General features: G+C 34.9%; 3 protein-coding genes across 4 annotated transcripts in view; all 3 read right to left on the reverse strand.

The window, feature by feature from the left end:
* Nucleotides 1-15,131: 15,131 nt before the first annotated feature.
* Nucleotides 15,132-113,405, reverse strand: LOC148952623 (major facilitator superfamily domain-containing protein 6-like). Its single transcript, XM_089089240.1, has 9 exons — nucleotides 113,281-113,405; nucleotides 108,425-108,520; nucleotides 102,276-102,398; nucleotides 62,942-63,574; nucleotides 60,528-60,613; nucleotides 58,862-59,033; nucleotides 37,509-37,653; nucleotides 23,674-23,825; nucleotides 15,132-15,340 (listed from the first exon to the last, which is right to left on the reverse strand). Exons 1-9 carry the CDS (start codon nucleotides 113,288-113,290, stop codon nucleotides 15,132-15,134), a joined length of 1,626 nt encoding a protein of 541 aa, XP_088945366.1. The 5' UTR covers nucleotides 113,291-113,405.
* Nucleotides 113,406-123,101: 9,696 nt separating this feature from the next.
* Nucleotides 123,102-144,179, reverse strand: part of LOC148952624 (major facilitator superfamily domain-containing protein 6-A-like) — a 747,865-nt gene continuing 726,787 nt past the window's right edge. Inside the window, exon 12 of one of the 2 annotated variants that reach the window (XM_089089986.1) lies at nucleotides 123,102-123,929. In XM_089089986.1, coding sequence (XP_088946112.1) covers nucleotides 123,874-123,929 — 56 coding nt within the window. In that variant the 3' untranslated portion in view covers nucleotides 123,102-123,873. The remainder of the gene's footprint in view (nucleotides 123,930-144,179) is intronic. The other variant, XM_089089985.1, reaches the window with a different exon arrangement.
* The window catches only part of LOC148952625 (uncharacterized), a 184,708-nt gene continuing 169,127 nt past the window's right edge, over nucleotides 128,599-144,179 (reverse strand). Inside the window, exon 6 of the mRNA XM_089088644.1 lies at nucleotides 128,599-128,712. Within this exon, the coding sequence (XP_088944770.1) occupies nucleotides 128,599-128,712 (114 nt within the window). The remainder of the gene's footprint in view (nucleotides 128,713-144,179) is intronic.

The raw sequence follows: 144,179 nt of genomic DNA on the forward strand, positions 1-144,179 counted from the left end.
TGTTTTTTAAATTGCCCTTACTCCCTAACTAAAAATTTACCAGAATTATACTATCGAAGCTTTTAAATATGTCTAAGGCATTATTAGATAGAGTGCTAAAAACCTCAGGCTCGACTACAGAGGTCACTATCTTCCTATGGAAGATGTGTTTAAAACATTTTAGTCGACTGTAAGAGGGAAAATAATGTTGGGTGATTATTTTTTTTAAATCCCCTGACCCCCAAATTCAAAATTCTTAGAAATTACACTTTAGAAGCTTTTTAAATATTTATAAAGATCTCATATATTGAGTGCTAAAAACATCAGAATCGACTTCAGTGGAGACGTGATATCACAGGACGAGGTTTTGACAATCTCCCTTCCCCCCAAACTCAAAATTTTCCAAAATTCTACTTTAGAAGCCTTTTAAATCAAACAGTTCGTGGTAACGAACTGTAAGTAAGGAGCAACCCGGCTCAATGGTAACCGAAACTCTAGAAAACGGTTTTTTTGATACCAATAGATATATCAAAAGAATCAGATTTCAATGCTGATTTCAAATATATAACTTTCATCAAGTTTAGTGCTACCCATCAAAAGTTACGCGCCTGAGAAAATTTGGCTGATTTTCGAAAAAAGGGGGAAAGACCCCTAAAAGTTATAGAACCTTAATGAAAATCACACCATCATATTCAGCGTATGAGACAACCCTACTATAGAGGTTTCAAGCTCCATTATAAAAAAATGTGTAATTTTCCATTTTTTGCCAGAATAAAGATCACAGATTGATTTTTATTTTTTTTTTTTTATTTTCTTTTAACAATGGGTGTACGTGAAGACCCCGGTGTCCTATAAAAATGTGGAAGGGAGCATTTGTACAGCAATTAAAATTTATATTTCCCTTTTTAATTGACCAAAAAAAATGGAGGGCAACTAGGCCCCCTCCCACGCTCATTTTTTTCCCAAAGTCACCCGATCAAAATTTTGAGATAGCCATTTTGTTCAGCATGGTCGAAAATATGATAAAAATGTCTTTTAGGATGACTTGATCCCCCAAAGTCCCCAGGGGGAGGGCTGAAAGTTATGAACTTTACTCAATGTTAACTTATTGTTTTGGTTATTGGGAAGTATACAGACATTTTCAGAGGTTTTTTTTTCTGGTAGGTGGGGGAAGGTGAGGGTCGGGAGCTATATGGAAGGATCTTTCCATGAAGGAAGTTTTCATGGGGGAAGGGACATTGCCATGAAGGGGGCGCCGGACTTGCCAGCATTATTTATTGGTTATTGGGAAGTATACAACCATTTTCAGGAAGGATTTTTTCTGGAGGGGGGGCTAGAGGAGGGATTACTCTGGAGAATATTTACGTGGAGGATGTTTCTTTGGGGTAAGGGAAATTTCTATGAAGGGGGCGCCGGATTTCCAAGCATTATTTAAGAAACGATCAGAAGTTAAGTAAAAAAAACAAGTTTTTTCAACTGAAATGTAAGAAGGAATATTAGAACTTAAAACGAACAGAAATTATAACGTATGTGAGGGGGTTCTCCCCCAAGTCAAGACCACGCTCTTTACGCTAAAGTTTTTTTTTTGTGCTTTAAAAAGAGCTATCTATTCTAATTAAACGGCCTGTGTGATTCAGGGGTTTGAGAATCAAAATTTTTAACTTTTAACGTAAAGAGCGTGGTATTGACTAAGGGGAGAACCCCTTCATATAAGTAATAACATATACGTAATAAAAAAAAACAAGCGATACGGCTCAATAGTAATCAAAACTTTTAAAAACGAAATTTTGATGTCAATAAATGTATCAAAAGAATGTGTTTATAATGCTGATCCTAAATATATAAATCTTATTAAGTTTAGTATTACTCATCAAAGGCTACGAGCCTGAGAAAATTTATTCGATTTTTTAAAGAGGGGGAAACATCCCCTACAAGTGAAAGAATTTTAATGAAAATCACACCGTCAGATTCAGCGTATCAGAAAACCCTATTACATAGGTTTCAAGCTCATATCTGCAAAAATCTGCAACTTTGTATTTTTTGCCAGAAGAAAAATATACGAATATAGAAGTTAGTTACGTAAGTTAATTTGTAAAGACATCCATTTAGCAAAAGAAAAGTAAAATTTTTATGCAAATAAAAGCTGCATTAACTAAAAAACGATCAAAAATTAAATAAAAAAAAACAAATTTTTTAAACTGAAAATAAGGAGCGACATTAAAACTTAAAGCGAACAGAAATTATTCCGTATATGAAAGGGGCGTTCCCCTCCTCAACGCCTCGCTCTTTACGCTAAAGTTTTTTATTCTTTTAAAAAATAAAGTTGTAAGACAGAGTCAAATTTTAGCGTAAAGAGCGAGGGGTTGAGGAGGGGACAGCCCCTTTCCTATACGGAATAATTTCTGTTCGTTTTAAGTTTTAATGTCGCTCCTTACTTTCAGTTTAAAAAACTTGTTTTTTTTATTTAATATTCCTAACGCGCTAAGACATAGAGCGCTACAAACATCGGCATCGACTTAATATTACAATTTATGTATATATTTTTTTATGATAAAAACATACGACTTGAATTTATGGGATATGTCATATCACGGGAAGTTTGTTTGTAAATCTCCCTACCCCACAATAATAAAAATTTAAAAAATACTACTCTGGAAGCTTTTTATATAATTCTAAAGTTATAATTCTTAGAGTTATTAATACAACATACTCGACTTAATTTTATCCGTGCTCTCACGGGAAGATTTGAAGTTAACAAACCTTTATACACCAAAAACTTTGGTATAAAAGTATTCGTGATGAGCTTATTTATTAATTATTAAGACATAATACCTAGTTTGAGAAATTAATCATAATATTCTTCAGGGTTCCCTGTATCTTATGGGACGATGCTTTGAAAACCATCCTTCCCCCCTGACTAAAAGTTTTCCAAAACTTTACTTCAGAAGCTTTTTTAATTATTTCTAAAGCTATAATCCATAGAGAGATAAAAGTATCAGAATCGATGTCAGAGGACACGTTATATCACGGGAAGAGGTTTTTAAAATCCTCCTTCCCCCCTAACTAAAAAATTTCCAAAATTCTCCTGTAGGAGCTTTTTTAATAATTTATAAAGCGCTAAGACATAGAGAGCTACAAGTTTCAGAATCGACTTCAGAGGACACGCTATATCACGGGAAGAGGTTTTTAAAATCCCCCTTCCCCCCAAACGCGAAATTTTCCAAAACTTTAATTTAGATGCTTTTTTCAATATTTCTAAAGCGCTAAGACATAGAACGCTACAAACATCAGAATCGACTTCAGAGGACACGTTATATCAAGGGAAGAGGATTTTAAAATCCCCCTTCTCCCCAAACTCAAAATTTTCTAAAATTCTGCTTTAGGAGCTTTTTAAATATTTCTAAAGCGCTAAGACATAGAGCGCTAGAAATATCGGAATCGACTTCAGAGGAAAAATTATGTTATGGGAAGATGTTTTTGAAATCTCCCTTCCCCCCAAACTCAAAATTTTCCAAAATTCTACTTTAGAAGCTTTTTAAATATTTCTAAAGCGCTAAGACATAGAGTGCTAAAAACATCAGAATCGACTTCAGAGGACACATTATATCACGGGAAGTGGTTTTTAAAATCTCCCTTCCACCCAAACTCAAAATTTTCCAAAATTCTACTTTAGAAGCTTTTTAAATATTTCTAAAGGGCTATGACATAGAGAGATAAAAACATCAGAATCTACTTCAGAGGACACGTTATTTCACGGGAAGAGTTTTTTAAAATCACCCGTCCCCCCAAACACAAAATTTTATAAAATTATGAATTATTCGCTTTTTAAATATTTCTAAAGAACAAAGAAATAGAGTGATAAAAACATCATAATCGACTTCAGAGGACACGTTATATCACGGGAAGAGGTTTTTAAAATCCCCCTTCCCCCCAATCTCAAAATTTTCTAAAATTCTGCTTTAGTAGCTTTTTAAATATTTCTAAAGCACTAAGACATTGAGTGCTAAAAACATCAGAATCGACTTCAGAGGACACGTTATATCACGGGAAGTGGTTTTGAAAATCCCCCTTTCACCCAAACTCAAAAATTTCCAAAATTTTACTTTAGAAGCTTTTTTAAAGATTTATAAAGCACTAATAGATAGAGCACTACAAATATCAGAATTGACTTCAGAGGACCAATTATGTTACGGGAAGAGGTTTTTGGACTCCCCCTTCCCCCTAACTCAAAATTTTCCAAAATTCTACTTTAGAAGCTTTCTAAATATTTCTAAAGCTTTAATAGATAGAGTTCTAAAAACATCAGAATCAACTTCAGAGGACACCTTATCTCACGGGAAGATGTTTTTAAAATCCCCCTTCCCCCCAACCTCAAAATTTTCCAAAAAGATAATTTAGAAGATTTTAAAATATTTATAAAGCACTAATAGATAGAGTGCTAAAAACATCAGACTAGACGAGGATATTTACATCTGTTAAGAAGCGACTATTTCAAATGCAGGAAAAACCCATACTAAGTTGACTTATCTTTCCAATATATTCATAACCCAATTCACTGTTATCTTTGTTCAACTATTCCCGCCGTTTAACAATGAAAGAATTAATTAAAGCCGCAATAGATATTACGAGTTACAGCTTCAGTCTGTAAATGACAATTATTGAGATATGTCTTGCAATTTTTGCGAAATAAATTTCTGTGGTGGTATTCTTCAATTTTCTACTGTTGAGGCAGTCTTAGAGTTGTATTAAAACCATGGCATGTTATTGAGAAGTAGGAATTGTAATATTTGTGGCCCGATTTGCGTAAAATATAGAAAATCATTCCGTTGCCAGAAGTCTAGGCTTATACCTATCCGAGGTGGCCGTGAATATTCTCAGGTAAAGCGTACTTTTTCAAAATCGATCTATGACAAAACATGGATGGCTCGTTCACACCTTTCTGAGCTAGAAAATTTCCGTTTTTTGATGATTTGGCTTCAAATACCGCCTCCAAGGGAGGGTTTCATGATCAACAATGTTACTTGTTGTAAACAAACCTTTGTGGATTGGAGCCAGTTCTGCAGAGAGGTTTGTATGTACATATGTCATTCAAACTTCGCTCCTTTGGGAGGAGAAGGAGTCATTGTTGAGATAGATGAAGCCCAATTTGGGAAGCGTAAATATAATAGTGGTCGGATTGTCAAGGGTAAATGGGTATTTGGTGGAATAGAGCGAGGACCTGGTAATTCATTTATGGTTTCTGTGTCGTATAGAAGTAGGGCCACGTTGTTGGGAATTATCCAAAACCGAATCCTGCCAGGGACAACAATTATCAGCGACTGTTGGAGGGCCTACGATTGCCTGGCTAGCCAGGGCTATCAGCATTTACGCGTCAACCACAGTATAAATTTTGTTGACCCTGCAACAGGTGCTCACACACAAAACATTGACAGAGACGGGAGTGACGTTCAAGACAATAGCCCCAGATATGGCAGAAGATAATAACATATGGAACGAGATCTGTAAGAGCCCTATTTACAAAAAAAAAATTCAATCTCCTTGAGAATGAACCATTTTATGAAACATATATTAGAGCTTTATAACCCCAATTAATTTGTTTTTTATGGGTATTGTTTACTAATTAATGATTAAAACTTTGTAACAGGAAATTTTGCAATTTACAGTATCTAACCCCATTTGTTCTTAAAGCAATTCAAATGTTTTTGTCCAAATAGTTTAGTGTAGCAATCTTCATTCTTGAAGCTACGAGACGTTATTAAAGCGTAAATAGGGAGAGGGAGAGAGGGGGCAGAAGTAAATATTTGACTATAGATTATTCGGTACTTGTGCATTATAAATAATCCACCAATATACATTAAATAAGTTAAGTTTGGTTAATTTTAATTAAATAAAATAAAAAATTATTAAAATATAATATTTTATAATAATTTTTGGGATTGTTAGGTGCCCATGCGGGGGGGGGGGGCAAATCAGAGCAGATATTAAATACGTAACCTAACCCAGGTACCTTTGTCCCACCCTAAACCCAAAAAAACCACAGTTTAAATATTGTAAACGCAATAAGAAATCACGCTTTGCGATCCATTTGTCTATCAAATACCCGTTTGTCTGGTTTCCTCGTACAGTCTATAGTGGTGGGTTATTTATAATGCACAAGTACTGAATAATCTATATTTGTTTTGATTATTTTTTTTGGAAACCCCTTAACATTTTGAGTAGGGTAACCACATAAATCATATTCAAATAGCTTAATCCTATAATGTTGAAAAATTTTGCTTTTCTTTTTTACATCCGCGATTTAAAATATATAAAAAATGCTGGAACTTATATAAAAATTTTCTTTCGAGGGTGCAAAGGTTAGTTGAAAGGAGATTTGATAGCGGGGGGAGGGGGGGGGGGGGGACGGTGGTCAGCAACCTGCTTGCGGTGCCCCTGCTTATACTAATCTAAGCTGACCATTTCGTTGCAACGTGTTGCACCGGAATAATACTCTAAAATCTGGTTGATAAATTGCCTGTGTAACAAATTTGTCTGAGTTTCGTAAAAGGGAAACAACCCCTAAAAGTAAAAGATTTTAATAAAACTCATACCATCAAATTTGTGGTTCTTGGCGAATACCCGCCGGAAAATCCCCCCGGAAAATACCTCCCCGCAGAAAATACCCCCCTCCCCACGAGAAATACCCTCACGGAAAATCCCCCCTCCCCCCCCAAAAATACCCCCGGGGGCAATAAGGCTTTTCAAATTTCAATTTATCAACCAGATTTTAGAGTATGGAGGGGGGCTGGGATGAATGGTAAGGGGGAGTTCTAAAACTTTGAGTAACCTTTAAAAATTTGTGAGTTAGAGCAATGGAACCTTTCAAAATAGATCTTCTGTTTAAATGAAGTACAACAAAATTGTTTTAAGCTTCAAAATTTTTCTCAATCCCAACTTATAAGGTTTTAAATATATGCAAATACATTTCCTAAATTTTGGAAATAAAACATTGATATGGCTTAAAATTCTACTCAAATAACTGAAATTGCATTTTCAGAACTATTGCCAGAGACAAAGAAACTGATAACTGAAAATTAAGGTAAAATGTTGCTTTGTCAAAATTTCAATGGGTAATGGGTATCTCAAAAACATCTTACCATTACATAAAAAACACCTTCCTGTAACGTAAATTGTCCTCTTAAGTTGATTCTGATGTTTGTATCGCTCTATGTCTTAGCACTTTACAAATATTTAAAAAGCTCCTAAAGTAAAATTTTAGAAAATTTTGAGTTTGGGAAGAAGGGGGGTTTTTAAAACCTCTTCCCGTGATATAACGTGTCCTCTGAAGTCGATTCTGATGTTTTTAGTACTCTATGTCTTAGCGCTTTATAAATATTTAAAAAAGATTATAAAGTATAATTGTTGAAAATTTTGAGTGTGGGTTGAAGGGGGATTTTAAAGAACTCTTCCCGTGATATAACGTGTCCTCTGAAGTCGATTCTGAATCTTGTAGCGCTCGATCTCTTAGTGCTTTAGAAATATTTAAAAAAGTTTCTAAAGTAGAATTTTGGCTAATTTTGAGTTTGGGGGGAAGGGGGATTTTAAAAACCTCTTACCGTGAAAACAAGTGTACTATTAAGTATATTCTGATTTTTTTATCACTCTATCTATTACTTCTTGATAAATATTTAAAAACCGCCTCACGAATAATTTTAGAAAATTTTGAGATTGGGGGGAAGGGGGATATTCAAAACCTATTCCAGTGATATAAAATGTCCTCTGAAGTCTATTCTGATGTTTTTAGCACTCTATATCTTAGAGCTTTATAAATATTTAAAAAGCTTCTAAAGTATAATTTTTGAAATTTTTGAGTTTGGGTGGAAGGGGGATTTTCAAAACATCTTCCCGTGATATAACTTGTCCTCTGTAGTCGATTCTGATGTTTTTAGCACTCTATGTCTTATCGCTTTAGAACTATTTAAAAAAGCTTCGAAAGTAAATTTTTGGAAAATTTTGAGTTTGGGGGACGGGGGATTTCAAAAACATCTTCCCATAACATAATTTTTCCTCTGAAGTCAATTCCGATATTTCTAGCGCTCTATGTCTTAGCGCTTTAGAAATATTTAAAAAACCTACTAAAGTATAATGTTGGAAATTTTTGAGTGTGGGAGGACGGTGGATTTTCAATACATCTTCCCATAGAGTGCTTTGAAAATACTCCTTGAAGGGGGATTTTCAAAACCTCTTCCTGTCGCACTCGATGTTTTAGCGATGGAGAAATAGTTAAAAATCTCCGCCATTATACTTTTATAACATGTTTAGGGGGGGGAGAAGGGGGGATTTAAAAACCTCTTCCTGTGATAGAACGTGTACTCTTAAGTTTAGTCTGATGTTTTTAGACCTATATCTATTCTAGCGTTAGAACTATTTAAAAAAGATACTAAAGTATAATTTTTGAAAATTTTGAGTTTGGGGTGACGGGGGATTTTAAAAACCTCTTCCCGTGATATAAGGTGTCCTCTGAAGTCGATTCTGAAACTTGTAGCTCTCTATCTGTTAGAGCTTTAGAAATATTTAAAAATACTTATAAATTAAAATTTTGGAAATTTTTGTGTTTGGGGTGACGGGGGATTTTAAAAACCTCGTCCCGTGATATAACGTGTCCTCTGAAGTCGATTCTGATGTTTTTAGCACTCTATGTCTTAGCGCTTTAGAAATATTTAAAAAGCTTCTAAAGTATAATTTTGGAAAATTTTGAGTTTGGGAGGAAGGGGGATTTTCAAAACCACTTCCCGTGATATAACGTGTCCTCTGAAGTCGATTCTGATGTTTTTAGCACTCTATCTATTAGAGCTTTATAAATATTTAAAAATATTTTAAAATATAATTTTTGAAAATTTTGAGTTAGGGTGGAAGGGGGATTTTAAAAACCACTTCCCGTGATATAACGTGTCCTCTGAAGTCAATTCTGAATCTTTTAGCTCTCGATCTATTATTGCTTTATAAATATATAAAAGCTTCTAAATTAAAATTTTGTAAATTTTTAGGTTGGGGGGAAGGGGGATTTTAAAAACCTCTTTCCGTGATATAATGTGTCCTCTTAAGTCGATTCTTATGTTTTTAGCACTATATCTATTAATGCCTCCTAAACATCTTCCTATGACATAATTTGTCCTCTAAAAAGGATTAGGTTATTTTTACTGATCTCTCTTGTGAAATCCTTTCCCTAATTAATACAGTTTAAATGGTCTTATCAACAGAGTTGTTTGGCATGTCCCTGCTACCCTTAAGGGTAAGGGTGTCTGATAAGGCAAGTGTGACATCACAACTAACCGGGTTTCATATACCATAAAGAAAGTCAGCATGGGTTGAAAATTAAATGGCTTAGGATTTAAATATGATTTTGGAATATATTTTAATGACAAAGGTTAAAAGCAGAAGTTGTTTAAGGTACGCAGTGATTTATATTTATGATAGTAATATAGGATGAAATATGAGTTAAAAACAACTAGTAATGTGCAGTAATTTACCATTATATAGAGGGGGGGGGGATGAGTGGAGGTAGGTACTTCAAAGTACCTTCCCGGGACAAACCTTAGCATGTACATCCATCCCTGAAAGTTTCATTTTCCTAACCCAACTCCTTTCCAAGATAGCCAAAAGTAACTAAAGTAGAATTTTACCAAAAAGGCATCAAATGGTGTATTCACTTTATTCCTAACTCAATAATATGATTTGGTATATATTTACTCCCTGAATTGGTGTATATAGGGTTAGAGGCTAAAATTCATTTACAACAAAAATTATTATCATTTTCATAAAGAGCATAAAGTAAGGCATCAAGTGGTATATTCACTTTATTCATAATTCAATAATATGATTTGGTAAATATTTACCCTTTCAGGAATGGGTCTACAGACTAAAGAATGTCCCGGGAAGGTATTTTGAAGTACCTACTTCCACTCCTTCTCCCTCTAGAGTGTTCTGAAATTTGTCTACATGACAGGTCTATAACTATTGAAATTTTGACAAAACAACATTTTACCTTAATTGTCAGTTATCAGTTTCTTTTTCTCTGGCTTTAGTTCCGGAAATGCAATTCCTGTTATTTGAGTAGAATTTTAAGCCATATCACTGTTGTTTTTTTTTCACAATTTAGGAAATGTGTTTGCATATCTTTAAAACCTTATAAATTGGGACTGAACAAAGTTGTGAAACTGAAAACAATTTTGTTGTACTTCATTTTAAGCAGAAGATCTATTTAGCAAGGTTTCACTTTTGTAAAACACAGATTTTTAAAGGTCATTAAAGGCCAGGACCCTCCAGTGGGAGAAGAAGTGGAGGTAGGAACTTCAAAATGTTTTTCCAAGACATACTTTAGATTGTAGACCCATCTCTGAAAGTTTCATTTTCCTATTTTATTTTGGAGCATCACACATACAAGAAGTAAAATAAGACAATCAGTATTTGGATTGCTAATCACTGTTTCAACAGTGCACTATAGAATCTCTATTATACCACGTAGAATGTCGATTGTTAACCATTAGATTTGTCTAAAATTTCTTTGGAGGATTTTCATTAGCTTAAATCATTTTAACTATACATAACAGTAACCATTTCAAATGTACTAGTAATCAAAAGTAGATCCAATTGAATCTACAGTTATATTATTACAATCTAATGTTGCATTTTATAGTATATTTCTCTGTTTAATTTTATTTATAAAGTAAATTCTTTATAAAGTAAATCCTTGCAATATCAGGTAAGGGACAAAAGATTTATTCTGCTCTAACAGTATTTTAACTTTGGAGTTCTTTCAAAAGGATGGATTAACTAGCTTCAACAAGCCTGAAGCTAATGCATTGTCCAAAGCATACAGTATTTCAACCAAAATTATGCCTATTGTGTCAGCAAACTAAAAGTGGCTATTCTTTACATAAATTCATATACATTCCATGTGTTATTTCCTTCTTATCACCAAATTGCTCTTGTATATTTTGTTACAGAACATTGCAAAATTTTTTAAAAAAGCTCCATTTCTCTGAACCAGGCCTGTTCCAGCACTGAGTGTGCTGCCAGAAATTATATTCCTGCAAAAGTTACCAGGAGTCTTCTGACCAAACTATATCACATTGCTTGTCAATTAAAACAATGCAAATACTTTGCAGACAGCAACATGCATGGAGAAATTTTTGAATACAAGTCTTTAGGACACAATTACTGTTGATGTTATACACTTAATGCACTGTTTGATTACTTTAGGACATAGGTCACTTGCTACTAAATTGTTGTTGCTAAGACATTCAGACGAAATTGATATTTTGACCAAAGTTAATGCTTTAAAATCATAGTATAATATTAACTTCTCTGGTTAATATTTGCAATTTCTTAGGAATACCAGAGATTTACTGTAAAGCAAGAATATTGTATTGGAGTTACAGTGCATATGTTACAAGATTGAATATATCAAGATTAAGTATTTAATTCACTTATTTGCTTCCACAAAAACAGCAAATTCTGATGAAATCTTGTTTAATTCTTTATTGTGATGTTTGTATTAAGATTAATCTAGTGGTGTCACCTCATGGTTACTTGTTACCATGTTATTCTGTAGGTTGTGACCTTACTGTGATAACTTACCCTGGTAGGGGGGTTGGAACTCAGCCTAAGAAATAAACATACCATTAAATTCAAAAATCAATACTCTATCCAATTATGATAATCATATCTTTTTTGAGCTTTTTTCAAAAATCTGTAAAATCTTATTCAAATCTTTTCTTTTTTTTAAGAAAAATTGATTTCTGTCAAGTGGCACTACATGGTAAAAAAAGGGCCTTAGTATCCCGAAAAGTGGCAAGAATGTTTGAATCTAGCATTACAAAATATCTTTTTCTGTTACATTCTTCTCTCTTCTTAAATTGTGACCTTACAATTTCATGTAACAGGATAAGATTTAAACTACTCCAGTAGTATTCAAATAAGATTTATTTCAGAAGAATGGATCAACTTGCTTCAAAAAACCTGAAGCTGATGCACAGTCCAAAGAATGCAGTATTTAAACCAGAATCATGCCTATTGTGTCAGGAAACGCGAAGTGCTCCTTTACATAAAGTTACAGACATTCAACATGTGATTTCCTTCTTGGCATCAAACTGTTCATGTACATTTGGCTACAGGGCATTGAGAAAAAGTTTCACAAAGCCTAACTTTTCTAAAACAGACTTGTTCTGGCACAGAGTATGCCGCCAGAAATTCTATTCCTGCAAAAGTCATCAGGAGTCTTCTAACCAAACTCAATCACACTGTTTGTCAACTAAAAGGAGGCAAACACTACGCAGAGACAATAACTCACATAAAGGGAACTTTGAATACAAGTCATGCTGCCTTTTTTGTAGCTTAAAAGGCAGCACAAAAAAAAAGAAAATGAATGTAAAGCAGATAACAACTCTAGAAATGCAGAATAATATTCAGAAGCAGGTAGAAAAACTGAAAAATTTGGAACCTCAGTTGTGGATGAGCTGTAAAGATGCTCCATTAGTGAGACTTGAGGCAAAGTACCATCAAAAGTGCATGGTGCTCTTCATGAAAAGACAGTCTGAAAAAGATGAAAGACTGAATATGGAGTTGTGGCTGTGAAGGAATAAAAAATTGTAGCTTGCTATGTAGTTGTGGAGGTGCATGTGTGTTGGATTCTGATGATGATAACTAATTTTGATTTTTTTATCTATTAATATATTTTCATTTTATGATATATCTCCAATAAGGATTATAAACGATTCCTCAATAAACTAATTATGACATTTTTTTATTTTTTTTTTTTTTTTTTTCTTCTTTTTTTTTCTTCTTTTTTTTATCACTAACTTGCTTACATTTTTGCTCAGTTACGTTAAGTTACAGCTAAAAGGACCGAAACGTATTGGGCTGCAAGTGAAATTCACTAGATAGTACTATTTAATATTTCAGGTCATTTTTAAGGGTCAAGCACCCCTCAGAGGTACCTATTCCCGGGTATAATCGTAATCAGCGGGTTTGATATGACTAGAAACTGCTGTCAGATTGCATGAAACAGATGTGTCATGGAGGTGTCACATTTTTATGTCTTGGCCCCTGGACTACTGGGGAAAGGTCTGTAAGTCATGAAATATTCCCATTGTTTACGTATAGTATAGTATCTGTTATTGGGAATTATGCAAACATTTTTCGGGACAGGGGGACGAATTTCTGCTGAGGGACTTTCCATGGAGAGAGAACTTTCCAGGGAGGTTACTATCCAGGTGAAATTTTAATCTGGAGGGATTTGCCAGAATTTCTACATGAAATCATTTTTATTTGTCTTGCTTTCTCTTTGCTGACTAAAAGTTACATGTAGATATATTAAGGGGAATTGTCCGTAGAAAATTTTTACCAGGTCGGAATTGTCTCGAGGATCTTCCCGTAGAGGGGGGGGGGGAAATTCCAAGGGAGGAACTTTCAATGGGGAGTTTTCCACGGAATAGATTCTCCAGAAGGAATTTTCTGTAGGAGCAACTTTCTACTAGCAATTGGCTATTTGCGGGAAGAATTTTCCACGGAGTGGAGATTTCCGGTATAATTTTAAAAACAATTAAAAATTAAAGTCTTTTTGAAATGAAAATGTGTTAAGAAATTTTTTTTAGCCGGAATCATCTCGAAGAAATCTTAAGAAGGAATTTTCAGCTAGAATGGAATGTTTGGGCGTAATTTTCCTGGGGCGGGGGGGGGGGGGGTCACGTGGGATAAACTTTCCTCCAGGAGGTAAAGAGCAATGCGGCTCAATGGTAACCAAAGGTCTAAGAAATAGAGTCTTGATAACAATAGATACATCAAAAGGATTGAATTTTGATACTTATTCAAAGTACACAAAATTCATCAGGCTTAATATTACCCATCAAAAGTTATGATCCTGAGAAAATTTGCCCACTTTTTGTCAAAGGGAGGAAACACCCCCAAAAAATCAAGTGATCTTAATGAAAATAGCACCATCAGATTAAGCATATCAGAGAAATCTTACTGTAAAGGTTTCAAGTTCCTATATACAAAAATGTGGAATTTTGCATTTTTTTTGCCAGAAGAAAGATCACGGATGTGTTTTTTTGTTTTTTTCCTTCTAGTGGTAAAGGTATCGCTCAATTGAACGGAAACCAAAAGCTCTAGTTCTCTTTTTAAGTGACTAAAAATATTAGAGAGCAGCTAAAAAAAAGTCGTTAATTCGAAACTTCAATTGGATATTAGAATAAATTAAAAATAACTATGTACATCCAGGTTGTCAAAAATGAATATCTAGAATAGCCCAGGAATGTTTAATGGTATTAAGTTGAAAATTTCAGGGTATGTTAAACGAAATCAAAAGACAGTATATGTATTCTGGCTTTCTAAGGGTAAATTTTCACTTTAATTTCAATAATTTACATCTGTGATGCATTTTCGTAAGCAAATCATATTTTTCAATGTTTTTGAAAGAACCCCTTTTCAAAAACCTTCTTCTTTTGGAACATTATAACCCAGTAAAAAGAAGAAGAATTTTAAAGGTATTTTTTACAAATAGTTCCTCAGTTTTTCTGTGAGAGTGTTGATTTGTGGCATTTGGGGCTATTCGTATCCTCCAGTAGTTTTACAATGATGATCAGCCAACACTTCAGTAAACCTTTCAGCCTTCCAGCACTTCAACGCTTCCAAACACTTCAGCCTTCCAACAAAGCAACAAGTACTTTAAACGATAAGTAAAAAAAAAATGTCAAACACTTATAATAATTTATGCTAAGCATATAAACACTTAAAAGGGCATAGATTTAAAAAATAGAAAATATTCCAATAACTGTTGAAAAAATCGATTTCGGAAAAATTATATGATTTTATACTAAGCTGAAAAATCCGTAAAAATATGTAAAATAACAAATAAGTGTTATTAAAGATAATTGTTTTAAAAAGCTATTTCCTAAGAGTTATATGAATTTATGCAAAGCATAAGAAACCCGTAAACAAATTTAGATTTTAAAAGTAGAAGAAAAATGAAAGTAATTCAGAGAAAAAAATAATCAACATAATTATATTAATTTATACCAAGCACTGAAAACATGTAAAACAGGTGTATTTCAAATAGCAAGTATTTAAAACAATTTATAGAAAATGGTTTCAGAACATTATACTGATTTATACTAAGCATAGAAAACACGTAAAAAGAAATGAATCGAACACAATTGCTTACTTAAAGCTCGTCTTCTAGCAATCCCACGCAGAATAAAGAATTCAATGAGCATGTAAGATGTGCCTATTAAGATTGCTGCGTACGCAAATATCCGAAATGACTCCCTCACACCATATTGCGAAATAAGAAGACCTCCAGCATATGCACCAGCACTCCTACCTTAAAAAGAGAAACATCAGTCCATTAAATGATCAAATACTTGACGTACAAGGCCGTATCCCGGGCAGGAGTTAGGAGATTTGACCCCCCCCCCCCCCGAAACGTTTATCCGGCTCGTATAAACGTAATACAAATGCATAAATACACATTTTTGATGCTTTTTCAAGTTTGTTTTTCATATAAATATTCTTACGAGTCAGAGAACAATTCGAAAAGGGGTTCATATTCGTCTAGACCCCAACCCCCTCTCCCCCTCCCCCAGTGGGTACGTCCTAATCTCAAATAGACGAATAGCAGGGCAAAGTATGTCAAACCACACTTTAACCTTCCTAATCTGGAGAAGTTTTCAGGGAATGTTTAGGGTGACTTTGAACTAAATCAAAACGCACGATCAGCATATAGATTGATTAAAGTGTGTGTCATTTTCGCATTTTGAGGCGTATTTAACCAAAAGGCAATTTGTGTATAATATTTGCTTCTTAAACTAAGCTTTTAGTTTAAGAAGCAAGGATGCATAAGCTCAACCTACACCTGTTATGCTTAGTAAGGTTAGAGGATTTTCAGGTAGGTATACTTAGCTTTCAGTTTTAAGAAGCAAGGATGCATAAGGTCAACTTGCATCTGTTATCCTTAGCAAGGTTAGATGATTTTCAAGTAGGTCTACTTAGCTTTTAGTTTTAAGAAGCAAGGATGCATAAGGTCAACTTGCATCTGTTATCCTTAGCCAGGTTAGATGAGTTTCAGGTAGGCCTACTTAGCTTTTAGTTTTAAGAAGCATGGATACATAAGCTCAACTTGCTTCTATTATCCTTAGCAAGGTTAAATAATTTTCAGGTAGGCCTCTTTAGCTTTTAGTTCTAAGAAGCAAGGGTGCACAAGCTTAATTTCCGTCTGTTGTCCTTAGCAAGGTTAGATGTTTTTAAGGTAGGTCTACTTAGCTTTTAGTTTTGAGAAACAAGAATGCGTCAGCTCAACTTGCATCTGTTATCCTTAGCAAGGTTAAACGATTTTCAGGTAAGCGTACTTAACTTTCAGTTTTAAGAAGCAAGGATGCATAAGCTTAACTTGCATCTGTTATCCTTAGTAAAATTAGATGATTTTCAGGTAGGCCCACTTAGCTTTTAATTTTGAGAAGCATGGATGCATAAGCTCAACTTGCATCTGTTATCCTTAGCAAGGTTATATTATTTTCAGGTAGGTGCACTTAGCTTTTAGTTTTAAGAAACAAGGATACATAAGGTCAACTTGCATCTGTTATCCTTAGCAAGGTTAGATGATTTTCAGGTAGGACGACTTAGCTTTAAGTTTTAAGGGGAAAGGATGCATAAGCTCAATTTGCTTCTGTTATCCTTAGCAAGGTTAGATGATTTTCAGGTAGGTCTACTTAGCTTTTAGTTCTAAGTAGCAAGGATGCATAAGCTCAACTTGCATCTGTTATCCTTAGCAAGGTTAGATGATTTTCAGGTAGGCCCACTTAGCTTTTAGTTTTAAGGAGCATGGATGCATAAGCTCAACTTGCTTCTGTTATCCTTAGCAAGGTTAGATGATTTTCCGATAGTACGACTTAGCTTTTAGTTATAAGAAGCAAGGATGCATAAGGTCAACTTACATCTACTATTAATTGCAAGGTAAGATGATTTTCAGGAAGTTGTTCATATCTTAATGTTTTAAGAGACAAGGATGCGTAAGCTCAATTTTCAGCTATTATTCGTAGCAAATTTAGATGATTTTCAGGTAGTTGTACTTAGCTTTCAGTTGTAATAAACAAGAATACATAAGGTCAACTTACATCTATTATCCTTAGCAAGGTTATACTATTTTCAGGTAGGCCTACTTAGCTTTTAGTTTTAAGAAGAAAGGATGCATAAGCTCAACTTACTTCTGTTATCCTTGGCAAGGTTAGATGATTTTCAGGTAGGTCTACTTAGCTTTTAGTTCTAAGAAGCATGGAGGCATAAGGTCAACTTGCATCTATTATCCTTAGCAAGGTTATATGATTTTCAGGTAGGTCCACTTAGCTTTTAGTTTTAAGAAGCAAGGATGCATAAGGTCAACTTGCATCTGTTATCCTTAGCAAGGTTAGATGATTTTCAGGTAGGTCGACTTAGCTTTCAGTTTTAAGAAGCAAGGATACATAAGCTTAACTTGCATCTGTTATCCTTAGCAAGGTTAGATGATTTTCAGGTAGGCCCACTTAACTTTTAATTTTGAGGAGCATGGATGCATAAGCTCAACTTGCTTCTGTTATCCTTAGCAAGGCTAGAGGATTTTCAGGTAGGTCCACATAGCTTTTAGTTTTAAGAAGCAAGGATACATAAGGTCAACTTGCATCTGATATCCTTAGCAAGGTTAGATGATTTTCAGGTAGGCCCACTTAGCTTTTAGTTTTAAGAAGCAAGGATACATAAGTTCAACTTGCATCTGTTATCTTTAGCAAGGTTAGATGATTATCAGGTAGGCCCACTTAACTTTTAGTTTTAAGGAGCAAGGGTGCAAAAGCTCAACTTACTTCTGTTGTCCTTAGCAAGGATAGGGGATTTTTAGGTAGGTCTACTTAGCTTTTAGTTTTAATAAGCAAGGATGCATAGTGTGAACTTGCATCTATTATGCTTAGTAAGGTTAGTTTACTTTTAGGTGGGTCCACTTAACTTTTAGTTTTAAGGTGCATGGGTGCCTAGGCTTAACCTATATGTTTTAAGCTTAGTAAGGTTAAATGATTTTCAGATAGGCCAACTTAGAATTTAGTTTAAGAAGTAAGAATGCATAAGCTCAACCTAAACCTTTTGTGCTTAGCAAGTTTAAATAATTTTCAGGTATGACTACTAAGATTTTAGTTTTAAGATGCGTGGATATGTAGGGTGAATCTGTATGTATTAAGTTTAGTAATTCTATATAATTTTCAGGCAGTCCTATTCATATTCTAGTTCTAAGAAGCATGGAGGTACAGGGTCAATCTGCAGGTGTTGAGTTTAGTAAGGATATATACTTTTCAGGTAGGCCTACTCAGCTTTTAGTTTTAAGAAGCAAGGATGCATAAGCTCAACTTGAATCTGTTATCCTTAGCAAGGCTAGAGGTTTTTCAGGTAGGCCCACTCAGCTTTAAGTTTTAATAAGCAAGGATACATAAGTTCAACTTGCATCTGTTATCCTTAGCAAGGTTAGATGATTTTCAGGTAGGACTACCTAGCTTTTAGTTTTAAGAAGCAAGGATGCATAAGCTCAACTTACATCTGTTATCCTTTGCAAGGTTAGGTGATTTTCAGGTAGGTCTTCTTAGTTTTTTGTTTTAAGAAGAAAGGATGCAAAAGATTAATTTGTGTCTGTTATCATTAGCAAGGTTAGATGATTTTCAGGTAGGCCTACTTTGCTTTTAGTTTTAGGAAGCAAGGATACATAAGCTCAACTTGGACCCGTTATCCTTAGCAATGTTAGATGATTTTCAGGTAGGCCTACTTAGCTGGCCTCCCCCAGGCCACTCAGCGCGTCCCCAGGTGACGATAGGGGAATACCCTACAAATATGTAGAGTACCCCCATAGGAGGCATAGACCGAGGGGGGAACTGGTCCCTGAGGGGTCTGCAATAGAAACCGGGGCACCCTCCCCGCGTTCATAAGTGCAGGTGGAGGAGGAAGAAGGCCTCTCGAATGTGCACTCAATAGGGCTCACCGGTGTGTCCACAAGTCCCATGAGTTACAAACTTTTTCCCATTAATGGGTTAAAGTGCATGGTAATGCAGCACAACATCGCGGGAGGATCCTCTTTAGGAGGACAAATGCGGCAGGGCGTCAGATCCAGATATTTGGACTACGAACTCTGCAAAGGGCTGTCTCGACCCTTTTGGGGTACATGCAAGACTGGGGACCTTGCGGTCAATTCCAATCCCACTTGAGGAGTGGCGCCCCTTGAGGAAATTATAGCCTAGTAAACGACACAGCACTCGCACGGGATTCTGATCGATGGATAACTCTTCTGGGCTTGGTATGTTTTGACGGGCGTTATTGGGCTGAAAAACCTCCTTCTAGCTAACTTATCTACAATGTCCTGCATCCCTGCAGTAGCGGAACATTTATAGGCCTGAATATATAATGAGGCGGAGGTAACAGGGTTGATATTATCTGTGCAGGATTTCAACTGTTGTTGATAGAAGAGCATCGCCAAGTGCTGAAAACCATGTTGTGACCAAGATGGGCCCAGGATTGCACAAAGCCCCCATTCATGGAGGTCCCAGGGACTTCTTGCTGTCCGGTTCTAAGCCGGCTTAAGAACTTCGATGTAGACTTGAGAAGATATGTGATCCCCGTCCGGCACTCGTATCCGGGATGATTGCTTTTCCTGAGGCCAAAATAATTTTGATTTAAAGAATATGAAAATTGGAATGTTTCGACGTCAAAAAATGACCATCGTATCAACATTTTGATTGACGAATTCAGAAGATTTGAACTGAACTTATTAGGTGTTTAGAAACTCATATCCCAGGGGTAGGAAGCCAGAAATTAGGTGATATGGAATTTATTTACTCAGGCAGGAAGGATGGGGTACATAGACCGGGAGTAGGGCTCATGATGAGTAAGGAAGCTGCTAAGTCTTGTTTAGGCTGGGAAGGTACTAGTAATAGAATACTAATTGATCATTTTATGACTAAAAAGTTCAGGGTATCAGTTATTATACTGACGGAAGGGTCCGTCAGTCGACCCCTGTAAAACCGACTGACAGAGATAATAGTGACTCAGATGAATTTAATTTACAGTTACAGGAGCAAATAGACAGGGCCCCAGGCAGAAATATAATGTTTTTACTAGGAGATTTTAACGCCCAGATCGGAAGATATAGGGATAGATGGTAGCCTAGGTAAATTTGACGTAGGAAAAGAAAACAGTAATGGATACAGACTTTTGCAATTTTATAGGTATAGCAATCTAAATATAACCAACACGGTGTTTAGTCATAAAATGGCTCATAAATTAACATAGTATTCACCTGATGGTAAGACAACAAACCTTATTGATTATGTTATAGTAAACCGAAGACTGGCAGGATCAATACCGTATACTAGGGTATATAGGAGTGCTGTTATTGATGTTAAAAGTAAAGATCACCATCTGGTAGTGTCAAGGGTTAATCTAAAATTCATATTTCGGAAGGGTACCTTCCAGGAAGTTATGACGTTGGTAGACTCCAGGATCAGAAGTTGGGAGAAACTTTCCAGGAACAGTTGAATACTAAACTTAAGAGTTTAAAATTTGATAATGTGGAAGATGGTTGGAATAATTTTAGAAAAATGATTTGTGAACTTGCTGAAGGTGACTTGGGGAAGAAAGCTAGGACTGCAGCTGAGAATATTAGTGAAAAAGCTTTATGTTTAATAGAAAGGACAAAGGACTTGTGCAAGAATTATCTGAGTGGTAGATCATGTGAAAATAAAAGGAATATAAAGAAAGTGGAGAAAGTATTAAAATATGAACTAAGGAGGTGTGAAGTGGAGGCTATGGATAAAATTGCCGAGGATCTGGAAGATTCAGCTAGACGACATAATAGTAAAATATTGTACTGGTATGTCAATAAATTGAGAGGGAGTAGTCAATCCAGATTTGGCCCAGTTAAATATAGGAATGGGGCTACAATTATCGATAAGGAAAGAATTAAAGAGAGATGTGCAGAACATTTTGAGGATTTTCTAAACCGACATAGAGTTGCAGGAAAAGATATAAAAGAAAATGAAAAAGTCTGTGATACCTTGGATGTGAGGGAAGATTTGTTTTGCGAGTAAGAATTAGCGAGAGTACTAAGGGGATTAAAAAATAATTAGGCTCCAGGTGCTGATAGTATGGTAAATGAGTTTCTTAAATAGGGTGGATCTAAGGTTGGAATTAAGTTACTGAAGATAATGAATATAATTTTTGAAAAAGGGGAAGCACCAAATGATTTTAGGAAAACATTAATTAATGTACTTTACAAGAAAGGCCATAAAAGTGAGTGTCGCAATTATCGAGGCATTAGTCTGGTTTCTGTAGGTAGCAAATTACTTAGTAATATGAAGCTTTTTAGACTGAGAGATGCCCTAGACAAAGTTTTAAGAGAAGAACAGTGCGGTTTAAGAAAAGGTAGAGGATGCGTCGCCCAAATTTTCACTCTTAGGTTAATAATTGAGAAGTGCCTGAGTTGTCAAAGACCTTTGGTCCTTAGTTTTATAGTTTATGAGCAAGCGTTTGATTCTGTTGATAGAAGAGCTCTAGCAAAGGTTTTATTCTTGTGTGGTATACCAGACAAATACAATAAAGTGATTAGTGCTATGTACGAGAATAACACTACTGCGGTTGAGGTAGAAAAAGAGGCTAGCAGCTGGTTTTGTATTAAATCAGGAGTTAAGCAGGCTTTTATTCTATCCCCCTTTATATGGATTATTTTGATGGACTTTGCATTAAGGAGCACAGGAAAGGCAATGGGAGACAATGGGCAGCTTCACTTACCAGGGTAGTATTATTAGTACTACTGATAGTACTACTGTTACTTAGGCTAATAGCTAATAGGGATGTTAGGCTAAATCAAAACAGATGGGCTCTTATCCATCATGAGAGCCCCACCCTCTAGCTTTAGACCTGCTTGGGCTAATGTCCCTCGGAAGAGAGAAACCAGCTACATAGCACGTTCTAGCCATCAGTGGAAAGCGGTACTAGACACTCAAAACCATTGTTAGCAAACGATCTTCGTTTGAAGCAAAAGAACAGATTGCTACTCAGGGATCTTTTCTTGAACCACGATCAGGACTCCAAATATCCAAGTGGGCTGATTCCTTTGCATGAAGTTGACAGCCATTCTTGGCTTTCTTCCATCCAATTTCAGTAATGTTTTCAAAAATACCTTGCCTTATGGCCAGACGCTGGGCAGAACAATCTGACTGATATTTGCAGCAGTAGGGCCCTATTTATGACTCCCACCATCAGGGATACGAAGAAAAATATATCACCACTACCCTTAGTCCTAATCTAGCCCAAGTTTTCAAAGTTTCTACTGGAGTTGAGACCTTTCGTCACAAAATCTATCTACCCCAACAATTTGGAAGTTATGGAAGTTGGAACATTTACCCTGGACGAAAGCTTGGAATCCATTACCAGAAGTTGTGTTCATGTAGCACAACAAGTTTCTGATTTTATGAGACGCCACAGTCCTAGTGGGAAATGGAATTTTATTGACGCGGGGAAATCATTGCAATACTTCTTAGGCAGTTCATCGTTAGTGTTATCCTAAGGTTTTCTCGCCTTACCGGTATCCTCCCGAATTGACCTGATAATTTTAGAAACTAAATATAATGCGTCAACAGTACTAAAAATTACAAAAAAACCTTATGAACATTATATCGGTGACAAATGACAATGCTGAAGGATTCTATTGAAGGATTGTTACTGCTTTTTGGTTGTAGAGTTTCTGTTGGTTGTAGAGGTAGAAAATTTGGAGTTTTATCCCGGTTTATGTTTTATGAGTTTCATGTTTTGTGGACTGTCTTCCTTCACTACCTAATTTCCTTATTTGTCGGGGGTGAGATGTGTTTTTTATTGCATATGCTGATGATATTATTTTATTGAGTAGCTCTAAACCCAGTTTAATTGAAAATTGTAATACTCTTTCCAAAAAGCTTAAAAATAGAGGTACTTATATCTATCTTAAAAAATGTCAATATTTCCCATCAATAACAGTAACTGAGCTGAACCTATTTGCAACCGAAGTACTTCATTTTATGTTTCTAATACTATTCTCTGTCTCGGGTAAGATCCAGAGGGTTTATCTTGTTGTGCTTCAGTTGAAGACTCGAATTCAAGACTAATTCTAAATATTCGAGAAAAAATTAGAAAGTCATTTCTAATTTTTGGATTCTGTTGGAGGATGATGGAGAGAGCAGGCAGTTGGTGAGCAGATTTCTTATTAGTCGTCTGATGTACAGTTATTCATAACTGATAATACCAAATTGATCAATTGAATATTTTCCTAAGCTTCAAAGAACTGGAAATTAGGTTCTGATTAATGTTTCAATGTTAAATGAAATGAGCTTGGTCAATGGACTGTTTTATGTTCGCACATCGTAAGCAGGAGAAATTCATATGATGAAATAACTTTTTTCAAACCTGGAAATGCCAGTGTCCTTCAAATAGTTTTGTTTGCATTGTCAAAACCTCGCCTGTTGTCAAACTAGATACAAGAAGTTTATTAATTTATTTTCATTGCTAAAAGCCTCAGTTTATAAACTCACTGCCTCAACAACCACTGTGGATACTAAATTTAGTTTTATGCAAAAATCAAGGAGCAAAATGAGTAAGAAATTAAGCTGTTATTCGCCTTACCTAAGTGATAGTGGCTGACTCCAAAAATTGATGTCAGAGTTGCCAAAAGTCCTTTTGGGGCTTTTAGTGAACAAAAATTGCAAGCTGCACATTGAAGAAGGTGATAAGATAAAAACTTCAGGGATTCAATGGCCAGAGTAATCCAAGGATCTCTAAAGAGTAGAGTAATTAAAAAAAAATCCGGGACAAAAACTAAATAAAAGACACAAAATAATTTTGCCATTTTTAGGGACTACTAAAGAGGAAAAGAAATTGATCGTGGTAAGAATTGTTATATATGTGGGAAGACAAAGAACCCGAAATTGTTAGATCCTGATTGATTTGAAATCCTTTTTATAACAGATTTTAAACAAGTAAAAGGAACAAAAAGTTCAAATCCACCTTATTGGTACTCCTTTTTATAATTTTAAGCCATTAAAAGGATTGAAAATTTTTTAGGTTACTGGATTCTTTTACAAGAACCCTCTTTTTCTCAGTCACATTACTAGATCTTTCTCTATCCTTTTTTCTCTTGTTTGTCTTGAGTAGCACTACCTCCTCCTCTTCCTCCCTCCCTCAATCATCCCTCTCTTTCTTTGTTTTCTCTCTCTCTCTCTCTCTCTCTCTCTCTCTCTCTCTCTCTCTCTCTCTCTCTCTCTCTCTCTCTCTCTCTCTCTCTCTCTCTCTCTCTCTCTCTCTCTCTCTCTCTCTCTCTCTCTCTCTCTCTCTCTCTCTCTCTCTCTCTCTCTCTCTCTCTCTCTCTCTCTCTCTCTCTCTCTCTCTCTCTCTCTCTCTCTCTCTCTCTCTCTCTCTCTCTCTCTCTCTCTCTCTCTCTCTCTCTCTCTCTCTCTCTCTCTCTCTCTCTCTCTCTCTCTCTCTCTCTCTCTCTCTCTCTCTCTCTCTCTCTCTCTCTCTCTCTCTCTCTCTCTCTCTCTCTCTCTCTCTCTCTCTCTCTCTCTCTCTCTCTCTCTCTCTCTCTCTCTCTCTCTCTCTCTCTCTCTCTCTCTCTCTCTCTCTCTCTCTCTCTCTCTCTCTCTCTCTCTCTCTCTCTCTCTCTCTCTCTCTCTCTCTCTCTCTCTCTCTCTCTCTCTCTCTCTCTCTCTCTCTCTCTCTCTCTCTCTCTCTCTCTCTCTCTCTCTCTCTCTCTCTCTCTCTCTCTCTCTCTCTCTCTCTCTCTCTCTCTCTCTCTCTCTCTCTCTCTCTCTCTCTCTCTCTCTCTCTCTCTCTCTCTCTCTCTCTCTCTCTCTCTCTCTCTCTCTCTCTCTCTCTCTCTCTCTCTCTCTCTCTCTCTCTCTCTCTCTCTCTCTCTCTCTCTCTCTCTCTCTCTCTCTCTCTCTCTCTCTCTCTCTCTCTCTCTCTCTCTCTCTCTCTCTCTCTCTCTCTCTCTCTCTCTCTCTCTCTCTCTCTCTCTCTCTCTCTCTCTCTCTCTCTCTCTCTCTCTCTCTCTCTCTCTCTCTCTCTCTCTCTCTCTCTCTCTCTCTCTCTCTCTCTCTCTCTCTCTCTCTCTCTCTCTCTCTCTCTCTCTCTCTCTCTCTCTCTCTCTCTCTCTCTCTCTCTCTCTCTCTCTCTCTCTCTCTCTCTCTCTCTCTCTCTCTCTCTCTCTCTCTCTCTCTCTCTCTCTCTCTCTCTCTCTCTCTCTCTCTCTCTCTCTCTCTCTCTCTCTCTCTCTCTCTCTCTCTCTCTCTCTCTCTCTCTCTCTCTCTCTCTCTCTCTCTCTCTCTCTCTCTCTCTCTCTCTCTCTCTCTCTCTCTCTCTCTCTCTCTCTCTCTCTCTCTCTCTCTCTCTCTCTCTCTCTCTCTCTCTCTCTCTCTCTCTCTCTCTCTCTCTCTCTCTCTCTCTCTCTCTCTCTCTCTCTCTCTCTCTCTCTCTCTCTCTCTCTCTCTCTCTCTCTCTCTCTCTCTCTCTCTCTCTCTCTCTCTCTCTCTCTCTCTCTCTCTCTCTCTCTCTCTCTCTCTCTCTCTCTCTCTCTCTCTCTACTAAAAAATATATGTGTCTTGAACGGTCTCGGATAACTAATAAAGTTAAACTGAATATCTGATACATATAATATTAATTGCTGAAAGCTCATCAGTTCAATATTTATTTTATCATAATATTTGTTTTCATTTTCAATGATGTAAATAAGTAAAAAAGCAAATATTTGTAATATAACTCGTTTTCAGTTAAGCACCATTGACGCAGTAAATTTTTAGACTTTTACAGTTAGGGAGGGAGGAAGTACCCAAACTCTTGTCTCAGAGTGATTTTATTCGTTTTAATCTTTTGATTTGCATTTTCAATTTAAGTTTCACTCGTTTTAAGATTTTTTTTCATTCATATATATTAGAACCTGTTGTATGTTTGTTTGCTATTATTGTCTATTTAATTTCTGCTCGTTTTGGGTTTCATTTATGCTTTAATAGTAAAATATTTTTGAATTTTGATTTGCATATTCAATTTGAGTTTTATTCGTTCAAACATCGATTTATTCATTTATATTAGTACCTATTTTACGCTTGTTTGCTATGATTGTTTATTTAATTTCTGCTCGTTTTGGGTTTCATTTATTCTTTAATAGTAATTTCTGGTCGTTTTGAGCATTAATCATTGTAGGTTTTTTTTCTGCTGAACTTAAGTTTAATATGACCTGTTCTTTTACTTGAAAATTTTCTTTTTCAGATCTTTTTTTTAACTGATTTCTGTTTGTTTTTGATTGCCAAAGATTCGAATTTCTCAACATTCCCATTTCAAAATCAAATGATTTTTCTAACATCATAGTTTCATCAAAGTATCCAAACTAGTATCAAAGTAACAATATCAAAGTAACAAAATATCGAGGTAAACAGAGTATCAAAATGAACAAATTATTAAAAGTAACAATAAGCAATAAACATGGGCTTAACTTACAGCCCATGCTCCGTAAATAATAGTTGTCCCGTAAATCAGTAAATTAAAGTATCTTAAATTTTACTTTGTCTAAATCTGTATTTGATTCTTAAAAGAAAAGAGCCAGAACTTTCAATGTCCAATCGAATAAGCCTCCTCCAAAACAATCTCCAAACGAATTACCTTTTTTAGCTACTTTTCCCTCCGGAAACTGGAGGGCTCCACAGTGAATACAGGAAACATTAAAGGCTCCAAAAGACTTATATTTAATATTTACTAAGTTTATGGCATCTTTGTACTTATGTACTTGGTTTTGTGCCACACGTTGATCTTCATTTTTGTTTTCGACATGCTCTAATCCTTGTTTTCGTTTATCTTCTAACCGCGGTGATCTTTGCTCTTCTTGCATATCTTCTAACCGCGCGAATCTTTGCTGTTTATTTTAATTTTTGACACTTTTTTGGATTCTCATTACTTCAGATACTTTAGCAATGACCTTTTCTTTAGCTGCCCGTATTGTGTTGTCGCGCCCGTATGAGGTTGTCGATTTTCGCATCTTATCAGGTTTGATAGTTTAGGTGTTGGTTCCACAGAATCATCGTTTATAGTAGCAGCAACTGCCAATTTTCGTTTTTTGGGTCTTCCTATAGGCATTTTGTTGGATACATAACTGACTACATTTGGAATCTCAGCTTGAAGTTACGAGTCAATTTAAGCAAAACCAAACTAATTTCAAAATTTTCAGGTAATTTTCTGGCTATATATATATATATATATATATATATATATATATATATATATATATATATATATATATATATATATATATATATATATATATATATATATATATATATATATATATATATATATATATATATATATATATATATATATATATATATATATATATATATATATATATATATATATATATATATATATATATATATATATATATATATATATATATATATATATATATATATATATATATATATATATATCAATCAATCAATCATTTATTTCCCACAACTACAATACAACAAGTAGTACAAGTGGAGTATAAACATAATAATAAAAAACAAAAACAAAAAAGAACTCAACAAACACTAGCAATTAAATTAAACTAAGAAAAAAACTGTAAAAGACCGTTGTCAGGGCCAATATTACAAAATGCATCTGCAAAAAGCTTTTTGTGTAGGTCACCGAGCTTTTGAGTTACATCCGTAACATAGAAATTTTTAACTAGATACCGATTACTAGTCCATGGCGGCAGAGAAAGAAGAAATATAAAAAATTTGAAATATGTAACTTTAATCTTTCTTAAATCCTTTAACTTAAGAACAGAATGAACAACCGAAAAATAAAGCACAGAATGATCAGAAAAAGGCGAGAATAAGCGCCCAAGAGCTCTTCTGTTATATTTTCCACGGTTTTCTACAATTTCTGAATAACTGAACTGAATTTTTCTTACTGAATCAGCAACAATCTGTTTACGAAAGAGAGCTAGAGAATTAGAAACAGTAATACCAAGCCACCGAAAGGAAGAGACAGAAAGTACAGAAAATTCATTACATATCAGAGGAGTAGACGAAGACAGATTATAAGATAAGAATTCACACTTGTCAAGATTCAGGGATAGACCAATATTTAGGAAAGACTGAGAAACTAAGGAAAACATCGCAGAAAAAGCAGACTTAGTACGACTAATCAGCAGAATGTCATCAGCATAGGCAATGTAAGAAATATCAGTAGAACCAGAAAAATAAGTGCCTGAGATCTTTTCCAGAACAGAAGAAATACAAATTTTGAAAAGGGTTGGGGATAAAACACCTTCCTGCCTAACGCCACGAAGCACTTTAATAGTTGTTTCTGGAGAAGATTTCAGGCGGAGGTAAGAATTAGAATACCAAAACCGTAGAAGGTAAATAACCGAAAAATTAACACCAGAAAAAGCCAAAGAAAAGAAAAGCTGGTTTGGAACAACAGAATCAAAAGCCTTTGAAAGATCAAGTGTACAGAGATATACGCCTTTACCCTTAGAAGAATTAGAAAGTAGAATAGAAGAAAGGACACGATGAGCATGTTGGTACCCCACACCAGGTCTGAAACCAAGTTGATTTTCACCAAAGAAAGAAATATTTTGAGTTAAATTAGGTAAAAGAATGTACTCGAAGACCTTGCTAATATTGCAAGAAACAGAAACTGGACGGTAAGAAGAGCAATCTGTAGGCGGTTTACCTCTTTTAAAATTGAAGTCACGCTGCCACACAAAAAGCTTTCCGGGACGACAGAAGATGCCAAGCACATTTGAAACAAAAGCGCAAGATGTGACACAAGTTCAGCACATTGGGGAGCTAGATGCATTTTAGAGATACCATCAGCATCAATAAATTTCGACTTAAGATGATTCAAAGCATTCAAAACTTCACAACGCGATATAGGGAAAACAAAACGCTGACTTAGAAATCTAGTGACAATTTTAACAAACGCTTCACCAAACTTTCTATGAATAGAATAATTCAAAACGGAGAAAATCTTCGAATAATATGCATGCCAAGAACTTGGTGGAATATCACTACTACTTACATCAGAATCGTTTGTTTGGCTTGAATCATTTGCTTTCCTCCAATCATTAAGTGAAGATTGAAAATGAAACCCTCGGTATTGGGCGCTTTATACATACGTATTAAATTTTAATTTAATTTTCCGTTTAATAAGGAAAATATTAAAAAACATAGGCCGACCACAGTCTATCTAAATTTTTAGCCAAAATTTAGCTTTATTTTTACAGGCCTTAAGGTTAGGGTCAAATGACCAAAGAGGCTTTTGAGTATTCTTTCGGATTCGCTTTACTGGGACAGAAATTTTTTCAGCTTCTTTCAAAGCAGAGAGGATAGAATGATAATATCGGTCTATTTCATATTTAGCATAAATAAAATTCTGACTACACTGCAAAAGCTGCTAAGGAACATAAATCGTACTTAGAAGTGATGCCAATGTTATAAGATAAACAGAAAAACTCGCATCATTCAAATCAGGCTTATAAAACCATTTAGAACGTACACCACGACTCTTAGACATACTCGCATATGAAACAATAGACTTTGATAAACAAAAAGACAGCGGAAGGTGATCAAGATCATTCTCGTTAAAATGAATCAAAACTGGCGAGCAGACAAGAGCTGCAGAACAAATAACGTGATCAATGTGTGATTTACTACCTGAATGGTGAATATACGTATAATCATGGGACTTCCGAACAATTTTATAAGCCGAGAGAGAATCAAAAAGCTGACCATTCCTTACATTATCAGAAACCAGATCGGTATTAAAATCACCAGCAATAACAAAATGCAACCCGTTATCCGACATCTTTTGAATTAAAGTTTTAAGACCATTACAAGCACAAGAGAAATTCTGAAGTGAATGAATGGAACGATCATTATATGGCACATACACATTAATTAATACAATATTACCAAGACCCACCGCAAGAAAAGTGTCATCTGATTGGAAAAGCACAGGACTCGCACCAGAAACATTTTTCTTAAAAACACATGCTAAGCCGCCAGAAGGGCGGCCACGCGTAATGTTAGCTGGACGCACAAAAACAACGCGATCACTGCTTCGTCTCAGAAATTTTTGCTAAAGGCGGTCAGTAAATGTTCTTGGAGACAAACAACGTCGTAATTAACATACAGATCATCAATAAAAAAGTCCTTACCTCTCGTTCCTTTAATATTAAATGAGACTATAATTATGTCCGGATTCATTTCTGAGAATAGACCTTATCAGTGATCTTCTTAATCACAGGACATCGTAGGCTGTAAGAAGGATGAGATCCTCCACAATTGGCACATTTAGGAGATTCCTTACAACGATCACTGTTCGTAGATAAATGTGGTCCAGCACAACGAGCGCACTTAGGAGTGCTACTAGTACATGCACTTTCCAAGTGCCCAGGGGAACGACACTTGAAGCAACACTTTGGCAATTGCTTGAACTCATAAACACGGAAGTTTTCATACCCAATCTTCACACCGTTTCGCAGAAATGATCCTTTAGTAATCGCGTCTGCAAATTCAAGCTTAACCGATTTGCTTGTTCCAAATCGACTAGACCCGATTATACCAAACTGGTTCCGTAGCATTTCGAGGTTAAAATCAGACAGGACTTCTCGAATAACACCAGTGTGTTTTTTAGATAAAACCTTCACACTAGAACCAGGTAGAGCTTACTTTGCTGATTTGCAAAAATCTCTGCAGATTTTTTCAATATTCACCGTCCACCGCTTTTTAGTCGCTCGCACTCTCGACACCAGCTGGTGACCAGAAATTGAGTCTATTACTGATTTTCGCTTTAGCGGGTCACCATGCTCAGGCGGGGGATCGGAGATCAAAATTGTAGTATGCATATCACACGCAGCAGGTTGGCTAATCACAGGTATTTGAGGAAAGTTCAGATTGTACGAATCAATCTTGGCAGAAACTAGCGAAATCACTTGCTCAAGGCTCGTAAGCTTCGCTGTGACGTGTGTAAACGCTGTAGTAGAGATAACAGGGATATATATATATATATATATATATATATATATATATATATATATATATATATATATATATATATATATATATATATATATATATATATATATATATATATTTAATTTAATTAAATATATTAAAAAATAATAATAAAATAAATTAAATTAATAATTAAATAAATAATAATTAAATAAATTAAAAAAATAATATATATATATATATATATATTTAATTCAAAAGATGTCGGATAACGGGTTGCATTTTGTTATTGCTGGTGATTTTAATACCGATCTGGTTTCTGATAATGTAAGGAATGGTCAGCTTTTTGATTCTCTCTCGGCTTATAAAATTGTTCGGAAGTCCCATGATTATACGTATATTCACCATTCAGGTAGTAAATCAGACATTGATCACGTTATTTGTTCTGCAGCTCTTGTCTGCTCGCCAGTTTTGATTCATTTTAACGAGAATGATCTTGATCACCTTCCGCTGTCTTTTTGTTTATCAAAGTCTATTGTTTCATATGCGAGTATGTCTAAGAGTCGTGGTGTACGTTCTAAATGGTTTTATAAGCCTGATTGGAATGATGCGAGTTTTTATGTTTATCTTATAACATTGGCATCACTTCTAAGTACGATTTATGTTCCTTATCAGCTTTTGCAGTGTAGTCAGAATTTTATTTATGCTAAATATGAAATAGACCGATATTATCATTCTATCCTCTCTGCTATGAAAGAAGCTGAAAAAATTTCTGTCCCAGTAAAGCGAATCCGAAAGAAAACTCAAAAGGCTCTTTGGTCTTTTGACCCAAAACTTAAGGCCTGTAAAAATAAAACTAAACTTTGGCTAAACATTTAGAGAGAATTTGGTCAGCCTAGGTCTTGTAATGTTTTTCTTATTAAACGGAAACCTAAATTAGAATTTAAGAAGTATCTAAAAAGTGTCCGATACCGAGGGCTTGATTTTCCATCTTCGCCTAAAGATTGGAGGAAAGTAATTAATTCAAGTAAAACAGACGATTCTGATGTAAGTAGTAATGCTATTGCACCAAGTTCTTGGCATGCATATTATTCGAAGATTTTCTCCGTTTTGAATTATTCTGTTCATAGAAAGTTTGGTGAAGCGTTTGTTAAAATTGTCACTAGATTTCTAAGTCAGCGTTTTGTTTTCCCTATATCGCGTTGTGAAGTTTTGAATGCTTTGAATCATCTTAAGTCAAAATCTATTGATGCTGATGGTATCTCTAAAATGCATCTAACTCCCCAATGTGCTGAACTTGTGTCAAATCTTGCACTTTTGTTTCAAATGTGCTTGGCATCTTCTGTCGTCCCGGAAAGCTTTTTGTGTGGGAGCATGACTTCAATTTTAAAAAGAGGTAAACCGCCAACACATTGCTCTTCTTACCGTCCAGTTTCTGTTTCTTGCAATATTAGCAAGGTTTTCGAGTATATTCTTTTACCTAATCTACCTCAAAATATGTATTTCTTTGGCGAAAATCAACTTGGGTTCAGATCTGGTTTGGGATTCCAACATGCTCCTTATGTCCTTTCTTCTATTTTTCTTTTTAAGTCTTCTAAGGGTAAAGGCATATATCTCTGTACACTTGATATTTCAAAGGCTTTTGATTCTGTTGTTCAAAACCAGCTTTTCTTTTCTTTGGCTTTTTCTGGTGTTAATTTTTCGGTTATTTACCTTCTACGGTTTTGGTATTCTAATTCTTACCTCCGCCTGAAAGCTTCTCCAGAAACAACTAATTAAAGTGCTTCGTGGTGTTAGGCAGGGAGGTGTTTTATCCCCAACCCTTTTCAAAATTTGTATTTCTTCTGTTCTGGAAAAGATCTCAGGCACTTATTTTTCTGGTTCTATTGATATTTCTTACATTGCCTATGCTGATGACATTCTGCTGATTAGTCGTACTAAGTCTGCTCTTTCTGCGATGGTTTCCTTAGTTTCTCAGTCTTTCCTAAATTTTATTTCACTAAACTTGGTGAGCAGCTTTTTAACTTAACTTTATAGAAACTTCAATAGTTTAAACGAGATAATTTCAAATTTTTTATAGAAACCGCATTAGTTTAAACGAAAAGTAGTAATGCAATTTAATTTTGATTTTGTAGTTCAGTCATTTTTATAGAAACTGCAATAGTTTAAACGAAATAATTTCAAATTTTTTATAGAAACTGCATTAGTTTAAATGAAAAGTAGTAAATGCATCTTAATTTTGATTTTGTAATTCAGTCATTTTTATAGAAACTGCACATTTTTTGTTACCAAATTCTGGTCTAGATTTACCTTTGATTAGAGAACCTGCAATAATAAATGAAAAGTTATACTATTTAAATGGATATGCAATGAGTCTCCAGATAATTTAATTATTAGGCGATTCAATTGATTTAAAATGTTATAAGTCTTAACATTTAAATCTTGACAAATCCAAAGCACCAGTGCAGTGATTTTTGCAAGTGCGTTTAGGTGTTAAATTCCAATTAATAGGCACGTAACGTCAATAAAACCTCTAATTTTCTCCTTTTTCTTCATTAAGTATCAATTACTTCAGGAAATTAATTCCACATTTATGCAGATAGGAGCTTGAAACTTCCGAAGTAAGGTTTTATCAGACGCTGAATCGGACGGTATGTTTTTAATTAAAGTTCTATGACTTTTAGGGGGGTTTCCTCCTTTATTCAAAAATAAGGCAAATCTTCTCAGGCGCATAACTTTTGATTGGTAAAACTAAATTTAATGATTTGAAATCACTTATATATTTGAAATCACCATAAAAATATGATTCTATTGATGTATCCATGGGTATTAAAATTCCGGTTTTTAGAGTTTCGGTTACTATTGAACCGTGTCGCTCCTTACTTACAGTTCGTTACCACGAACTGTTTGAATAAATATTAGTGTTGTTCCTTACTTTCAGTTGGAAAAAAAAAACTAGTCGCACCTTACTTACAGTTCGTTACCACGAACTGTTTGAAAAAATATTAGTGTTGTTCCTTACTTTCAGTTGGAAAAAAAAAACTAGTTTCGCCTTTACAGTTCGTTACCACGAACTGTTTGAAAAAATATTAGTGTTGTTCCTTACTTTCACTTGGAAAAAAAAACTAGTCGCTCCTTACTTACAGTTCGTTACCACGAACTGTTTGAAAAAATATTAGTGTTGTTCCTTACTTTCAGTTGGAAAAAAAAACTAGTTTCGCCTTTACAGTTCGTTACCACGAACTGTTTGAAAAAATATTAGTGTTGTTCCTTACTTTCACTTGGAAAAAAAAAACTAGTTACTCCTTACTTACAGTTCGTTACCACGAACTGGTTGAAAAAATATTAGTGTTGTTCCTTACTTGCAGTTGGAAAAAAAAACTAGTTTTTTGTTTTTTTTAATCCACTACAGCTTTTAGTCGTCGCGATTTTTGTATTAACCAGAAGTTTTGTAACAGCAAGCGAGCACGCTATTAATTGGTTTTTAGAGATTCGGTTACTATGGATCCGTGTCGATCCATACTTAAAGTTCCTTACCACGAACACAATAAAAAAAAATAAACAGGCATTATACCCACTAATTCCGGCTTTTAGAGTTTCGATTACTATTGAACCGTGTTGCTCCTTACTTACAGTTCGTTACCACGAACTGTTTGAAAAAATATTAGTATTGATCCTTACTTTCAGTTGGAAAAAAAAACTAGTCGCTCCTTACTTACAGTTCGTTACCATGAACTGTTTGAAAAAATATTAGTGTTGTTCCTTACTTTCAGTTGAAAAAAAAACTAGTTTTTTTTTTATTTAAGCCACTACAGCTTTTAATTTTCGCGATTTTTGTACTAACCATAAGTTATGTTACAGCATGCAAGCAAGCTATTAATTGGTTTTTATAGTTTCGGTTACTATTGAGCCGTGTTGCTCCTTACTTACAGTTCCTTACCGCGAACACAAAAAAAAAAAATAAACACGCATTTTCTAGTGCAATTTAATTTTGATTTTGTAAGTCTTTTAGAAGAAAAAAACAAATATCGCTATGCATAAGTTTACAGAAAATACTTTTTTATATTTATAAAAATGTACTATCTTAAAAATTTTGGGGAACATTTTTTAATTTGTACATAAATTTTATCTTATCTCTTATGTGATAAAGGAAACAGCTCGTTTTTCTTTTTTTTTCTTTTTTTTCCATATCCCCTTTTTATTTTGTTTTGAAACATTTGTTAATGTATATGTTATTTATTTTTTTCAGTTTTACCAGTTTTTATCTTTTTACATAGTTGCCATTTTAGAGATTTTAATATAACTTACAAAGGAATCGTATGGCATTCCGATATTTATTTATTTATTTTTTTTGCAATAACTGAATTTTGTTTCTAAACTACTACATTTTTATCCTATTTTGTTTATTTCATTAGTATTAACCGAACTTTACTTCTTGTATGGTTTACAGCTAATAGAACAGTACCGTAGTCATGTAACTGAACCCTCCTTAGCTATCTGATAAATGGTGCTTACCATAGAAGTTGCACGGGCTTACACTGAAAAAAAAAATTTTGACGGTCTTTTTAATATATTATCTTTATGTATATAATATTGATAGTGATGCAAATTCTAGATATTTTAAGCGTTTTAATTTTCATGTTTAAATCGGGAACCTAACATCGACGACTCACACTATATTACTTATGATGGATATTATGAGGTCTGGAGAACGAGTGGAATTTGCAATTTTTACCGGATACTGAGACGTCAACTGACCCCGAGTCAGAAGGAGGAGTGGGCGCATGATCAGAAGAAGAAGAGAGAAGGAGGAATGGGCGCATGACCAGAAGAATATGGAGAATTAATAGTCTTTTTGCTCACCGTTATAGATGAATAAACTAATTTAGCCGATGGAATGAAGTCCTATTCCTAGAAGTTAAGTTAGAATAAAAGAATGAGGTATAATGTTTACCAGGGTATTGAATAAGTACCATTTTTCACCCTACCCACAAAACTCAAGTCCTCCTAGCATTTTTAAACTAAATACTTACCTCCATTCTCCCCTCCCCAGATGTGTATTATACAGATCACATCGGAGAGGTAAAGCTATGTCAAGTCACAATGTCACTCATTTGGCTTTTGTGTGTGCCCCATTGTTTTTGTGTGGGTTCCATTGTAACTAAATTTTGTTTAAATACTTATTTTTCATTTTCCAGATTCAAGATTTTCCTTTAACACAAATGAATAGATAAGCTGAAGTATTTAAAACGACCCATCATAGACCTACAATCGCAATGAATGGTACTTATTATCAGAAATCTCCAAAATTGACTCCCCCTTCCCCCTCTCCTACCATCCCTGGCCCCTCAGAAATGGGAGGGACGAAGGGAACGTAAGATCCTATTTTAAATTGACAATACTTTTCAAACGTTACTTGTGTATTATACAGACCACATCGGAGAGGTAAAGCTATGTCAAGTCACAATGTCATTCTATACTATTTATATCCTCATTAAGGACATTCAGAGCAGAGTTACGTAAATGGAATACCATTTTTGCAAATTGAGTTAGTTTTATGCGAACGATAAAAGTTTTGGCAAATCGAGATAGCTTTACGCAAATGAAATACCATTGAAACCGCTAAAAATACATGCGGTACTGAACGAGTTATCAGATAGCTATAACTTACAGCTTATTAACACGTTTGACCAGTTTTGATTCGAATTTGTATTTTTTTTGCCAGAAGAAAGATCATGGATACATGTTTATTTTTTTTTTTTTAAACTGGTATTATTTCAATGAAGCCCATAGCACTTTGCAGAAACCCGTGAATGTAGGACGGGAAGTCCGTTCGTAGTATATCTGAATCCAATTACTAATCAAGTTAGTGTGACCGCCGCTCTCTCTCTCTGTTTGACCTCCAAAAAAAAAATGAGTGTCACATTAGAAAACTCGTCTGGTAAGGCAAGTACCGTTCATTGTAATAGGTGACTGACCCGTGGTAAGGAATATTACGCAATCACTGGCCGAATATATAGATGCATTACTACTCGCCATATTGTTGCGAAATATGGAATTGCTGAGCCTTTGACTGCCGTGGATGAGGTAATTCAGAACTACGTGAAAAAACTAGAGCTACGGGATCACGAGTGGGCCCACCTTCTCAATTAGTTATGTTATTATGTAGTTCTTTCTGTTTGTACTTGTTTTTCTTTGTCAGTTATGCTTTTTCTTTCTTTTCTTGTCTTTGCTTCGTCTTTTTCTGTTGATTGTAAGGCGGGTTATTATTAAAATTCAGTATTCAGTATTCAATTAATGGAAAGTGGGTTAAGTATCGTCTGTTATTCGTTTTCTATCCATAACAAGAGGGACACAAGCCTGTAAAATAAAAGAAAAAATGACTTTAATGTCATTTTACTACGAAGTTTAGCACACATTTCATATATTCACCAATGATGAAGAAACCATAAGAATACTTACTGCAGGAAGCTATAGCCAATGAATCTTGCTGCGTGGGCTAGATACGCCAGTAAAAACATAGGCATAATTCCAACCTTCTTAATTATTTGGTTTGATATGGACAGAAAAGGAAGACCGCAAAAACATCCAACAGTTACTGACAAACCTATTGGTAAATACAATTGTTAGAAAAGACAAAACTAGCATTCTGCTTATCGCTTATTTTCACGGTGGGGAAGGGGTTCCATCTGGTAATTTCAAATTATCCACACCCTTCAACTGGAGTGTGTGATTTGTGTAAGATCTACTTTAAAGAAGTTGTCTATACCCCTGGGCCCTTTATTAGTTTAGTTTTCATTAAAGCCCAAGGGAAAGTCTAGCCCTTAGGGTGTTTGAGGGGATGGTAGCCTAATTATTATTTGTTATAATTTACATTAGGAGATTGTACATATGGAATTTACGTACTGCCCTAGGAATCTCTATGTTATTTGCGTACTGCCATAGGACCATGCTATTTGCGTACTGCCATAGGACCATGCTATTTGCGTACTGCCATAGGACCATGCTATTCTGACACCGCCATAGGAATCTTTACGTTATTTGCATACGTCTATGTACCTATTCAAAGAGACCCAGAACTCTCTCAAATGTACATTTACTTCTACGAGGCATATAGTTAATCATTTTTACGGGAAGTATATACCTTTTCAAAGAGAGTGAGTACGACTTGAGTGGTGAACGGGATTTGACTCAACTGAAGTTTCTTTTACAATTCATATTAGCATGAGAATTGAATTCGACGAGAATAGTTTATTTGTGAGGATGTTAGTAGAGAAAATTGAGTAGCGCATTTCCATTATTGGAGATTAATCATGGAGCCGACAACAGTAGCGAAGATACACGATTATCCAATGTGGCTGTGATAATAACAGCTGGGTGTCCACTATGTCTTGAATGGGACTCTATGCATGCTAGGTACGTCATATCATTAAGCAAAGTTAAACAGGAGGAACAACCATGTTTTGCTGGAAACGTTAATATTCTTTATATAAATACACGTCTTACTGTATTATGTGTGCTATCAAAATATGTTAACTAGAACGAAATGCATCAGTTATTACTATAACTGCTAATAGGTTAAATGAATTTTTTTCTAAACCAGAGGTATTTTTTCTTTCTACAGTAGACAATCGTATATTTTTTTTAAAGTAGAAGAAATTTTGGTTAGTATGTAGTTGGTTGTGTGAGAGTTAGGACCAAAAAAAATTGATGGATTCCAAAAAGAATGAATCATGGGAAATCTAGTTCTTATTGGCAAACATTAGATTCTACATGACGATTTTTTAGAGCTGTCTATTCAAAGAAAGATATTTTGTTGGGGAATACTTTTCCATGTAATGAAAAACGATTTTCCGTCATTAGACTACTGTATCAATCCTTTACATCAGGGTCCAATTGCATTTACACAACTTACTTATATACCAATCACGACACAAAAAAACGATGTTGTAAAGGTTTTTTTGAATACTGGTTTACAAATTTAAGACTTTTTTCAGAAGCAATATGGTAGTCAAGGATGAATTTCTCTTCTCTCTCTATATTAGTCAATTTTTTGCTGTTGATAGGTCAGTTCTATTGTTAAAATGAGTGTGACACCAATCAGATAAATGTTCCTCACATATTCGTTATTTGTTTGAACATTAGTATGCAGGTCATCCAATGAAACTTGTACTGTGATCAATCAGTATTATGAGAGGAATAGATTATGCATACCATGTAAATTACATAGAGGATATGTTGAACAAATTAAAGATTATATTTCCTGATTTGAAGAAGTATGTGACTCTCATTTTAGAGGTCTACTATGCTTCAATTGTCACTATGATAAATGTGATCAATTAAAGAATGAATATCCCGGTGTTATTGGGAATAAACATAACCATGACTATAGTTTATTGCTACAAAGTTGGTATTGCTGGGGTTTTAAATTATTCTTAGAGAAAGAACCAGGTTAGCAATTCATTTGCTGGAAGAAGAAAAGAATTTTATTTCTGCGTTATTTTTCTGAAGACAAGGGGTGTTAGGATTGTAAGTCAACTTATTTTTAGTTGGCGGTGACGGATTCTCATTCAACACTTGAGGACACTGTTTGTGAAATCGCTTCAAATAGGCAAACTGAAACATTTGAATTCTATAGAATGACTGAGAATAGTATCATTGACTATACAAAGAAATGTGATAATAACGAAGTCAAACTCTACATTAGAAAATGTGGCCCTAACAGTGCAGTACATCAAGGTCAGCGCACTGTTAATTCAGATAATCTACCTGCACTAGTTGCTGTCGAAAAAGATCTAGTTGAAGATAAAATCTAAAGAGATGGAAAGTCGTTTTATAAAGTATATAAATTTTTTGTTTATCAATAAGCAATGTAACAAAAATTTTCGTAACATTTATTCTTAGTGTAATAAAACCAATTATTAATAAGCCTTTAAGTCTTTTATCCCCTATAAAGCAGTTAACTAGAGGTAAGTCAAAGTAAATGCTAAGAAACTGTTAGCAGGTGTACTCGCGACATCTGAACTTGAAAAAGAGTATTGCATGAAAACCACATGTCTTAGTCGTTAAATCCTGTATTCTTCGTTGATTTTGAATAAGGGTTTTCCCACTGCTTTCAATAAAGTTGCTGCTGTATGGAGCGAAGAATTTATACTACAGGCCAAAAGGATAAAAAAATTCACTATTATTCGCTGTTTGAAAGATGCTCAGCCAATAGCCGATCTTTAAAGACATTGGACTGCTATTAACAATGAATATGGTATTGCTAACACTTGGCATTTTTTCATTTAAGTCAGAAGGTGTACAAAAGGAGTTTTACTGAGGCAAGCAAAAATTCATACGAAATACATTGATTATTTGGTTTCTCTTCATAGTGCTAGGTCTAATAGAACACTGCCTTCAGGCGTATTTTTCAAATAGGTTTCAAATTGACTTCGTGATATTAGCGAGATACTCTCATTCAGAGTATAGGCAAATGTACACTGTAAATGTGCAATCTTTGTTCTTACCATGATCACATTTTTAGTCTTTGAAAAGTCAAAAACAGCAGACTCTTGATTTTTTGAGAACATTGAATCAGTTACTCAATTTTTAAATAATTGAGAATCATCATATAGAGATTGCAAGGTCAACCCGTACAGATTTCTATGGGATTTTTTGTCAAATGATAGAGTGTACAGTGGAATACCATTCACTTTGCACACATGGCTAGGTAGACCGAAAAAATTAAAATCATGGGGGGATTCAGTCCAGAATCCGACGGCAGCGCCACTCTTCCAAAAGGCAAAATCAAATGTTGATGGGAATTCTCCATCGATAAACGATGAATCGCTATAGCTATGACAGCCGGTGGCAATGTGATGTAGATGTGTGATCATTATGGTGACAAAAAGTTTAATGTTGTGACCATTGGGTCTTAACTTTTCCACTGCTAATGCAACGGAGTTCATAACCTGTGTTTCTCAGATAGGGAGATTTGCCGAAATGATAATGACATTTGTATCGGGTCCTGCAGGAAGGGTTTATCTCAAACTGATATTCGATGAGGACATCTCCAACCTTATGTCAACCTTGACATTGGGGGGTAGCCACAAAGATCCACTGAATATCTATTAATTTAATTTTCGAAATGCTTTATATTCCTGAGTCACTAAAAATCTACGTTCACCATCAGTATCAAAACCTGATCGATATTCACAACCCATTTATTGCCCTTTTGAATCTTAATACGCTATTGGTTCCATCGTCTTAAGGTATATTCAGCTGACAAAGTTGGATAAATTATTGCTAGTGTTCGCCAATGTTCTATTAATAAATACATTAATTTACTTAAATAGGTTGTGTAGAATACAGTTTCATAGAAGAGACCATCGCCAGCATTTAGAGTTGTAATATACAACCTTTTCTTCACCAAAGCATTTAAATCGATAAATTTTGATGAAGAATCAATAAAATAGTCTCCATTAGAATAAATTTTAAATTGAGGATTCTCTAAGAGGGATTTTCGGGTATAAGATTATTTATAGTAGCAATGTTTGACACTGATATCAACATTTCTAGAATTGCATAGATTCAATGAAGAACCGATTGATGTATATGATTCTTTGTGGGGGAGATAAGCCATCTTTAGAAAACAAATCGGGAATTGCCCTAATAATCTTTTTCTTTTTCTTCTTTTGCCAATCGAGCCTTGATGTTTTAATCATCAAATTCTTTTTCGATATCTTTCTCTTCTTGCGTGGGTGGAGACTAATGAGTGATTGACGCAGAGGCATCCTTTTCAACCCCTCTCAGTTTGGTCGAGATTTTAGTTGCTCCCCAACGGCTCTCGCTTAAGATCTAATATTTTCATTAACACTCTCCTTGAAACTCTTGCCCGACCACCAGTCCTGTGGTGTAAAAGCAGCAATTTGTGATGCAGCAGGTCCAAGATATTTTCTGGCAAGGGGTAGTACAGAACGAAATAACAAAGAAAACTAGCTACGATGATCGTAACTCGGGAGTGTAGTATTACCCTTGCGATGTTTGAATACGTTGCTGATTTGACATGGACTCAAGTCACCGACATAACACTCGCAATCGAGACAGAAAATTGGAATTTTTCTATTGCTCATTTTAGGTTATTATGCTATTATTGACAATGGGTCAAAAATGACATTTAATCAGTGCTAGACTTTATGCTATTGCTAGAGGATCGCCCAATTTTCTTCTTAGTTTTAACTGACAGAGTTTCAAATACGAAGTGTTTACAGGAATATACTGAAGATGATTCATATTATAATGATGAACAAGTTCATGAGTTGTTTTTCGTTCAAAAACACGTAGGAGGGGAACATTTGAATTATCGATTCTCAGCGTTTCCACAAAGAATTTATATAGAATCGTGCTATATTAATATCCGACAAAAGGTGAATAATCAGCAAAAATTACTCAATCCATCCCGTAAACACTGTTAGCATTTTTCTTCTTTATCATATTCTCTTTAAAGCCAAGAATATCTCTCAAACAGTCCGTGACGATATATATGTCATTGTCAGCAGTGAAGTTATTGTAAATCATATCATGTTGAGATGAATGATTCAAATTTAATGTACCGTTCCTATGATATGGGATTGTTCGATGGACTTTAAGACGCAAATATCCAATATTCTCGTATTAAGTATTTTTCAACTTGGCATGTGAGCATTAGCTAGACTTGATTGATTTAGTCCATGAATAGCCGACAAAGAGTGCTGAATCTAATGGGATGATTCTCAAACAATGTACAAAATCCTTTCTCAGGAAGTCGAAGGTTTTTTTGAGAATACAGTCAAAAAGAGCCGCTTCAAACGCACCGTCAAAGGTGATGGCCCAGGGGTTTTTCCTGATAATCAATTGTTATATTCATTTTGCTGTAACTAGGTTCAAAGATTTGTAATGATACATCTACGTAGAGAGGATTTGGCATCTGCAAAATTTTTAACACTGATTCAAGAGGACAAATCAGAGTTGCATCCTAGCCACCAAACAAGTAGCTGTTTCTTACCCCTGTAAACACGTGCCAGTAATATATTTTTATTTTGATAGATTTAGATAATATTTTCAACCATTTTCTGTGCATTGTGAAAAATGCAGCAGAGAGTCTTTTATCTGTGATACCACCCAGATGATATTTCATGGGCTCTGTGTCTATGAGTTTTGCCGCTTTAAAAGCTCGGTGAACCACAATCAATTCCCCTTTTCAAAAACATTATTTACTCTTTTAATTCGAACAGTATCACCAGCGTTGAACTTATTTTTCTTATTGACAGTCGATTCATTAAACTATTTTTTAAAAGAGATATTAACTGCATTACGATCAAACTTATGAACATCATTTGGCGTAGAGTTGGACCATGATTGATGAGGTCGTTTGTTACAAATTAACATGATTTAATCTATATCATGAATTAAAGCCGATGTATATTTTAATGTACAATATCTTGAAATTAAAATCTAAATTGTTTTTATCAATCGTTCGGTTAATGCAGACTCTATAGGACTGTGACCATGAAATAACATCGTACTATATTTATCTAGTAGTCTTGTAACTTGGGTATGAACTAACTCAAATCCGCGATCAGTGTGAATTTTTTTATACGAATTCTGTTCAAGAATCCTTTCAATTGCCTGAGAAACTTCAACACTTCACTTTTATCGCAATAGAATTACATGTGCATGACGACTAAAAACACTGTTTTTTAGTACATTTTACTTGCGCGGTGTTCTTTAAAGTCATTGAGGCTCTAATAGAGTCAGGGGATTTTTTTGCACTATATTGCAGCGGGCAACAGTGCTTAGTTTTTCGATATTTATTCGCACGAAGTCTTTGATTTTTGTGCAGAGTGTAATTTAATTTATTTTGTAGATAGTATTGTATACTCTTAGTGTGAACACCGGTGACTTTTTAAAGAGTGGTGGGGGAAATTAAAATTTCTGCCTCCCCAATATTTTCATAAGTAAGATTCAAATCATCAACTTTTTTAAGTGTTAACAATCTGTGGGATGCTAACTACCCTGCTTACACTCGATGGCGAAGGTAAAATGACTCTTTTACGCTTTGTCCTTACTACCACTGTCGAGTTTTTTCCACTAGGTTCGCTATTATTTTACAAAACAGATGCCATACTCTCCTCCTCTTTTTCTTCATGTTCATAATTAAATGGTTTCGATGTTGAAGTTGATGATGATGATGCCAGTTCATTTAATTTCTTAGAGTTTGTCTATTGACATTACGACTTTGGAGAAGTTTATTGTATCTAAAAAGTTGGGTAGATGAACGCAAAATTATAATATCCCTCCGAGATTTTTCACCATGTCGTTGATCATTTAAAGAAGATTGTAGTTCTTACACGCAAGTATAATCCATTATCTGTAACTCTCAACTAGAAAATGACCTTGACCACTTGCGATGAAAACAGTGAGAGTTTATGTTATTTTTTCAACCTACTAATGGGGTCATAGATTTAAAAATTTAAATAAAATTTAATCCAATTCCAACTTCGTTAATTTTGTTCCAGCAGCAGCAAAATCTTGAGGAGACTAGTCTTTTTAATAGTCAATACCAGCAGCAGTGGCCTTTAATCAATTAGACTTGTTTTTGTCCACTTGGCGAAGGGTATCTTGAAGTAGAATCAGTTTTTTTTATTATCTTCAATATATTCATAGTCAAACACTTAACACTGAATGTCTTCGAAGCGTTCGATGGGTGAGAAAATGACTTTAATTCGAATCACGTTAAAAAGTTTAGTCCTTCTTTAGTGTGCACTGTTTACAAGTCTTTTAATTATGGGCAGTAAAAGTGTAAAAAAGCTACCGTCCGCCTGAAGAAGTCGTTTCATTTTAAAATTATTTCTTTGCTTTTTAGAGGCAAATGTAAGTAAACGTGAACGATGTATCTTTGTCTGTTACTTAACTACTTCTGGCACTTGAACATGACCCTCGGTAAAATTGAAGCAAAGTTCAGATATTGGGTTAATGAAATTGTTTTCAATACCATGTTAGAGCACTGCTTTCCTAATTTAGGGCTCGGAAATGCTTATAAAAAACAGCAAATGCACATTTTCACCTAGTTTTATGAATTTTATGATTGCAACTGCTAAGTTTTCTTGTGTCCTCGGGAAGTTGTTTTGTGATTTCACCGTTAAAAACGTCTGTGACTACAAAAGAATATTCGGGAATATTTTTAATGACATTCAATAGGATGTTATTAAGGGGCTTATTAATTTCCTGATTGAATGGCGTAAGGAGAAATTCCGGGACATCAGCATATACTTGTCTATTGAAGGTCATTTGCAAGATACAATCACGAATAAATCGTTAGATTATAATAGAGTTGCAGGTTAATATAAGTTTGTGTATAAATTTGCTCTAATGAAAGCTATTGTATAGATCCAGAGAAACAGAAATCTGATCATGATGAGATTTATAAGTGATCAATTGTTTCGTGTTACACTAGTATTGTTCGACAGATTATGCCGTACTGTCAAGAAATAGCCAAGATTTTTGCTTAATTAAGCCGACATCCAAAAGCCTCTGTATGAATTGTATCTACAATCACATTGCTACTGTAGCACTTGGTTTAATTTTTTCACATTACCCTTGCCACATATTGCAAGAAGAGCAGATTTTTTTTGACTTCACTGAAAACATTTTGCCGCAATTTTTAATATTTTTTGTTAAGAGCGTTGTTTTTTTTAGGGATAACGGTCCGCACGGGAGTAATATGAGTAGTTTTTGAAATGTATAAACGTTCCTTTTAACAGTTCAGCAGAGCAAATAAGCGGAGACTATAGTTGTGTTATGACTAAATGATTTCCCCTACTAGTCCATTCAAAAACAATAATAAGAATAAGACGATGAATAAAAGAATAGTATTCGCAAGTGTTAAATGCATAAAAAAAGTAACACTACTTAAAAAAAAATACTACATTGAAAAAAAGCACGTTAAACATGAAAAAATACACTTTTTTTTAAATGTATTTATAATACAAAAAGTACAACATATAAATGGACGCAGAGAGAAAAACACTTAAATAAATACTTTTTTTTGTTTTTTTATAGAAAAATAAATCATTATTATAAAACACTTAAGATAAATTCACTTTTTTTGAATTCAACATGAATATTTACAAAAAAAATATGCCCTAAGTCAAAAAAGATAGCTTTAGTAGTGGTGGTTTACCCCCCACTGGTGGCTGCCCCCCCCCGGGCTACGAGGCCCCCCCCCCCCAAAGGCCATGAGGCCCCCCCACACGCTTTAGGAAATAATTTATATGAATTTCTTTAAAACTAGACTTCCTCAGTGGGAAACATATTTGACAAGGTCAGACGTCCAGTGGTGATCAAGGGGGAGGGTTGTCAAAATATTGTAAAAAACATATAGCATTTTAAAAATGTTAATCGTGACAATTTTTTATATGTTTAAAGGAGAGTTTCTGTAGTTGAGGGAACATACTGACAACAATTTGGCACTTGGAACTTTATTTTCTCCAATACGATTCCTGAAACCATCCATGTTAAAATGTTTCTCTAAATAGTGCGGGTGTTCTCCTTTGCCTCGTTTCTTGATTTTTGCATCATTTGACTATATGAAGTTCACTTTTAAACTTACAAATACAACACAGGAAACTTATTTACTCACCGTTTCTGATTTAAAAAATAAGAGTTGATTTGGCACCCGACGTCTCAATATCTCTGGTGAAGACTATTCACCTTTGATAAGCCTCTCCGTGAGCTATTAATTTCATAGTATGCAAAATTATCAATTAGATTTGGGTATTCGATTTTGATAGTAGAGAATCTGTGTCCCTGCAACAAACTTCAACTGGCCGAATTTTTACACGTTTCGTCCTAGACGCATTGTAGTGGAACTACAACATTAGACGGTTTGTTATCACCACGCTCGCGATGCCTGTAGCAATATTTTTATTTTTATTTCAGTACATCTTCCTTTTCTATTCCATTTTATCCCATCTGGGCAACTGATTGTGAAAAACGTATAGTTTGGGTCAATGACAAATTTCGCATATTGTCCGAGATTAGTCATAACGGCACAATGATTCTTATAGTAAACCCTCTCATACATGTTGCTGAAAACCAGATCCAGAACGAGTTGTTACATTCTCTTTTTGGCTTTCCTGTGTACGACGCTGCATTTGTTGACAAAAGTATAAACAAATGCTTTAATAGAGGCTTTTTGGCTAAACTGGAGCGCTGTAAGAACCTTTCTGATGTTAATACCTTAGTTGCACATCCATTTTAAAGTCACATGATGTACAACTATATTTTTTTCGACGGAAGGTCAGTAATAAGTTTTTGTTTTTAAGGTGACCGATTCAATTCATCCACATTAACTGAACGCCTATTTTGAAGACCCACAGAGTTTCTATCCGCATTTCTTTTGAAGCGTGGGAAAACAAAATCCTTGGCTTGATTCTGAAGCTTGACGTTTATCTCCAAGACAATTTCAAAAAACCACCTCAACGGGTAATTCTCATCAATCATCTAAATTGTTCGAAAATGGGGAACTTGAGCTTTATTGAGCAATGTATAGGCCTCTCAAGGTCATGTATCTGGGGACTTGATTAAAAGCTAGAGATAATTCATATAAAGAAAAACTGCATTCAATTTTGTCCCCATCTTCCCTCTATTTAGTTCAATTTTGTAAGTATAGTCTCCTCGGAAAAAATAACCTCCCTTCATTGATCTTTCAATAAAAAACCGCTGATAGATGCAAGTAATTAGCCTAATTTTTTCATCGGTATTTCTTGGAAAAAGATCCATCATTCGATGAGATGGAAAATAATAGCCAAAATTAAGATAAAGTTCATCATAGGTTTTGTTAAAATTTTTACGTCTGATGTATAACAGAGTTAACACAACAATTAACAAATACAGTTTGCATTGGTAAAAGCTGTTTTTATACCCTTCTACGATCCATACTTTTGTAGCAAAATTTTATTCGTCGGGGATGCACTTATAAACATATCGATAGTCGTAAAATATATAGCTTGAAGAAATGGCTTCCTTAGTGAATCTCTACACGGAATAATAGTCATTATATTGATATATGTCTTTGAATATTAACCATTAATATCAGTCATTGAGAAATTCTTGCTTGAGAAGGGCGGAACCGTTGCAATTGTCATTGTTTTTCTGCACCTGAATTAGTTCGCTCAAGGATTTGGGAAAAAAGTGTAGGAGTCTAAAAAACGAATTTTTATTAGTGTACTCAACGGCGTCCTAAGGCGATTTACCCATAAATTCCAGAACAAGAACTTCTTCTGATGGCATAGGAAGGATAATGCAGGTAAAGCTGTCTATCCCACTGCATCACCCACTGTTCCATTTCTGTGTAAACGTTTCTTTGAAGCCACTGCTGGTTGCCCATACTTCAAATCTTAGTTAGTTATAGCTTAAAACCGAGAAGAAGAGATACTGTTTAATTTTAAGTTACTTGAAGGCTGAGCTTACCCCCAATCTTAAATTTTTCCTATTCAATTGTGACCAATACAGGAACCGGGACCATAAAACGCATCTTTTGTAGCAAGAGCACATTTACAAACCTAGCACATTGTCCTCTTTTCTAGCTCCGGCTGCTCCTTGTCTGACAATGTCATTGGGAAGATGGTGTGACGTAATGTGGTAATTGCACCGTTTGCTGTTTTTATTAAGGATATCAATAGCTTTTTCATACTATCATTCTCCTCCATAGCCAAAAAAACTCTTCCAACTGTACTTTTTTATTGTAGTTACGATGAGCATGCGCGTAAGAACACACTACTAGTGTGGGTTCCTTGACTATAGTTCGCTTTGATGGGTCTGATACCTCAATTTGTCTTGATTCACAAGCTAGAGATACTTTATCAGTTTGTAGCAGAGAATTTTGGAAGTTTTAAAACTGTAAAGTATCTTTGCCTTCTGCCGGCATTTCAATTCTTTGATTCCCATGAATTTTGCAATTCTTCATGTGATCTGAGAATGTTTGCTCAGATGTAAATGAGGAAAGGCACATGGGGCAATAGAAACATTCTCCTTTCTTCTTGCCTTGAGATAGGAGTCGACTTATTGCTGTAACGGGGAAAAAATGACCGTAGGAATAATCCTCTTTGTGGGGTTTATAAGTAATCCAAAACCAATTTCTTACAGGATCTACCATTGGTGTTCACATTTCATATAAAATTCCTGTTTTATTTGGTTTCTTTCTCCCCTTTGCAACGATTGTCTCTTAATCGAGAACAACCACCCCCAATCCAAGATTTTCAAGAGCTTTTTCAAATAAGGTTATTTCCTTCAAATACATCGGATACTTTCCCTCTAAACAGTCATATTTTGCTTTATGTATTTTTTCTACGCTATTATGTGCCATGCCATTTATATTTTTTATTGTTGACTCATCTTTTAGTGGTTAATGGGCTGCTGCTAAAACTGTATATTTAAAGAATTGCAACCCTACGTCAAATCTGAGACTCTGAACTCCTTCGGTAACCCACAAATCCGGGTTACAATTTATTGGTCGACTACCCCACCCTCCCCTTAGAATGAAGTTTTTTTAAACCTACTGAGATTCAAATCCAAGTGTTCAATGCACAATGTGGCGGAACTACTCCCCCATTCGTTAATCGAATCGAAAGTCGATATCAATTTAATTATACGGTTGAGACAGCGATCTTCAAATTCATTTACACCAGGGTAAAAAGTCTGGTTGCCGGTTGAAAAATGAAAATAAAAAATATTCCCATATGTCCTATTTTTTACATAAACTTTTTTATTTATTGATGCTTTAACCCCCCTTGACCCCCCCACGACTGACTCTTAATCACAACGTTTGATCAAGGTCGGTAGATGGAGGTCTGAAGAACTGTTATAGGATCTGCTAAAACAGTGTCCCTGTTCATCGTTAGTTTCTCTAGAGTGATTAGGTATACCCTGTGTGTTTGTAAGCGATTTAGAGCTGACTCTAACAGATAAAATGCCCGTACGACCGCGAACATGGCATTATCTTCCTGTCTTGCATCTGTTTGTGTAAGACTTGGTTCACCAATAGTAAGATTGTCGCCAAAAGTGTCCCTGGACAAATTATATCCAAAGGTTTGAATTGTAGTATTACTACTACTACTACTACTATTATTCATACTATGTGTATAATCAAGGAAAATGGTGGGGGTGACGGATAATTGTGAATAACACCAACCTTCGTCTGTTCAATTGCATTAGATGGAGAGTACATAAAGTTTCCTAGGCTAGTTACCATGCCTTCCAGTGTGTTTAGGGACAATTGATCAAGCCGAACTGTATTGTCCTGTGACGTAATTTCTATATGAGGAATCCGGTTCAGTTGCACTACTAACACCACCTAAATGCTCACGCATGAATCAATATGTCCATTTTGGACGCTCTATGATATCAAAGTCACAAGTTAAATACACTACGCTAGCCATATCCCCAAAAACATCGCTAAAGAAACCCTTATGTCATTCTTCACAATCTAGAAGGACTGACGATGGCTCGTCTCTGATCTCTTTTGTATGTACTATAATTAAACTTGTATGTGTTGATGCTTAATTACTGAAAAGTAGTGGTATTTCATTAACCTATAAAAAAAGGGGCTTATTTTTTAGGTGATATAAGCATTATTTTTATAAATTTAATCAACTACTTCAATTTTTCATAGTCGTTGTCCCAACACCTGAACAATTAAAAGAAGAAAAAAAAGTAACATTGGAATGAGTCTTTCATAATTACAACTGAACATGCTAAAAGTATATTTGGTTTAGTCAGGAAAATGAAGTCTTATCATTAGAGTATATGTTAGAACAAGATAATAATATCTAAAACTAATTGTTTTATTCGAAAAAAAACAAATTTCAGAATGAAAATCCAAAATAGGGATCCAACTCTATTGTCTGTACCTCTTGATTGTAATTTTCAATAAAACCCGGGCATCGTTCAACCGACGCAATGTGTTATATGAGGCACTGCTCTTCAGCCTTGGTTAATGAGCATGAATCCCATACATTGGTTACTGGTTTTGATGCAACTTTCCCCCCTTTCTCGACAATTCAAATTTTCCTATGTCACTTGGCAACGGATTTGATTGAAGTGCTGGACGCAGTTAACCTGGACTAAATAAAAAATTGTAAGCGAAGAACTTTTTTCTACTTCCATATCAACAATTAAAGTGCCCCCCCCCCATGTGAATCGCGAAATAGCATTAGTCACTGCAAGCATATAAGAAGTCGATTTACTAAATTATTAAACAATGTTTCTTTTGAAAGGAAAAGCTTTTAAAAATTTACAAACGATTTAAGAATTAAAGCTTAGGTAAATAGCCCCCAAGACCATCCTTGTGTTTCAGACGTCGTTCATAAAGAATTAAATAAAAGCTATAAAATTGTAACACCCAGAAGGTTTCTGTATCTCATTACCCTAAATATATACATGCTAATTCAGTTATATTGTGCCGCAAATTTTTACATGTCAATCGTGATGAAATAAACACGCATCCGTGATCTTTCTTCTGCGTGGCAAAAAATAGAAAAATCCAAATTTTTAAAGATAGGAGCTTGAAACCTTATCATTTTGGCTCCCTGATACGCTAAATCTGATGGTGAGATTTTTATTAAGATCACTTGACTTTTAAGGGGTGTCTATCCCTTTTTTTCAAAAATCAGGAAAATTTTCTCAGCCTCGTAACCTCTGATAGGTAAGACTAAACCTAATGAAATTTATGTATTTGAAATCAGCATAAAAAGTCGACTCTTTTTTTATATATCTGTTAGTATCAAAAATTCTGTTTTTTAGAATTTCGGTTACTTTTGAGGACGAGCGCTCCTTACTTACAGTTCATTACCACGAACTGTTTGACGTCGTTGAAGTTTTAATGCTTAGGGTTGCTTTAAAAGCTAAAAAATAGTCTTAAATTCTGCATTTTAGTGTTATTTTTCTTTTATATTTTCGGTTGTTACGTTGAGTGCGGCCCTTGGACCGTACTCTGGCATAGGGGTGAAATATTCATTTAAAGTTTTGAATTCCACTGTCTTCAAAAAAAATTTTCCTATTGTTTTGACTGTAATCGGTTGCTTATGATGGAAAGGTCTTCTTCATTATTTACGTGTAGTTTTTATCGAGGATGTGTTCCCCTCTCCTCACGAAATAAAATCTTACGTAAGTGTTTATTGGGAGCAATGTCACGTTTAAAAAACTTTTATCGTGACAATGTGTTCACTTTTGCTACTTTCATGTCAGTTCTCAGGGACAAGAACAGAGAGAGAGAAAGAGAGAGAGAGATAAAGGGGAGAGACTGAGAGGGGGGGAATTGCATTATTTATCGCAAGCATATAAGAAGTCGATTTACTAAATTATTAAAATATTTTTAGATTATCTATTTAGTACTTACGTCGAAAATCACAGCTAGCTCGGCAGATTCCTTCTCTCCTTCGGAATGTGGCGCGAAACGAATTACAGTTGATCTGATTGTATTCAATGATTTAATTAATCCCGTCTCAGTGTTATCCTGAGTTTCATCCAATTTTGTACGTTTTTGCTGCGATGGCTGATCAACAGCATTCTAAAATAAAAATCATTTTCAGTTTTCAAACTATTTAGCTTATGAGAGGGCACTGCCCCTTCAATATCACAGTACCAAACCCCCAAAAGTTGAAAAAATGACACAAGCAGTTAACCTGGACTAAATAAATCATTGTAAGCGAAGAGCTTTTTTCTCCTTCCATATCAACAATTAAAGTGCCCTCCCCCCTCCCCCCAAATTTTTACATGTAAATCGCGAATTAGCACAATTCACCGCACGCATATAGGAAGTCGATTTACTAACTTATTAAAAATTGTTTCTTTTTAAAGGAAAAGCTTTTAAAAATTTACAAACGCTTTAAGAATTAGTTCTTAGGTATATAGCCCCCCAAGACCATCCTTGTGATTAAGACATCGTTCATAAAAAATTAATTAAAGCTATACAATTTTAACACCCAGAAGGTTTTTGTACCTTATTACCCTAAATATATACATGCGAATTTAGTTACATTGCGCCGCAGATATTTACATGTCAATCGTGATGAAATAAACACACATCCGTGATCTTTCTACTGCGTGGCAAAAAATAGAAAATTCCAAATTTTTACAGATAGGAGCTTGACACCTTATTATTTCGGCTCCCTGATACGCTAAATCTGACCGTGAGATTTTTATTAAAGATCATTTGACTTTAAAGGGGTGTCTATCCCTTTTTTTCAAAAATTGGGAGAATTTTCTTAGCCTCGTAACCTCTGACAGGTAATACTAAACCTAATGAAATTTACTCATTTGAAATCTGCAAAAAAAGTCGACTCTTTTTTATATATCTGTTGGTATAAAAAATTCTGTTTTTTAGAATTTCGGTTACTTTTGAGGACGGGCTCTCCTTACTTACAGTCCATTACCACGAACTGTTTGACGTCGTTGAAGTTTTAATGCTTAGGGTTGTTTTAAAAGCTAAAAAATGGTCTTAAATTCTGCCTTTTAGTATAATTTTTCTTTTATATTTTTGGTTGTTACGTTGAGTGCGGCCCTTGGACCGTACTCAGGCATAGTTCGTAAGTTAATTCATAACTCAATTTTGAGAAAGCCATTTAACCAACAAATTTGTAAACATGCTAAACTTAATCAGATAGTGAGAAAACTGACTGGCCCTGTTTAGAATATTTACTGAAATTTGAAGAAAAAGAAAACAGGGACTTTTTAATTAGAATAGGAAGCTTTTTGGAAACTGCTAACAGCTTTAGCGTAAAGAGCATGATATTGAGGAGGGGGTGACCCTTCATATCCGGATTAAATCTGCCGAAACTAATATGAAAATTCTATTTTAATTTTTCATGTACGATGAGCCAAAATGAAAGTGAACCTGCCTCTTTTTTTTTGAATATTTACTAAAATTGAAACACGTGGATTGTTTAATTAACATAGGAAGCTTTTTAAAAAAGCTAACAGCACGGTGAAAAAAGCGTAAGTAAGGAAGGCAAAGGAAATTCTTCCTTAACTTAATGGCGAGACAAAAATAGATTTCTTTTTTTATTATATAATATAAGAAAATTTTACTCACCAGAAGTCGCTTAGAAGATTCCATATCTCTATCAATGTAAATGATTGTAAAATAATGATATTGATAGAACGAATGAACTATTCAATCTGTATAAAATTATAATTTGAAACTTGAATATATACAAAAAAATAACTGAATATATTAACACCTAAACAAGACACACTGGTTTTCTGACACGGATTTACCCTAAAAGGCATGTATACCATATATATTATGAAGTAGAAATTATGTAAGAAACTTGTCCTTCATAACATATTGCGCAATTCCCAACTAGAACAAGATGGACTAGAAGTATACACCATGTGAGGGAGTTCTGAATCTGTTTGAATAGGTGTAAAGGCGTACGCAAATAACATAGAGATTCCTAGGGCCGTACGCAAATAGCATGGTCCTATGGCAGTACACAAATAGCATGGTCCTATGGCAGTACGCAAATAACATGGTCCTATGGCAGTACGCAAATAACATAGAGATTCCTAGGGCAGTACGTAAATTCCATATGTACAATCTACTTACATTCTTTTCAGTTGACTTAATTATTTCTTATGATTCTGGTTCCTTTCAAGTTTGATTTCTTCAGTCATAAAATTACTATTGGTTTTCAGTTTGAGTTCTAATACGAGTCAGCTTCGTATGAGTTAATTTCTGCTTTGTTTAAGCTATAGCATTACATTTCATTTTTCGTCGAAAAGCATGGTTTTGAAGTTTTAACACGGAAAGAGGTAAGTTGAAATTTACTTAAAAAATGAACAACCAGTCTTAACGGGCTTGGTTCGCAACTAAGTTTAAAAAAAAAATAACAAGTATATCAACGTTGATTATAATAAAAAAAAAACATATACAGGCAAAAAAAAGGGGAAAAAATAATATCACAAGCCCTGATCACATTTTTGAAAGTAAAACTGAATATACAGTATGATCACATTTTTGAAAGTAAAACTGAATATACTGAATATTCAGTAAAACTGAATATTTTTTTAAATAAAATTGCACTGCAAAAAAAAGCTGAATAAATAGGGAACAAGTTTAAAAAAAAACGAAAAACACAAGAAATTAGTGTTAATGCGGCACAACTGAATAAGATGAAATTAAAAATCCATATAAAGCAAGTTCAGAAGCATCGAAAATACCAAAAGGTAGAGCAAAGTGCAGATAAAAAGCAAAATTATAACGGTTGACAATCAATCTTTTCAGGTATGGACAAACCTGATGGGGACAAACAAAACTAGTTAGAAGTCCCAAAAAACACACACAATGTAATGATTTGCTATTATTACCTTTTGAGTAACCAGGATCAGGGGCGTCAATTCATATGAACTTGTGGGAGAGACAAAATTAATTTGCTTTAAATCTAGGGAACACATTTTTCAATTTTTCCACTGTAGATTCAAAAAAGGCATCTTTCAACGAAAATATCCTCCCTCCGAAGGTATTTTTCAAACTCTAGTTGGCATAATTTTTTAAATCATAAAAGGTGGAAGCTTGGAATATCTTTTTTCCTATCTTTAAGCTGAGTCTGATAAAAGCACTAGTTGGCACAAAAAAAAACAAAGCACTAGTTGGCACTAGCTGGAAATTAGTTTTTATTAATACTTATTTCCAAATCAAGTTCCAACCATTTCATTTTTAAACTGGAGAAAAGGGCACGTAATTCATAAATCCAGGCTGTCTCATCAACTTTTGTGACTATAGTATTACTAGGGCATAGGACAGTCTATTGAAAAGTATAGCAAACTAAGAAGGAAAAATATCTGAAAATTTATCACAATTCCACCAGCCTAATTAACTGACTTTTATAGTCACACTTGTCGATAAAAATCAACAAAGCACAACTACGGCTCCAATTATATATGTTGTTTATAGTTTCTCGGGTTAAACAATGTCAAACTTTCAAACATATTATGTGTGATCAACAGTCAGATATCAAACAGCTCGTGGTAACGAACTGTAAGTAAGGAGTGACCCGGCTCAATAGTAACCGAAACACGGAATTCTGATACTAATAGATTCATCCACAGAATCATATTTTATGCTTATTTCAAATGTATACCTTTCATCAAGTTTAGTCCTGCCCATCAAAAGTTACGAGCCTGACAAAATTTGCCTTCTTTTTGAAAAAAGAGTGAAACGACCTCTACAGTTTATAGAATCTTACTGAAAGTCACACCATCAGATTCAGCGTATCAGAGAACCCTACTCTAGAGGTTTCAAACTCCTATCTGGAATTGTGTATGTTTCGCCAGAAGAAAGATCACGGATGTATATTAATTTTTTTTTCCCAGTGGTGATCGTACCGACCCATCGTTATAGAATGTCACGAGAAGGCTCATTTGAGCGTAAATTAAAAGTTCTAGTACCCTACTTAAGCACCCAAAAAATTGGAGGGGCAACTAGGCTCCCTCCCAAGCTCATTTTTTCCTGAAGTCACCGGATCTAAACTTTGAGATAGCCATTTTGTTCAGCATGGTCAAAAATATTATGACTTCGTCTTTGAGGTAATTTAATCCCCCACAGTCCCCGAAGGAAGGGCTTCAAGTTATGAACTTTGCCTAGTGTTTACATGTAGTATTGGTTATTGGGAAGTATACAGACGACTTCAGGGGGGATTCAGGGGGGATTTTTTGGGTAGTGGTGGTTTTGTGGGGGGGGGGGGGTTTGGGGTTATATGGGAGGATCTTTCCATGGAGGAAGTTTTCATGGATAAGGGACATTGCGATGAAAAGGGGCCCGGATTTCCCAGCATTATATAAAAAAAAATATCAGAAATTAAATAAACAATAAGTTGCTTCAACTGAAACTAAGGAGCAACATCAAAACTTAAGACGAACAGAAATTATTATGTATATGAAGGGGTTCGCCCCCTCCTCTTTACCCTAATTTTTTTTTTTAGATCTTTCATAATAGCTATTTATTCTAATTAAATGGCCTTTGTGATTAAAGGGTCATTCTTAAAGAATTGGAATAAAATTCGACCTTTAGCGTAAAGAGCAAGGTACTGACTGAAGGCGAATCCCCTAATATACGTAATAAAATTATACGAATATAGAAGTTCGTTACGTAAGTTAATTCGTAAGTTATGTATGTTTATCACTAATAAAAATGTTCGTAAATAAAATAAAAAGTTCTAGTGCACCTTTTAAGTAACTAAAAAGATTGGAGGACAACTAGGCTCCCTCTTCTGTCCCTTTTTTTCTTAAAATCTTCCGATCAAAATTTCGAGAAAGCCATTTAGTCAAAATAAAGTAAAATTAATATGCAAATTTCGTTTTAGTTATTTATTTAGGGTGAGCCAAAATCAAAACCTGCATTAATACAAAAACTTTCAGAAATTAAATTGAAAAACAAGTTTTTTTTAGCCGAAAGCAAGGAGCGACATTAAAACTTAAAACGAACAGACATTATTCCGTATATGAAAGGGGTTATCCCCTCCTCAACGCCTCACTCTTTACGATAAAGTTTGACTTTTTCTCACAACTCTAATTTTTTTACCAATAAGAAACTTTAGCGTAAAGAGCGAGGCGTTGAGGAGGGGACAGCCCCTATCATATACGGAATAATTTCTGTTTGTCTTAAGCTTTAATGTCGCTCCTTACTTTCAGTTAAAAAAAAACTTGTTTTTTTTATTTAATAAGATTTAAGGAACACATCTTTTTCAAATAGAAGAAACTTAAGCACCGAGCAGCAGTTATCTATCACGGTTACAGCAACAGCTGCAATTAAGAATAAACCACGACCTTCGATAACAAAAGAAACCGTGTTAAAAAAAAACTAAATCGTGAGAAAAATTGTTATTTGTAGCTGATTCGGAAATTGTAATTGAAATTTCAATTTGTCTTAATAGTAAACTGTTTTTATAAAAACTAATTTATGGAAAGTTCAAAAATAGCCTGAAACTTCTCAAAAATGGCTTGGGATCCAAACGAAAAGCACGCCGTTGGAGTTGCAAATGCCAAAATTCCGTACAGGAAACTTGCAGCCATGAACAACAAGGAAAATCACTTTTTTATTGGTAGCACTGATGTGATGTATATTTTTTCCTTTTTTACCGCTAGGTGGGAACGGGAGCAGCATAGAGAGCTGATGAAAGGCTCATTTGAAAAGAAGTTGCAATATTCACATGCTTTCTTATGCAATAAAACGTAATATTTAAAATTTAATGCAATTTTTGACAAAAAAAACGGTATCTTTGTACCCAAGGTGATATAACAAATGTACCCTTCTTTGATAAGGGACATAACATAATAATTAATTTATTTTATTACCTGATTATCTAAAATTCTGTCAAGTATACTTTTTAAATGATCTATAATAAGAATCTAGCAAAACACAGAAAGACTTAGATTTGACTCTACATTTAAAAATATTGGATATTCATTTAATGATGTTTTTGGTTTACTAAATAAAGAGAAGATATACAATCATAATTTGTTTTAAGGTCATGAAAAAAATAATTTGAAGTTGGTGCTTGAAAACAAAAGCCAGAAAAAAAAATTTCTTCTAAAGACCTGGATTCGCTTTCCAAGTCAACATAGCTCTCGGCAGCTCTTAAGCATAAGTTTGGCAGCTTTTCTCTATACGCAAATATTGAAAGCAATTGTCGACCTTAATTTTGTTTTATACCATAATAAATGTGAAATAACCAAGAAATGGCAATGTGGTAAGAAAAACTTGAAAATAGTTTTAACATAATTGAATTACTTACCAAGCAGTGAAACTGGTGCATTCAGTTCATCAGTAAGAAAAATAAAAAGATAGCTATCGGTAAGTCCCCAGTTGCTTCCAAGTAGCACCATAAAAAATAGAAATACAGGAATTTCTGGTATGGTAATTAACTTTTGTAGGTTCTTAAAAAAAGATCCTTGAGTTTTTTCAGCCTAAAAAAAAAGTAATAAAAAATTAACAAAAACATAAAACAGTTTTTACCAGTGAACTATTAATAGCAATTCAATGCAATACAATAGCCCGTTTCTCATTCTGTTTTTTTCTTTTGTTTTGTTCGTTTGATCCACATATACCCTTTAACTAGCAAACTACTTATTTGAAAAAAAACAGTAGTCTAAAAAAGTCATGTTCAGTGCTTCCTTGTGGTCATCACTAATCACTAACATTTTAATCAATTGTAAATATGGGTTCGAACATACCAAGGTTCCTTTGCCGACAAGCCTGATTACTTAGCCTTAGCTTTTCAAGACTCGTAAGTCACGTCAGTGGTTAGGAGTATTGCTACTTGAAACGGTTAGGATCAGTTGTCGGATCAGCTACAGTTTCTAACCCAGAAAAGTTCAGAATAAATTATGTTATATGTAAACAAACAACCCGTAAATGACATTATATACATACTATTATACGTAGACGTTTGAAGGTACTCTAAGTTTACGCAGCTTATGGTTTATGATCCCTGCCAAATTTTTTGGCGTGCTATTTCTTCGTAGTTCTACAGTTTTCACATTTCAACACAAATTTTTCGAAAATTATACACCTGAGACTTCTGTGTGCTTCTATCAAATTGTATTTTTCATTGTGCTAAACATATACTTTTTAAATTAAAATGAAAAATTGAAAATTGATGTGAAATTGTCGAAAAAAGGGAAAATTTTCCCTTTTTTGTAGGATTGTAATTTTGGCTTGGAAAATGGATAGACCTGAGACTAGTGAATCCAATTATATATTTATATTTTCTATTTGATGCAAGTTAGACTTGTAAGTTTGTTACAAAATCATATGCTTCAGCGGAAACAAAAGCTTAAAAAACCATCATATTATCATATATTACTTGCTTAAAACGGAAAAAACAACAGAAAATGACACAGTGAAGCTCAAAGCTAAAAAACGTAAAAACATAAAAAACTTGAGATAAAAAAAAAATTAGATGTTGTTTACGTATATTAATTTATTTTATCACTATCAAGAACGTTCTTGTCACTGTTGTTGTTACTTTTATTTTTACTTTATTACTTTTATGCGTACAACAACCAATTCATTATGAAAACCGGTTCTAAGGACGATAAACATCAACACCATAGCCCGTAATTGTATAATATAATAACAACAACACAATTACAACAACAACATGTTGTACAATAACAACAAAGCTTAGGTCCGTTAATGAAAAATTAATATTTTGTGCTTTAAACATAAAATTAGGGAAATTGAAAACATTTCAGTTATCACAATTAAATTTAATTTGTTTTTTTTTAAATATGTTTAATACAAAGCATTAATTGACTGGTTTGAAATGCAAGCAAACAAGTTTGAAATTCTGCAAACGTGCTTAATCTAATTTTAAAATAATATTTTTCTTTTTATAAAGAAGGAAAAAATGACATTGTGGATTGTAGAGAGCGTAAAAGCAAAAAAAAAAACATCACCTTTACATCTAGTTTCCATACGAGGAGTATAACAATGAATAGAAACGCGTCTGAAAAGTAGAATATCACTGAATAGTCCCTGCTGCCTAAAAAAGAAAATGTATTAATTTTTTACATTTTTAGTTAATTAGGATCAAGAAACAAAACGCTAAGATATCCATCAGTCCAAAAATTCAAAATTGATTGCATGGACACAAACTTTTAACTCCCGTCGGCCTTATGTTTTCTTTTTTTTCCTGTTTTGACCCTTCTTTGCCTAATTTTTACTTTAATTACCGAGTTAAATTGTTCCTTCTTAAACATTTCAAAGCTATATTAAATCAGCCACTGAGGATAGGACTACTGTACAAAATGTCTCGCAAGGAATCAGAGCATAAATAACGCTACATTTAGTTGAAGTTTTTTTTACAAGCTTTGCATACTCATCAAGCCAAAGGAAATTTTTGTTTGGTTCAAATCAAAGTATAAACACATACTGAACAAGTACTGACAAAACTCTCCAAAAGTGACCCTGCGTACTTCAGCGCCTCTAGAGGAGAAATGTTGTACTACTTAATCGCTCCGAGCCAATAAATTAAATTTAACACAGGTTTTACGGAACAAGTATAATCACCTACGGAACTTGAAAAATTTAGGCGCCAGGTTCGCATAGGTATGGAATCGTCTCCGGAGACGCGGACAAAGGGTCACTTTTTTTGTGTGGAGAGGATAGGTTTTGTCAGTACTTGTTGTATGTGTTTATACTTTGGTTCAAATTCAAGGGGTGATTTTTAAGTCCATTTTCATGGCTAGGCTAAGGTTAAAATTACTTCTACTATCTTTTGCCATTGATATGCCAGATTCGTTACTGTAAATAGTGCAGACGCACAAAACTTTCTATGAGAGTGAAGTGCCCAAAAATAAGTTGCAGATCATAGTTTTGAAACTTTGATGAAGAGGTCTTCTGGACAAATCTTCTGGCTGGAAAATACACAAAAACATTCCCTCTCCACTTTTAAAGGTAACATATAAATTTAATTTTTCCTTTTATACTGAGGATTGGTCCAGAATAAAAAGGTATCATCCTCCCATCAGAATCCAAATTATATACAACGTTTAAATCTAATTCTTAAACTGAAAACTTAACAGTTAAATTGCCACTCTCCTTCTGTAATGCCCATCCTGCTCCTCCCGTCATACTATAAACGCTCGCAGAGAATTAAACTAAATATAGGCACCCTTAATAGGTGATTGGCAAGAATGTAGTCAAAGAGCTCATGGTAACAAACTGTATGTAAGCAGCAATTCGGGCTAGTAGTGATTGAAACTCTTAAAAAGAGAATTTTCCCAATATTTGAGGCATCAAAAGTATTTGCTTTGTATTCTGATTCGAAATATAAATAATTTATAAACTTTAAAGTTACCCATTAAAAACTAGGGGCTTGTGAATATTTGCCAGATTTTTGAAAAAAGAGGAAATACTCTCAAAGAGGCAAGGGATCTGGAAGAGAATTGCACCATCAACTTTAGCATATCAGATAGTATATTATGTAGGTTTGAAGCTACTATCAACAAAAATGTGTAATTTTACTTCTTTTTTTCTATTTTTAAGAAAGACGACGAATGGATATTTTTTTTTTTTTTATTCTCAGAGCCGACCGTATCAAACCAATAATCATAGAATATTAGGATGGTGCTCATTTGAACAAAGGTTAAAAGTTTTACCACCGTTTTTAGTAACCAAAAAGATTGCACAAAGAGAATGTGGAGTCTTTTACCATTTTATGGCACGAAACTCCAGTTTCGTGGTCCAAAAACGTGATATCCGAACTAGCAGTGCATAACTGAGAGTAAACAGTGTTGCAAGATAGCTTTGTCGTGGCTAGAGTTGTGAATCAGAAACACTTCTGGCAGAAGAGTTACCTGACAATGAAGAAAATTCTAGCTTCATAATGCATAAACCCTAAACTCTAACCATAAACCCTAAGCTCTGACATGTACCTTATGGGGTTTTGCAAATAATATTACTTTAATATAGAACTTATGACTGCGGAAAAAAAACAAGTTCAAAGTAACAAAAAATTTATTATATTAAATATATTAACCTAAAAATATTAATATTATATTATATTAATATATTAAATACGTAACCTAAATAACCTGAATAACAGATATTCGATACATACAACTAGCTTATATTTAAAGTTTCCTTCAATTTGTTATTTATTAATTTTATTTTCTTTTTTTCCCAGGGTTTGCTAGCTGTGGATGTAAACTGTTGAGATCGTAGTCATAACTTATTCAGAATTAACTAATCTAGGAAGACTTGCTAAAGCTTGATGGAAACTTGATGGAAAATAGACTAAATTAGGGTAATATTTTTTTAGATAACTTAAAAGAAAACCCTTGCACTAAGATTACCCCAAAAAAATTACCTTTTATTGAACTAAACCAGTCCACAAGGACACCAGAGAGAGGAGAAATACTTCCTAGACCTAACATCGAGAAAAAGCGTTGCTTTCCATAATCTCCCTTGTGTTCCTTCACCATAGATAAGACGATTGCATCAAATAGGACAAAACAGCTGCTAGTCATTGCATTAGCAATTATTCTTATAATAAAAAATATCCAAAATCCTCGCAAATGAATAAGTTGATGTTCCATATCCCTTTCTATATCTACAAATTCTAAAGCCATAATTTCCACCTCAGTTGGTGATGTACATCTGGTTAAGTTCACATCTGCATTTCCAAAAAGAGTAAGTCCTTTTTCTTCAATGACATTGAAGTTAATAGGTTTCTCTGTTGTAACACACCCCTGACTATTATTACTGTTAAGGATTGTGAATCTCACAGATGATAATAGTTTTGTAGAGTTCCAGTTACTGGCAATTACTCTTATTTGGGTTTTATTGTTAGAATTATAAAGAATTGCAGATGAATTGTAGCTTTCAAATGTATCAGGCGTTCGTGCGTCAGCAAACAAAGTGCATGTCTGTGAAATAATCCCACAAATCAGTGTACCTATTAAAACGTAACGATATTGACCAAGTTTGTCAGACAGCATACCTGTGAAAATAAAAGAGTGTTAGAGGAACAAGCTTTTTAGAAACTTAGATATGTTTAGAAACTTAGAAACGTGGATAATTTATGGAATTATTAGAATTCCTAGATTGTTTATATTGAGTTTTTTTAATGAAAATGTTAATTTCATAGTAAAAAAAATAAATGGCACAATCAATCGCATCTATCCGTGAAGACAAAAGAGTGTTAGAGGAACAAGCTTTTTAAAAACTTAGATATGCTTAGAAACTTAGAAACTTGGATAATTTATGGAATTATTAGAATTCCTAGATTGTTTAAACTGAGTTTTTTTACGAAAATTCTATTTTTATAGTAAAAAAAGTAAATAGCCCAATCAATCGCATATACCCGTGAAGAAAAACAGTGCTAGAGTTTATTAGATTCTGAGATGTTCTTTACTTTTGAAATCAAAATAATGGCTTAATTGTTTAAATTGAGGGTTTTTGTTTAGTATATGAATTTTCTATGTTAAATATTAAATATCGGCCAGTAGTAATGTCAATTATACAATAATATGAAGAAAAAAATGTTAGAGGAACGAACTTATTAGACACTGAGATGTGCTTTATTGTTGTAATTTCAAGATTTGTTAATTTGCTTTAATTGAGGTTTTTTTGTTTATTTTATGAATATTTTACTTTCAACATAAAATATTCAGCAAATAGCGAAATTAATCGTACACACCTGTAAAAAAAACAGTATTAGAAGAATGCGCTTGTTAGATACTGGAATGTGCTTTATTGTTGAAATTACAGCAGTGGATAATTTGTTTAAATTCTTGGTTTTTGGTTTAGTAAATGAGTATTTTAATTTAAACACCTTTTTTTTATTTTATTGTTCATTTTGTTATTTTCTTTCCTCTCTGAGTTTCATTTTTCAAACATTGAATAAAGCCAACAACACTATCAAACGTATATACATATGAAGAAAAAAAGTGTTAGAAGAGTGAGCTTGTTTGCTACTGAAATGTACTTTATTGGTAAAGTTATGAGGATTACTAATTTGTTATTTTTTTTAATTTTTTGTGCTTTATTTTAAGAACACTTTAACTCTAATGATGTTTCGCCAGCTTGTTTTGTGGATATTTTTTCTACTTATTTTGATTATCATTCTTATCATACTAGGAATGCGGATAAGCTAGTATATGAGAAGAGAAATACAGTGAGATTAGCTCATGTGTTTCGTCACGTAAGTGTAACCCTCTAGAATAACCTTCGGGACACCATTAAGGGCTCTGAATCGGTTTCCTCATTTAAATCACACATGAGAAAGTTCTTACATGGTCAAGACACAGGGTAAGATCAGGTCCTTTGTGAGGCTTTAGTCTTTTCATTTTCTTACTCTTTTTCTTCTTTTTTCTTTCCTTTTTTCTTTCTTCTTCTTATTATTTTTCTTCTTTTTTTTAGTATATTTATTTATATATTATTGATTATGTGAATAGATTAATTGACCAATTTTAATTGGTTATTAATTGGTTAATACATTTTAATTGATTAAGTAATTGATATATGAATTTATTATTTGATTAATTGAGTGACTACGCACAGGCAATTTGACCTTCTAGCAGTGGGTATATTTGTTCAATTTGATTTGTTGTTTTGTGAATTGATCAATAAAGGAATCTCATCTCTCTCTCTCATATTAAATAGTCAAAAAACAGCAAAATAAGCACATACGTGTGAAGCAAAAAGTTTTGGAGGAACGAGCCTGCTTGATACTGAGATGTGCCTTATAGTTGGAATTATAAGAATTCCTAATTTGTATAAGCTAAGGGTTTTTTGTGTAGTTTATGAATATTTTACTCTTAACATGAAATAATCACAAATACCTCTGAAGCAAAAAAGTATTAGAAGAGTGAGCTTGTTAGATGCTGAAATGTGCTTTATTTGTGGAGTTATGAGGATTACTAATGTGTTATTTTTTACTTTTTCTTTGGTTTAATTCATGAACATTTTACTTCCAGTATTAAATAATCAAAAAACAGCAAAATCAACACATGCGTTTGAAGAAAAAAGTTTTAGACGAACGAGCTTGATAGACACTGAAATGTGCCTTATTGTTGGAATTAGAAGAATTGCTAATTTATATAAGCTGAGGGTTTTTGTTTAGTTTATGGATATTTTAATGTTAATAAAATAATCAACAAATAACACAATCAATCGCACATACCTCTGAAGCAAAAAAGTGTTAGAGGAACAAATTTATTAGATTCTGAGATATAATTTATTGTTTAAATTACTAGAATTGCAGCTTTGCTTAAATTTAATGCTTTTTGTTTACTTTATGAATATTTTACTTTTAGCCTTAAATAATCAGCAAACGGCACAATCAATCTTATATACAAGTAAGGAATAAGAGTATTAGAAGAATGAGTTTAATAGATACTGAGTTGTGCTTTATTGTTGCAGGGGCGAAGTTCCAGCATAATTATGGAGGAGGGGGGGGGGGCAAGAGCTTCAAATTTGAGCTGCTTTCACTGCCTTCAATATCGGTTATTGTGTTACTATAAAACGACGTAGATGAGAATGAAATCCCTATCCTTTTCAAAACCTTATTTATCTTGTTGTTCCACTTTCCATTGCTTTTACAAAGTTGGTTCTGAGCCAAAGAAAAAAAGTAAGGAGCACTGCCCTTTCTTGGTTTTGTTTTACTGTTATAAGCACATAAAATTGATAAAAATTAGATTTTTTACAGCATTATAAAACACATCAAAGATGAGATCTGGACAAAGCTGTTTTTTATGGAACTGGTTAAGGAACTTGAAGTTAGGCCATCTTACATCGCTGAGCCTACGAACCCGCTTATTCTGAATTAATAATTTACAGAATGTATAGCAGCCTAGCTGTACCGATCCTGAGACCACATGTGCATGTGTTCTTCCACCTGTTGGGGAGGGGGATGTACCAAGCGGTTAAAAAGTAAGCATAGCCTGTTCCATATTTAAGCCTTCAATAGGACATTTTTTTCCCAAGCGATAACGAAGAAAAGTTATCATTTAGCAACGATATTACTTGGTTAAATTCAAAAATATTACAGAATACACAAAAAAACAATTCACACACATCAAACGAACATAAATGAAGCAGTGGACTCAGCTTTTATTAAGGCCGTCATCAATGAGTTGCTGCAGACGATAGTAGTGTATTTTAAAGTGGGTGATGGGGAGTTTAATAAGCTTAGTTGTTTTGCCAGCTTTACCGTTAATATTAAACTCCGTATCCCCCTTCGATTTCCTTTAACTCCAGCGCCAATCATTGGAGACTAAATCTCACGGTTCAACTACGCATTTTTCCACTAGCCCCTTGCATCGCGTCATTCAGTTGCATGTGATTTGAAAATGACGTCTTAGCAAATCAAAAAGTACACCCTTTAAATTGCCATTGTTGAAACCTTATATAGGAAAATTACAACCCCTCTCATTGAGCAACCAGAAAAAAAACACTTTTTGTATGGGCAGGAGTGATGTGTCCCATTATTTTTCTTCGTTTCTATTGGAGCACTGGAACATCATAGAGAGCTGTTTAAGAACTCATAAAAGCTTATTCTTATGTCTTATCTTTTTTTTATATTCAACATAAAGTGTAATATGGTAGACTAAAGGGGCAATTTGGATGACATTTTTGGAATGGAAAGACTGGTCCAGACGCATGAACATCATAAAGAGCTAATTGTCGGTTCATTTATAAGCTAATTCTTATATACAATTGCTATTAAATAAATTTGACTTAATAAAGCAATCACAAAGTGCCCCATGGCACTCAAGTAGTGCAATTTATTGTTGTTTTTTAATTTAAAAAAAGGTATGTTGTCCAATTAAAAAACTCGGCGGACAAACATCCCCCCATTCCTATGGGAATTCTCCTCCGTGGAGAATCCCCCTGGGAATTGTCCTTATACTTGAAACAGCTACAGTATTTCTTAATTTAGACTATTCGAAAAAAAAGCGTGATTTATTAACTTCTCGTTGAGAATTGGCAAAAAATCTGAACAATGCTTGGCAGCATTGCGCTTGAAACCTTACATTAATTAAAACTTGCCAGGGATGCCAATCGGATGGGAAAAAGTGAAACCTAGAGTTTGAAAATTACCTTCCTATTTAAATCTTTGTTAAAAAAAAATCTAGGACATTTCAATTTTTTTTGTAAATCAGGACATGCAGGGGAGGTATACAGTTCCGAAGTGGGGGACTACCGAATATTTTCTGATGTCTAAAATTCCTTTCACCAAGTGAAGCTCGACCTCCTAGTGCTGATAGTTAAAACTGATATCAATAGATAAAGAATATGGGCTGATACAGCTTAGATGTTAGCATAAAATTTCTAAATTGTGAGAAAATATATACATATATTGTTTGGATTCACTTCATCCTACTTGCAGTAGACATTTCGTACATCATACTGATGCAAAGATAAATGTCTCACAAGTAGTGCTGGTGTTACATGAAGTGCAACTAATAACAGTAATAAGCAGTACATTTATGTCAATTTTTTTTTGGAGCTGGGTAAAACAAATATTTAGGAAATGAAAATAGGGAGAAGTCAGCATGAGTATTATCCCCTCAATCTATTCTATGAGGCCCATATAAAATTAACAAGGGATTTCTATGACACCCTGTGACATCACGACACCCCTGGTAAGACTCCAACAACGTTACTTGGCAAGATTCCGACAACAAGCCCTGGAAAGATTCCCCGAATTTCAGATGACGCAATATTTTGTATATGATAAATCGGAGTGTGGTCACTATTATACATAAGTAGCAATAAATGGAGTCCCTCGCACTTGTGCAATGTGGCTCCTGTTTCCAGGTGTAATATGCTTGACGTTCTTATTTCAGATAGCGAAATTCCCACGACGTACCCCTCTGAACTCCAATGACGTTACACGACTTACCCGTTTTAAATGGTCAGGTGTAATATGGATGACGCAATTTTATGTAACCTCGCGATAGGACCTGTGGGGAATCCCCGCTTGTAACTTAGCGACAGCACACACTTTACGCAATGACGGTTCAATATCATATGTAAGGACGGCGCAAATCTTACGTAATGACAGTGCACACATCACAGTCACATAATACTATTTTTGACATTTCATTTTTGTTTTCGCCAAACGTTTTATATAAGGTAGGCAAACTTTGCGTAATGACGACGCACATGTTTCTTAATGGCAGCGCGCACATCACTGTCACATATACTTCTTGGAAATTTTATTTTTTAGCTGAAAGATAAAAGGCGTTTTTTATATCTTTAAAAGCGTTTTTTTCCTTTCTTTAGTACTTTGTTCTCGCTAGGACTCAAAAGGTCAATTTCCTTCTATTGGAGCAACGCCCAAGCAATAGGACTAAACTGCTATTTCAAGTGCTCTGCATCGAGAACTACATTCTAAAAATAATCTATTGTCCGACACCTGAGATTTCCCATTTTTTGCACACGCTTGAATAGCGTGTTTAATGCCAAAATTTGGAATGCACTTGGAGAATATATATTTCCAGAGACAATTTCTCTCTAGGTGTTTTTAGTAATAAAGAGTCAATGCATGCTTAAATTATTGCAAACACCAAGGTATTAAATACGCATACTAAGCAATAAATCTTAAGAACAATAAACCTTAGATCCAAATAGAAGAAAACGAAGTCAATCATAGCCCTTTATCGCTAGCTAACATTAAAAGAAACCAAATTAAGAATGAAATGTGTTTTACTCTCATGAATTATTTTGTAAATTCTGATAATCTCCCTGATAAGTTCAAAGCCCTGAGAAGGGAAATAGACAATTTTTATTATGATTTGGACAAAGAAATCCTTTGTAGGATAGTAACAGGCGATACAAATAGAAAGCAAACCTCGGTAATACCTGTGTTACCTCAAAACTTAGTAATACCTGCCTTTGAATATTTCCATTCTGATATAGGTGGACACTTAGGAATAACTAAAACCTTTCACAAGTTAAAACATTATTTTTATATACCATCGGCGTTAGTAAGACTTATGGATTTTATAAGTGCATGTGAGGCGTCTAACTGAAGGAATATTCCTCGAACTTGCCCTAATACCCCCATGGGAGGAGTGCCAGTAGCAAGGTTCTCTTTCGACCTTGTTTTATTCGACTTATATGGAACAAGTGGAGGCTTACCTTTTTACAACAGAGGCCATACTTGCGTTCTTTCAGTAAAAGATCACTTTACCGGTTTTACATTTGTCAAAACATTGACAAATCAAGGTGCATACGCTACGAGTAAAGCGTTAGCAAAAATATTTTTAAAGTTTGGCGTCCCTAACAAAGTTATTAGCGATAATGGAAGTAATTTTGTTTCTAAAGTAACAAAAGATTTAATGAGTTTCCTTAAAATAGAAAAATTGGGATCAATATCTACCTTACTTAACCAATGTAATCAATACTGCCTATTCAGAAACGACTAAAGAAAGTCCATTTTTTCTTTTATTCGGGCGCGATTTTAAACTACCTTATCAGGAAATTATAGAATCCGGACAATATTACAATGATACAGAGGACTACAAGCAAGATTTTATAAATAGGATGAGGAAAACCTATAAGGGAGTTAGACAAGAATTAGAAAAATGTAAGATAAACCAAGAAATGAGAAACGAATCCAAAGTCAAAGGGAACATAAATTTTAAATTAGGAGATTGTGTATACCTAAAGAATGAGACAAAGGTGGAAGGCAAAAAACTTTCCAATAAATATTCGGGACCTTACAGAATAATCAAGAAATACGACAATGATTTTACTTTTAAAATGATAAACCAAGACAACGGAAGAACATATAAGGCACATGTTAGCCGTATAAAAGGGGCCAAATACCCAGCCAGGTGGGCACCCAAACCCTCATCTACAGATTCATCAAACGCGGAAAATGAATTCCCTAATTCAAGGCTAGCCGAGTTAAAACCTTTCAATTTCAAACAAAACTATTTCGAGAATCATAGCGACGAGGAAAACTTTGAAGAATTTTTAGCCATGAAAAATCTAGTCATCCCTAAAAGAAAATCCTTAATACCTATACCAATAAGAACACCAAAAGGCCCAAAAAGTTCATCATCAGAAAGCTCGGAAGAGTTAGACTATGCGCTGTCCCCAAAAACCCAATTTTTACCCGATATAATTTCGACCCCATGTCCCCCCAAAAGATTTCTAGATGATATGGTATCACCAGCAACCCCGATAGAGAGACCCCTATCGTTACAGAATAAATTAAATAGAGCTATGGAAACCCCGGGTGCAAAAATAAAGAAAACTCCGCACAGGGATACAAATAAAGGAAATATAAAAAATTTGAGAGAAGCTACGGACATCATCAACTACCCGATAAAAACAAGGCAAAGTACCTTGCCTTGGACCCAGGAATACCCTGAAGATGAAAATCTAGGACAATACCACCAAATAACAATATCCAAAGTCAAGCCCAAGGAATCAGCCTCCTGGCAACAGACCTTGTTACAAAAATACCCCATCCCCCAGAGGATATGGCATTCAAGCAATTGAGACACTCTCCACAAACATTCAACTCCTCCCAGAGTTCCCAAGAATCTTTTAACTTCCCCGAAACAGGAATTCAGCGAGAGGAAATGTAAAAAAAACCCTCCACTTCCAGAGGAGACGAGAGGTATGAAGCAAGGGCAGGTGATACTCCTAAATCGCCAAGGACCACCCCAGAAAGCCCCAATGATGAATCATCAGGAGCTATTTCTACTGAATCTGACGATGAATCACCCCCTGATGAGCTCCAAGATACACAAAAACGATAACCAACTTCGGCTACCGCACATGCAAACAGGCAAAATTAAAACGTCAAAAATTCTTATTGAAACAGTACAAGAAATTTGACCTAATCTCTATGGGAAAGTCAAAAAAGAATAAAACACCAGAAAGCGAACAGGAAGTTACCACGAAATCTGGCAGATTAATTAAAAAACCATATAAATGGAAATATGTCTAGAAATCAAGTACCCAAAAAAAAAAAAAAAGAAAGAAAATAATGCTTAGACGAATTGAGCAAGTTAATACGCAAACAAATTTAAACGAATATGTATAGATACGACACTTCAATGACAGCTATCCGCAAAAGGTCAAAGGAAATTAATAGTTAACTTTTCCAGATAAACTGAATCTCGGCGTGATAAAAAACCCTGAAGATAGAAGCAGAACGAGAATTGTTCAACCCATCCTCAAAAAAAAAAAAAAAACCTAGTGCCACCCTGTTACAGACGGAACGACCATGGACCAACTATTCCATATTCGATCGAAGCTCCTAGACACCTCGGCACAATTGGTAACAGAAAAACTGAAAATCGAGAATATGATAAAAGCCATATTTAGATCTCTTAGTGAAGTTAAAGCTTCAAAAGAAACAATTAACAAAAAAAATAAATGAGTTTATAGTGACTAAGCAAATGGATAAGTTAATGGAAACTGAGTTTATGGAAGTTAAGGAACAGACCGTCAAAATCCATAACGAAATGGAATCAATAAGCGACGGCTTGCTAGCTAAGGGATATAATTACCCCAACCAAGTCTTAAAGTTACAAGCATTATATAATAAAATGCAAGAAATTAGCAAAAAAGTCCAAGAAGACAGAAACAGTACAGTCATATCTGCAACAATAGCGGTACAAGAAGCACTGGCACCTGAGCGAGTAAAGCGCCTAAACCTACAACATAAATACGACCACTTAAAAGCACATAAAGAAATAATCAAACTACAACAGCAGAGCTTAGAAAAACAATTAAAGGAAAACAGAACTGAAATTAACAAATAATTACAAAAGTAAAGAGAATTCTGCTCAAATTTAGTGAAAATGGTGGAAATATGCTTCACAGTTGAAGTTGATCTACCACTAAACCCCCATTTGGAGAAAATTCTTGCTAACATTTACAATGAAGGACCATCACTACCTATGTATTTCACAATCCCAAATCAAGCCACCCATCATCATATAAAACCCCAAATGGAGTCTATTCAACAAAATCCTCCAACGGACTATAACATAATTATGAGGACCCAATACCCCAACGCCCAAGTAAATGATACAGCTGGCCAAGACTCCTCAGAGGTCTCTGCACCACAAGGAACGCCCAAAACACAACCATTACTAGATGATACAGAAAACTAAGGAATATCAATCATGGGAGTTGAACTAAAAAAAAGGAGGTAAAAATTCCTTTCTCGTTTAAAAAAAAATATTTTTTTACGAGTTTGACATAGTAAAGTGGGTGGACCCTATAGGATATAGCGTTTAGCGATAAGATATAGCGAATAACTTCATAAAACGTGCGCAAACACGTTAAACTGGAGGACCTATCTTTCTGCTTAGCAGAATATAGTATTTCCTGAATTTTGGAAAAAAAAATATAATATAAATTCAGCCATAGAAGAGAAAGTGTAGTTGACAGCCGTCGTAGCTTTACCTTTCCCGGGTAGCCCCCGGAGTAGGTAAACATGGGGATCACAAGAAATCGCTTGGCATACAATTGATTTTAGTGCATGAGGATCATTTCCATATGCTGAGTTCAATGGTGTATCAATCCATAACCCCAAATTACAATGATTCAAAACTTAATTTTAATCTTAATGGAGTATTCAAACGTCGATCTGAGAAGACTTTCGGTGTATCGAGCCTCGGAAGGCTTGATATTATTTGTATTTCGATGATTGATAAGCTGAGGGTTCCTTTAGGATCAATCCTACCTCTTCTGAAATTAATTTTATGGGATACCTTATCAAAAAAAAAAATTTTTTCCCTAGTTGAAATTAATTTTAAGTAAGTTTATATATCTTTTCCTAGGTGACATAGATGGATCTTTAATCCATATGCAAGATAGGTCATAACGAAAAGATTAAATTATCAAAAAAAAATCATCCTTATCGGTAAAATAAAAAGAAAATTGAAAGTGGTCAATTGGAACTGAAAACATTCTTCTGACGTTTAAAAAGAATTTAATTATTCAAAGACCCCACAAATCACTAAACGAGACAAAAGAAAAATCTCTTTTCGCAATTTTTTTACTAAATTAATACCACTTATCTTAAAGTTGTGAATGGTTTATGCAGTTCAAGTGACCCTATGTAAAATGCTAATTCTTGGCAACCAATTTACACAGCAAAACTCAAAAGGGCTTTGGTGCAAATAGTAACCTAAAGTATTCTTTCAAATAAAAATCAGAAGAAAAGCCCCTACAAATGGCATTAAACATCTCTCATAAATTAAATGGAAAAAATAACGTCGTGGCTTCTCTAAATTGAGATGATTGGAAAATATCGTTTGGTCTTAAATAATGATATCTTCAATATATTTTTACTTATATGTTGATACTTGATTATTTTTTGATTGTATTTTGGCCTGGCATAATCCAAAATACATAAAATAAGTATAATATTCTGTTTCAAAAGAAGAATAATCGCTAGAGAATTGACCCAAAACAAGAAAAAAAATCAATAACCCTGAACGTGAAAAATAAATCAAAATTGTAGAATTTAAGAGTGCTAACTTTGGCACGTAAATTTCAACCTATAGAAATGCGATATAATCCTTAATAAGAAATATGTCCGCAGATACTAACAAAACCTCGAGGGTAGTATAATTCTTAAGTTATAAAAATAAGCCCCAGAAATACGCAGAACATAGGAAAACCTGAAAAGAAAAGTCTTTATGGCCTAGCCTATTGACCCCTTCGGTTTGTTGAATTTCTTGTGTGGCATAATCAAATGTTAATTCACATATCTTTTAAATCAAGTGTGACAAGCAGCATAAATAAAATTATTTTGACAAACTGTCCCTGCAAACTATCAACTAATCATATATCAATCGCACAGATAAGACAGTCTGGAGAAACAAAAAAAGGGAACCTTCCATTAGTCCAAAATACACGAAAATAGCTATCAATGTTCTAAAATATCGTATCTGAGAGTCACAAGTAAGACAGAATTAATGCAAAAAAAAGACAAATATTGATTAGTTTTTCGACTTTTGATGGCCAACTATAGAGAAAGTATTTTCGTTGACAAAAATTGTTGTACCATAGATTAAAATTGTAACTAACGATTAGCTAACTGACACATTAGTTTTGCAATAGTTAGCAAAAACAGCAGAACGCATACAGCCGCTAGGCAGAGGGCAAAATAATCGTCAAAAACCCTGGCAATTGTATCAATAATTTTAGCTGAAATTACCTTGAAAAGAATGGTAACGATAAGCAGTAAAACCACGCAACTAGAATAACAAGAAGCTACCCTGAGAAAATACGAATAAAAAAAAAACAAAAAAACTTTCTAGGCCAGATGGTTACCTAATTTTCAAAAGAACTTCGCATCATAGTTCAGAGATAATTACAAACCTATAAGTCGAATGCAAGACTCGCCTCAAATAAGACTATTTGCCTACATCCCAGGAATCAGTTATATGTTATATATATATATATATATATATATATATATATATATATATATATATATATATATATATATATATATATATATATATATATATATATATATATATATATATATATATATATATATATATATATATATATTATTATGTTTAAGAGGTAATTACTTGGCAAAAAAAAAAAAAAAAAAAAAAAAAAAAAAAAAAAACTGTCGTCCTAATCCAGCAATTGAGACAAATGTGCATTTGAACGAGGCTCTCACCTTACACATCCATCCAACTACCTAGGATCAAACAGTATACCCAAACCATCAACCAAATAGAAAAGTCCAAATCCATGCAAAGTTGTCATCAATAAATGTAAGTCGTTGTAAAATTACCCACAAAAGCACCTGAAATCTAGCAAAATATTTCCAAGTAAAACCTTCCATTTAGGGCTCATCAGAAGAATACCACCGGCCTTAACGGGTTTCGAGGCTTTATATTCTTTACCCAGCACGGTGGCGCCTCTACCATAAGATCTATATGGTAACCCTATGTCAGGTCAAACCTTTGAAATACATGCATACTAGTCAAGCTACTAGAAATTACATACAAAAAGTATTTCAATGTTTCCATATTCAACTCCCAGAGGTCACTGAAAGAGACCATTCTGGAACAAATGAAGACATGTCCAGATGTATCTTTTATTGGTATCTGAAACCAAATACCAATTTAAAGATCCTCAAGCTTGTTTGAAACCCCTAGAAACTTAAACTGCGAGAAATTATATTAAAATATCATTCAGTATTTCTTTATATTTTTTTGTATATTTACTTAAAAGTTCATTATACATGAAACTAAATTTTTTGAATTGCCAACTAATTTTTTTCGCTGAAAAACCTCTTAAGATCAGTTTTTCGCTCAGCTTTTTACCTCTATTTTTAAAATCTGTGTAATTACTACATATTTTTGCATACCTAAATAATTGGGAATAATAAGCCGAATAAGTAATATTTGAATGTATATTACTTTCAAGATATGGAAAATTAATTACTTCAAGATTAAAATCATCCGTTTTATTATATAATTTAAAAACTAATTTATTATTATTTGAAATATTAATATTTAAATCTAAGAAATGGTTGGAGTGTCCCATCCCATAGCTAGGCTCAAGAATTAACTCTTGTGGATAAATATTTTTTGAAATCTCAATAAACTCTGCACAATTTATTACCAAGAGATCGTCCAGATATCTTTTATTATTTGAAAGGTTATATTTTACGTTGCTTGGGCTATTTTGATTTATCATATATTCATATTCTAATTGACTTAAAAACAGGTCTGCTATGAATGGACTTGCATTCCCACCCATAGGAATATCTACAGTTTGTTTATATAAATTCCCACTAAATCGTATAAATGTATTAAATAGAACAAATTCCAATAAATCGCATACCATATCCAAGCTATAACATCTTGAATTAATAGTACTTCTAAAGAAATTCGTCCATCGGTCTTTTTTATTAAAGTATCAACTTTTAAAAATCCAATATTAGAAAAAATAAAATATTTCTTTATACCTGCTGAAAATTTTTATAAGACAATATTATTGTAAGATATTTAATAAATTGCATTAAAAGAAAATTCCTCGTACCTTGTAGGTGAAATCTTTCGACTAAGAATATAACATATGTGCCGCGTCCTCGACACTACAATCAGTGGTCATTTTAGAAATTTTTTAATTACGGAGCAATATGCTTTAAATTTATTTCTAATTTCACCTAAAATTAAAGATAAATCAGTAGCCGCAATTCTGGTTGGACACCTTGCTGCCCCAGCAATAAAACGTGGTTTTGGTGGATTTTTGTGAAATTTTATCGTCCAATATAAGAAAGGAAACTGTTTGTCATTATCATTTATTTTAATATTGAAATTTTTCAAAATTCTTTCTTCTATATTTTCAATTAAACTATTCTCCTCCATATGGGCCTTTTCGTATGTATTTGTTGTTTGTAACTCTTTTGATAAAATATAACAATAGAGTTTATGACAAATTATGGCAAAATTATTGATAGCCTTATCAACTGGTACAATTATAAATTCATTGTGTAAATTAGCAATTGCTTGTTTCATATTGGCATTATAAAATATTGATTTTTTCAAAGAATCTGTAGGATTATTTATATACATTTTATTTCTTACACTAGTCAAAATCAAATTTATCCAATTCTGAAATCTATCTTGAGTAATTTTCTAATTCTTTGCTCAATTATACATAAATAAGTTTAAATCAGTCTTTAATACAATCATGATATCTGCTGTCATCAGTTTTTAAGAAAGAAACAATTTAGCCCCCATTTTTGTTCTATGTTGAAGATAACGATGCTTTATAATGGACAAATCACCCGTTACAATCTGCTGATAAGTTTGATCCACATACAGTAAAAATTGCTCACAATTACAAACCGGTTTCCAATTACTCCCCCTGTCCAGTTCTTTAATTATTGAATTATAGTTAAAAATCCTTTGACTAATTGTTTTTGAAAATTTATATGTTAAAATTGGACTACCATTATACACCAAATTACATGGAAGGGCATTCTTTACTCTCCGCTGGTTTAAGATTCCTGTCAAATTAATACCGTCTATTTGATTAGACAAAAAATCAATAGACAAATATAATATATTATCCTTGTTTACAATATTTTAAGATGTAATATATTTTGAGATTAATTTTTATTTATCTAAAATACAAACTACATCATAAATTAAATTATCTTTTGAGTTAAATGTTGTACTATTTTTTGCAATCCAGAAAACTTTTATTAAATTATTCTTTGATAACTTATTTAAAGATTGTATTAAACTAGTCATTCCATTATTCTCAAATATGTGACCTAAATCGATTAAAAATGCATTTAAATCTCAGTAATTATTTTTTTTATTTTTCCTATTTCCTCTTGATCGGTTTTTACGTTTAATGGGGTAATTGAAAGAAGGATTCTTAGTTAACCCATTGATAAAATTAGCAACTACATTTGACATGTCTCCGTGTTTCGCAACTCGATCATTTAGCCAAGAAGGATATGCAGTAGCCTGACCCTGGATCCAAGACTCTTCTTGTTTGTGTAATTTAAAATTTTTTTCCTCTTTGGTAAAGTTTTTTAGATCCAGATTTTCTAAAATTGTAATAGTTAGATTAGATACAGAGCAAGTACCATTATTATAATGTAGAACGAGATAATTGTTAGTTTTTTCCTTGGTAATTGTAGTTTTCTGTCCCGAAAATCTCATATATATGTTGTTAATTGTTTCCGCCAGATACTGTAATTGAAAATTTTTACATTCTAGTAAATATATAATATTATCTTTTTTACAATTTACCTGTCCAGTTAATAAACATTGAAAATTTTTATTATATAAAGTGTTTTTAAAAAATCTTCGTGGTATGATGTTATATTTACAAATAAAACAACGACCATTACACTTACTAATATTCGTCAAACCCCTTTGAATATAATCCTTTCCAATATTATTCAATATAAAATACAAAATCAAATAAAACCAAAACGACAAACAATAGAAAAATCCAAAACATGTCCAAAAGCCAAGCCAAAAGTCCACAAGTAATAAGGTTACTCTAACTAATCATACAAAAAAAAAACATAAAAAAAAAAAAAAAACAAAAAAAAAAAACCAACCCAAAATATAAAATTTGCTTTTGCAACCCTTTTAAAAAAAGTGATAAATTCACCAAAAAATAATAAATTTCAGGTAAAACCTGGACCAGGGTTAAGGTCCGTCGGGGAGGAATTTTTATGATTCCTCCACCAGCACTAGATCCAACCTGGATTCATATTATGTTTAAGATGTAATTATTTGGCCAAAAAAAAAAAAAAAAAAAAAAAAAAAAAAAAAAAACTGTCGTCCTAATCCAGCAATTGAGACAAATGTGCATTTGAACGAGGCTCTCACCTTACACATCCATCCAACTACCTAGGACCAAACAGTATACCCAAACCATCAACCAAATAGAAAAGTCCAAATCTATGCACAGTTGTCATCAATAAATGTAAGTCGTTGTAAAATTACCCGCAAAAGCACCTTAAATCTAGCAAAATATTTCCAAGTAAAACCTTCCATTTAGGGCTCATCAGAAGAATACCACCGGCCTTAACGGGTTTCGAGGCTTTACATTCTTTACCCAGCACGGTGGCGCCTCTACCATAAGATCTATATGGTAACCCTATGTCAGGTCAAACCCTATGGTAACCCTATGTATATATATATATATATATATATATATATATATATATATATATATATATATATATATATATATATATATATATATATATATATATATATATATATAAAACAGGCACTTTACTGAAATAACTTTCCAAAGGGGTAAAAGCATAAAACCAATTATTTGAATCCTAAAATATCGTAATTCGCGGATAAAGAAAATAAACACAATATTTAAAGGACAACCACATAGCATGTGTCATGAAAATGACCCTTGCGTCAATCAATCATAGATTCATTGTGGCATTATAAAAATAAAAAGTGGCAATGTGTATAAGTAGGCTAATGTCTCTTTGACAATAGCAGACATTATTCTGCTTCAGAAAACAGACAATAAACAATAGGCCTTGAAGAGGAGCGTCCGCTAAAAATTAATGCAAAATTCAAAACCCTTTCGTTAAAGGGAACTTTCGAAACTAATCTGCGCTATAGTTACCTGTAAGAAATAGGCAAGTTTTAGCCTAATTCTCGAGAAATTGCAAAAAAAATAGCGTAATCCAATTTCTATGGGTTCTCGTAAGAGGCACAAGTCACGCAACATGTCGTCCAGACGAATAGGTAAAAAAAAAAAACTAATATAGGCCTGCCAAAGTACGGACTAGTAACCAAGACTAATCACAAACTAACCAATTGATGTAAAAATAAGAAGATTCTTCCGAACATAATCGTAATTCATAAATGCTCGTATAACAAGACAGTATTTAATCATTTTTACTAACCTTATAAATTAGTCACGGCCTTAGATCCTTGCTAAACTTTGTCCCCCAAAGAAGAAATGTAACATAATCTAATAAACGACATATTATTCACCAAAGTCAAGCCTTTACGAAATGCACGCGATCTAAGAGTTCAAAAAATATGTTTTCACTAAGGCACATACGGATTTGAACTAAAATTAATAAGACAGAGACGAACATTTATATGGAGTGTAAATGAGCCAAGGATAATTTTTAATCTAATCAAACAAAAGTGGAAGCCATAAACCGCAAAAATTTGATGACTAGGTGAACAGGATCCTAGTACCTGTAAAGTATTAACAACGGCCCAAAGTTAAAATTTGTTGTCATTCAGAAAAATGTTTGAAAAGCCCTGAATTGGAAGATATAACAATAAGGTTTAATACCCTTAGAACTTTCTCTTCAAATCAAACCCCAGTAAAAGGCTAACCTATTAAGAAAATATTGTGATAGAACCCCCAAAAAAGTAACAGAGAATATAGGTAATCTTGTAATCAAACGCAAGAACCCCCCCCTAGTCGCGTGGCACTGTCGTGCGGCACCTTCGTGACACCGACTTATGGCGCCGCGAGGTCAAAATAGGCAAATCAAACGGATTCTTTTCAGAAACATAATGAGTCACAGCAAAATACTAAAGAATGATTTATAAACAGGAGAAAAAAAATAGATAAATTGAAAAATATAACAATTCTAAGTCGTATGGAAATAACACTAGTTCACGCTAAACTCAATAAGAAATAGCAACGCGGGCTAATCTTACGATTAAAATAATATAAAGCAAATAAATTCTTATACCTTAGGGAAGGTGCCCATTCAAACGCATAAACATATCCCTGCCAAATGTTACGTAATGTTAAACCTCTGCCATTTGGTACAGTCTCTGCAACAAAAGCAAAATGGTGAGACGTAAAGGACATTGACTATATAAAGAAAAAATACCCAGACTAAACGCAACTATTCGCGCATTTGAGGCGAGAACCGGGCCAATGCCCCGATTTCTGTCAATTCGCCCCCAGTATAGGGACGCGATGTGCCCTAAAACAGCCCAGTAGGGTTATGATTAAAATAGTATATCTTTACAATATTTTAAGACCGTCATCTAAGAAGTTTCTTGTACGTAATGATTTTGCTTTCACAAAAATTTAAAACAAACAAGTTTTAAACAGCGCGTTTTCAACAGTTTGATGTCCAAATTTTTCAGTCACATTTCCAACGACTTTATAAAAAAAATGATTATATCTTATTGTAACTTATTACATTTAAATTAGGTTAAACTGGTTTCAGCCCACAAATAAGTTCACTACAAAACGTAAATACATTTTAATTTCATTTAGGGAATACAAGGTAATTAAATTTAAATACCTTATCCATACTTAAAAAAACTTTTGAGTAAAATTGTGCTTGATAATAAGTACCTCTGCCACGTGGCAATAACTCCGCCTCGGGAGAAGAATAAGTCGATACCTTAAATGCTAATGTGTTTTCTTTAGCTCATTTGAACGGGAAGACTTAATTAACTACATATACTTAAAAGATTGTTGGATATGAGGATTTGCCAAGTATAAAGATCGAATGCCCACATTAAATCCTAAGTGAAAATTTAAAAACCCCTTCAATTTGATCGACAGTTCTCGCATTAACTAAAATATTCTAGCGCAAAATATGCTACAACTTTTCCTTTAACGGTTTAGTCTCGAAAACCCACTCAAAACAAAGTAAAAACGCATTTTTAGTCAAAACTCAGTAGGGGTACCTCATTCATTCCAGGAGGTAATAAGAATAATTTTTGTTTACTCTCAATAAGTGATAAAAGGTCAATATACATGGAAATTCTGATTCATAACCCCTTGAAATACTTAGAAAATGATGTAGGAGAAATAATTCAAATAGCCATTGGATCCGAGATAGTAAAAATGGATGGACCCCGATCATGAGAGGTCAGAGCCAAGGATAGGCGGGGTATATATTATCCCACCACGCAAGCACTTGACTCTCACCTTCTTTTTAAAAAAGATTACACAGGTACGAGATTTAATTACACAAAAAGAAATCGCTTGGCAAGTACTATAACCGCCTATTCGTCAAAATTCTTAAACAAATGGACCCTCAATCGTGGGAAGCTTTGGGCAGTACCGTGGAAGTGGTGTCTACTATCCCTCTTCCTCCTGATTGATCTCAGGCTACCTATGAGAAGCTACTACCCAGTCATAAATGTGAACGATGAACAATAAAGATTTATAAACTACAGTTAAGAGAAACAACCCTACATTATGAGGACCCGCTGGTCAACTGTTGTGATCTGTGGTGTGTCTTATCCCATTGGTCATAATGGTCTGACCGGGGGGAACTCTCATAAGAAAATCAACAAATCTCTCCATAAAAAGTGATCCGCAAGAATTACCCTACCTCACCCTTACCATTAGAAGAATCACTTTAACAAAAATGACCATACGGGGATCTGGAATGGAGATGGACGAGAAGTCTGATACGTGGGGAGTACCTTTGCTTGGAGTGTTTTCATGGTTGAGTATTTGGTTGAGAGATTCCTAGCAAAGGTATTTCCTTACGAAGTACAACTAGAACAGGAAAAGGAACCCAAGGACATCAGTAAAAGTTAAATACCCTAAATTAAAAAGGCCAAATAAACAGCTATATGTAATAACAAGCATCATCAAATTGAAAGTGCCTAACTATTGCATAATCATTACTATACCTTAAACTACTATAAATTAACGTAATTATTTTGAAAATGTATTAATATTAAGTAATCATTTATTTTGTAATCATTGTAAATCTTATATAACAACACATTTGCAGATAAGATACATGAGTAACCGTCGGCCACTGGTAAAGTGAAACGCCGAAACGAGCGGCTAAACGGTACGTTGGTTATATTAACCTAAGATCTAGTAGAATAAATACAAAAAAATAGCAATCATGATAAGACACTCAAGCCAGCAACAGTTAAGTAATTGTAGACTAGAAAATGTAACCTCATGGAAGCTCAAGAAAAGCCATAGTGCGGATAACATTAATGATTCATTAAAAGAATGGAGACTTATTGGAGCAGTGGAGACTTTCGACTGTCCAGCGCTACATTATCTTCTGAAATCTCGAAGGACAATCTTGGAACAAAGGATGATTCTAAGATTAACGGCAAGCTTAGTGCATTATAACTTTAGTGCGCGTACAATGACAAGAACACTCGAACACACTAGACTAAGTGCCAACTTGGCTTTCCGAATTTTAATACAAAATATCCCAACAACAAAATATAGCTTGTTGTCTGATTATATCGCCGACAATATTTGGTATGATCAAGAGGATAACAACATAACTACAATTTGGCCCATTAAATTTCTGTCCATACTAATAGGCCGAGGACATATGTTAAAAGGTGAAAGCTTCCTTAAGGCTTTATACATCAATTGTGTAAATAACACGTATCTGAATTCAATAAACCCTTCAACGGGATCCGCTATTTTTCAAATTACCCCAAGAGATTATAAAGACATAAAGAAAATAACCCTGAATTTTTTCCAACAAGACGAAAATTTTGGAATCAAAATATTCCCCGGCTTAGACGTAATCGTGCGCGAGCAACTGTGCTGTTGCAAATCACATGTAAACTTAAGTTTCTCCGTAGTAAAAATAATAAATGATCCGTTGTCATTATCCCAGTTATGCCGGAAAGTCATTCGACAAAATATGCGAAGGAATGACATAGCTGCCACATTGGAGAGCCTGCACCTCCCAAAACAATTATTAGTGTATTTAATGTACTTAAATACACCTGAAAGCGGTAAAAATCATATAATGTTTGAACTCAAGTTTCTCAGTTCAAATATATTGTCATGGGGAAAATTATCAACTTGCCAATAAGCTAAAATCTCCAAGTTTAAAGGCGGCACTGCCGGATGATGCACCCATAATGAAATTAAAAACCGATGTCAGTGGAAGAAAGTGTATATATAAATAAGCCGGTTAAAACAAATAATAGAAAAGCCCTCCGATATTGTCTAAAGTGTATGACTATGTAAATCGATCATTATTATTATTTAAAAAGTGCATTATAGAAATAAACTAGTAGTGTAATAATATTTATAAAATTATGAATTAGAATGAATGTCACGGGATTTAAATACATTGTTAATATATTGACAAAAAAAGGTAGTTTCTCGAAAGTCTCAATACTTTTAAGCCTGTATGGAACTTTTGAGAATCGAATTACGTTCGAATACACAAATAGCCAAGTGCAAGGTGGCACCGGTGAAAAAGTAGTGTATCTTCGACCTGAAATTACCTTACTTTCCATTCAAAGCATATATTCATTATTGGTTAATATGGAGCTTTAGAAGGATCGAATTATGTCGAACGAATAAGTACCCGATGTATGAGGAAATACCGGTGAAAAGGTAGTTTGACTTCGACCTAGAGTGTACCATGATTGTAACTAATCTTGAAAAAATTAACTAGACAAAAGTCAAAAGAAACTACCTTTCATTTCAGAACAATGGCCAAGGCAATTATCGACACAAAGTTCATATCTATAAAGCACGCAAAAGAAAATGTGATATACTCGGCAGCAATTCTCATTGTGAGTAAATCAGGCGAAGAAGTCTTCACGAAAAAATGGGACGTCAAATATGATTTAAGGAAATACGACACAGGATCATATACCTTCGGACTACGTTTAGCAAATAAACCCAAGTATCGACCCGCGAGAGGGAAATTGGGAATAGAATATAACGGCAGAAAGGGCAAGTACCTCCTATATATTCAACATGAGATAAGAAAATTGCAAAAACAATATAAAGTTCGGTACTGGTACATTAAAGGTCTATGTCAGACAGATTTATTGCTTCTTGACAAATGTAGAAAACAAAAATTAGTTTACAAAGTTGAGGGATATTCAAACTGCGTAGAATACCAAGGTCAACACGACTCACTCCAAGAAATAAAATACTACAAACGATATCTCTTCAATCCAAAAAGCGTAATATACAGAGCAAAAAGAAAAGAAATTATATTTAAAAGAAAAAAAAACAATGAATCGAAATTAAGAGCAACCAAAAGTTAAAAAAACCTTCTCTATTGAAATAATTTGGTACGCCGTAAATCAAAGTCAACCCACACACCCTTTACGTCAAAAGAAAAATTCTTGAATGAAATCAATTAAAATAACTACCCCCCCCCCCGAACCTATAAATCATCCGTGTGTAAACCATAAGTAATCAATCAATTCTATCACCACGAATCTTAATTTCACCTCATTAATTTCCCCGAAAATAAAAAAATTCTCATAAAATAGGGATCTAAATTCTCATTCGATTATCAATCATAAGAAGTCTGCCTATATTATGTTTAATGACATATTAATTCCAGAAAAAGCGAAGAAAAAGGATGTGGCTAACAAATTTCATGACAATCTTCGTTGCCCAAACTATAGCCCAAGATATCGTAAAGCATGGAATAATCTTCAAACATGAGAATTCGTTACTTGCAAGTCACAATGCCTGGAAGATATTTATGAAACTCGATCCCAAACCGTTTGAAACCCTGTTTCAACAAGTAATGAGACTAGAGAAGAACACTAATGAACTAATGGACTCTATATTCCAATTCTTAAAATCGGACAAGAGCCTGCAGACAACGAAAGACATGCACCACAAGGAAAATAAAGGAGATCTACCCCCTATTATTCCTAAACTAAAATCAAATCCCTAATAGATGACTTTGACAAGAAAATAGCAGAGATTGATAAGGCTCTAGGAACTAACAACAGAGAAAACAGAAGGAGAAGAGCATTAAGTAATGTGGACGGTTCCAGAAGCGAATATACTACGACAAAATATACAACATGTTCCTCCTTGACAACTTCCAAGAAAACTAAACTCTATGATGGTAATTACGCCATGCTAAATGAATTACCAAGCATATGGACATACCTCAAGCGACTATGGCAAGACCATACGGCGAGCAACGCTACTAAGAAAGTATCTCCAAAAGAAATAAAGAAAAATATAGACAAGCCACGAAGAAAGAAAAATACCACAACCACCACGCCCAAACTCGAGACAAGAACAGAAGAAATACAGCCCTCACTAACTGATATCACAACCAATGCAAGTCCAGAGTTAATCAAACTCAATGAACTGTCCCACAAATAATTAATTACCATAACGCATTTAAAACCAACGACGTTTACAAAATGGACATGGTCAACAGGACCAAGATTTACAAAGACCCACTTCTTCGGCAAAATGTTTTTAAATTTAAGGGCAAGACTCCCAGTATTGCATACTGAGACTCAAACTATATTATTTCAAGGATACCATTCGGAAAACAAAAGGAAATTTTCTGAAAGTAAAATAAAAGAAAAATACGTACCCAAGAAATGCTGGACAATTGACGGCAAATATAAATGTTCCAGACTGGTCATGGCCGACGAACCAACCCAAAACTACGTCGAATCGTTACCTGAGCTAAATGAGAAAAACGCCCTAAGAGTATCGATCCACCAATCTTTCTTAATATTGTATAGACAGAGACTACAAGCACTATTTGAATTATTCAATACAGAAATACAAAAGTTAAAGCAAAGTACCACAAGAATCTTCGAAGTATTTTTTCGAAAAAGCAAATATCGCAGATCAGCTAGTCTAATACCAAGCGTAGGAGAATTAGCTTCACGATTATTTGGGCTCTCGACTGAAGAAGACCTGCATATCCTAAGGGAAAATGTGAGAAAACTAAATAACGCCATGAATGTGACCTTACATGTCAAAAAAATACAAGCCAGTATAGCCAATTATCAGAGAGACAAAATTGAGGCAATCTCGAAGAAAATATCAAAGACAGTAAACATAATGCATTATTTAAAGAATGAAGTAGATCGTGTGATTTCTGATGCGAGCCTCACCATGGTATCACTAGACATAGTGACAATGTCATTACTTAACCTGGCAACTGACGTCAGCAAATTTGAATTTGCATTATTTGCCCTTACTGGAGGAACCTTGTTATATGACCTGGTGGACCCTTCGAACATAGAAAGTATCTTAGATGAAATAAAAACACATCTAACGTTAGGTCTACATCTACCAACAGAACCAGAAGTAGCAAACCTATTCCACTATTACACCAAGCTAAAGGTTCACATCACGGAAATAAAAGAACAACTATTTGCAGTAGTAACAATCCCATTAATAAATCAGGAATCCATATATGACTTGTATAAAATTTCTACGTTTCCAGCCAATACAGGTAGAACTAATTCGTTCATGACTATCACCCCCGAAGCGAAATACTTGCTAGTCGATGATGATAGGAGAAAATGAGCCTTAGCATATCCACAGGACCTTAAGGAATGTGTAGCATTCAAAAACCTAGTATGTCAACTAACACTGCCAATTTATAACGTAAAAACTGGATCCTGTATGTTCGATATATTTTTAAAAGAGACTCAACAAGAAGAAATTCCCAATTCATGCGAAGCGCTAGTAGGAAGTACAAAACGAGAAATATTTATTCATCTTAGAAATGATCTGTGGCTATTTTCTGTCCCAAAAGAAACAGTGGGGACTATCTCTTGTTATAATAACACATAAAGAATCGATCCAAGCTACAGAACTGAATTACTATTACAAGACGTTGGAACAATAACCATAAAACAAGGGTGTCGATTAGTAACCAAAGAAGACACGGTACAAACACCACGGATAACCACTAGCACGAATATAATAAGCCCCATGGTGATCAATTTCAAACCAGTCAATTTATCGCATACCATTCCTAATATTGAAAACGAAGAAGTTAAAGCCACAATATGGTCAAAAATAGAGAAGGTCAAGGGAACCTTACCACTAACAAAAATAAGAGAAGCCTTAGACTCTCAAATTCCCCTATTTACTAATGAAGACCAAAGATTGACGTATGTAGAAAGTAGATACGGACTATTCTCAACAAAGTTTTGGTGGAATATGCTCCTGGCGGTAGGCTTCGTATTCATGATTTCTCTGACTATAAAAATGGTGTTGACCCTGAATTACGGAAAAATTGTGATAACACGTAGAAAAAGGGAAAAGACAGATCGCATCGAGTCGAGTGAGATGCAAAACCTAAACCCGGAACTCCCTGATAACCCTTAAGCCAAAAAATAGTAAGGGAGGACATGATCGAGCGAATGGGAGTAGAGGTCCTCATTCGTGCAATGTCCAGTCCCAAATTTCTACTTATTGTTTGCGTAAACCCATGCAGCTGCAAAGACGAAATATGTATTAGTTAAGCAGCATGGACGCGCGTAAACAGTAAAGACTTGAAAATTTATCGTAAATCAAGACCTCTCATAAAACCATGTAACCTACCTCGCATGTAGTTATATAATAGAAAAGTAACTGCTAAAGTAGTTGAGTGTTGAATAACATTTAAAAATATATTGAATATTGAACATGTGCCAAATGCACATACATATATATATATTTATATATATAATCACTAAATCTTGAAAATCTCATATTGTGTTATTTTTCGTATACACAATCATTTTTCTTATGATTATCGAGCTTATCTCATAGTAATCTAGTGTTGCTGCAATACGCATGTAAAAGCAAGAAAATTGCTCTTATTCGTTTTATCTTTGAGTTTAACCGTACCCATATTAAATTGATATTATTAGTACGACTAATCACGACTATTATTTCAAACAATAGTCCCCGTATAATATTGTATAAGTTGTGTATTATTGCTGTATGTGTTTTAACTTACGTAATTGTAAAGAGAATATGATTCTGCCTAGATATTTATATTCCAGGAAGCAGAATAATCAGTGCAAATTAATTATTGGTGTACCAGCACGTAACACGGATACAACCCAGTAGCAACTACTCTCATCATTTGTCAAACACCAATAAGTACTAACCAAGGATACCCATGAAGACAATACCCTGATGACAATCCAAGTCACCCAAACCTAGTACCAGGTAACACTACCTCAAACAATATTGGCAAACCAAGAACCCCATATATAGGTATATATCTGAATTAATGATTACCTAGAGAACCACCCCGACCTAAGCATGTCGCAAAACTGCATAAAACCCATCGATAACTATCCTTAGATGGCAAGGTCCAAAACATTGAATCCTAAGGACCAAGAATAACCCTGAAGTCAATCCCTCAAAGATTATATATCTTAAGCCCTAAATCAGAGACAATATGTTGAACCAAGATCCCAAGTTTAAGTTTTGACCCTATCCAATCATTATTAGATGTCGCAAAACAAAACCATCTTCCAGTGAAGAAGAACCAAACATAATCAATTTTGCGGGAAATATAAACTGTACGTGCAAACTTTCCCAAAATAAAGTGTCAGAGAAGAGACCAAACCAAGTTATCTTAGCCATAACCCCATGACTAAGCACTCAATGATGGTTTATCCTTAAACAACAATCAAAGACAATGCGTCGAACAAAGGATTTGAGATCAAGTTTTGATCCAACCACAATTACTCTTACATATCGTAACACAGCCCTTTATTCAAATAAAAGAAGGGCTAAAACGTGAACAATCTACGGGAAACATAGACTGTACGAGCATAAAATTTTCCCGAGGATAGATGTGCCCAAGAAGAGTTACCCAGCCCAGCGATCAAGACACCCATTTCATGTAATCAATTCCCCAAGGTGTTATGTACCCAGGAAACATTTCAACAAATTTATAACATCAACCCCTCGTATACGACGTAACAAACCACGCACGGACAATTTTGTGCAAGTAGTCATACTTATGAACAACATAAACTCTTATCCCAAGGAATAAGTGCCAAAAAGTGAAACACCACGAAGACAAACCATAAACAATTAGCCGACCCAGTAATTAATTGAACGGAAGCGCAAAGTAAAGTGACAATGTATGTGAGTATTATAGACACGTAGAATGATGAAGTAAGTGTGAATCTTATGTATCTAACTTGTAACTTTAGTGAATATTGAGAAACCTTTCATAAAACAGATGAAAACAAGTGCAAGCTACATTATCCTTAAGCTTAAACCTATCAATGTGTCAAACGTTTTATTTGTAAATTATTTTAATCCATATATATCAGTGCTCTTGAAGTCAGTTACTTATCGTATCAATATAGCGTCAGGTGGAAATATAGTCTAGTATTAGAAGAGGTAAACGGGGACCATGTCAAGTAGTAAAATAATTGTAAAAGCAGAACTTAATTAATTAAAACCATGTAGAATTACTAGCATATCAGGTGAAGGTAATTTTTAGTATTAGGTGGAGGAAGTAACAATTATATACGTAATCATATAACCAAATGTGTTAGTCAATAGAAACTCTTTGACCCTTTCGCCAAATAGAGTGAATAAGTGATGGACTTTAAGGTAAAGTAATAATATATTAAGTCTCATTAGGCAATGGGGAATATGAAGAAAAAATGTATATATTACCAAAGCTGAGTTAGTTCTAATAATAAGTACCAAGTTAAACTTAAAAAAAAAGCGAGATCAAAATTTGAAAGAGTAGAAAGAGAGTGGTAACTCAACGATGAGGACATCGTTAAGAATGGTAAGGATGATATGTAATGGAGTCATTTTCCAAAACCCCGAAATTTTCAAATTTAAATTACCCAAGTAAAATAAAATTACCCACAATACGAATCCAAAAATGGAAATAACCGACAGATGAAGTAATACTTAATGGTTAAAATTAAAAAGCGGCGAGACAATTGTATTACCATTTTAACTTTATGAAAAAATCTTTCCCACGGAAAATGTAACAGCAATAAATATCAGCGTGACCAATTGTACATGACAGGTGACCAAAAATGTAATCTAAATCTTGAGTTTGAATTTCCAAACTGTCAAGAGATGGTAGAATTTATTATACAAAAAAATGATCACTCGAGATACAAAATAGAACTATGTATTCCACTGTAATTACAGTGTAAAACTTTATTTTGTTCAAGAAAAATTCTAAAGTGAAGTCTTAAAAGTTATAAATCGTATCAAAGTTAATTAAATTCAACTAGCCAATTGGTACATCCCTGTCCAATAGAAATATGGGACATACAGTTTGAACCAATAGAACCAGTGTAATGTACTTTTTAGCAACGCCTGAATGTAACCTCCGGCGAAATCGGAGGGTATACTTACTTACGAACTTAGCAATCTTGAGTCAGTCTTAGGTGAGTTTTGATGTGGAGTTTTTAAGTCGAATCTATCATGAGTTTTATATCAGTTTAGAATGAACTTTTGAAAACATTTTAATGTAAGTGATTTGACTGTTGCATTGTATTGCCCCAGTCAACAATTTTATCTTGGTGTCTTTTACTGTGAAGTATTTTTGATATTCCTGACACACTTTGTACCGATCATGTGAGTAAAAATAAATACATTACTTTCTTAATTATTATTCTTTATGTTAGTATTTCTCAAGATTTTTAGTCGTTGTGGCTCTAACCGCTCTCAAGGGAACCTGAATTCCTTCAATCTGATTTCGACTCAGTACGGCCATTAATATAAGCTCCTCGTTTGAACCGCTAATTTAAGCCCCCCACCAAAGGAAGTTCCCCCTCTACTATGGTATGCAACTCGCGAACCACCAACTAAACATTTAATTGTAAATCCCCATAGAAACAATTAACTGAACCCCCCCCCCCATTAGAATAATTAAAAATACTAATTGAACCCCCCCCCATTAGAAAAGGTGCCTAAAAATTTGAATCTAATATCCACCTTGCCCTCTGGAAATTATTGCTAAGGGTGGGGGGCCCTGTTTTAAAGATTACTTTAACTAGATTTGTGATTTATAAACGATTTCAACTCTAATTCCTGGCTCTTTCAATATGCCGAGTCCAACTCCTAAAATATGGTAAATCATTGTTCAAAATCCGCAAGTGCTAGCATATCATTAGTCAAATTGCCCTCAGATCAGTATGACAAAAGGTATCGCAGTGCCACTCTGGTCCACAGGATGAATTATGTAAGCCCTGGGTCTATTAAACTCGAGAAAAATAATATCATCAAAAAACTCAAAACACTGGACCCATAAGCCCTAGAAAATATTTAAAATATGGAAAAAATGTTAAAATATGGTAAATAATTGTTTAAGATCCTCAAGTGCTAGCATGCCCTTAGTAAAAATTGTCCCTAGATGTGTGTGAAGACGGTGTTGCAGTGCCATTCCGCTTTCATGTTTGAATTTTGTAAGCCCTGGATATTTTAGACCCGAGGAAAATAACCAAAAATTTTAAAATAATATCATATAAACAATCCAAACATTGGTCCCCTAAGCCCTAAGAAATATTAGAAATATGAAACAAATGTTAAAATATGGTAAATAATTGTTTAAAATCCACAATTGCTAGCATAGCCTTAGTCGAAATTGCCCCTAGATGTGTGTGAAAACAGTGTCGCACTGTCATTCCACTCTCATGTTTGAATTTTGTAAGCCTTGGATTTATTAAACCCGATGAAAATAACAAGCAATATAAAAAAAAATTTAAATAATATCTTAAAACTCTCAGACCTCGGGCCAAAAGCCCTAGAAAATATTAAAAATATGAAACAAATGTTGTAAATATGGTAAATAATTGTTTAAAATTATCAAGTTCTAGTATGGTCTTAGTCAAAATTGCCCCCAGAAAATGATTGCTAGGTGGGTGAGGGGAGAGAGGGAGGTCATATTGTCACAATGGTGTGAAATATTCATAAGTTTAGCTCAAAGAAAGGAGATATTTTCATTAAAAGTCCTAAGAAACACCTCGATATGGTTTAAATTTATCTCTAATATCAATCTTACCCGTATGAAAATGATTGCTGAGATGTATTTTTCTTCAATGCATGTTATTTTTTGCTTATACTTTATTCTTTATAAACTTTTTCACGTTTTATTTTTTGTTTGTCGTGTTTTTTAACTGCTTTTTCTTTGTTTTATATTGTTGTAAATTCGTTTCTATTTACAAAGTCTGTGTTTTTAAGATTTATTGCTTAGGATGTGTCTCTAATACCTAGGTGTTTACTTAATTTAAGCATGTATTTCCCCTTTATTACTAAAAATACCTTGAGAGTAATTGTCTCTGGAAATATATATTCTCCGAGTGCGTGCCAAATTTTGGCAGTAAACACACTGTTCTAGCGTGTGCGAAAAATGAGAAATCTCAGGTATCAAACAATAGATTAATTTTAGAATGTAGTTCGCGATACATAATACTGGAAATAGCAGTTTATTCCTGTTGCTTGGGGCGTTGTTCCAATGGTAGGATATTGACCTTTCGAGTCCTAGCGAGGACAAAGGACAAAAGAAAGAAAAAACGCGCTGAAAGAAATAAAAAAAAACGCCTTCTACGTTTTGGCTAAAAAACAAGATGTTAAAGAAGTATTATGTGACAGTGATGAGCGTGCTGCCATTACGCATCATGTGCGCCGTCATTACGCAACGTGTGGTGACCTTACATAAAGTTTGCGCCGTCATTAAGTTAAAAGAAAGAAAAAACCCTTTGAACATTCCGACGAAAAAAAAATGAAATACCAAAAAAGTATTATGTGACAGTGATGTGTGCACAGTCGTTACGTAAGATGTGCGCCGTCCTTACATAAGATATGTGAACCGTCTTTGCGTAAGGTGTGTACTGTCAATAAGTTAGAAGTGGAGAGTCCCCACGGGTCCTGTCGCAAGGTTACATAAAATTGCATCATACATACTACACCTGACCGTTTAAAACGGGGTGAGTCGTTTGACGTCATTGGAGTCCAGAGGGGTTTGTCGTGGGAATCTCGCCATCTGAAATAAAACTGCGTCAAGCATATTACACTTGGAAACAGGAGCCACGTTGCACAGGTGCGAGAAATTCCATTTATTGCTACTTATGTATTATAGCGACCACACTCCGATTAATCATGTAAAAAATATTGCGTCATCCGGAATTCCGAGAATCTTGCCAGGGCATACTGTCAGAATCTTTCCAGGGTGTGTTGTCGGAATCTTAAAAATTTTGTTAAAGGAAAAAGCTTATTAGAAGCAGAGATTTGCTTTATTCTTGAAATAAAAAGAATTAGCTATTAATTAAATGTAATATTGTCCCTATTTTTATTAATCAATGGCAGCATCAGGCTCGCCAGTCGAGCTCCTGCACAAAAATCGTAGAGTCGAACAAATCCATGAATTCAAGTACCTCGGAAGCTGGGTCGATTACACAGGAGAGGTGCAAAATGACGTCAAGAGAAGAATTGGCATGGCAAACGCTGCTTTCAAAAAACATAAGCCAGTATGGAAATCAAAGAAGTACCCGCTTGCACTAAAGCTGCGACTTCTTAACAGCAACGTTTCGTCCGTGCTATTGTATGCCAGTGAGTGCTGGAAACTCGATGTTGGAACAGAGAAAAGAATCACAGATTTCGAAAATATTTACTTGAGACACGTGCTGAATATCGGTTGGCGTCAAAGAGTCAGCAACATTGAGGTCCACAGAAGAACTGGCCAGCCACATATTACTGAAGTGATTCAAAAGAAGAGATGGAGCTATCTTGGCTACGTCCTTCAGATGGAGGACTCAAGAATCCAGAACCAGGTTCAACAATGGCAGCTGCGTGGGCGTCAACAGAGGGGAAGACCGAGAAACACGCTCAGAAGCGCGTACGATCATGATCTACGCAGTGCTTACACATGACTACAACCCCAGTGGGAGGATGTACTTGCCGCAACACCAATACGTGACGTTTACCCAGGCTTCGTCGATGCCCCATGCACACCAGATGGCTCAGGAGGACCTAAGTAAGTAAGTAAGTATATTGTCCCTTTTTTAACCCTTTAATGTTTTTTTTCCATTTTAGATGAGATTTACTAGATGTTTCTGAAGAATTCACTAATTAGATCACGTCTGTAAATACAGATTAGTTGTGACTCATCCAAAAACACAAACAGTTCCAAAAGACTAAGGGAATTTTTTGGCCCATTGATTCTGGTCAGCCAGATGGTAGAGACAGGTCTCACGTGGAAGCTATTTTTTGTGGTGTTGTTTTATTTTCCAGTTTGAAATATGTTTCGTTACTACAGTGATGATATGGTAAGATTCTTGCTTCTATTATCGCCTAGGTTACACATTTTGGGAAGATGCTAAAATCGGGTATAGGGATCAATTCTTATGTTATTCAGGTATATTCTACGAGAACAGATATTTTGAAGATACGGCTCAAAGGTCTGATGTAGCTCGTCAATTATAAATATAAGATGACCTTTCAGTACTACCAGAAGGTTTTCTCCCCAATTCTAGCCTTGAGCGCGGGGATGTGAAGTGGCATGAGAATTGATACGTTCCTAAGAGAGTTTCAAAGAGGTTTTTTTCCCATTATCAATCAATCAATCAATCATTTATTATCCACAACTACAAGAAAACAAGTAGTACAAGTGGAGTATAAACATAATAATAAAAAAGAAAAACAAAAAAGAACATCAACAAACACTAGCACTTAAATTAAACTAAGAAAAGAACTGTAAAAGACCGTGGTCAGGGCCAATATTACAAAATGCATCAGCAGAAAGCTTTTTGTGTAGGTCAACGAACTTTTGAGTTACATCCGTAACATAGAAATTTTTAACTAGATACCGATTTCTAGTCCATGGCGGCAGAGAAAGAAGAAATTTGCAAAATTTGAAATTTGTAACTTTAATTTTATTTAAATCCTTTAGCTTAAGAACAGAATGAACACCCGAAAAATAAAGCACAGAATGATCAGAAAAAGTCGAGAATAAGCACCCAAGAGCTCTTCTGTTATATTTTCCACGGTTTGCTACAATTTTTGAATAACTGAACTGAATTTTTCTTACTGAATCAGCAACTATCTGTTTAAGAAGGAGAGCTAGAGTATTAGAAACAGTAATACCAAGCCACCGAAAGGAAGAGACAGAAAGTACAGAAAATTCACTACATACCAGAGGAGTAGACGAAGATAAATTATAAGATAAGAATTCACACTTGTCAAGATTCAGGGATAGACCAATATTTAGGAAAGACTGAGAAACTAAGGAAACCATCGCAGAAAGAGCAGATTTATTACGACTAATCAACAGAATTTCATCAGCATAGGCAATGTAAGAAATATCGGTAGAACCAGAAAAATAAGTGCCTGAGATCTTTTCCAGTACAGTGGAAATACAAATTTTGAAAAGGGTTGGTGATAAAACACCTCCCTGCCTAACACAACGAAGCACTTTGATAGTTGTTTCTGGAGAAGATTTCAGGCGGAGGTAAGAATTAGAATACCAAAACCGTAGAAGGTAAATAACCGAAAAATTAACACCAGAAAAAGCCAAAGAAAAGAAAAGCTGGTTATGAACAACAGAATCAAAGCCTTTGAAAGATCAAGTGTACAGAGATATACGCCTTTACACTTAGAAGAATTAGAAAGTAGAATAGAAGAAAGGACACGATGAGCATGTTGGCACCCCACATCAGGTCTGAAACCAAGTTGCTTTTCGCCAAAGAAAGAAATATTTTGAGTTAGATTAGGTAAAAGAATATACTCGAAGACCTTGCTAATATTGCAAGAAACAGAAACTGGACGGTAAGAAGAGCAATCTGTTGGCGGTTTACCTCTTTTTAAAATTGAAGTCACGCTGCCACACAAAAAGCTTTCCGGCACGTCAGAAGATGCCAAGCACATTTGAAACAAAAGCGCAAGATGTGACACAAGTTCAGCACATTGGGGAGTTAGATGCTTTTTAGAGATACCATCAGCATCAATAGATTTTGACTTAAGATGAATCAAAGCATTCAGAACTTCACAACGCGATATAGGCAGAACAAAGCGCTGACTTAGAAATCTAGGGACCATTTTAACAAACGGTTCACCAAACTTTCTATGAACAGAATAATTCAAAACGAAGAAAATCTTCGAATAATATGCATGCCAAGAACTTGGAGGAATGGCATTATTACTTACATCAGAGTCGTCTGTTTTACTTGAATTAATTACTTTCCTCCAATCTTTAGGCGAAGATGGAAAATCAAGCCCTCGGTATTGGACACTTTTTAGATACTTCTTAAATTCTAATTTAGTTTTCTGTTTAACAAGAAAAACATTACCAGGCCTAGACCGACCACAATCTGTCCAAACTTTTAGCCAAAATTTAGCTTTATTTTTACAAGCCTTAAGGTTAGGGTCAAGTGACCAAAGAGGCTTTTGAGTATTCTTTCGGATTCACTTTACTGGGGCAGCAATTTTTTCAGCTTCTTTCATAGCGAAAAGGATATAATGATAATATCGGTCTATTTCATATTTAGCATAAATAAAATTCTGACTAGACTGCAAAAGCTGATACGGAACATAAATCGTGCTTAGAAGTGCAGTCAATGTTGTAAGATAAATAGAAAAATTCGTATTATTCCAATCAGGTTTATAAACCATTTAGAACGTACACCACGACTCTTAGATATACTCCCAGAACAAACAACAGGCTTTGATAAACGAAAAGACAGTGGAAGGTAATCAAAATCTTGCTCGTCAAAATAAACCATAACTGGCGAGCAGACAACAGCTGTAGAACAAATAACGTGATCAATGCCTGATTTACTACCTGAATGGTGAATATACGTATAATCATGGGACTTCCGAACAATTTTATAAGCCGGGAGAGAATCAAAAAGCTGACCATTCCTAACATTATCAGAAACCAGATCGGTATTAAAATCACCAGCAATAACAAAATGCAACCCGTTATCCGATATCTTTTGAATTAAAGTTTTAAGACTATTACAAGCACAAGAGAAATTCTGAAGTGAACGAATGGAACTATCATTATATTTCAGATACACATTAATTAATACAATATTACCAAGACGCAACGCAAGAAAATAGTCATCTGATTGGAAAAGCACAGGACTCGCACCAGAAATATGTTTCTTAAAAACACAAGCTAAGCTGCCAGAAGGGCGGCCACGCGTAATTTTAGCTGGACGCACAAAAACAACGTGATCACTGCTTCGTCTCAGAAAATTTACGCTAAAGGCTAAAAATGTTCTTGGAGACAAACAACGTCGTAATTAACATACAGATCATCAATAAAAAAGTCCTTGCCACTCGTTCCATTAATATTAAATGAGACTATACTTATGTCCGGATTCATTTTTGAGAATAGACCTTATCAGTGATCCACTTAATCACAGGGCATCCTAGGCTGTAAGAAGGATGAGATCCTCCACAGTTGGCACATTTCGGAGATTCCGTACAACGATCACTGTTGGTAGATAAATGCGGTCCAGCACAACGAGCGCACTTAGGAGTGCTACTAGTACATGCACTTTCCAAGTGCCCAGGGGAACGGCACTTGAAGCAACACTTTGGCAATTGCTTGAACTCATAAACACGGAAGTTTTCATACTCAATCTTGACAACGTTTCACAGAAATGATCCTTTAGTAATCGCGTCTGCAAATTCAAGCTTAACCGATTAGCTAGTTCCAAATCGACTAGACCCAATTATACCAAACTGGTTCCGTAGCATTTCAATGTCAAAATCAGACGGGACTTCTCGAATAACACCAGTATGTTTTTTAGATAAAACTTTCACACTAGAACCAGGTAGAGCTTCCTTTGCTGATTTGCAAAAATCTTCAGCTGCAGATTTCTCAATATTCACCGTCCACAGCTTTTTAGTCGCTCGCACTCTGGACACCAGCTGATGACCAGAAATTGAGTCTATTACTAATTTTCGCTTTAGCGGGTCACCATGCTCAGGCGGCGGATCGGAGATCAAAATTGTAGTATGTGTATCACACGCAGCAGGTTGGCTAATCACAGGTATTTGAAAAAAGTTCAGATTGTACGAATCAATCTCGGCAGAAACTAGCGAAATCGCTTGCTCAAGGCTCGTAAGCATGGCTGTGACGTGTGTAAACGCTGCTGCAGAGATAACAGGGACTTCTGTTGGCCTTTTGATGACAAAACAAGGGAGTTGTTTTCCATCGGCATCACATTTCTTCATAAAGTCCATAGTATCTTGCAGGTGACTGAGAATTGCATTAGTACCCCTTCTGACAGGGGAATCATTTTCATTCACACAACTCCATAGCTTTGCTTTCTCTTACTTAACAGTTTCCAAATCTTTAAAAAAGTCCACTCCTTTCCGTAAAATAACGGTTTCATCAACACCACTTAAATTTTCCTGAACAAAGTTCAACAGTGGTGAATACAAAAGCTCGGAAATGCTCATCTCATTATAAATTCACTTCAAAGCAATAATATAAACCAACATACGCAAAGTACACGTGATGGTTAGGTGACGAGTGCTGAATAATAGTAAATTAAGTTCATCAAACAGTTCATGGTACGAACTGTAAGTAAGGAGCGACCCGGCTCAATGGTAACCGAAACTCTAAGAAATGGAATTTTGGTACCAATAGATACATCAAAAGAATCAGATTTTAATTCTAATTTCAAATATATAAGTTTCATCAAGTTTAGTCCTACCTATCAAAAGTTACGCGCCTGAGAAAATTTGGCTGATTTTCGAAAAAAGGGGGAAAGACCCCCTAAAAGTTATAGAACCTTAATGAAATTTACACCATCATATTCAGCGTATCAGAGACCCCTACTGTAGAGGTTTCAAGCTCCTATCTACAAAAATGTGGAATTTTGCATTTTTTTTCCAGAAGAAAGATCACGAGTGCGTGTTTATTTGTTTGTTTTTTTGTTTTTTTTCTCTTTTCCCCAGGGGTAATCATATTGACCCAGTGGTCCTAGAATATCATAGGAGGGCTCATTGGAACGGAAATTAAAAGTTCTAGTGCACATTTTAAGCGACCAAAAAATGGAGGGCAACTAGGCCCCCTCCCACGCTCATTTTTTTCTCAAAGTCACCTAATTAAAATTTTGAGATAGCCATTTTGTTCAGCATAGTCGAAAATCTAATAAATTTGTCTTTTACGATGACTTAATCCCCCACAGTTCCCAGGGGAAGGGCTGCAAGTTATGAACTTGGCCCATTGCTTACATATTGTAGGCTATTGGTTATTGGGAAATATACAGACATTTTCAGGAAGAATTTTTTTCTGGTGGGGGGCTGGAGGAGGGGGTTACTCGGGAGAATCTTTCCGTGGAGGATGTTTCTTTGGGGTAAGGGACATTTCAATGAAGGGGGCGCCGGATATCCAAGAATTATTTAAAAAAACGATCAGAAACTAAATTGAAAAACCAAGTTTTTTCAACTGAAAGTAAGAAGCAATATTAGAACTAAAAATGAACAGAAATTATTACGTATATGAGGGGGTTCTTCCCCAAGTCAATACCTCACTTTTTACGCTACAGTTTTTTTTAGTGCTTTCAAAAGAGCTATCTATTCTAATTAAACGGCCTTTGTGATCCAGGGGTGTGTGCATTAAAGTTGTTTTTAACTTTTAACGTAAAGAGCGTGGTATTGAGTAAGGAGAGAACCCTATCATATACGTAATAGCATATACGTAATAACAAAAAAAAACAATAAAAAAAAAACAAGCGATACGGCTCAATAGTAATCGAAACTTTTAAAAACGGAACTTTGATGTCAATAAATGTATCAAAAGAATGGGGTATAATGCTGATTCTAAATATATGAATTTTATTAAGTTTAGTATTACTCATCAAAGGCTACGAACCACAGAAAATTTACCTGATTTTTTAAAGAGGGGGGAAATATCCCCTAAAAGTGAAAGAATTTTATTGAAAATTACATTGTCAAATTCAGCCAATTAGAAAACCCTGTTACATAGGTTTCAAGCTGATATCTGCAAAAATCCGTAACTTTCTTTTTTTTGGCAGAAGAAAAATATACGAATATAGAAGTTCGTTACGTAAGTTAAGTTGTAAATTACGTCAGAACCAAATTTAGAGACAGCCATTTAGCAAAAGAAAAGTAAAATTTTTATGCAAATTTAGTTTACTTATTCAATGACGGTGAGCCGAAATAAAAGCTGCGTTAACTAAAAAACGATCAGAAATTAAATAAAAAAACAAGTTTTTTAAACTGAAAGTAAGGAGCGACATTAAAACTTAAAACGAACAGATATTATTCCGTATATGAAAGGGGCTGTCCCCTCCTCAACGCCTCGCTCCTTACGCTAAAGTTTGACTCTGTCTCACAACTTTTTTTTAAAACAATAAAAAACTTTAGCGTAAAGAGCGAGGCGTTGAGGAGGGGACAGCCCCTTTCATATACGGAATAATTTCTGTTCGTTTTAAGTTTTAATGTCGCTCCTTACTTTCAGTTTAAAAAACTTGTTTTTTTTTATTTTTAGAAGATAAACTTGCCACACAGGTTTGTTTATAATCAAGGAGAAAGCTATTTTTTTCGTCTGCATTGATATAATCCTTTGCAATAGGTTTGAATCCAAAACAGGTCTTTTTACCATGAACTCTAAATGAACATTTGAGATGACTTACAGATGATTTGATGGGGTACAAGTTCATATTCATGCTACACGTAATTTATTTAGGTTGATTTACTTGAAAACCAAAGGAGGAGCCTCAGTACCATTCTGGCTCCCTCCTTCAGCCTCTAATACTTTAAATATTCGAAGGTGCTTTTCTTCCAGTGCTTTAATAGCATCAATAAAGTTTTAGCATAAATCTGTATTTGCCTTTTTATTTATTTAATTATTTTTGTGTAAATACATATATTTTGAAACGGAGACCAGCACCGCCGATTTGGACATTAAGGGTCTAGTTTCGTATCCTTTTTATACCCCCCTCATATACGGAATACTATCTGTTAGTATTAAGTTTTAATGATGCTCCTTACTTTCAGTAGGAAAAACTTTTTTTAATTTAATTCAAAGTCAGGACTCCAACCAGGAACGTTTTGCTTTTTAAGTTAACCTCTCCTTAAACTGGTAGAAAAGACACCCTTTCTCCGACCTCCGTTTCTTCGACTTTATTTTTGTGTAAATACATAAAATTTTATCTGATTGTCTTTTTTTCCAAAATCAATGCCGCCCAGCATTTCTGTCTCTCTATTGCTCGGACTATCTGTCTTGGTTTTTTTCTACAATTAGCCATATCTTGATGCCTTCTGCAAAATACTTTATTTTCAATTCGATTCTCGATAAATATACGCTTGGACATGATAAGGAAAAGCTTAAAAGATGCTAGGAGAATATATTTTAACTTGGAATAAATGTCAAACATGTCATAGAAACTGGCTCAAATTATAAAATTACACTATAAAATATTGAACTATAAAATATAAAATTATAACTATAAAATTATATTTACCAGCAATGGGCGCTCCAATAAGAGCAGCAAATGGTAGGCATGCAGATATTATACCAATTTCTTCTATGGTTAGGCCAATATTTCTCATGAGCACTGTATAAAATGGATTAACAGCCGAAATACCTGCAATAAATGTAACCCTTATTGTTTTCGTTTTTTCAGTGATTTTGCGTATTTGTTCATTCTCTTTATAAAAAGATATTGTTTCTGAGCCTAGGTGTTCCCCCCGGGAATACCTCCTCCCCCCTGTAAATTTCCTCCCTAGGAAATTCCCCCAAAATTTCTCCTGGCTAACCCCCTCCCCCCATATGTTCCTTTGGTAATTTCAGATGTTCATTAAAGGGAAATTGAAAGTTCTACTCACCTGTTTAAGTAAGACGTAATGCTATAGCGTTGCTTATAGTAAAGAGCCATATGGATTCAATGTATTTTTATTTATTCACTAAGCTTTTTTTCCCAGAGGCACTTCATGTGGGAGGGCCTCTAGACCAGGCACCACCCCCACCGTAATTTCCCCAAACGCATCTGGTCAAAATTTAGAGAATGTCATTTTGTTCAAAATAGTCCAAAGGTCAAATAAACATGCTTCCGAGTTTGATAACCCGTCTTCCAGCCACGGGCGCAAAGGCAGCAATCTATGCAAGTTACCCACTGTTAGGATACAATATTAAATAACTATGCCTCCGAGGTTTAAAAATCCCATCCCTTTGCGCAGCCCCCAATCCAAGGGAGGTAAGTTATACAAGTTGCTCATTGTTAACATATAAGGTTTTATTTTTATTAAGAGCAGAGGATATGTTTGATCTGGGATCTCCCAAAAAAGGCTTAAATTATTAGGGTGGAACTTAAAGGAAATGTTGACAGGAATGACAAACACAATCAAAACTCACTGTGTCCTTGCAGGTTGCAAAAAGGAAATATCAGCAAAATCTAAGCAACAACAGATGGTATTGGGTTAAACGTTCATTGTATATCATGGGGGAGTTGAAGAGAGACTGGGGGGCAACTATCCCCCCTCTTCTCCTTCCCTTTTTATTTGCTCCCCCTCCTTAACAATGATCAAACATTTGTAATTGTCATTTTTTTTTTCAAACTGATCAAAACGTTTAATAGTTAGGGATGGGGGCAGGTGCCCAAAGTGTGCAGTTTACCTCCGAAACATCTTAACTCTCATAGAATTTTCAGATAAATGCAGAGCTTAAAGAAGGGGCGGAGGAGGTACAGGTAGAAATTGACATACCAACTCTGTTGATTCCCAGGAACTTTTACGGCCTATGCTGTTATTATAGTAAAGAGTAAATCAAACCCTAAGATGAGTAAAACGTATTCCGTAGAGGAGGGAGGCTGCCCCTTCTTCATCTCAAACCTCCCCTTATGGTCATAGAAATGTCGCAGGATGGTCATTCGATCTGAAATTGAAAGTCCTAGTACATCTTTTTTTTATCGACAGGAAAACTAACCAGCCCCCCCCCCCTGTTCTAGGGAAGTCTTTGATGTCTGACCCTTTCTGATATTTGGAGAGTGATCACAAATCCTTGATCTTTCTTTTGTAAAAATACAGTAAACATTTGTAGATGAGACCATTAAATCTCTCCAGTAGAGTTCTCTGCTTATTTTGTTGTTAAGGAGGAGGATATATGCCTCAAAGGGTGCATTTCGATACCAAAACATCCTAACTCTCAATGAGCCTTCGGGTAAATACATCAATTCATTTCATCTGTAAATTTTCAAGCTGCTTTGTTCATTTTGCTACTCCTACTTCTACAGCTAGCTATTACTTTTACTAAGGGTAAGGGTATTAAGATCAAATTTTCTGGGTACATTGAAGGGGGTATTCCACTAAATCAAAACCAACTCTGTCTATGCAGGTTGTCAGAAGGAAGTATAAGCAAAACCTAAGAATGAGCTTAGGGGATTAAGTTGACACTTTCAGGGTGCGTTGGGGGATGTTAAACTAACGTATAGGCAATCAATCTAATTCATAACTAAAAAGAATGCATTAAGTTCAGTTAGACCAGCAGAAAAAATCCAAATACCTGAAAAAACGAACAACTCCCAAAGGGCGCCTTTCGAAATATTTACTTGGTTTCCGAAGGAATTCGAAATTTCAAACTTTTTGTAAGCACAAGTGCTTACAGAAAATATAAGATGTATGTATGTTTGTTGGCAAATTGGTAAGGAAAGTAATTATAAAACTCCAATTAGAAACACAGAAGATAAAGCGATAAGAAAACGAGACCAAGGATTGAGGCAACGTGTTAACGAGACTATTAACTTATTAATGCACAAGCTGTTGATAGTTAAAAACAATTGCACCTTCGAAAAAAAAACTACACCTTTTTAAGATGTTGCACCATGTACTTCTAAATCACGCTATACAACTCTCACAATTGATTATTAACTTAATAATGCATAAGTTATTGATAGCTATAAACAACTGCACCTTCAAAAAAACTACACCTTCCTAGGCTGTTGAACCATGTATTTCTAAATCACGCTATTGTTAACTTATTAATGCATAAGCTGTTGATAGCTAAAACATTTGCACCTTCAAAAAAACTACATTTTCTTAAGATGTTGCACCATGTATTTCTTTCTCATGCTAAAACTATAATTTTCTCCTCGATTTCCAGCTTTGTTTATTTTTTTTCAAATTTGGGACCATCTACTACCTAATCCAAGTTCAATCTTTCAAAGTGTTGGGTGAGTGGACAAGGGGACTTTAAATTTTATTTTTAGGGGGGAAACAAAAAGGTATTTATTTTGAAAGGATAAGGGGATGAAAAAAAAGGATAAGGATCCTCCAGAGCCATTGCTAGCGCGTAGGGTGTCGAATCGTCGTTTCAGTTGCTGGTCTTGATTTTACAGGGACAAGCAACAAGATTGTCGTCCAACCTTGTTGCGGCTGGGTTCAAACTGCACTGTGGTACAACAAGGTTGGATAAGGGGTCCAACCACTTTCTTTTTCATCTTTGAATCATCCAAAAGCCTTTGCACTGTATGTGTTTTTGGAACTTGGAAACTTCTCACGGTGGAACAGAAAAGTAAATAAGAATAAACGATCAATATAGCGTGCATGCAATGTCTCCAGTCCAGATTAAAAAATAGAATAAAAACCATTAGACAGTTGAAAAAGCCAAAAGGATCTTGAATTCTTACTTTGGAGGGTTCAAAATACGGGAAGAATTCCTTGTATTAGATCCCCCAAAAGTTTTTGTCCTGCAAAACCCCATTGATATCTATGCACAGTTAGGCAGCGAGTGAAGTAGAAAGACACTATCTTCAACCAGGATATCACAATAGTGCATCAAAAACGGCTTGGCGGATCGATATCAAATTTTCAAGGAGCGTTTGAGGGGCCAAGGAGGTCTTATATCTTGGCTGGGAAGATGAGAGAATACGAGAGAATTTTTTTTTGTCTCCGATCCTTCTAAACACTTTGCACTGCAAAACCCCGTGGAACTGAGAGTATAACCACGGTAAAGCTGCAAGGTAAATTGAAAATCCCAGTATGAAAATATGAACCTAGTTTCTCAAAATACCATATCTGTAATATGTTTGAAGGATCTTGGGGTATTTAGTTAAAATTTTCTGGGAGTGTCGGGGTGATGCAAGGAAATTTCAAATTTTGTGTGTGTGTGGGGAACAGAGGAGGTCCAAAAGTTTTTCCTCTCCAATCAATCTAAAAGCTTTGAGCCACCGTAGGACTTTTTTTCATGGAAAAGTGGCAGAGGTAAATCGAAAGAAATTACGTTTTTCTAGCCAGCCTATTAAAGTAGTGTATCTACACAACAATAATAATAATAATAATAATAATATATTGAAGCAACAATGGAGATCGACTTAAAAATTTTGGTATTTGATGAAGGAGGTTAAGAGGTCTCTGGATCTTATGATTGGAGGAGAGATAAAAAGGGGAAATATTTATGTGTCCAAAATATTGTATAACCCAGAAATTGGACCCAAAAAACAAAACAAAACAAAACGAAACTTTTTCTGCATGTCCCAAAAACAAAGGGATCCCCAAGAAAAAAAAACTGAATATCAATTTTGTTATGACAAAGAATAATGACCTGTTAGAGGGTTGAAGGGGACGATAAACCCACTATTCTTTGTGGTAGTTTCTGTTCGTTTTAGGTTTAGTATGATTCTTCATTTTAGATTATGTTCGTTTTTGATCTCATTTATTTATCAATAGAATGTGGATTTTTTATCTTAATTTTTGTTCGATTAAAGTTACATATTTTCATTCGTAGGAATCTCTGTTTGCCTTAAACTTGAACTACGTGTTTCTGATTGTTATAGTTTTCGAAAGCCAATATGGCTCTTTATTTTCCTTTGTAAAACTACATTTTTAAACCGTTTTAAAACAATTATTGAAGAGGAACCTGACATCTAAGTGCGAAAGGCTTGGCCTTAAGATGATGCAAAGAACGTCAAGAATTTAAATAGAAATAAGTTTTTCTTTCAAATTAAATAAGTTGGAAAAAGTAAATAAAATTTGTTTATCTTGGAAAAATGTCTGCTCTTTTCATGTTTATATATCTCAAAATTGTAATTTTTCTTTCATGTATAGCCTATTTTGTATCATTTTAAGTATAGCGAGGCTGTTAACCGTCCTCAAACCTCACTTTCTTATGCAAAATTATTGGCTGTTCTAATTTAATGTTTCAAGACTAAACACTTTGACACAAGAGCATTGTCGACAAAAGTTTAAAAATCAACACGGTGCTTTAAGAATAAGGCTGTATGCTCTTTCAAAAATTAAACATTTCCCCCCAATGTTTTGAAAGGCAGTAATCAATAAAACACTTTTGATTATAAGCTAGATATTCCTTGAATTCTAATATCCTTTAAGAAAAATATTCGCGGAACTACCCCTCCTCCCGTTATGATTTCTTATGGGGAATATTCTCCCCCTATGTTTTAAAACATATTAAAAATAAATAAATAATTCTTGATATGAACTTTGGATGACCTAGAAAAAAACAACAACAAAATAATAATCTATTTTGTCTAATTTTACAGTCGATAGTTTTAGAAAATGTCAGTAAAGCATTCAAACGAACATTATTTACTAGAAAGATTTCAAAATATGCCCTTGATTTTTTTTTCTTTTTTTTGTATAAACAGCTAAAACGTATGTTATAAATAAAATTCTACCTGAGTCTAGTCTATTTAATTGATTGAATATTTTTTTACTATACCCAAAAGTAGAGTGAAAGTAAGGAAACCTTAAACACAATATACTTTAATACTACTAAAACAACTACAGCTGAAAACTCATTGCAGCATAAAAGTACCTACGCGAAGTCCTCTCTCCTATAATCATTTCATGGCTTAAATATTAACCCCTTCAAATGAAATCCTTAATTCCTTTAAGTCTCCTTTCAGGACTTCTTTCCACCTCATTTGCTCCACCCTTTTTCCAAACATTTCATATAGCACCAGATATTTGGCTAAAACGCTTGATTTTGTGGCAGCAAATTATTTTTGATCCATAAAATGTGACCTGCGAAAAGATGGACTGGTGCTAGTTGTAAAAAAATCCTAAAACAGGACGTTTCATAATAGAATACCCATCAAAAGAATTTACTTTTAATGGTGATATTACATATGCAGAACTCAATAGATTTGAGATCACCCACAAAAGTTCCTAGCCTGAGAAAATTTTCCTGATTTTAAAAAGAGGAAATTTTTTTTTCCTTCTTTCATTATAAACTTATAAATTATGATAGAACAAAATTTCATTTTTTTTCTGACAAAATTTTTTGACAAAATTGGTAGAAAGCTAGTTTTGGCTTTTTACCGATGATAATGGCTTTTTCAATGGCTTCATTGTTATTCAAAATCAGTTTTAAAAAGCAGAAATTACGCAAAAAGATCATTCATAAGGCCAAAACCGTGTTCTCTATTGTTATTGGGAAAAAATTATAAAAAAACATGTGTCGAACCGCTCTTAGGGAATGAACTGTAAATAAGGAGTTACTCATATTAATAGTAAACCTCATATACTGCCAGTCAAGCAAGTCCTTAAGATTATCCTTTGCCCATGCTAATAATAAGAAGTTTTAGTGAAGTAAGAAAAAACTGAATTGTCACCTGCCTTATTTTTGATGATATTTTGTAAATCAATAGAAAAAGAATACCTCCAAAGTACAGGAAAAGAGCAAATTTCAGTAGAACCAAGTTTGGATTTATCTTGAATGTTGATTTGGCAGTTTTCAGGAAACTTGAGGCTTCTTCTAAAATTAAAAGGATTAAAGAAGAAGCAAAACATTAAGCATTCTTTCTTAAAATAACTGTTTGTTAGAGAAGCAGTAAAACGGAAGACTGTTAGAATTCTTGAATTTTATCTGCACTAAACTTAGGTAAGTCATTTTAGGCGCCTCAGTGCTCCATAGTTCAGAGAATTGTGATGGAAAATTTCCTTAAATATGAAAGATGTAAAGTTCTCTAGGCGTCTGATTGTCAATGCCATGTACAAACTGTTTTTTTACTCTACTTTATTTATAAAATGTTAAGAAGCTGCTTTTTCAAATTGTTTTTGAAATTCAAGAAAAAAAGTTAAACAATAATAGTAGATCGCAAAATTAAACCTTAAAAATTTAGTTTGTTACCTTTAGACAACTATATTTAAGCATTACTTCTGGAAGTGATTCAAGAATTTAAAATCTTTTAAAAATATTCTATTGCTTTTGTATTGCAGAAACGCACAATGGACCTCACACCTCTCATGAATGCATATATAGCCTTAGTCCAAGACTGGCGTAGAATATTATAAGAATGCCTGTAAGGTATTTTGGCTCCACTCTCTATCCAAGAACTGAATTGAATCTGTTGACTGTCGTCGAGCTCATATGGTGTTGTCAGAATGTGTCCCTACCCCCCCCCCCTGGATGGGCTTACATTATAGTCGTTGTAAAATCTAATTTATAGAGCCAAACATTAGAATTACCTCTTATAAATGGTCTCCTTCTGGTCCCTAAACTGCTTGAATAGACCCATTTGAAGTGCCCTAAATGGTTGCAGAGGTCTCTGAAAGTAGTTTGATCAGTACTTTAAATTGTTGAGACGGTCAAGCCGACCACAATATACATCACCAATTTCAATTAAAAAAATAGACAGCAGTAAAGTTACAGTTCAAGGATAAAAGATTTTTTCTTTAGGCAGAAACCACTGAAACCAGACTACTTGAGGCGAAGAGTTGTTGCGGTTTACAAAAAGAGCTAAATTTCATACTGTTATGTCAGTGTCTAAGATCCAAGGATAAGGAATGAAAGTGGCTCAAGGTAAACCTCCCAAACAAATCAAATAATTAATGGTATACTATATAATCCCTTGAACTACCAGACAACCGGACATCTTGAAGGGTCCTCCATCTACTTAAGAGGGGAAATCCCGAAAGCAGCTCTCCCTTTTCAGAGCAACTTAGATTTCCACCATAAAAAACAGATTCATATTAACATTACTCATCAAGAGGGATAAGACTTGCATTATCCTATTTGCTATTCAAGTCCTATAGTTGGAAGTAGAATCTACCAGACAACCAAATGTTTTGAAGCCTGCTCCAACTACTTTAGAGGGGAAGTCCCGAAAGCACCTCTGACGTTTCACACCAACTTCAATGTCCACCACAAAAAACGGATTCACATTAAAATTACTCATCAAGAGGGGTAAGACTTGCATTTTCGTATTTGCTATTCAAGTCCTAGAGTTGAAACAACAATCTACCAGACAACCAAATGTCTTGAAGCCTGCTCCAACTACTTAAGAGAGGATATCCCGAAAGCAGAATTGACATACTACATCAACTCCAATGTCCACCATAAAAAACGGATTCACATTTAAATTACTCATCAAGAGGGGGTAAGACTTGCATTATCCTATTTGCTATTCAAGCCCTAGAGTTGGAACAAGAATCTACCAGAGAACCAAATGTATTGAAGCCTGCTCCAACTACTTAAGAGGGGAGATCCCGAAAGCAGCTCTGACATACTACATCAACTTCAATTTCCACCATAAAAAACGGATGCAAATTAAAATTACTCATCAAGAGGGGTAAGACTTGCATTATCTTATTTGCTATTCAAGTCCTAGAGTTGGAACAAGAGTATACCAGTCAACCAAATGTCTTGAAGCCTGCTCCAACTACTTAAGAGGGGAAGTCCAGAAAGCAGCTCTGACGTTTCACACCAACTTCAATGTCCACCATAAGAAACGGATGCACATTATAATTACTCATCAAGAGGGTTAAGATTTGCATTATCCTATTTGCTATTCAAGTACTAGAGTTGGAAGTAGAATCTACCAGACAACCAAATGTCCTGAAGCCTGCTCCAATTACTTAAGAGAGGAGGTCCCGAAAGTAGCTCTGACGTTTCACATCACCTTCAATGTCCACCATAAAAAATGGATTCACATTAAAACTACTCATCAAGAGAGGTAAGACTTGCATTATCTTATTTGCTATTCAAGTCCTAGAGTTGGAACAAGAATGAACCAGACAACCAAATGACTAGAAGCCTGCTCCAACTACTTAAGAGGGGAACTCCCGAAAGCAGCTCTGACGTTTTACACCAACTTCAATGTCCACCGTAAAAAACGGAGTCATAATAAAATTACTGATTAAGAGGGATCAGACTTTCATGTTCATATTTTCTATTCAAGTCCTAGAGTTGGAACTAATGGGTAATGAATCAAGGATAATGGGACTCAGTTCATGAGAATTCAAAGGAGTCTGAAGAGTAACAGCCCTACATTTGTTCCTATAGTATTACTGTTTATTATAAGTTTGGCTTTGTCTGTTATTGAAATTTCTGTTCATTTTAGGTGTCACTTTCTATGTTTCACAAAGATTACTATTATCTTACGCAACCTATTTTCTAATCATTTTTGGTTTTAAATATGTGGTTTACTTTTTATGAAAAATGGCTTGTTTTCCTTTTGTATTAAATACCAGCTGGATAAAGAGTAAATGGTTTATCCGGCAAATACGCAGCAATATATTTGAGAGGGAAAGGAAATCGCCCAGAAAGTAATAAACAGGTAAGCAATGGAAAAATTATTCAGGAGAGGTAAATACAGGAGAGGTAAATTTCAAGAAATTTTTTTAATAGGGGAAGTGGGTTTAAAGTTCTATTCAGCACCTATTACAAACGGATGGGCGTCCTAAAATTATTTGGCTATATTCCCTATATGCCTCTTGACCCATATTAAAGGTGAATTTTTTGGCGGTAACGACGGTTAATTATCTTTAATAGGGGTGCCCACTATTTTTAATAGTTTAACTAGAGTTCTTGAAAGGACGAGTTTATAATAAATATATTATAAACTTGGTACTATTCTATTTTTCTTGGAATCATAGGCAGCGCAATCGCGCTACCAAAGTAAAAAACGATGTTGGCACAATCTATTTTTTTTCTTTAGAACAGGGCACTTTATAAAGGAGTTGTCGTAGAAACTTCGAAAAGGGCTTATTCGATTGGAAATTGGAGTGGCCTGTGCCCTTTTTAATAGTCGAAAGTGATTGGAAGGCAACTAACACCCCTTCCACGCCCACCATTTCCACAAACACATCCAATCAAAATTTTGAGATAGCCATTTTGTTCAGCGTAATTGATTTCCAGACAGAAATTATATTTTGAGGAGTATACTCCCCCACAGCCCTCAGGACAAGGGTTGTGAGTTTTGCGCTGGGGGCATATAAGGTTTTTATAGAAAGCGCTGTCGTAGAAAATTCAAAAAGGGTTCATTCAGTTGTAAATTCAAAAGGCTAGTGCCCTTTTTAATAGTCGAAAGTGATTGGAGGGCAACTAACCCCCCTCTCACGCCCACCTTTTCAGCAAGCACACCCAATCAAAATTTTGAGATAGCCATTTGTTGAACGTAGTTGAAAGTTCTGTAAAATAGGTTTTTGAGGACGTCAAACCCCCCACAGCCCTTTAGGGCAAGGGTTGTAAGCTATGCCCGGGGGCATATAAGGTTTTTATAGATAGCGTTGTTGTAGAAATTTCAAAAAGGGCTCATTTCATTGGAGATAGAAATGGCTAGTGCCCTTTTGAATAGTCGAAAGTGATTAGAAGGCAACTAACACTCCTTTCACGCCCACCATTTATCCAAACACATCCAATTAAATTTCGAGACAGTCATTTTGTTCAAAGTAGTTGAAAGGTCCGGAAATTATATCTTTGAGGATGACACTCCCCCCACAGCCCTCACGGTAAGGGTTGTAAGTTATGCCCTGGGGGCATATAAGGTTTTTATTGAAAACTTTGTCGTAGAAACTTGAAAAAGGGCCCATTCGATTGGAAAATTCAATTTTATTTTACATTATTGGAAATTCAGTATTATTTTCTTTTTCCCTGAAAAGACTATGTCAATATAAAACGAACAGAAACAAACTAAAAAACTTTTCCACAAAATAAGTTTTTCAACGAAAAGTAAAGAACTCCACTAACCAAAAGTGAGCAAAAATAAAACCGAATAATCTACCAAGCCTTAATCTACCACAAATCAGCATCGATAAATAAATGAAACCAAACACGAACAGAAATTACAGTAAATAACCGAGTCAAGCTCAAAACGAGCAGAAATTAACATGAGTAGGGCTCAAAACCCCTATACCTTCCCAAAGCCAGAACATAATTTACACTTTACTGAAAAAAATACAAATGAATGTGCATTGTCAGTTTAATATACATATACTGATTTTTAGTGATCAAAATGTTAATATTATTTGATATTATTAAAGTTATAAAGTAAAAACATTTATATTCATGACGCTAGGCTTCGAAAAGCTTAAGACGTAGTATGCAACATGATAATGATTTACCAAGATCTTGTCTACAGTTGTGTCTGTTGAACTTCTTTTTAAGTGAATCAACAGATCGGTTCTTTGGTCTCAGACAGATTTATTTCTAATTTGAAAGCTTTTTACAAAAATATTTCCAATTAATCAGAACTAATAGACCCAACAAATCAAAGCATATATTTATTGTTATACCTTTAGTCATAGCAATTAGTATTGCACCTTGTCATCCAGATTCCTTCCAAATACTTTGGTCATCACAACTACCTTACTATTTCACAATTTTTTTTGAATTCATAAGCAACACATTGAGATTAATATTATTCGAATTTCTAGGCTCAAGTTCAATATAAAGAAAACAAACGTGAGTAAGAATATGCTTGTTTAATTCTAAAATTATTTCAAGCTTTTAATTGCAACATGCATTCTGAATTAAAAAGTCTATTGTGTCAGCATGGTTATGGAGAAAAAAAATATGAATATCATCTTGTATTTAAATATCAGCATTTACATACGTTTTGTCAAAGGTCTAGGGCAGAGGATTGGCGCTTGAAATTAATGCCAAAAGACTTGATAATGTGTAGTGCGGGATCTGCTAAACTGCGTACAAGACTTTCAAAGATCTTATATAACTAAAAATATTACTTTACAAAATTGTAACTTCAAAAAACTTTGTAGTCGTCAAACTGTTCGTGGGCGACGAACTGTGAACGAAAAACAACGTGTCTATAGTAACCAAAACTCCATAAACATAATTTTAAAACAACAAATATATAAAAAGAATATAATTTTTCACGGTAGTTTCCAATACATAAATTTTATTAAAATTATCACTACCCATAAAAACCTACGAAATTAAGAATTTTTTACTCTTTGCTAAATCATTTTTCTTTGCTGTACAACAGTTATTGGAGTTGGCCGAAGGTCAGTGGGTATTTTACTGAGTGAGGGGGATTTTTATATCCCCCTCTCACTGGGGTTTTGGCCAAACCCCAAGTTTTTGTGGAAGATCCATTCGATCAATGTGAAGATAGGATTTAACCTGTAGTGTCCATATCATGTGGAAGGGTATATTTGGACTACGCTTAAGAGGATAGGCGGAGAATAGATTCCCTCTTGTTGCGGGAATATTTTTCGCGTGAAGTAAATATTTATATTTATATGTTACCATTAGGCAACTAGGCAGATTCCCTAGATAAGTCTAGGAGATTTTTTTTGGTAATAAATATCATGTCTTACGCATACCCGAATATAGGTGGAGGTGGGTGGGGAGAACTTGTAGATCCATATTTAACAGCGATTTACTCTTTAAAATATAAATATAAATGTCTGAAGTTCTTATTGGTATTTCACAACCCTCTCAAAATTATCTTAAGGAGTCATATTTTTCAGGGGCGATTCTTAGCTTCGAGGCATTGTTACACAAAATTTGAAACTTGTAATAAAGGCTAGGATACCAAGGGCAGGAGCACCCTTAGTTTATATGTTACCGTGAATGACCGAAATCTGGTTAATATCGACATTCACTGATGTATGTCCGAAATTCCTTTTTCTCTGCTTAGATTCAATTAGCTTTGCGAGCTAGCTTTTTCAGTCTTATACAAACTGTGATGGTAAAAGTTAAAGCTAGGTTAGATTATGTTAGTTTAGGTTAAGTGAGGATACATTGGGTTCAATTTGGTTCTAAGTATCAGAAATGGATTATAAACCTAACCAAGCCTAACCTAGCCTAACCTCACCAAACCTAATCTCTTTTGACCTGTCATCACCAAACGTTGCATTAAATTGAAAAGTTGACTGGCAATACTGACTAACATACAAGGAAAACAAAAGATATTTGGGACATTCACCGGTGAATGTAGACATTCACCAGCTTACAGACATTCACAGTAACATTTATATTACGCCGATTATGGTATTAAAAACAAAGAGAAGTCCAACAACAAAACATTAGTCTTTCAAAAAAAAGCAAAGAGTTACAGTAAAACCCAAATCGAACCGAAATTCATCTTCATATCAGAAGGGCTGCCACTTTCTGAGCTCCCCGCTCTTTATGCCAAGGTTTCATTTTTTCCATTAATGCTCTAATACAAGGGTGGTGGATGAAAAAAAAATGCCTACAGAACGGAAGTATTCATTTATATGCATTGGCTTTCTTCAATAAAATTTTTATTCCAAGTGTTTTGTAAGGTGGGTACAAAACTTACATTTACGAACTGGCTATGTATTTGCTCCCTAAAATGCATTCAATTACACACTTTTTAAACTTCTACATAAAGATTGTGGGGTTGAGTTGCAAGTAGCTTGTCTCATTCACAAAACAGTTTCTTACATTTTGAATTTTGATGTTGCTCTAGTTTCATTTCAAAAACTGAATTTCCTGTTTCTTAATTGTGTGAAAAAAGACAAATGTGAAAGTATAAAAAAAGACAATATCAGTATAGAGAGACGTTAATTAAAAAGCTTGATGGCCTCAGGCATATTTCCTTTTTTAATTTTGATGTTGCTCTAGTTTCAGTTCAAAAACTGGATTCTGTTGTTTAACTGTGTACTAAAAGATAAATGTGAAAGTATACTAAATGTAATATCAGTATTGACAGACGTTAGTTGAAAAATTTGATGGTTTCAGGCAGAAAATCTGCTATATAAATTAGAAAATACCATAGCACTTGAAGAAGACTGCAGCCATTATTCGGTTTAGGTCAACAATAATTGTATATAAAACCTTAACCTCAAAAAATTTTACTGACTCGTTTTCCTAATAAAAGACAATGCCCTTGACGGAGAATGATCAACGAGAATCATCGCTGATATCAGCAAAAGCTATAGCACAGGATATTACACATACTACAAGAATCTTTAAAGTTTCGAATCTAAGCGCAAAATTTTCCAAAATGAAAAAGTAGTGTCCAAAATTTGCACTTGAAATAGAATATTGATTGCAAATAAAAGATACGATTTTATTGTTTGTATTGCTGGATAACATAGTTAACATTTCTGTCATTAAATAATTTTGGTAAGTATCGTTTCATGCCCTCTTTGCCTTAGAAAGAAATCCTTGTTAGTAAACATACAAAGAGAATAAATGAAGCTATCTGTTCCAGAAATGATTACTTAAAAGAAGGATAAAACATGCAAATTGATAAGGTGGGGCTGCAAACCGGAGCTCAGTTGAGAAAGGAGGTTGAAACATCGTTTTATAGATGGTCATAATTGTATAGATGGTCATAAATGTAATATATATATATATATATATATATATATATATATATATATATATATATATATATATATATATATATATATATATATATATATATATATATATATATATATATATATATATATATATATATATATATATATATATATATATATATATATATATATATATATATATATTAATTTGGACCACATTCCTCTCAATTCAAGCCACACTTCCTCTAGATAAACAGCCTTACACTTTTTCATTGGGATCTAAAATCACCTTACTCTAGGGATCCCTGACCCCTTGAGACCTCGGTGCCATAGAATTTGTAAGAGCCACTCCTACTGACTGATAAGCATGTATTAAATAGACTGTAGGCCTTGAAGACTATTTTATAGGCTTTAAGTAGAACCTATTTAAGGTGTTTCCACTTATTGATCTGAAATTCGCTAATAAAGTGATCTGACAGCTGTGAATAAAAAGAGTAATGCTGTTTTTCAAAACAAAATTTTCAAGTTTTTTCATATATGATATAGCTTGAGGCTTCAGCTGCAGTCTACAATATTCTCCTATAAGCATGAATATAGACAATGTGTCGTTGATACGTCCTTTTTTAATCCAATATTCTAAAAAGAATCATCATGAATACCTCGTTAAAAATATGTAATCCTTCCCTCCTACCAAAAATCTCTTGTCCTTTCCCATGAACATATTTTCAAAGCCACATAAATCAGAGAGGTAACTTGCTTGAATACATAGTATATTTATTCTAAAATCAAAAAAGAGTAAAAACAACCACTTTGGAAAGAAGAAAAGCAGTTTCGGTTCCAGAGTAATCAGAAAAACAGCTTTCATTCAACACACAATCACCCTGTTTTATCAAATAGCTGGGAAGCTGGAACGTCTTAGTGTTCCCTGAGTCACGGTTTCCATGTAAATGAATGGCTCCCCGAACAATCTTAGGCTCCAATAGTCGACGACATTCGAACTAACTAATCAAATCAGTATAACGATTATCATCTTTTAATTCAATCTGCTCGTGATTTGGCCGAGCAGAAGAAACTCTACAACATAAAAAGGTTAATGAATGGGCTTTTCTGACGTTTCTCTGCTATTTATTCCATGAGTTTACATCCCAACACAAGGATTTGGGTAACATCGAGAAAATGATGAAGCAGTAAAACGGTCTATTTTCTTGTCTAACTAATCATACGGTCTAGTTTCTTAACTAATCATACGATCAATCCATGACAGTACGCCTATGTACCTTTAATAGTCAGCTATAGCCCAAATTGTAATCCAAAGAGCTTGTGATCCAGTCTCTTTTCTGTCCCATTGTTTCATTATCTTCTCCTCTTTTACTGTCAAGCCATTTGACCTAAGTTCACTATTCCTTTGCAGTATCGTTCCTTAATAATACACACGGCGCAATAATTATAAAAAAAAAAATAGAAAGCATTTGGTCATCGCTCTATAAGTTTCTTTCATTTTTGCTTCAAGGAGTCTTATATCGGAATCCAATGTGTACGATGATGCCTGTCCCATTTATCAGCACATTACCCTGAAATTTTGTTGGGTTAGAGATTTAATCGAATTAGAGGTAAAATCTCAGTTGGAGAGTCCTGGGCCAAGCCCTATTCCAGTTGGAAGACTATGCCATGTAATATTTCAGGAAGATTCATAACATCCTCATAAAATTAAATGAGACCCTTCGGGTTTGTTAAGACCAAAATTTTCGGGGCCAACAAAGACGGTATCTTAGGAACACACTATCTCAACGATGCTATTAAGAAAATAGCTTTATTTTTTCATCGAGCAGCTTCTGTCCTGGTGGAAAAAAAGGCAAGCTGTTAAACAAAATACTAAAAATAAACTGAACTCAATACATTTTTTCAACCAAGTTATTTCTTCAATGAAACAAGTGTTGATTCCAATATTCTTCCAATATTCCAATATTCTTCTGGAATATTTCAATATTCCAATATTCCAATATTCTCTTTCATTATACTTGCATTGTAATGCATGTTTCAGCGCAGTTGGTTTTTCTGTTGTTTCCGATTCTTCAGCAATCACAACTGCAATAAGAAAATTTCAATTCATCATGAGTCACACTTAAAATCCTACTAAAACATTTTTTAATTAACAGCGTTTGTGGTATATGCTGTCTTGTTTAAGGAAGATTAAGGGAAGTACTACATGGAAAACTTTTAAGGTCTCCAATAAAAATATTAATTGCAGATAGTTTCATACCTTACCAGGCCCTAGTATGCATCCAACAACTTGTTTCTCCTTTATCTCATTGTATTGGGCCATTTTGGCAGTTAGACAGACAGTTTATCTTGCTGGGCTAAGGTCAACGCATCCTAAAAATCAGAGTAAAACTTTGATATTTCATCATCTATCATACTTTCGTTACCAGACAAGAAGACACTATGAGGCGCTTCCTCCTCTGCCCTCAATCAATCAATCAATTTATTTACTATGCCGTAATATTATAAAAATAGCAATGGCATTGTCACTATCAATTTTAACCATTGTCAAAAAAAGCATGGGCATTATCAACATCAAATTAAAGCACTAAAAACAATTAACTATGTACAATTATTAAATGATTCGACAAAATATGGTACAAATGAAGATAAGTAGCGCTGACTTGAATTCGGTGCTGGTTGTTTCAGGACAACTTTAGCAGCAGTTTTGCTCCTTGTCACAGGACTGTCAATTCTTGGCTCTAAGAAATCCGGTAAGATGCTTTTATGCCATTGTGAAAGAAGGCATTGGCTGCCGACCCTCATGACTGCTTCGTGTCTCCGTTGGAATAGGGTTTTGAGACCGAGCCTCCGGAGACTCTTCTTGTATGAACTGTAGGCTTGGCCGAGGATGATCCGGCAAGCCCGTTTCTGCATCTTCTGTATTTGCTTGTCCTATTCTCTTGTGAAGCCCGGATACCAGACTTGACAACCGTATTCAAAGGTGGGTAAGGTGTATGTTTTTAGGATGTTTGTAAGTACCAGGGTGGTAAAACCAAAACGTTTCAGGTTCGCGGACAATCTTAGTAGTCCTGCTCCTTTGCTTACAATCTTCTTAATTTGGGAATCCCACTTCAGCTTTTTGTCAATAATAGTTCCAAGAGTTTTGGCAGACTTCATTGACTTGAGCTCAACTTCTGTTTCAATGTTGCCTATGTGTTTCTTGAGGAAGTTCACTTTCAGGACAACACTTTTTTCTTTGCTGATTTCCATCCTAGCCTCCTGAGCCCCCATTGTTTGTTCATCAAAGGCTAGCTTAATGATAATTTTTATGAAGACACATTAGACCATTTGTTCCCAACACTTATGAGCCATTTTTATTTTATTTGTATATAGAATCCGTAAGATAATTGGGAAGCAGAAATTTTTGCATTATATTAAATTCTTCAGGCTATATAAACTGGGGAGTAAGGGCTGGGCTCGTTTTGCTGATATTTTCAAGGTTTTAAGCACCTCTTCTCGCTTTTGTACGGTGAATGTCAGATTTTATCTTGGGAGCACTGCATGCAAAGACAAACTTCTTTAGAGCTTCTTGTTTACTCGGTAGAGCGCAGAGATTGATGCGTTCAGTTAGATAACCTGAGAGAGTAAGAGTTAGATGACCGAAAAGATGGGTGATTAAGCTCAGTTGATCCACTTCTGATATGATGTAGAAGTTGTCACTCTTTCGCGGCAAAAACGATGCCAACTTTGGTGTTGCTGGCTCCCTGAGTGGGATTTTCTACACTCAAGAGTCCTAGCGTGTCCTTGAAGAGTACAAGCCTTTTGCTATTTTTCAGAGAAAGATATGTACATCTCGGTGTGTAATCTGCTCCTTCAGTTCCATGAGTCCCTACGTTACTGGGGATATACTAGAAATAAACTTCATAGTTTACAATCTGGTTTGGAGTGGAGCCGTACTTTGGCTAGGTATGAGCTCCCAGGCTCTGGTGTTGAATTTAAAAATAGGGGTATATCCAAAATTCAAATCCTTTGTATACAGCCGAAGAGTAAATCTATTCATGCTTGAGTCTAAAAAGTCATGAAGCTCAAATAGGTCATCGTTGTCAGAAGAAATGTTCTCAGGATCATTGCGTCAACCATAAGTAGGGCATCGCCACAATAACTAGAAGAAAAACAGGGATTTAGGCAGATAAAACATTATTTGTTTTTTCCCTGAAAAAGGAAAAAAGGAAACAAATAAAGAAAGGATTACTAATATAAAATGAAGAAAAAACAGAAATTCCTAAACTTATTAATACAGAACTTGAAATACTTTCAATTACAGCCGATTCATATCTCTCTAATTAAATAAAAAAAATGTATGGAGAACAATACTTGAAAACCAATAAGAAACATAAATGAATGCACAAGAAAAACAGGGCAAATTAAAATATAAACAAAAGAATCACATTGAGTATCAAAGAGATAGGCAAAAAGTTAAGATTCTGGAATAACAAACAACAAGATCAAAATTTGAAAAATAGGTGAAAATAGAAAACAGGAATAAAACAGCAGTAAGCGAATTAAGAGATATATCCCGTTCTTGGCACTCTCAAAATGTTTGATTGAGTTCGGCTATCTGTTAGAAACGGATTTATCCTTTACAGTAAACAGTAAACTTATACTCTGGTAGATGGTGCTGTTGGCATAGTGGTAGAATCCCACTCAAAATGAAGTGCTGTCTTTTCTTACTAAGATTTTTCTCCTTTTTCTCGAGAAATGGTTTTGAAAACTATCTTTCCTCAGCAAAGTCTGGTTTTCTTCTATTCTATACTGCAAAACAAACTTTAGATTTTTAATAACGATTTAAAAAAATGTATTTCTGACAAAACCAGAGACTTCATTGGAGGGGGTAAAGAGTGAACTATTGAATATAATTGATGTAGAGGAAAAGTGTGGGAAGATGTGTTTGCCTCAAGTGGATTGGTACCTAATCGTTAATAATAGTAGCAGTGACAGCAGTATCAAGGGTTACATTTAAGCCAAATTTTTACTTTAAGTCGACCAGACAACAAACTTACATTTCCCTTGAGGGAGCCCTAGGGGTAGCTTCAAATATTAAATTGAATTCCCAATAAAGATTTATGATTTACATCAAAGAAGAGGTCAATTTCTAATATAAAAATAAGTGGGGAAATGCTGTAAAAAAAATTTAGGCGCTAAAACCATATAAATTAGCTGGTAAGCTGGATAGTAAACTGAAAAACAGTTAGGTTGGAATAAGATGATTAGCTCTGCAGGTCAAAAACTTGAAAAGCTTGCTTTAGCTAAAAATTTCTAAAAGTAAATATACTATCAGAATACCAAAAATTTAGGGGAGTTAAGAAGACGGAGGGTCAAGATTTTTCTGTCCTCCTCTCGAAAGTTATCTGTAGAGAATAAGAATTTGGACAGGCTTATTATTATAAATCCCAGAAAAGTTAAATTTGACTATGTTAACTGTGTGAAAAGAAATCTTTGTCTCCTTTTCTAAAGAGATCCCCAACAATTTTTCTAGACTGCTGAGCTTGTAAAAAGCATTCTAGAAAAACAAGTTCTTAGAGAATATTCCATAGTAAGCAGATGTTGCAGTTGATGGCTATACCCATCGTAGCTGAGGGCTATGCAAAAAGCAAAATACAAACGAATCTCATAAATCCGTTTTCCTCAGCTCACTAACTTTTTATACCTTTTTTTTCAATTTTTTATATATTTGTCAAATGAGTTTGTTAAACTTGTGAGTCATTTTTGACCACTTCCAAATTTGTAGTTACTTCCAAATTTTATCTTCCAACGATAGTGCAATAGCTCAACACAAAAATTACCCCTCCTATATACTGCCCTTGTATAAATAAAATTACACAAACAGGTGATTGGCCACACCAAAAAGTATTAAACAAACAGTCTTATACAAAAATATACACTGCAGCGGTAAGGCGACTTACCTATAGCTGTAGTCGCTAAGGTTCGAACCTCAAATTTTTTTAAAAAGAAAACTAAAGACTTTTTAGTCTTTGAGTAGACTAAACACTTGAAAATTGTAATTATATAAATGAAATTTTAACTTGTTTTCAAAATAGAACTATACATTAGAAACTAATTTCTGCTCAAGAATCTACGAATATAAGTGAAAGCAAAGGGCACGAAACGTATTGAACTTTTTATAACTTGGTCTTTTTAGCTGGTTTTCTTAAACTTACCGACCTTTTATTTATGCATTTATAAATTACGTCAATTTGATACCTATCTTATGTAAAGTCCAATATATTTTGCGCGCCTAATTTTCATTTATATTCATGGGTTCACGAGAATAAAAATATTTTTTACTTTTGAGTCCTTTTTCAAAAGATCTTTAGTTTTCTTTTATATTTATTATTTTTGTTGGCAGCCCATTAGGCAGTCAATTCTTAGATATTTTCAAGCATATACTGAAATAACAAAAAGAGGACGGGTTTAAACCACCTTTTCAATGCTGAATTTTTGCTGGGATGTTATCTTGACCTATTTATTTTTTGTTTTTTTGTCATGAATCATCCGTCCAGGCCGAAATTTGAAAATGAAAAGGCTAAGATTTTTGTTCGAAAATTTTATTAACTTTAGTTATGACAAAAATTTCGTAACAGATGTGTATCTGTCGTTTTAAATAGAAAAATTGTTAGCGATAACTTATGCCAAGGAACATGTTTTTCCGAATGTATGGCAATTTGTCGTTAGAAAGAATCGCTGGAACAATCCTTCAGCAAAAGTTCTTGCAAATAATATATTGTGGATTTAGTAGAAGGTTTTCCTAAAAACTTGGAAGTTTCTTGATTAAAAAAAACAAATAATGTATAATTAATGTATTTCACAGCTTTTCAAAAATAGAATACAAAAGTATTTATGTTTAAAGTATGGAGAATGTCAAAATATAAACATTTTTGCCCCCTGAACCCACCTTAAGTCTATTCATACCTAAAAACCACGAGTTTCCAAGATTTTTGTTTTGCCTGCTTGAAAATTATAAAATTTTAGGACAACTACAAATTTTTGTCAATGTTGCTATGTTTAATTCTGACATTTTATATACATTTTTCAAACATTTACACTCGATTGATTCCCAAAAGCAACTTACCTTCAAAGAAAAGCTGCATTTTAATAGGCAGTTTGGAGCCATATATCTTTAGCTTTTTTTTCGACTGATTTTTCATCCACTTTTCTTTTCTTTTTTCAAATATGGCAGGTATTACTACAAAAAACTACTTAATTGTATATGGAGATCTTTTTAACTAAAAACTGAAGTTTCTGATTTTTCTTCTTTTTTATTCAAACTATGAAATACCATTTTCACCTTCGTTGGTAATTTAAAGGGGTCGATTTAATATTTTGTGATAAATCGCATAATTCTCTGAAATTTTTGGAACAATGAGCTAGTTAACATTTACATTTCCAAGGATATATAAAATTTTTTGTTAGCAATTTATTGCAGCAATTAAAACAGCAGAAACACTTCTTAAATTTATTGACACTTTGAAGCTCTGGAACCATGCAGCAAGGACGTGTAGGGGCCACTTTTGTTCGAAGAGAACATTTGACCTTTTTAAGATGATATGTCTAATGCTTTGCAAAGAACGGTGCTCGATGCTCTTCATGTTTCTTCTCTGTTTCTCCTGTAATAAAATCCGGATAAGCAAAATCTCCTGATCGTTCCCCCTAAAATTTCTATTGAGGTTTTTCTTAATTTTTATTTTTATCAAAAAATTTTCTATTTTTGAATTTTTAGAAATAAACTCTTATTCGTCTTCATTCTTAAAGTAAAATACTAATTCTGGAATTTTATTCAATCTAATTATTTTTAATAGTTCCAAGGGAAAGGGTAGTCTACCCTTTTCCCTCGAAACTTTTTATTTCACGAGGAAAATATAAAAACTAAAATGAATTTTATAAACAGAAAATTGACAATGAAACAGTTGAAACAATTGAGATGAAAAGGAAACAGTTCTTGTCTAAAATTAAAATTTTTTGCTTTGAAGATGATATGCATCAAAATATATGAAATCTTGAATGAGGACCACACTGTCCTCAAAGCAAAATTTTGAAGAAACATAAATTGAAAACTACGCTTTGCTATAAAAAGGAGAATATATAAACCTCATAAGGTTTTGTTTTTTTCCTGTGTGTACAATTCAATGTTTCTAGTTTTGTAGATAACGCAGAAAATTTTGGCTCATTTTTTTTTTTTTTTTTTTTTTTTAAAGTTGAAACCTTGACAAAAAAAGTAAGAAGACTCCCAACTTAACTTATAGTATGTATACCATCCCTGACAGAATAACACTATGTCTCCCCAAATACTCCTTATTCTCTGAGCTCTTGGTGTGCCAAAATTCAAGATTTAGAAATACTGACTTTATGAATCCAATCCAATAAATACTGATTATGATCTATACCAATATGTACTAAAGACTAATCAACATCAGTCTCAAGTTCTAAACTACAAATTAGCCAATTTGGCTTGGATTTTAGTTTGATTGAAATATTAGGAGAAACGAAATCATTTTTTTTTTGTTATTGAAAAAATTAGTTTATTGAAAAAAATTTATGTTATTGAAAAAAAGTTTTCTTTCAATTGATAAAAAATATCCCTAAGCGTAGTTTGAACACTTATCTTTGTGCTCTTCCAAAAATTCCAAAGGTGTTCTTCCAGTCATAACCTATCGATTTTAACTTTTCTTTCATTATATTCCTAAAAAATTTGGGACTAAGCCAAAATTTTCACGCAGCTTATTGTTTGATACACGCTCAGTCAAACGAGTACTTAAAATTGGCCTCGAACAGCTCCTATAGGAAACATCTAGTGCTTCTTCCTCGGCCTCTTGAAGCGTCAACTTTTCAGGGCTATACTTAATGATCTCTTGCTAGGGTAACTTTTAGTATGCTAAGCTTAGTTGGAACACGTATCTTCTTGTTCTTCCAAAATTTTCGAATTCAAGAGAAACTCCCTCTACCCTCTCTATTGTACTTTTGGCATCCAAAATCTTTATTAAGTACGCTGTTCATGTAAATAAAGCTATGCACTTGCTTGATTTTCTTGTTACTTAGCATTAGCTCTTGATTTTCATTTGAAGTAAGATTACTGGGCAAATTTTCTCCCCCCCCCCTCCTCCTTTGATTGTTGACATCCCCAATGATCTGGTTTCTCCTTTGGAAACCCCCTTCAGGAATATCCCCCTTCAAAAAATATAATGAGTTCTTCCCTAATAGTTGATTCGTGATTATATATCACATATCCTTCGTTTGAAGATCTTACATCTAAGATCTCACATCCTTCTGCAAAGATTTCCGTTCTTTTAACTCATCTTTGTTCTAAGCTCATTGATGTTAGCAAAAAGTGTGAAGGATGCCACCTTTCTGCCATATAGAACAATGATCAAAGAACTCATCATTGTTCTTAAAGCGCTGATAAGAGCAGAAAAATGAAAGACGTTAGCAAAAGAACGCTATAAGATATAAGATCTTAATGCTAAGATTTCACTTTTAAGCGTTCTTTATCAAAAGATAGAAGATCTTAGCACAAAGATGAGTAAAAGAACAGCCCTAGTATTTTGGCCCTACTCGGCCAAATATAGCCATTACAAGATTCAAATTTCAGAATTTAGAATTTTTTATGGTAAAACCTATTTCGTTACCCACGAGGAGTACTTGAAATTTATATATCCGTTTGAATGGGCCCTCTTTCTATAACCTAGGACCATTAATTTAATACCATTTTCTCCTGAAAAACAATAAAACATCCATTTTTATGAAAAATACAAAATTTGCATTTTTTTTTAGATCTGAGCTTCAAACCTTAGAAATTCTGACCGATGGAAAAGTTTGGATAAAGATCAGGACTAAAGCCTTTTATGGTGTTTCCTCTATTTCAAAATGAAAATAGATATTAATATAACTTATAATAAATGTTAATTTATGTTAATATGCTAATATTTACTGTTAAGTAAAAACAAACTTAATGAGCTGTACATTAATGGTATCAGCACCAGACGCAGGTTGTTTCGAAATATTTATGGTAATGAAATTCATTTTTTTTCAATTCTGATGTTTATTTTCAAGAGTTGCTTTTCAGAGATGTAATATGCTATGGAGTAGGGGTGATATTTCCCCCCCCCCGGAAATTTAGCGTCTTTGAAAAATCTTGTCAAAACTAAGATAGGACTACACGATTCAAGCATCCACAGAAAAAGATCAGTTTTATTCAATATATATTTGCCTTTATGGTATAATATGGCTCATTACACTTAGTCATTTTTACTTGACTTGGAAAAATCGGCTCCAACTTTGCCCTCCACTCTTGATGAAATTACACCCCTGTCACTTTTTAAATACCCTTCATTACCCTAAACGCTTTGAAATGATATTTACAACATGACGTAAAATATTGGAACTCAAGCTGTCTTCCTTTGCGCCATTTTTTCTGTTTTATCTTCTCTCCTTTTTTTATTCCTTAGTTTCTAAATAGATATGTAAATTATTGCTCATTATATAAATATCACAGGATTTTTATGAGATATACTCTTGTTTTCAGTGTATTTTATATTGTTTGTATAATAACAAAAGTTACACATCAACTCAAAGAATTCTTGTCTTATAGTTAGGTACATAAGCGCCAATTTCCATAAGGTTTGTGCATTTATGGTAAAAGAACTAAAATTTACACACATATGTAGAAAAATACGGAGAATCTGCCAGGGGACAGAACCACATTTTTTGAGCCCGTTTATTTTGCGTTTCACCACGTTTTTCCGCGCGGAAAATTGTGTATTTTTTAAATTGAAGTATTTGGACGTTTGAAGGATCATTTTTGGTTGATTCGGGTCTGCTGATTTTGAAAATGTGCCCATTTTTGAAATCAGATCAGTAGTTTGTGAGTTATTGTCATTTTCATCATCGCGGGTCGTGCTCTTTTCTGTATACTGAGCTAGTAGATGCGCTTAGAGTATCTTTCATGGCTAAATCGAGTAAATTGAGTCTGAGAATCTGCCTAATTTTAATATCCAACCATCCGTTACAGAGTTATCATCACTTTCATCATCACCGGGTGTAGACTGTCTTTCGTATATCTACATTACAAATTGTTCTTCACCTTAATGTGCAAGTGACGACTGTGGTCTGAATGAATGGACCATTTGCGGGTTTAAAAACGCGACTCAAAATACCTCACATAGCTAGTAGATTTAACAAAGAAAAGAAGAAAATCCACGTGACACGTACTTTTTAAAGAGAAAGCATATGAGAAGAGAACAAGTAACGTACCATTTACCTTTAATAAGTGCTGTTTTCTTTTATAAATGTCTTCATATCATGACATACAATATTCAGAAGACTGTATTTTTGCCGCTTCTATGATTTCTTGATGTTGTCTCACCGCGTGACTAATAGTCTTTCCTGCCTTAAGCTTAGTTCTGACAGAGCGCGAATTTCGTATCGCCTAGGGAATTTCGCGTCGCCCCGCGGAGAAAATACGCTTCGTTCATCGAAATCTTCGCTTCGCAGCGCTTCAAGCTCAAGTTGAAAAAATTCGCATCGCTATCGTGATTCGCTCCAGAAATTCTGTAAATAGGCCTCACCCACACTTTTTTTGGCTTTTTTCTCAAGTTCAAAACTGACTGGGCGAGCAAGCAAGCTGCAGCAGCACTGATGAGTCTCTTTTTTCTTTTACTTTTGAACTGCATTTTCTCAATAGTAACGAAATTCGCGGACTGTGAGAACTACATGGCGAATTCCCCAAAGCGGCGCGATGCGAAATATCGCAGAGCAAATTTTGTTCGCGCTCTGTCAGAACTAAGCTTTAAGTATAAAAGCGATATTAGGTATTTGTGTCGCGCACAGACAAATTTTTTGAAACTTTGCACACAGACAAAATTTCTTATGATATTTTCGCTTTGAAGGAAACAGTTTAAAATACTGCCCATTCACGATATTACTTATCGTCTAGGATCTGACTGGTCTCGCAGCCTTCTCTTTTTGCATGCCTTCTCTGGATACAATACGAATTCTCCTTTTGCTTTTCTTGGAAAGCACGGTGTTTGGAAGACCTGGAATGCTGTGGAATCCATTCTTCCGACTTTTGTTACTCTGAGTTTATCAGGAGCCCTGCTCCTAGATTGTCACTTTACATACATCCAGCGATTCGTCGTCATTCTGTACGAAAAATCAAGCTGCTTGTCTGAAGTAAACAGTGTGCGGAAGGAGCTTTTCACACGAAAAACAGCCAGAATGGAAAGACTGCCCCCAACAAGTGGCTGCTCTTGAGCAACATACCAAACGCGCTTACTTGCAGGCTCAGATATGGGCATCGGTTTTGTACGGCTGGGTGAAGCATGACGGAAGCTGGGAGCCTTTCTGGACTAATCTTCCTGAGGCAGCGACAATTTGCAAAGAGCTGTTCAAATGTGCCTGTAAAACAAAGTGCAAAAACAGGTACAAATGTGCAGAATCTTCCCTTAAATGCACAGACCTTTGTTCGTGCAAAGGTTGTGATAATCAGTACAATCAGCAATGCACTTTTTGTAGTTTTAATTGTTGGAAGCCAATTTCGACCTGTATCCTGTCTGTGAGAACCTCATTTTCTTTTTTAGCAATCTTTATGATGAAACGAGTCGAAAGTGACTATTTTATTCCATGGATCCATGTGATTGTTTAACTATTTTGAAATACCTGAAGTAGTTTAGTATTCTACATTTTATTATCATAATAGTATGTTTCTTACGTCCGAAGTTCCTTAAGTCAAGCTGTTTGAGTTGAATAAATGATTTTTTTTTTTTTTTTTTTTTTTTTTTTTTTACTGAAAGCTTATTGAGAAGGTCTGAAATGGTAATTAATTACTTACAGTCAAAAACTTATGATCTCCTCCGGAGCTTTATAGGAAGGGCATGAGTTCTTGTTAGAGTATGGCATAGAAACCATAGTTGTGAAACTGATAATTTGTGAATCAAAAATTCGATTGCAAAAATCCACATTTTTGGAATTGCGAGACTCGAAGTAGTCGGAAAAGAGATCTAAAATTCGGTCCTCGTTTATTCTCAAAATTTGTGTTTTTTTACTTCGCGCGGAAAAACGCAAGGTAGTGCAGAACATCGGAGACCAATTTGGATGTGCGACTTAGTCGATTCTTCACATTTTCCGTAACATGTTCACCAATTTTTATGCGATTACGATGAAAAATACAAAGTCAGAAAGCGGAAATTACTAAGAAGTGCATGGAGCGTAGTATTAAAAATGATGATAACTCAGTAACTATGAGTAGAACGAAAAAAGTAAGCATATTTTTGGGATCAGGAGAGACAAATTAGTTAGAGAGGATCCTCTGATCGGAAGAATTTTCTACTCTGAAAGTCAGCTATTTTTCCCGCGCAGAAAAACGGAAAACGGCACGATAATCGCGTCAGAAAATGTGGTTCTGACCTCAGTCAGATTCTCCATATTTTTTTGCACATATCTGCCAAATTTCATGCTTTTACCATAAAATGCACAAACCTATTTGTTATTTACCTAACTATGGGGAAGCCATCCCTTTTTTTCTCTTGAAGAACGTAAGAGCCATATTCTCCGCGAGTAAACATTTTCTGCGTTTTTTGGCAATGCTCTCAATTGTGTTATCTTAAATTGCACCCTAACTGAAGCAATTTTGATCAGATCTAGAAACATTTCTATTTTTATTTTGATTAAGGTAAAGTTTAAAAAATTCTTGTCCCTCCACTTTCTTCAGTTGCTGAACTATTTGGTCTAGTCTTGGCTCGCTAATATGGGTGTCCAGACTGACAGGGTGTCGAAAAAGACAATTATATGTACCTCCCCTCCCTTTTACCTGAGAAAAAGGAAGACAATGAAAATTCCAGTTTTTTGCATACGCCACTGTGTATTCTCTCTCCTTTCCCCTTTCGTCCTCATGTTTATGTAAGACTAAGTAATTTTTATTTTAGTGGATATATTGTTACCTATTAGCTAGGGTTGTAACTGGTAAAATTGGTCATGGTAAAATTCGATATTTTACCGTAATTTTACGGAGCCCCGTAAAACTGGTATTTTACCTGTTTTGCGTAACTTCCATATTTTACCTAATTTATGTATTTTACCGGTATTTCATGTATTTTACCGGTATCCTACATATTTTACGACGCCTTGCAATTTTCAGAGCACAAAAACGCTAAGAGGCTGGTGGAAATAGGGTTCAATATGGTTTTGTTTTGTGTATAGGGTTGCCACCGGTGACACTTTAGTGTCCCTTTTGATACTTTTTTTTAAATGGCAGTTTTTGGGACACCTGATACTATTAGGACACTTTTTAGCAAAAGTGGCACTTTTTTTGCTAAGTAGCACTATTTTACAAAAAAAGAATTTTTTCAGACAAAAAACCGGAAGGAAAACTGTCAATTCAGATATGCATCGATATCCTTTTTCTGTCAGTTAAGATTCTTATCTCAACTCCGCGCGCGGCAATTATTGGATGCAAGAATCTTTCTGTGCGGTGAAAAACATAAACGTGTTTGTCTCTATCTGTGTGTGAGAAATATTTATATTCTTATTCTTATCACTGATAAGCGAAGATCATTCAGTGATCTTTGGTACGAAATACTTGGCAATGAAGAGGACAGAGACAGACATTTAACTGCAATGTGGTGGAGAAGCCTTCCATTGTTTTCAGTTGTTTAGTTCAACTATTTTGTGTTGTTGCAATAATTTTGTAGGCTCATAGACGATAAGTCAGTCAAGCAGTTTGCAATTCTTGAGTGGGTCTGAATTCAATTTTTATGTTTTATTAGTTCAGGGTTGACTACAATTCAAAGAAGAAAAGAGCAAGAAAAGCTACGAGTGTATTTTTGTGCCACTATGTTAATAGCTATAACTATGTTAACCAGTCACTGGGCCAGTGACTGCTTAACTCTACGCGTCTTTTCATCGATTTCCTTGACTGGAGCTCTTGAAGCCCAGTGACTGAGAAGCTCACTGGTGACATCACACAACGACTCAGCAACGCAAAAACATCCACTGAGCTCACTGGCGTCCCATAAGAATATCTAATGACCTCTTCAGTGACTGGGCCAGTGACGCAAAAATGCGCTCTAACATTTCCGTTCATATTTTTCATATTTTTTCTTTGAACTCTTAGCAATGGACAAATGGATATTCATACATAACCATCATTCTAAAAAAATTGATACCAAAACTTCCATTATCTTAAATCCTATGCAATCATTAGAAAAATCACAATCTAATTTCACTTTTTTTTCTTACTTAAATTTATGTTACATCATTACATAAATTTAATTTGGACGCACTTCCTCATTTTAGTTATTTCATTCACACTAATTTTTGATTTTAAATGTGCTTTCATGCTGATAATCTAAATGCTCGTTTTTTATTATAAAGGTGCTTTCATATTGATACTTCCTATGCCCTTATTATAAAATTCTAGTTGACTGTTCCTATGCCCTAGTCCCTGGAGACATTGTAAAGAAAAATATACTGGGAGTGGTGAGAGTTCTCGTGAAACTTATTCTATTCAGGTTGTGATAAACAGATTAGATGATATAGCTGTCTTATTGTTTTTCTACTAGTTTTTGACAAATAAATTATTTGAAAGAGTTAGTGTCTGAACCACTATTAATTGTGTTTATGATAGGGTCATCAATAGCTACGATCTATGTTTGTGGCATTCTCTTCAGCATTTTCGGAGAAAAGAAAAGTTTCAAGCATCTGAATGCACTGTAATAATCCAAATAGTCCATTCTATGGAAAAACTCGATGAACAACCCTTAATGTAGACGTGTATTGCTATCCCTTTTTTCCGTTTACTCAAAAGAAAAAAAAATGAAGGTTTTTCCTCTTTTCTTTTTCCGTTCCTTTTTCACACTATGAACAAAGTCTGCTCAGAAAAAAAAAGAAGAAGAAATTACTCTGTGGGAGGAGTTCCCATTTTATACAGTAGGCACCATTTGTGTTTTAACAGGTTTTTAGGAGGGGGGCTGGAAAGTTGACAAGAGTGGAAGTGCTGCGCAAACTCGGAAATCAGCACTGACTAAGTAAAATCAAAATTTCTATCTGATAGTTGATAGATGGCATTAGATCTGACATTTCATGTTGTAGAATTTAAAGATGCGGGAAACCACGCGGGGATGATCCCAAGCGGATTGGTCAATATTTTCAATTTAAAAGGCTTGTTGATATGAATGCGAGCGACGCAAAGCGTCACGAGCGGCAAATTTTTTGAAAATAACACTTTTTACAAAATTGACACTATTTTGCCACCCAAAGTTGCACCAAAAAAACCGGCTGAGTGGCAACCCTGTTTGTGTATAGCTGTTCCCCGGTTTAAACAGTCGTCTGTCTTTCTTAGTCTTAGGTCTCTTGTTATCAGAACGATAAAGTGTATTATAGTACAGGTAATTATAATTTTAAAATGGTGAAATATTAGCTGAAATAAAATTACATTAGTTCTGTGAACTGTTAAAGACAGAATGGGCTACAAGCAGGATTGACATATGACAAACAAGAAAAAAATAATAATATTAAATAGCCGAGAAAAATGTGAGCCAACGGACAAAAAAGAAGTGAAAATTATAGAAACAAATATTTCGTCAGGGACTTCATCTCCTCAGCAGTCTTCAGTGCTCAAAAAAAAAAGGAAAACTAAACTTTTGAATTATCTATAACTGAGCAGAAGAAAGACTGTTCGATTGCCTTCCTAAAAGAATGCGGAAATCCATTTCCTTTAAATATTAAAGTTACCTCATCAAACAGAACTACATGATCTGGATTTTCAACAATGTGGAGGGCCAGAGTAGAATCAATATCCTCAATTTTATTTTAGATTTCACATCTCAGAAAAATCTTGTATTCATGACGTCTTTTCCCTAGGAGCCGTTGTTTACCCCCCACACACCCTAAAAATATCCGCCCCCCCCCCCACAGACCTCCCTACCCTGCGGAAAATTCCCCCTATTTTCCCCTTGGATAACTCTGGATATTCATTAGAAAGGTACTGACATTTCTATTCTCCTGTCTATTCTCCTGTCTATAGTAAAAACCCGTAAAGATTCAATGTATTAATATTTGTTTGTTTATCTTTTCCCAATGCCACTTCATGTGGAAGGGGTGGTCAAATTAGCGTTTGAGGAAGCTCGGTCAATTGAAAGTTGGATGTTTCAGTGCTCTTTTCTAAGGTTTAGCCGGCTTTTCAACCAATTGCTATCGAATGAGTTGTTAATGACTACAGAAATTCTTTTTCTAGTTTAACCGTTCTTGTGTTTCAACAGTTGTTTTGAAAGTATCTTCAGATAAGTACAGAGTTAGCTCTAAGGGAGATTGGGAGTGGAGGTAGAAATTGATATATAATCCTCAGGGTCGTACCCAAAACTTTCGTTTGGGGAGGGAGGGGGGCTTCGGAACAGGCATGGTCACCTGAATCAGAATCTTCAAGGAGAGGAGCTAGATTTTCAAGCAAATCCTGTTGATGACAGTCTTAATGACTGTGAAAGTGACTGAATGTTCTGCTATTATGATCCAGTGCTTAGTTAATCAAAGTCATCAAAATGTTACAAACCTCTTTTTCACTTGTATTTGGTACTTTAATAAATAAATGAAAAATAACACGTATATGATGTTAGGAATGTGACTGAATACGGCTATTTAATATATGCAAGGCTGTTAGGGTTACATTTCTTAGGTTTAAATGTGGGAAAAAATATCTATTTTACTTCCAAATAATGGTAAATTTGATGTTATTTTATTTTTTATTCTTCTGTAAAAGTCAATGTCTGAAATCAGGAACTGTCCAATTATTGAGGTATTACTCTAGGCACAAGATTACCAAAGAGATAAACTGGACAGTTAATTAAATCGATGAAACTATAGATGAAGGAGCATTACCTTTTTTAAGCCCCAGAAAATCAGAATCATTAAAAAAAATCTTTAAAAGCTGTAAGTGATGCTGTAAAAGAAATGCTCAACTGGTCGTGTAGCTATAGGGCAATTCTAAAACACCAATTTTACACTGTATTTCCTAGGAAGTACCTTATTTTACCAATTTTACTTACCGAGTTTTTATTTTACGGTAATTCTATAAGACTATTATTACATTTAATGTGCTTTAAGTGATATGTCCCTTTCACAATGATCTGTTGGCTGCTTAGAACCTCCAGAATCGTCCAAAAGAGTAGAGCAGTGGCTCCCTATCATTTTGATGGCTTTATTTCAGGCACTCAATTTTGTTTAGACTAACCATTTTTACTCATCGCATTTCCATGATACTAAAAATATGGGGCTATTTGTCCTTAATGAAACAAGGGAAAATGTAATTAGCTTCCAAAAATATATCATAGGCAGCACAATAGCGCTGCCTAAGTAAAGAACGATGTTGGCACAATTTTTTTTTGGGGAGGGGGGCTGGTCTTAGACCAGGACACTTCGTATCGAAGGAGTTGTCGTAGAAACTTTGAAAAGGGTTCATTCGATTTGAAATTGCAATGGCTTGTGCCCTTTTTCATAAACGAAAGTGATTGGAAGGCAACTAAATCCCTTTCCACTCCCATCATTTCCCCAAACATATCCAATCAAAATTTTGGGATGGCCATTTATTCAACGTAGGTGAAAGATCTAGAAATTATGTCTTTGAGGAAGATACTGCCCCCACAGTCCTCAGGGCAAGGGTTTTAATTTATGCCCTTGGGGTATATAAGGTTTTTATTGAAAGAGTTGTCATAGAAACTTCAAATAGGGTTCATTGAATTAGAAATTCAATGGGCCAGTGCCCTTTTTAATAGTCAAAAGTGATTGGAGGGCGACTGACCCCCCCCCCTCCGCTCACATCCACTATTTCCTAAAACACATCCAATCCAAATTTTCAGATAGCCATTTTGTCCAACCTAGTTGAACAAAATGGCCCCCCACGGCCCTCAGGGAGAGGGTTGTAAGTTATGTCCTGGGGGCTTATAAGGTTTTTATAGAAAGTGTTTTCGTAAAAACTTCAAAAAGGGCTCATTTAATTGGAAATTGAAATGGCTAGTGCCTTTTTTAATAGTTGAAAGTGATTGGAGGGCAACTAACCCCCTCTCACGCCCACCATTTCCCCTAACAAATGCAATCAAAATTGTGAGGTATCAATTTTGTTCAACGCAGTTGAGAGTTTAGGAAATTAAGTCTTTGAGGATGATAACACCCTTTGAGCCCTCCAGGGCACGGGTTGTAAGTTATGCCCTGGGGGCATATAAGGTTTTTGTAGAAAACTTTGTCGTAGAAACTTCAAAAAATCTCATTTGATTAGAAACTGAAAGGGCTAGTGTCCTTTTTTATAGTCGAAAGTGATTTGAGGACAGCTAACCCCCCTCTCACGTCCACCATTTTCCCCCACACATCCAATCATAATTTTGAGACAGCCATTTTGTTCAACGTAGTTGAAAGTTCTGGAAATTATGTCTTTGAGGATGACAAACCCCCAGACCCCACAGGGCAAGGGTTCTAAGTTATGCCCTTGGGGAATACAAGGTTTTTCTAGAAAGAGTTGTCGTAGAAACTTCATAAAGGGTTCACTCAATTGGAAATTGAAAGGGCTGGTGCCTTTTTTAATAGCAATTAACCCCCCTCTTACGCCTATCATTTCCCCAATCATGCAATCAAAGTTTTGATATATCCATTTTGTTCAATGCAGTTGAAAGTTTTGGAAATTAAGTTTTTGAGAAGGATAAACCCCCACGCCCCTCAGGGCAAGGGTTGTAAGTTATGCCCTTGGGGCATATAAGGTTTTTATAGAAAGCGTTGTCGTAGAAACTTCAAAAAGGACTCATTAGATTGAAATTGAAAGGCTTAGTGCCCTTTTTAATAGTAGAAAGTGAATGTAGGGCAAAGAACCCCCCTCGCACGTCCACCATTTTCCCACACACATCTAATCATAATTTTGAGACAGCCATTTTGTTCAACGTAGTTGAAAGTTCTGGAAATTATGTCTTTGAGGATGAAAAACCCCCAGACCCCACAGGGCATGGGTTCTAAGTTATGCCCTTGGGGAATACAAGTTTTTTCTAGAAAGAGTTGTCGTAGAAACTTCATAAAGGGTTCACTCAATTGGAAATTGAAAGGGCTGATGCCCTTTATGATAGAAACTAACCCCCCTTTCACGCCCACCATTTCCCTAAACACATGCAATCAAAGTTTTGAGATATCCATTTTGTTCAATGCAGTTGAAAGTTCTGGAAATTAGATCTTTGATGATGATAAACCCCCACACCCCTGAGGGAAAGGGTTGTAAGTTATGCCCTTGGGGAATATAATGTTTTTATAGAAAGGGTTGTCGTAGAAACTTCAAAAAGGACTCATTAGATTGAAATTGAAAGGCTTAGTGCCCTTTTCAATAGTAGAAAGTGATTGGAGGGCAAAGAACCCCCCTCTCACGTCCACCATTTCCCCGAGCGAATCCAATAAAAAATTGAGATAGCCATTTTTTCCAACGTAGTTGAGCGTTCAATAAATTAGGTATTTAAGAATGACACCCCCCCCCCATCCCACAGGTTAAGGGCTGTAAAGTATGCCCTAGGGGCATATAAGGATTTTACAAAAAGTGGTGTTGTAGAAACTTAAAAAAGGGCTCATTCAATTGGAAATTGAGAGGGTAGTGCTCTTTTTAATTGTTGAAAGTGATTGAAGGGCAACAAACCCCCCTTTTGCCCACCATTTCCGAAAATACATCCAATTAAAAGTTTGCAATAACCATTTTCTTCAACGTAGTTTAACGTAGTTTTGAAGTCAGGTCTTTGAGGATGACACCCCCCCCCACAACCCTCAGGGCAAGGGTTGTAGGTTATGCCCTGGTGGCATATATGGTTTTTATAGAAAGTTTTATCGTAGAAACTACAAAAAGGGCTCATTCGATTGGAAGTTCAAAGGGCTAGTGCCCTTTTTAATAGTCGAAAGTGATTGGAGGGCAACTAACCCCCTCTCTCGCCCACCATTTTTCCATACACATTCAATCAAAGTTTTTAGATAGCCATTTTGTTCTACGTAGTTCAAAGGTCCAGAAATTATGTCTTTGAGGATGACAAACCCCCCACAGCCCCCTGGGCAAAGGTTCTAAGTTATCGCCTGGAGGTATATAAGGTTTTTAATGAAAGTGTTGTCGTAGAAAGTTCAAAAAGGGCCCTTTCAATTGGGAATTGAGAGGGCTGGTGCCCTTATTAACAGTCGAAAGCGATTGGAGGGCGAATGCCCCCCCACGCCCATAATTTCCCCAAACACTTCCGATCAACATTTTGATATAGCCATTTTGTTGAATGTAGTCGAAAGGTCAGGAAATTATGTGTTTGAGTATGACAGCCCCCCTCCCCCCACAGCCCTCAGGGCTAAAGTTGTTATTTATGCCCGGGGGCATATAAGCTTATTATAGAATATGTTGTCGTAAAAACTTGAAAAAAGGCTCATTCAATTGGGAATTGAGATGGCTAGTGCCCTTATAAGTAGTCAAAAGCGGTCGGAGGGCAAATAACCCCCCATGCCCATCATTTCTCCAAAACACTTCTGATCTACATTTTGATATAGCCACTTTGTTGAACGTAGTTGAAGGGTCCATAAATTATAATTTTGAGTATGACAACCCCCCCCCCCCCACAGCCCTCAGGATTAAGATTGTAAGTTATACCCTGGGGGCCTATAATGTTTTTATAGAAAGCGTTGTAGTAAAAACTTCTAAAAGGGATCATTGGATTGGAAATTGAGAGGGATATTGTCCTTTTAATAGTCGAAAGTAATCGGATGGAGAATCCCCCTCCCTATTCCCATCATTTCCCCAAACATTTCCGATCAACATTTTTATATAGACATTTTGTTCAACGTAGTTGAAAGGTCTGGAAAATATGTCTTTGAGGATGACAGCCCTCCCACCATAGCCCTCAGGGCAAGTGTCCTAATTTGTTCCCTTCGGGCATATAAAGAAGTTAAAGAATTTCCCCAAACACTTCCGATCAACATTTTGATATAGCCATTTTGTTGAACGTAGTTGAAGGATCCGGAAATTATGTTTTTGAGTATGAAAACCTCTTTGTCGTACAAACTTCAAAAAGAGATCATTGGATTGGAAATTTTGAGGGCTATTGTCCTTTTTAATAGTCGAAAGTAATCAGAGAGAGAATCATCCGATTATTCCCCAAACATTTCAGATCAACATTTTGATATGGACATTTTGTTCAACGTAGGACTCATTCGATTGGAAATTGAGAGGACTATTACCATTTTTATTAGTCGAAAGGGATCAGAGGGCAAATACCCCCCGTGCCCATCATTTCCCCAAACACTTACAATCAAAATTTTGAAATAGCCATTTTGTTCAGCGTATCAGAAAGTTCTGGAAATTATGTTTTTGAGGATAAAAATCCCCCCAGCCCTCTAGGCAAGGGTTGTAAGTTATGCCCTGGGGACATATAAGGTTTTTATAAAAAGCGTGGTCATATAAATTTCGGAGGGGGATAATTGGATTGGTAATCAGATATCTAGGGCTCTTTTTAAGATTCAAAGTGATCGGAGGGCAGCTACCCCCTCCCCTCCCCCCCATACATCATACTGTCCCGAAATACATCTAATAGAAATTTTTAGATAGTCATTCTATTCAAAATAGTCTACATATCATATAACAAGGCGTTTGGGGTTGAAACAAACCCTAGAGATTAGGGGCAAGCGTTGTAAGTTATGCCCAGGGGGTATTTAAGGTTCTAACGGAAGGGATCCACGAACGAACTCCTTATATGGGCATAGAATACAGAACGAACTCCTTATATGGGCATAGAGTCATTACGGAGAACACGTGGTTAATGGGGTCAATGACCTCTTTTTTCCAAGGTCGATTTATTTGATGTTTCTATGTGTAATAGCTCCGGGACGAAGGTTGCACATGCGCATTGAATTCTAACGGGAACAATTTTATTGATCTAGGACTCGAGGGGAAGTGAATTTCCGAGAAATTGATTGCGTAATCAAAGTGTGTCAACAACAACAACATCGACCTTGACATTCGCTGAGAGCGTGCACTTACAACAACAACAACATCGACCTTGGAACACCTGTGCTGTCGACCTCAATTCACCTATCGTGAATCAATAATTCCCCTTAGAAACAACAAATTAATTTCCCCTTTCTTGACAGATCAATTAATCAATGACATCATCTGTCAGACTTTAAAAATTTTCGCCTAGAAACATTTCTCCGGGAATAGATCCAAGTCATTAATGTCTTTGCCTCGGGAACAGTTCTTACTGGTCGAACTCCAAAGGATATTAATAACCAAAGGCCATGGAAACAATTCTGCAAGAAACATCTTAGCGATGAATTGTTTTAGCGCGCGAAATCAGGTTTCTTATTAATTTGAAATGCGTTAGCGCAGAGATGCCAATAACAAAGGAACACGCTGAATTTACGTTTAGGGATTATTTGGGCGAAACCGTTTTAGACAGGTTATGGAACTATTTCGGTGAAACAGATAGAGACATTTTAAAAGAAGATTTTTGAAGAGATTTTAGAAGAGAATTTAATGGTGAAACTCTGTGGTCTTTATAATACACAAGTTTCATTTGAACAGTGTTGTGAGGTCCTCTAACCCAACCCCAAAGGGTTCCAATCCTCCTACCCCAACCCGAAGGAAGCCCCCGGTCCTCAAAGCCCACCAAACTCCCAAAGGCCCTCCACCGGTCCCCCAAAGGCCCACCCAGACCCCCAAAGGCCATCCCCAGGCCCCAAATGTCCCCCAGGCTCCCAACTGTCCCCCGGACACTCAAAGGCCCCCCAAGCTCCCAAAGGGCCACCGGCGCCCCAAAGGCCCACCCAGACCCCCAAATGCCATCCCCGGGCCCCCAAAGGCACATCGAGCTTCCAAAGGACCAACGGGGTCCCAAAGGCCCTCCACCGGTCCCCAAATGGCCCCCCGGCCCTCAAATACCCTCCCTGTTCCCCACCCGCCTACCCGGACCCCCCCAGGACCTCCCCGGACCCCAAAGCTCATCCCCCGGCTCCACCCTGTCCCCCCGCACAAACCCACGACACCCGATCAACCCGGGGTCCCCCGATCCTCAAAGACTAAGCACGAAACCCCCGCTTTCCTGGCTGGTGATTTGATGACACCTATGATTGGGGATTTATCGTTTGCTACTTCAGGCTGTTCTGAGCTAGGTTTCTTAGCCTTTCATAGGTGAATGCTGTCTGAAACCAATAGTTTGGGATGAGTAGTTTGCTATTTCAGGCTTTTATGAGCTAGGTTTCTTAGCCTTTCGTTGGTGTGTGTTGACTGAAACTTATGATTTGGGATATGTAGTTTGCTATTTTTGACTTTTCTGAGTTAGATTTCTTAGTCTTCCATAGGAGTGTCGTGTCTGAAACCTATGATTTGGGATGTGTAGTTTGCTATTTTCGACTTTTCTGAGCTCGATTTCTTAGCCTTTCATAGGTATGCGTTGTCACAAAATTATGATTTTGGATGTATAGTTTGCTATTTCAGGCTTTTCTGAACTAGGATTTTCTAGTATTTCGTAGGTGAATGTTGTCTGAAACCAATTGTTTGGGATGAGTAGTTTGCTATTTTGACTTTTCTGAGCTAGGTTTCTTAGTCTTTCGTTGGTGTGTGTTGACTGAAACCGATGATTTGGGATTTGTAGTTTGCTATTTTTGACTTTTCTGAGCTGGATTTCTTAGTCTTTCATAGGTGTGTGTTGTCTGAAACCTATGATTTGGGATAGGTGGATTGCTACTTTTGACTTTTCTGAGCTGGAATTCTTAGCCTTTCATAGGTGTTTGTTGTCTGAAACATATAGTTTGGGATGTCTAGTTTGCTATTTCTGACTTTTCTGATCTAGGTTTCTTATACGTTCATAGGTGAGAGTTGTCTGAAACATATGATTTGGTATATGTAATTTTATATATCTGACTTTTCATAACCGGATTTCTTAGTCTTTCGTAGGTGTGTGGTGTCTGAAACCTATGATTTGGGGTGTGTGGGTTGCTATTTTTTTTGAATTTTCTGAGCTGGATTTCTTAGCTTTTTGTAGGTGTGTGTTGACTGAAACCTATGATTTGGGATGGCTAATTTGCTATTTTTGACTTTTCTGAGCTGGATTTCTTAGTCTTTCATAGATGTGTGGTGTCTGAAACCTATGATTTGGGAGGTGTATTTTGCTTTTTCGACTTTTCTGAGCTGGGTTTCTTAGCCTTTCATAGGTATTTGTTGTCTGAAACTTCTCGTTTGGGATGAATAGTTGGCTATTTCAGGCTTTTCTGAGCTAAGGTTTTCTAGTATTTCGTAGGTTAATGCTGTCTGAAACTTATGATTTGGGATATGTAAATTACTATTTCAGGCTTCTCTGAGCTAGGTTTCGTAGACTTTAATAGGTGTGTAGTGTCTGAAACCTATTATTTGGGATGTGTAGTTTGCTATTTTCGACTTTTCTGAGCTTGGTTTCTTAGTCTTTCATAGGTGTTTGTTGTCTGAAAAATATAGTTTGGGGTGAATAGTTTGCAATTTTTGAGTTTTCTGAGCTAGGTTTTTTAGCCGTTCATAGGTGAGTGTTGACTGAAACCTATGATTTGGGATATGTAGTTTGCTATTTCCGACTTTTCATAACCGGATTTCTTAGTATTTCATAGGTGTGTGTTGTCTGAAACCTATGATTTGGGATGTGTGGGTTGCTATTTTTGACTTTTCTGAGCTAGATTTCATAGCCGTTTATAGGTGAGTGTTGTCTGAAACCTATGATTTGGGATGGTTAATTTGCTATTTTTGACTTTTCTGAGCTAGATTTCTTAACCTATCATGTGTGTGCCCTTTCAGAAAATTATGATTTGGGAGCTATAGTTAGCTTTATGGACTTTTCAGAGCTAGGATTCTTAGTCACTCATAGGTGTTTGTTTTCTGAAACTTCGAGTTTGGGATGTGTAGTTGGCTATTTCAGACTTTTCTGAGCTGAGGTTTCTTAGTATTTCATAGGTGAATACTGTCTGAAACCTATGATTTGGGATATGTAAATTACTATTTCGGGCTTTTCTGAGCTAGGATTTCTTAGTCTTTCATAGGTGTGTGTTGTCTGAAACTTATGATTTGGGATGGGTGGTATTGACTACTTTGACTTTTCTGAGCTAGGTTTCTTAGCCTTTCATAGGTGTTTGTTGTCTGAAACCTATAGTTTGGGATGACTAGTTTGCTGTTTTGACTTTTCTGAGCTGGTTCTTAGCCGTTCATAGGTGAGTGTTGGCTGAGCCTATGATTTGGGATATGTAATTTGCCATTTCGACTTTTCATAACCGGATTTCTTAGCCTTTCATGGGTGTGTGATGTCTGAAACCTATGATTTGGGATGTGTGGGTTGCTATTTTTTGACTTTTCTGAGCTAGGATTTCCTTAGTCGTTCGTAGGTGTGTGTTGACTGAAACCTATGATTTGGGATGGTTAATTTGCTATTTTTGACTTTTCTGAGCTAGATTTCTTAGCCTTTCATAGGTGTGTCCTTTCAGAAAATTATGATTTGGGAGGTATAGTTTGCTTTTGGACTTTTCAGAGCTAGGATTCTTAGTCACTCATAGGTGTTTGTTGTCTGAAACTTCGAGTTTGGGATGAGTAGTTGGCTATTTCAGACTTTTCTGAGCTAAGGTTTCTTAGTATTTCATAGGTGAATGCTGTCTGAAACTAATGATTTGGGATATAGTATTTAGTAGGTGAATGCTGTCTGAAACTTATGATATGGGATATGTAAATTACTATTTCAGGCTTTTCTGAGTTGGATTTCTTAGTCTTTCGTAGGTGTGTGATGTCTGAAACCTTTGATTTGTGGTGTGTAGTTTGCTATTTTCGACTTTTCTGAGCTAGGTTTCTTAGCCTTTCATAGGTATGTTGTCAGAAAATTATGATTTGGGATGTGTAGTTTGCTATTTCATGACTTTTCTGAGCTAAGGTTTTCTAGTATTTCGTAGGTGAATGTTGTCTGAAACCAATGGTGCTTGGGATGAAGTAGTTTGCTGTTGCTTAGACTTTTTCTGACCTAGGTTTCTTAGTCTTTCGTTGGTGTGTGCTGTTGACTGAAACACTACTACCGATTTTGGGATATGTAATTTGCTATTTTCTGACTTTTTCTGAGTTGGATTGCTGTACTCTTCCATAGGTGTGTGGTGACTGAAACCTATGATTGGGATGAGGTAGCCTAGCTATTTTTGTCTTTTCTGAGCTGAGATTTCTTAGCCTTTCATAGGTGTGTGTTGTCTGAAACTAATGAGTTTGGGATGATGTAGTTTGCTATTTTGACTTTTCAGAGCTATGGTTTTTAGCCTTTCATAGGTGTGTCCTTGTCAGAAAACCTATGATTTGGGATGGTATAGTTTGCTATTTTGGACTTTTCTGAGGCCTAGGATTTCTTAGTCACTTTCATAGGTATGTTTGTTGTCTGAAACTTACGAGTTTGGGATATGTATAATTACTATTTCAGGCTTTTCTGAGCTAGGGTTTTCTTAGTCTTTCAGTAGGTGAGTGTTGTCTGAAACCGAACTTTTCAGAGCTATGATTCTTAGCCTTTCATAGGTGTGTCCTTTCAGAAAATTATGATTTGGGAGGTATAGTTTGCTTTTGGACTTTTCAGAGCTAGGATTCTTAGTCACTCATAGGTGTTTAATGTCTGAAACTGAGTTTGGGATATGTAAATTACTATTTCGCTTTTTCTTGAGTGGATTTCTCTAGTCTTTCATAGGTGTGTGTTGTCTGAAACCTATGATTTGGGATGGGTGGATTGCTACTTTTGACTTTTCTGAGCTGAATTTTTTAGCCTTTCCTAGGTGTTTGTTGTCTGAAACCTATAGTTTGGGATGACTAGTTTGCTATTTTTGACTTTTCTGAGCTAGGTTTCTTAGCCGTTCAT

This window comes from Artemia sp. Qi Xiang Cuo, chromosome 5 (assembly GCF_049724085.1).
Source record: "Artemia sp. Qi Xiang Cuo chromosome 5, ASM4972408v1, whole genome shotgun sequence".
Taxonomy (NCBI): Eukaryota; Metazoa; Arthropoda; class Branchiopoda; order Anostraca; family Artemiidae; genus Artemia; species Artemia sp. Qi Xiang Cuo.

Excerpts from the sequence above, each read along its gene's own strand:
- LOC148952623 (XM_089089240.1), bottom strand. Across the intron at positions 102,399-108,424 it reads TCTTTTCCTGTACTTTGGAG|GTATTTCGGCTGTTAATCCA; the intron begins GTATTCTTTTTC and ends CATTTATTGCAG. Across the intron at positions 59,034-60,527 it reads TATGGAAACTAGATGTAAAG|GCTGAAAAAACTCAAGGATC; the intron begins GTGATGTTTTTT and ends CTTTTTTTTTAG.